Source organism: Xenopus laevis, chromosome 6S (assembly GCF_017654675.1).
Source record: "Xenopus laevis strain J_2021 chromosome 6S, Xenopus_laevis_v10.1, whole genome shotgun sequence".
NCBI lineage: Eukaryota > Metazoa > Chordata > Amphibia > Anura > Pipidae > Xenopus > Xenopus laevis.
Window position 1 is genome coordinate 36,173,282 of NC_054382.1, and position 138,448 is coordinate 36,311,729.

General features: G+C 39.8%; 2 long non-coding RNA genes across 4 annotated transcripts in view; both read right to left on the bottom strand.

The window, feature by feature from the left end:
- LOC108719941 overlaps positions 1-5,220 on the bottom strand; it is a 133,559-nt gene extending 128,339 nt beyond the window's left edge. For both annotated transcript variants that reach the window (XR_005962187.1, XR_005962186.1), the window contains exon 1: positions 5,133-5,220. This is a non-coding gene — a long non-coding RNA (uncharacterized LOC108719941). The remainder of the gene's footprint in view (positions 1-5,132) is intronic.
- A 47,790-nt stretch (positions 5,221-53,010) lies between these two features.
- LOC121395028 lies at positions 53,011-119,063 on the bottom strand. 2 transcript variants are annotated; one of them, XR_005962189.1, is made up of 4 exons: positions 118,585-119,063; positions 71,981-72,063; positions 66,964-67,100; positions 53,011-53,091 (listed from the first exon to the last, which is right to left on the bottom strand). It is a non-coding gene; the product is annotated as an uncharacterized LOC121395028 (long non-coding RNA). The 2 variants fall into 2 exon arrangements; XR_005962188.1 differs by lacking the exon at positions 53,011-53,091 and adding an exon at positions 63,639-63,960.
- Between the last annotated feature and the right edge of the window lie 19,385 nt (positions 119,064-138,448).

Consider the following 138,448-nt stretch of genomic DNA (forward strand, 5'->3'; position numbering starts at 1 on the left):
TGCACGCTCGACTGTAATGTGGGAAAGAAGGCTAACCACTTTATGGAGGACAGACAGTAGTGCCTTTTAAGCTTACGGCATGAAGGTGAGGCTAGCGACTGTATTGGAGGTATAAGCGAAGCTTAACCAATCAGGGAGCCAAGCCAAAATGCCACAGGGGAAAGACCTTAGCATTATGTGCTTGATTCCACTTCATTACTTCTAACCCTGTGATAGGATCCTTAGATTGTAAGCATCCGTTTGACAGGGACAGATGTGAATGACTTATCTGTGTAATGCACTGTGTAAAATGTGACAGCGCTAAAAAGATAAGAAGAGGAATTAGACATGTATCCAAATATCTAGTTCTAACGCTGAATAAACACTTACAACAGAACTGACCTGATAAATGTGTATTATTATTATTATATCTGGCGTAAAGGAAAATAAAAACCGACCTTAAAAAAAAGAAAGAAAAAAAGAAAAGGACTCCAGGATACATGGAAAAAAATCAGGATGGGACGTCTGAAGACCGGAATTAAGGATTTTTTTTTAATGATTATCTACCGTTTAACGTAAAAATACTTTCACACTGATAAGCCAGATGCTAAGATCTTCGCTACTGTCCCGTCTGATAGTGCACGCTCGACTGTAATGTGGGAAAGAAGGCTAACCACTTTATGGAGGACAGACAGTAGTGCCTTTTAAGCTTAAGGCATGAAGGTGAGGCTAGCGACTGTATTGGATGTATAAGCGAAGCTTAACCAATCAGGGAGCCAAGCCAAAATGCCACAGGGGAAAGACCTTAGCATTATGTGCTTGATTCCACTTCATTACTTCTAACCCTGTGATAGGATCCTTAGATTGTAAGCATCCGTTTGACAGGGACAGATGTGAATGACTTATCTGTGTAATGCACTGTGTAAAATGTGACAGCGCTAAAAAGATAAGAAGAGGAATTAGACATGTATCCAAATATCTAGTTCTAACGCTGAATAAACACTTACAACAGAACTGACCTGATAAATGTGTATTATTATTATTATATCTGGCGTAAAGGAAAATAAAAACCGACCTTAAAAAAAGAAAGAGAAAAAGAAAAGGACTCCAGGATACATGGAAAAAAATCAGGATGGGACGTCTGAAGACCGGAATTAAGGATTTTTTTTTAATGATTATCTACCGTTTAACGTAAAAATACTTTCACACTGATAAGCCAGATGCTAAGATCTTCGCTACTGTCCCGTCTGATAGTGCACGCTCGACTGTAATGTGGGAAAGAAGGCTAACCACTTTATGGAGGACAGACAGTAGTGCCTTTTAAGCTTACGGCATGAAGGTGAGGCTAGCGACTGTATTGGATGTATAAGCGAAGCTTAACCAATCAGGGAGCCAAACCAAAATGCCACAGGGGAAAGAACTTAGCATTATGTGCTTGATTCCACTTCATTACTTCTAACCCTGTGATAGGATCCTTAGATTGTAAGCATCCGTTTGACAGGGACAGATGTGAATGACTTATCTGTGTAATGCACTGTGTAAAATGTGACAGCGCTAAAAAGATAAGAAGAGGAATTAGACATGTATCCAAATATCTAGTTCTAACGCTGAATAAACACTTACAACAGAACTGACCTGATAAATGTGTATTATTATTATTATTATGTCTGGCGTTAAGGAAAATAAAAACCGACCTTAAAAAAAAAGAAGAAGAAAAGGACTCCAGAATACATGGAAAAAAATCAGGATGGGACGTCTGAAGACCGGAATTAAGGATTTTTTTTTAATGATTATCTACCGTTTAACGTAAAAATACATTCACACTGATAAGCCAGATGCTAAGATCTTCGCTACTGTCCTGTCTGATAGTGCACGCTCGACTGTAATGTGGGAAAGAAGGCTAACCACTTTATGGAGGACAGACAGTAGTGCCTTTTAAGCTTAAGGCATGAAGGTGAGGCTAGCGACTGTATTGGATGTATAAGCGAAGCTTAACCAATCAGGGAGCCAAGCCAAAATGCCACAGGGGAAAGACCTTAGCATTATGTGCTTGATTCCACTTCATTACTTCTAACCCTGTGATAGGATCCTTAGATTGTAAGCATCCGTTTGACAGGGACAGATGTGAATGACTTATCTGTGTAATGCACTGTGTAAAATGTGACAGCGCTAAAAAGATAAGAAGAGGAATTAGACATGTATCCAAATATCTAGTTCTAACGCTGAATAAACACTTACAACAGAACTGACCTGATAAATGTGTATTATTATTATTATATCTGGCGTAAAGGAAAATAAAAACCGACCTTAAAAAAAAGAAAGAAAAAAAGAAAAGGACTCCAGGATACATGGAAAAAAATCAGGATAGGACGTCTGAAGACCGGAATTAAGGATTTTTTTTAATGATTATCTACCGTTTAACGTAAAAATACTTTCACACTGATAAGCCAGATGCTAAGATCTTCGCTACTGTCCCGTCTGATAGTGCACGCTCGACTGTAATGTGGGAAAGAAGGCTAACCACTTTATGGAGGACAGACAGTAGTGCCTTTTAAGCTTACGGCATGAAGGTGAGGCTAGCGACTGTATTGGATGTATAAGCGAAGCTTAACCAATCAGGGAGCCAAGCCAAAATGCCACAGGGGAAAGAACTTAGCATTATGTGCTTGATTCCACTTCATTACTTCTAACCCTGTGATAGGATCCTTAGATTGTAAGCATCCGTTTGACAGGGACAGATGTGAATGACTTATCTGTGTAATGCACTGTGTAAAATGTGACAGCGCTAAAAAGATAAGAAGAGGAATTAGACATGTATCCAAATATCTAGTTCTAACGCTGAATAAACACTTACAACAGAACTGACCTGATAAATGTGTATTATTATTATTATTATGTCTGGCGTTAAGGAAAATAAAAACCGACCTTAAAAAATAAAGAAGAAGAAAAGGACTCCAGAATACATGGAAAAAAATCAGGATGGGACGTCTGAAGACCGGAATTAAGGATTTTTTTTTTAATGATTATCTACCGTTTAACGTAAAAATACTTTCACACTGATAAGCCAGATGCTAAGATCTTCGCTACTGTCCCGTCTGATAGTGCACGCTCGACTGTAATGTGGGAAAGAAGGCTAACCACTTTATGGAGGACAGACAGTAGTGCCTTTTAAGCTAACGGCATGAAGGTGAGGCTAGTGACTGTATTGGATGTATAAGCGAAGCTTAACCAATCAGGGAGCCAAGCCAAAATGCCACAGGGGAAAGACCTTAGCATTATGTGCTTGATTCCACTTCATTACTTCTAACCCTGTGATAGGATCCTTAGATTGTAAGCATCCGTTTGACAGGGACAGATGTGAATGACTTATCTGTGCAATGCACTGTGTAAAATGTGACAGCGCTAAAAAGATAAGAAGAGGAATTAGACATGTATCCAAATATCTAGTTCTAACGCTGAATAAACACTTACAACAGAACTGACCTGATAAATGTGTATTATTATTATTATATCTGGCGTAAAGGAAAATAAAAACCGACCTTAAAAAAAAGAAAGAAAAAAAGAAAAGGACTCCAGAATACATGGAAAAAAATCAGGATGGGACGTCTGAAGACCGGAATTAAGGATTTTTTTTTAATGATTATCTACCGTTTAACGTAAAAATACTTTCACACTGATAAGCCAGATGCTAAGATCTTCGCTACTGTCCCGTCTGATAGTGCACGCTCGACTGTAATGTGGGAAAGAAGGCTAACCACTTTATGGAGGACAGACAGTAGTGCCTTTTAAGCTTACGGCATGAAGGTGAGGCTAGCGACTGTATTGGAGGTATAAGCGAAGCTTAACCAATCAGGGAGCCAAACCAAAATGCCACAGGGGAAAGAACTTAGCATTATGTGCTTGATTCCACTTCATTACTTCTAACCCTGTGATAGGATCCTTAGATTGTAAGCATCCGTTTGACAGGGACAGATGTGAATGACTTATCTGTGTAATGCACTGTGTAAAATGTGACAGCGCTAAAAAGATAAGAAGAGGAATTAGACATGTATCCAAATTTCTACTTCTAACGCTGAATAAACACTTACAACAGAACTGACCTGTTAAATGCATAAATGTGTATTATTATTATTATGTCTGGCGTTAAGGAAAATAAAAACCTACCTTAAAAAAAAAAGAAGAAGAAAAGGACTCCAGAATACATGGAAAAAAATCAGGATGGGACGTCTGAAGACCGGAATTAAGGATTTTTTTTTAATTATTATCTACCGTTTAACGTAAAAATACTTTCACACTGATAAGCCAGATGCTAAGATCTTCGCTACTGTCCCGTCTGATAGTGCACGCTCGACTGTAATGTGGGAAAGAAGGCTAACCACTTTATGGAGGACAGACAGTAGTGCCTTTTAAGCTTACGGCATGAAGGTGAGGCTAGCGACTGTATTGGATGTATAAGCGAAGCTTAACCAATCAGGGAGCCAAACCAAAATGCCACAGGGGAAAGAACTTAGCATTATGTGCTTGATTCCACTTCATTACTTCTAACCCTGTGATAGGATCCTTAGATTGTAAGCATCCGTTTGACAGGGACAGATGTGAATGACTTATCTGTGTAATGCACTGTGTAAAATGTGACAGCGCTAAAAAGATAAGAAGAGGAATTAGACATGTATCTAACAATCTAGTTCTAATGCTGAAAAAACACTTTCTGACAACATAACTGACAAGACAAATGCATAAATGTGTATTATTATTATATCTGGGGTAAAGGAAAATAAAAACCGACCTTAAAAAAAAAAAAGAAAAGGAACCCAGAAGCCATGGAAAGAAATCAGGATGGCACGTCTGAAGTCCGGAATTAATCTTCTTTTTCTGCATACTACTTGTTATCATATTGATTTTTAGGGTGTATTATGAAAACCAAATAAAATATTTTAAACACACTGAAGACCGGAATTAAGGATTTTTTTAATGATTATATACCGTTTAAGGTAAAAACCCTTTCACACTGATAAGCAGATGCTAAGCTCTTCGCTAGTAATGATGATATACTCTGTAAGGTAAAAACCCTTTAACACTCACAAGCTAGAAGCTAAGCTGTATAGAAAGCAACAGATAGGTTACAGACTGAATAAGTTAACAGAACAACGTACCTCTCAAAATGACTGTATTTCAGAGACGGAAGACAGAATTTCTTTCATAGAAGATAACTCTTACTCCACAAAAAATAAATTGTTGTATCTGGAAAAAAAATAAAATAAAAGCTAAGTATTGGGAGAACAGGTCCAGAAGAGAAAATGTACGTTTCAAAGGCATTCTAATACTTTCTAAACAAGACTTGCTTGCTTTATTACTAACAGCCTCTCTCTCTGGTAACTCTGCTGACTGAAAGATGATTATTCCATATTCAGGCAGCAGACTTCTCATTTATCCAGAAAAACCAGCCCTTCCAAATAAAGGGACAATGAAAAAAATATCTATAGTCAATGATGCAGAGCCTTTCTAAGAGCATCTTCCCTTCACTTCAATTAGAGATGGACACTACAGCGATTGACTGACACTAAGGGGAATATTTACTACTAGACATTAAGCCCGTTAAATTAACGGGCGCTAGAACATATGTAGTCAAACATTCGCCAGAGACGGTCCGTGGGGCACATGCGCAGTAGCGCAATCCCACGGACACAGGGACTGGACGCAGAGACACTTCAACTTTATTATATAGGATTATATAGGATACTGTGTAAAACTGCAATAAATAAATGGCATTCAAATTCAGAACACACCAAAGGAAAAAAATGGTGCACTTATCAAGCATTCTACTTTTCTAATGCTGTCAAATGTTGCATTTGGAAGGCATAAAAACTGAAAGCTTCTGTTTATTTTACACAGCTTTTTATTACCTTTTTTGGCAAGACTCAATTTACACAGCATAATAGATAGGCCCCTTAATGGGACATTGGAGCATACCACAGGAAAACTTATCCACTTTCTAGTCATTCCTATGGGATTTTTAGAAGTGTATTTATCAAATGGTGAACTGTATCTTTCACACATTGATAAATATGCTTCTTAAAAATCACATAGCAATGAATAGAAAGTGAGTGAGTTTTTTGTGGTGAGCTCTGATCTCACATTTTGATAAATCTACCCCTAAATCCTCTGCCACACTGATTCATTAAGAGGATGCTGAAGATGTTTCTTAATGTTTATTTTTCCTTATTGCTATATATATATATATATATATATATATATATATATATATATATATATATATATATATATATATATATATATATATATATATATATATATATATATATATAGCAATCCTAGTCAGGTGCACTCTTTTCCAAAAAACATCCGCCTGGGTGCTGGTAAAATAATACTATCAAACCCTCTCACAAACCGCACTCCAAGGACTTGTAAGGTGTCAAAAATCAGAATGCCTTTATTTCAACGTTTCGGCTCTCACTCGTGAGCCGTCTCACTTTCCTGAAGACGGCTCACGAGTGAGAGCCGAAACGTTGAAATAAAGGCATTTTGATTTTTGACACCTTACAAGTCCTTGGAGTGCGGTTTGTGAGAGGGTTTTATATATATATATATATATATATATATATATATATATATATATATATATATATATATATATATATATTTTTTTTTTTTTTTTTTCCCCCCTATGGCTAGATTAACGGAATATGATCCCTTTCATGACATAGTACATTTCATATGTTTATACGGATAAAATTAAAGTCATAGATGTAAAATCTTGCCAGCCAGTTGGGTTGAAGACATGCAGGAGAGGAAAAGAATGTGCAGTAGCTCTTCAGTCCAGAACTTCTTCCTTGAACTTTCATCACGTAGGCAAAGGTGTCAGAGATCCAATCCCTAAATGGAGAACAGAAAAAAACTTAAGAGCTTCTGATGTGCAGCTTAAGTGGCATTTAATGTTTATTTTAAATAATAAAGATGATTTAGTAAAATGCTTTTAATGACTCAGACTGTTTATATTTGGACAGATGTTCAAAGGTGAACAACTCCTTTAACAAATATTTAATCCATTGAATTTCTCCTCTCTTGACCCATTTGCTTAATACCATTGTTTCTCAAAACAACCTTTGACATCAAGCCTAATTTCTCTTACTAAGGTGATAATGGTTCCCATAACGGTTTATCAAAAGAACTAGTATTAAGGTTATCTATATTGCAAAACAAGTTAAAAAAACTGCCTTGGTTCTAATTGCCATTGAAATAGCATTTCAAGATCGTAGGAAACATCTAAACGACTCTCTATCAACCTTTTGATTTATAGGCCCTTTCATAGATTTTATTCAGCTGCTGGATTTTTCTCCAAAGACACATATAATCACAGCTGGTGAAATATGAGCCTAAAAAGAGGGACTAGGCAGGGTTGGCCTCTCACTCCTACTGTTCAACATAACATTGGAACTCCTCATCAGATATCTCAAGATGTCCTCCAGAATACTTGGTATGGATATTCAGTGTGTTTACCAGCGTTTGACTTTACTGAATTGTGAAAAATCCTACTCATAATATGAAAAAAAACTTCTCAATACTACAAACTTTTGAGTCTATTTCTGGGTTTAAACCCAAAAGATTTTACTAATAAATATATATAAGGCCTTTCTTCTGCTAAAGCCCTATAGCAACTAGGTATTGAAAAGAAACAACCCTACATGGAAAAATCTAGGTATATAACTTCCGCCAGGTCTTTATTGGCTCTATTTGATGACCTCCAATGATAAATAAAGATTACACATTTCTATAATAAATTAAAAAATGCACCATTAAATTTAAAGGGAGGATCGCCTTCTAAAAAATGTTGATTTTTCCTAAATGCATCTATCTTATGGTGAATTTGCTCAATACAGTCATTTATTTGTAAAGGAAAAATCCAAAAAATGTTCTTCAGAAAATAAAAATGTGTTTAAAATTAATTAAAATGTAACACAATGCCCTGCACTGGTAAAACTGGTGTGTTTGCTTCAGAAAGGCTACTATAGTTTATACAGATAAACTGCTGTGTAGCCATGGGGACAGCCCTTCAGTCTGAAAAAGGAGAAGAGGTACAGGTGACATAGTAGATAACAGAAAAGTTCTGTAGAATCCCATTTTATTCTACAGAGTTTATCAGTTATCTGCTATGTAAACTCGTGCCTTTTCTCCTTTTTCAGCTTTTTCAAGCTAACCAGCAGCTTGATTATATAAACTATAGTAGTGTTTCTAAAACAAGCACATCATTGTTATCAGTGTAGGGCCACAGTATTTTATTTACTTTGACACATTTTCATTTTTTTTATACTACTGTTCCTTTAAACGTGCAAAAATAAATGATGGTCTTGGTGTACCAGGTTACAGAAATTTAACTAATCAGGAATAACAAGGTAGATTTCAGAGTGGATCGCTGAAGAAGAGATTTTGTGTACTAACCGTAAAATCTCTTTCTCTCTGGTCACTTGGGGGACACATGGAACCATGGGGTATAGCTGTTACCACTAGGAGGCAGGACACAACAAGAAGGAAAACGAGCTTCTCCTCCGCTGGCTATACCCCCTAGCAGGCACAACGTACGTTAGTTTGTCCCAAAGAAGGAACAAATAAGATTTTAATTGAACAAAATACTTAACTTGTAAACAAACTAGTAGTTACTTCCTGAATCATATCACACATGTAACTCAAACCAGAAAGAGATTTTACTATGAGTACACAATCTCATTTTCTCTAACGTTTGGTTGGGGGACATAGGGAACCATGGGGACGTACCACAGCTGTTCCCCAATTATAAGGTGGGAAGAGGCCCTAAGTGGAAGATACCACTGCGGTTTGAAGTACCTTTCTGCCGAAACAGGTGTCATGTGCCGCAAAAGTGTCAAAATGGTAAAATTTGGCGAAACAGTGGATCAAAGTCAACGTGGCTGCCTTGCACAGCTGTTCTGCTGATGCCCGATTTCTGAAGGCCCAGGTCATGCACATACCTCTGGTGGAATAGGCCTTAACTTTGTCTGGTGTTGTCTGGCCTTGCGCTATGTAAGCCCGCTCAATTGTCTGTTTAATCCATCTGGAGACAGAGGTCTTTGTGGCTGGCAATCCCTGTTGTGGGGCCAAGCTGATCACAAAGTGAGTGAGTCTGACTTTCGAATGTCACAGACCCTATGCAGGTAGAACTTGAGGTAGGGTTGCCATCTGGGCCCTATTTTACCAGCCTGGGCAGTACAAATTATGCTTGATTGCAATGTTATTAATAGGAAGGGCAGTATTTTTTTTACAGAAAAGGTGGTGACCCTAACAGGAGGGTGCTTACTTGATCTAAGGAATGTAGCACTACCTCCTTGGGGTTCGCTGGTGAGGGACAGAATGACGGGGCGGTTATCTCCTGATTGATATTAAAAGCAGAAACCACTTTTGGTAGAAAAGATGGCACCGTGCGAAGGACTGCTATGTTGGGATGGAAGGTGAGGAAAGGTGGTCTGCAGGACAGGGCAGTGATCTCTGAGACTTGCCCATTGCTTTGAGGTGCTTGATCTTTTCTTGTGTCAGGGACACTCTCTGGGATCGTGTTTTGAATATCAGACCTAGGAATACCATGGACTGACTGGGTGTGATGGATGACTTTTACAAAAAAATAGGTCTGCACACTCAAACAGGAATCGTTAGACTCAGGTGGTAAGATTGAAATATGTTTTACTAGTTAAAAAGAACAGCCAAACAGAAACATAATGTTTACAAGAACAAAGAACATTTCACATGATAATGATATACATACCACCCTTAGGTACAGAAAAGGCAAACAAGAAACTACAAGTAGCGGATACACCTGCAAAAATGAGAATAGCCCCAACGTTTCGGCAAATAGCCTTTGTCAAGGGGATTCTCTTGACAAAGGCTATTTGCCGAAACGTTGGGGCTATTCTCATTTTTTTCTCATTGCACCTCTCACTGCATGTTTGCTCCTTTATTGTTTGAATTAGGTGTGCCCTCCATTTACTTGTATTTTCATGTGATGGATGACTTTGCCAGGTTGATGGCCCAACCTAGCTCCTGCAATCTGTCCATGGTGAAGTGGAGTGCTCTGTATGCCTCCACAAGTGATGGTGCTTTGATCAATAGGTCATCAAGATACGGGGGTATTGAGATTCCCTCGTGTCTGATCTCTGCGGTGGCGACTGCCATGATCTTGGTAAAGACCATTGGGGCTGACGTCAGTCCGGAAGGGAGTGGTCTGAATTGGTAATGCTGGTTTTTCACTATGAAGAATAGATACTTCCAATGTCGTGGGAAGATTGGTACATGCGTTCTGTTTGAGGTCTTATGGCCCTGCCTGGATGATCTAGCTTTCCCCCCAACATTAAACATCTGTTTGAGAATGTTTGACGTGGCGAGTGCCTCGTTTTTTTGCTTTATGAGGGATGGAAAAACTTCCCTCTGCGTAAGCAAGGGCGTGCTTTTGGTTGGGGGAGCAGTATGCTTTTAATCCTACCGGCTTGACTGATTACTGATGATCTTGTTGAGGTCTGGCCCAAAAAGCAACTTGACTCTGAAAAGTAGCGCAGTTAGCAACTTCTTGGAAGTGAGGTCAGCGGACCACAGTTTCATGGCAACTCCTCCCCTTCAGGTGGTGTAGATGACGGTCCCTGAGTTACCTGCACTTTCATCCTCTCATAGGGAGGGTGCCCTGCACTTGGCCCCCCCAGGCGGGACAGGAACTTATCAAGTGAAGAAGCTAGTTTGGGTAGGCCTGTGGCAAACTGGGCTGCCCAGTCTGGAATGGCCCTTTTGTGGCCCCCGATTGTCCCTGGATGGCCTGGTTGTGGGGGAGCGGGACCTGGGATTCCAGTATCTGGCTCAGATGGTTTATATCTGATGCATAAAGGATCTTTATGCCATAAGGGCAGCCTTTTGTGGCACTTTGCACAGGCCAAATATTTAACAGAGATGGCTGGTGTCCCTCTGGTAAAAAGACTTTCGCTGTTCCCCTCAGACATAGTGTAGCATGGAGCAGGAAATTTAAGAAAAATGTGCTCCTTATGCCTTGCAGGCATAGGGCAGCAGTATTGGGTGGCTAGTTCACCTTTGTGCTCCACTATAGCGGTTCCCCAAGACTGTTGGTCCTGTAGGATTTGGCGCTAGTATTTGTGTCAGCCGTGTGATAGCGTGCAGGATCAGTGCCTGTGTGTCCGGAGTAACTCACAGCACTTCCGGCAACACAGTTCCAGTTGCGGATGTTTGCGCCAATGACGTGAGAGGAGTGCGAGAATAGTCCACAAGGAAGATGGCACAAATCCGGGCATGGCAGACTCCGGAGGGCTTCCCCTGCTTCCCTGTCAAGCGCAGGGAGTCCCCAGGCACAAACACTCAGGGCAGACGAGGGCACTGGCAGACTCATCCCCACTCACCTTGGGGACTGAGTACCGTGACAGTTGTCTCCCTCCTTTGCTTAATCCTCGCAAGTTGGGAGGAAGAAAGGTTGGTCAACAAGGGAGGGGATCTCTTCTGCTCAGAGAAAGTAGAAGGGGCCACCGGTGGATAGTTTAAAATACTTACCCTCCCGGGTGAGGACACAACAAAAAACTAACCTAGGCTCTGCCTGCTGGGAGGTATAGCCAGCGAAGGAGGAGCTAGTTTTCCTTCTTGTTGTGTCCTGCCTCCTAGTGGTTACAGCTATACCCCATGGTTCCATGTGTCTCCCAAGCAGACGTTAAGAGAAAACGGCCAATATACTAATATACATCTAAAAATAACTACAGAATCTAAGGAAAACATATTAGAAATCACAAACCATTCAAAACAACCCTCTGAAATTAAAGATAACCCAGTTCATAGAAACACTTTTATAGTAGGCAAATACTACACTATATAAATATGATTATCAGGCTACCCCTCACTTACCTTTAAAGGAAAAAGCAAGTCTTTTTTTTCTTGAGGGTGCCAAAAGTTAGGCAGCTCTAAGTGATTTATATACTTACCCATCAGCAGAAAACTGCACCAGCCCAGAGTTCCAGTGAGCACAACAAAGGGATCCTCTTCATGCGTATTCTTCATTCATGTAGCTGTGCATACACAGTAGAGTAAAACGCCATACTTTAACAACAAAAAAGAACAGCTATTTCACACCACTGTGCATGTAGATGTCTGCCCCAGGAAATTTGAAGAAGCGGAAAAAGAGAATCACTCTGTGGTGATCTCTGGAAGAACCCTGGGCCGGTGCAGTTTTCTGTTGACAGGAGCAGAGGTGTTGGGTAAGTAAATAAAATCACTTGGGGATACCTAACTTTTGGCACCCCCAAGTTAAAAAGACTTTCCTTCTCCTTTAACAAGGAACACGAGTCTTCTCTGCTCGGCTTAGCCTCCAGTCTCCTACCAGGAAAATAAAAAATATTCATTGGTTACAACATCTCATTTCCCCTACAAATAGGAATATTCTTTGTTGTGATTTTAAATGGTTCTCTCATTTACACCTTCCTCATTTAATTATTGAACAAATACATCTCCAAATTAGGCCTTATGCACAAACAATGCCTACTTTCATCGGTCACAATACAACCTTTCATTTCCCTTAATCCAAGTCATTTTCATGTTACATATCCGAATATATTGCACATTTTTGTCCCAAGTTACGGAAACAAGTGGAATGATCTGAAACTGATGCCTGCCCAAAGTGCCAGGCTGTCTATGGTCCTATCCATTGATCAAACAACTCTGGGAGACTGTCACCTCCTATTGTAAATTCATCCTACATTTTCATATAAATCTCACATTTTTGTGGGCAATCTTGGGAAACACAGTATTGCTGATATCAACCCTGCCCCATCACTTGAAAGGATGATTACTAAGCTTTGTTTTGACTAGCACATGTATTGACTTGAAGCCACCTTGAACATAGTGCACTAAGTAACTACCTTCTTTGCTACCTGGACAAAATATGTACAGACATTACCCCTCACTCAACAACAGGAAATTTCCTATGTATTTTGGTTTACTACTTGGTGTATGTCCCTTACCAATAACAACTCAAACACAAGAATACTTATAAATGCCATGATAGCATTTTATTTGATACAATGGAGAGTGGAGATAGGTATAACCCCTAAGGTTGCCATCCGGCCAATATTTGACTGGCCTAGTCAGAAAAACACTAGCTAGAACTAGGGCAAGTATTACTAATTTATCAGCAATGAAGCTGCCGTTAAATTTGTAGATGCCAATTGTCTCCTCCCCTCCCTAAAGCGGTTCACTAAGAAAAAAAAATTTTTTTTAAACCCTTCCTTATCTGCCACAGCTTACATTTCCCCAATACGCCTATTTCTTCACCCTGATGTCACATACCTGCCCGTTCCCAGCCCAATGACATCACCAGTCCACCCATTTCTCATCCTGTGATGTCACCAAACAGGGACTCCTCCTTCAGGCTGGAAAAATCTATACGAAAGGTGGCAAACCTAACAGCCCCAGGTTTAGAAACTGTAACTATTTTACTGTTTAGGGAAATCTGATGAGTAGCTTACATAATTTGGCCAATGTTATAAAGAAAAAACTTTAAGAATATAGGAAGGCTGATATTTTTTTCCAGAAAAGGTGGCAACCCTATCCACAGGCCCTAGGAACGATGCTGGAAAGGCAGCCATTGAATCAGTTGCATTTGCTGCATCCCAGATACTTGTGTGTCAGTTGTTGTGTGTACAATTTTCCTGTCACAAGTTCCTCTCTTACCCACCGACCCTTGGCATTGGCTTTCCGCGTCAGCCCATAAGTGTTGGCAAGGGCGAGGTAGCACAGGTGTCTCACCTGTATGGCTGTGGGATGGGCGAGGGATGCTTTGCCCTATAGCTGGCATAGCTGTGCCACATGATAGCAAGAAAACACACACAGTGTTTAGCAGTGCATCAATTGTACCATATATGTGTTATTGCCACTGCATTGGGCCGCTTCTTGGGCCCTTCAGGGGTTTAGCCCTTTAACATGGTGGGTGATATGCCATGAAATATAAAGGAAAGGAGTCACAGGAACACAGGGGTGGCAGCTGGGACTTACTATTAAACGTGATAGCACCATCTCTAGCCTGTAACTTTTATTTTAACCTGTTTTAATATGCTATATGCAATCAAAGCAAAAATGTCCATGTTGCGGCCCTACAGATGGGTTTTAGCTGCAGTTCTCTGCACCTTTGCACAGCAAGCAGAGGTATTCAGAGGTTCACAGAGTGGACATCCCTGGGCTAAACTCCGATATGCCATATGAAAAACTGCCATTTTGGAAACATTGGGATGAAGGACTCCATGTAGAGTGCATGTACTGCCCTGAGCCAGCCCATGTTAGGATATGACAGGTGTAACCCAAGTCTTCTGTTCAATAGTCAACAGTTTTTCTCTATAGCTGGGAGGGTATTTTAAGTGACTCAGCTACACACATCCTTTTCCTTTAACATACCAAAAATACCAATGTGCAGGTGGGAGTGCACATTTATAAATAAAATCTATTGGTTGAGAATACAGTGGAACCTAAATTTTACATTCCCTGATTTTAAGTTTCCCCTCATTTTACATTGTTGCTGTGTGGTCCCACCTATACATTATGCATGATACATTTCCCTGATTTTACACCATTTTTTTCTAGCCCCCTGAAAAATGGGTTCTACTGTATTAATACACCTTCTAGGCTTCCCCGTTTAAAGGAGAAGGAAAGGGTTAACCATTGGGGGGGGTCACAATTTATTAAACACCTCCTATTAAAAGACCCCAGTGTGGTACTTTCCTGTGCTGAAAAACACACTGGCCTGGGGTACTACTGTATTTGAGTGAGCGCGACACCTCCATCTTGTTGCCTGTCCCACGTAGCCTTTGCAGCTGGTCTGGGCTATGCACATGCTCAATAAAGTAAAATCACAACTTGGAGTAAAAAAGCCAAACAATCAACGGTGTATGCGCACAGCAATGATTGCAGAAAGGCTGCTAGCTGGGGTCTGAGTTAAGCAATTATAATCAGTAGGGGGTGCCACCACCTCCCAGTTAAAGTTTTTACGTGTCCTTTTTTGTTCTCCTTTCTGAACACGAGAGTACAACATAAGCTGTTTTTTTAGTACTAAAGGGGGCCAGATGTTGTGCAATTTGGCTGTTTGTGGAACTGCCAATTTGAAATGCGTGTCACTCTACAGCTAAAGATGTCCCATAAACATGTTAATGGAAGATATCAGCAGACCAGAATTTTTGTCTGTAGTTCAACAAGCATACATTAAATTTACATCAAATAAATCACTCATCTCTCCCATAATACCCCTGGGCTGGCATGGGGCTGCTTGCTCTTATACACCCTGACCTGTGGATATTCTATCAAACTGACTCCAGATCTGACCATATTTGAAGCAAAAGTCTCCTCTGCCACACCATCAGTATTTGTGTGGGAGCCCCAAATTGTCATTGTGCTACTGGATTTTGTCTTAGGCGTAGGGCAAATGAATATTAAAAAGTTCCCTTTTACCTTGTGTTGAAGTTAAGTCTCACAATAAGCTCAGGGTAGTGAGCAGGGGGCAACACTGCATAGTGATTAACTCTAATGTGCCATTTTTCTTACCCATAATGCAGCATGTCTGCATTCAATTGCAGCTTAATTGCAAGTAGGGTTTTTACAGGCCTAGCCGGTAAAACACCTGTCAAGGCCGGGGCCGGTATTACAAATTTACTGGCAATGTAGCTGCCGGTAAATTTGTAATACCCTTACCCCCTTGGCCAGCCCCCAATCCCCTTTAAACTTACCTTGTCCTTCGGTTCTTCTCCTGCTCGCGCCGTGGCCCCCCCTTTATGCCATAACCCCGCCCCCTTTGACATCACGCCTCGCCCCCTTTTGTACCCGCCCCCACCAGCCGGAATTTTTTTGGGGAAAAGGTGGCAACCCTAATTGCAAGTGTGTGAAGAGTTGCATCTGACACAATTGCACCCAATACATGTATGGGACCTGTTATGCAAAAGAGAGCTGGGACTTTCCAGAAACTGATCTTTTCCTAATTTAGAACTTCATACCTTACCCCCAGTCACTACTCCAATTTCTCTCAAGGAAAAAAACAGCAGCACACCGGATCCAATTGAAGTAATGTGCAAAATTCAAACTTTTATTAAGCCCATATGCAATGCCTTTGCATATGGGCTTAATAAAAGTTTGAATTTTGCACATTACTTCAATTGGATCCGGTGTGCTGCTGTTTTTTTCCTTGAATGATATTTTGGCCCAAGGACAGGAGTGGGTCTCACAGTTCAGCACCTGGCACTGCGAAAGCGGACACTGGAGGGGTGAGCACTCTAATTTCGTGATTGATTGTGAGTGTACTCCAATTTCTCTGTCACTGTCTATTTGCTCTCCTTGATACTACTGTATGCCCAAATTCATGGTAATTCAAAGTGAGATTTAACATGAATACCTAAGCCTGCTCCCCTAGATATTTTTTAAAAAAAATTCATGAGGGTAACGGAGCACTGGGCAATCTTTATCCCAGCAACTGGGGGAAGTTGACACGCAGTTGTATGACACAGTGAAATTATAGTCAACAGAACTAAACCAATTAAAGTAGAACTAAGTGCAACAACAGAAGGAAGCAAAAAGGTACATTTTGAGCAGAGTGGGGCCGGCCAAGGGCTTTTGTTAGGGGTATTACATTGTCGGTAAATTTGTAAATACCAGCCCTGGCTTTGGGAGGTGTTTTACCGGCAAGGCCAGTAAAATACCGGCTGGGTGACAACCCTAGCCCCAAACATATTCCATTGTGTCAATATTTATATCAGTACCTGTCCCACAGCAGCCTACACGCTATCACAAAAAAAGTCTCTATCACATTTACACACCTTGTTCAACTTTATCAGAAACCAGCCTGTATATTTTTAGAATGTGGGGGAAACCAAGACTGGCATGGAGGAGAACATACAAGCTTCATCAGCACCCTGGCTGGATGGAACCTAGGACCCCAACACTGAAAGGAAGCAATGCTAATCGGTGCATCACCAGGAGATGCTGTTGGTCCATGACCAGTGCACCTCTTCTATAGTTTCCATTACTTAGATATATTTTGTAACAGAGCTGGCTTTAACTGATATGTTCATGTTATAAAAAAACAATTCCAAGCACATCTTTCTTAAAAATAAAAAAAGTGCAAGCTCGGTATCCATAAATGACAAACACTCTCCCAATAGGCCTTAGGGAGGGCCAGAAAACACCCCCTGAATAATGAGGCTGATTTTAAAACAAAGGTACTAAAACACACACAAATGCATCAAGCCAATTGCAGCTAATCAACAGTTGGTTTTAAACAGTCTACAAGTTAGAAAATGAAAATAAAAGCTGTTTGCTATCGGCAACTGCACTTGTGAAATGTATTCCTTATGTTCATAAATAAGCCCTACTCCCCAAACGGGAGGGGGGGTGGGGGGTTTGCACCAACTAGGTTTCCTTCCCCTTTAACACTACATTACACCTCAGCAAGCTATGCTTATACATAGTCCTGCCTCCCCTATTCAGTTTTAGCTTGCCAACAACATTGGTGAACTTGGGGGCCCAGGGTTTTTTTCCGGTTTCCCACCGGCCCAGTCCGACCCTGGCCAACACTATTGCCCTTGCAAAACCTGCTGTTATCCTGCTACACTTCCAAGTGATTTCTTCAATGTTCATGGACATATTGACAAGGGGGTGTTATATATATCGTTTAATTACTTGCCTTTTTCATCATTAAAAACAAATGCTCTGTAAGCCTATAAAAGTAATGTTAGTGCTACTTTTTATTACTCGTCTTTCCAGTCAGACCCTGATCCTCGTCATTTTCCAGTCTCTTATTCAAATCAGTTGCTAGGGTTATTTGGAGCCTAGCAACCAGATTGCAGATACCGCAAACTGGAAAGCTGCTGAATAAAAAAGGCAAATAAGGCAAAACCCACAAATAATTTTAAAAAATCAAAACCAATTGCAAATTGTCTCAGAATATCACTCTCTACATCATACTAATATTTAGCTCAAAGGTGATTATGGATGGCTATTTAAAGGAATAAAAGGTGCAAAGTTTGCACAGGTCCAGATAGTAGATACCCACAGAAACCAAATGTTTATTTTTAAACATCTGACTAGTATATGCTACCTGCTGATTGGTTGGGTAAAACTATGCAAACTGTACATCTTTGGTTACATCACTCCCATAGATGCTAAATTGCAGTTTCTTGCCTTCAGTTTTTCTACCTTGTAGTACAGGTAGGGAGTCCGTTATCCAGAAAACAGTTTTGCAGAAAGCTCTCAATTATGGAAAGGCCCTCTCCCATTTTATCACAATAATAAAAATGTTTTTACAATTATTCCTTTTTCTCTGTACCAATAAAAAAGTACCTTGTACTTGAGCCAAACTAAGATATTACTAATCCTTATTGGAAGAAGAACCAGCCTAATGGGTTTATTTAATGTTTACATTATATTCTAGTAGACATGAGGTATGAAGATCCAAATATACCTTATTCACAAAGCCAGAGCATTCGGGATAACAGGTTCCATACCTGTACACTGTTCAAAATAAATTGGCAATTGGTTGCTATAGGTACGCACACTTGACAACAGATATTTACAAAGCTGCCAATAGCCCTGCTTGATAAAAAGGACAACACAACAGCAAAATAAAGTAAGGAAGTAGTTGATGGCAACAGTAAGAGCTGCTTGTACAGTGTATATCCCAGGTGACTGCTGTAGAGAGAAATGACACCAGGTATAGCGGCCATATTACTCTTCATTTTCTGGATATGAAAGGGGCCATCACTACCAGGTTATATGTATAAATGCAGTGCTGAAGTGATGCTGTTCTGAGAGCTACAGCGCTGCCCAGTGACCTTTCATTCTGTGCTAACAATTTTACTACATCTCAGTGAGGTCAATGACTTCACTTAATCTTTGTGTATCATTTGCTGATAACCCCCACTTTTTTTCATCTGTACCCCCTCCTCATGATTTATATTCGAATAAAGATTATACAAAAAAAAGTGGTTTACTCCATCTTAGCTCACAAAATGGTTCTAAATGTCTCTCCTAAAACACGCTCACTTAAAAAAAATGCAAATATAAATACTGTACATCTAGGTAAGGGCAGTGCAACTGGTGGCCTTCCAGCTTTAAGTACTGGCACCTCTGTATAGCTGCTAGACCTCAGGGTGCACTTACCTGCTCCATGGAGCCCTGTTAATAAAGGTAAGGGCAGAGGCATCCCTCAAGCCAAAAGTTGTTATAGCAATGAAGAGAAGTATAACTGCTCCTAGACCACCTATGGCCCTATGTAGCTACACTCTATAGTCCAGCTCTCTTTAGGCTCATAAAGCCTAAAGAGGAACAAATATAACGTGTAAATGATACCTCATATGAAATTTGATATAAAAAGGGACATGGCATGTCAAATAGCAAGCAGCACCCCCCCCCAAATAAAATAACAACAAGCGGCAAGAAGGAACAAAGAGTCCCAAATGTGTCTGGGAATTCGCTGACAGGTGTTTGTATGTAAGCTATAGGTGTAATATATATATATATATATATATATATATATATATATATATTCCAAGAGAATACCGGCACTCTTGAAAATATCCAATAAATTGCCTGGGTGCAGATTCAGTAAAAAAAAATTATATATATATATATATATCGGGGGGGGTGTGTGTATGTGCACATGAAATACTGAGGTGACCCACCCACAGCCCCATGTGAGCTCTGTGTTTACGTTGCTGCTAGAACACTTGCCCTTTGTTACTGGTCACATTACTCAGTCCCTTGTTATTATGCCCCTCACATTGGCCAGAGAGCACCATTGAGTTGCTATACACTGTGGGCAGCCGCCGTCCTTATATAAAAACATCCTCCGAGTCTCCTCACTCCTCCCAACGTACTCTTAACTAGCCCCAAGTGTTTAACCTGACTGTGCGAGTGTAACCAGCTTGTGCACATGGGGCACTTGTTGCACTTACCCAGTGTGTTTGGCAGCATTTCTGCACTCTCTTGAAGACCCCGGGCTTCCCCTACTGCTCTTCTGTATTGTAGCTCAAGCCTGTCCTGGGGCGGTTGAGGGAAAGAGCAACAAGACAGGGGAGGAGACAGCACCAAAGGTGGAGTTTCATTACAGGGGTGGGGGCTGGCCTATAACACCTGCTGTATGGCACTGTCTGGCTGGGATCATAGAGAAGCTGGAACAACTGTCCTGGCCACACCAGCCTATCCACTGGGGGGCTGATTTTGAAGAAATCAGTGTTATGAGCTAAGCTGCCACAGCTATGTTATCATACGAACAATGTGCACATGAGATAAATAGATTTAGAATGATAACGGATAGTGTAGGATTCACGTACAATGAGGGGCCTTGACATGGCACGTGAGCTTACATATTTTGGCCAAGTGTGGTACGAACACCTTTTTTTGTAATAATTATTTTTAATGGAAAACCGTGCACTGGCAGAGAATGAGAAAGATAGGAGAAATTGCATCTTTTACTGTTCCATGGATATTTAATCTTAGAATCTAGCCAGTTAATATTTAATCTATCATACACGAGAAACTTTTATTTGAATGTTTAAATTCTGTCGTATTTCAGTAATATTATTCTATACAATGGCACATATACTGTCTATTGAAGTGCCAGTTCTAGATACTGTATAAATAGTCGACACTTTATATTCTGGAATTTATATTTTTTCACTTCTTGATCATTGCACAGTTAAACATTTGTTCACATCTATGTATGTATTAGTGTATAGGCTGATATAGGGTTCTTCTTGTCCAACATGGCTACTAAAACTCTTTTGGCATTTGGAGCACATCATGCCTGAAGCCCAATGTCCGCCACAAATCAGGCTAATGTAATTGTCCAGGTGAGCGAGTGGCGTCTGCTTATTCTGGGACCCTCCGAGTTACTTCACAACAGCATTACGTGTAAGTGTGTGAGGAAAAGAAGTGAAATGATATGTCACACTAGGAATGCCTGTTTGTGCCCCATCCACAACAGGCCCATTGTTATTGAAGCAATGTCGTCCGTGTCTGTCAGAAGACGGTGGGAGTTTTGGGACAAAAACAACTGGGCTGATGCAGGTGGGACACCAAACTCATGGGACAGCCATTGCTCCCCCTGTAGAACTGGAGCTGAATATACAAAGCAATTGATGGTGGCAGCCTCACTTACAGCTATTAGTGTGCAGAGGTAGAAGTGTACACCGTGCTATGTGTCTCTTCGCATTCCTCATCATTCTGTTCCCTGAACACACACACAGTATTTAGGGCCGACATGCTGTGCAAAAATGTCCATGTTGCGGCCCTACAGTTGGGGTTTAGCTGCAGTTCTCTGCTCCAGTGCACAGCAAACAGGTGGCAGAGGTATTCAGAGGTTCACAGAGTGGATATCCCTGGGCTAAACCCTGATATGTCATATGAAAAACTGCCTATCATTTTGGAAACATTGGGATGAAGGACTCCATGTAGAGTGCCTGTACTTCCCTGAGCCAGCCCACGTTAGGCTAAGACAGGTGTAGCCCACAGTTTGTTTTTCTCTACAGCTGGCAGGGTAGTTTAAGTGACTCGGCTACACACGTCCTTTCCCTTTAACATACCATAAGTAGATGTGGCAAAAATACCAATGTGCAGGTGGGGGTACAAATTTATAAATTGAGTCCACTGGTTTGGAATACAGTGGAACCTCAATTTTACATTTCCTGATTTTAAGTTTTACAGTTGTTTTGTGGTCCCACTTATACATTATGCATGATACATTTCCCTGATTTGACACCATTTTTTTCTAGCTCCCTGAAAAATGGGTTCTACTGTATTAATAAACCTTCTAGGCTTCCCCATTTAAAGGAGAAGGAAAGGGTTAACCATGGGGGGGTCACAATTTATTAAACACCTCCTATTAAAAGACCCCAGTGTGGTACTTTCCTGTGTTGAAAAACACACTGGCCTGGGGTACTACTGCGCAGCACCTCTATCTTGTTGCCTGTCCCACGTAGCCTTTGCAGCTGGTCTGGGCTAGGCACATGCTCAATAAAGTAAAATCACAACTTGGAGTAAAAAAGCCAAACAATCAACTGTGTATGCGCACAGTAATGATTGCAGAAAGGCTGCTAGCTGGGGTCTGAGTAAAGGTGGCCAGATCTCGATCGGATAGGACTAAAAATCCCGTCGTTGTTGCGGTCCCGCGATCTGACCGCCCATAAAGCCGCCGTTAGTATCCGATTGTTGGGCCATAGGGCCCACGATCGGATCAGCCCGATATTGCCCACCTACCTCAAGGTGGGCATATCGGGGAGAGATCCACTCGTTTGGCGATGTCTCTCCGTGTATGGCCACCTTTAAGCAATTATAATCAGTAGGGGGTGCCACCACCTCCCAGTAATTAAAGTTTTTTACGTGTCTTTTTTTGTACACCTTTCTGAACACAAGAGTACAACATAAGCTGTTTTTTTAGTAGTAAAGTGGGCCAGATGTTTTGCAATTTGGCTGTTTGTGGGGGTGGATAAACATAACTGAACTGCCAATTTGGTTGATGGCTTAAACCAGGCATGTCCAAAGTCTGGCCCGGGGGCCAGTTGCGGCCCGTTTTCAAATTTACAACAGCCCTCAGCCTCCATCATAAAATTAATAATATTGTGGCCCGCCAGCACAGTGCGATCAGGAATTGCGTACGTGTCCCCTTCAGCACACAGGCAGCAGTATAGACAAAGTAGCAGATCATTTCACTAATCATGTGCCCAAAATTAAGGCTACGCGATTTCTTGTTTAAATAAGGCACAGAGAATAAGTCCAAATTTCACTTCTCCACTCCCTAAATGCTGTATACGCGTCCATCTCCAGGAGTGAATGATCAAACTGACTCCAGATCTGACCATATATGAAGCAATAGTCTCCTCTGCCACACCATCAGTATTTGTGTGGGAGCCCCAAATTGTCATTGTGCTACTGGATTTTGTCTTGGTGTAGGGCAAAAGAATATTAAAAAGTTCCCTTTTACCTTGTGTTGAAGTTAAGCCTCACAATCATGGCGGGATTTAAATAGTAGGCGCCCCTAGGCCCACTGCCGTTCGTCGCCGATGTCCCCTCACCTTTATTCGCGCAAATTATACCCCATCTGGACCAGACCAATGGGGATTGGCGCATGGGGAATTTAAAAAGTGATTGTACCTCCAGTGCATCCCCAGTGTTTTTGCACCAATGTGAGTGTGGTTGGGCAGCATGCCGCCCCCCCTAAAATCCTGAGACCCGAGGCCCGGGCCTAGGCAGCCTTTCCACAAATCCGGGCCTGCTCACAATAGCTCAGGGTAGTGAGCAGAGGGCAACACTGCATGGTAATTGACTCGGTTAATTAACTAGGTTGCTGGGCCTGCAGAGTGATACTGATTTAATACAGGAGTTGTCACAGTGCAAAGTGCCTTTTTTCTTACCCATAATGCAGCATCTCTGCATTCAATTCCAGCCTAATTGCAAGTCTGTGAAGAGTTGCATCTGACACAATTGCACCCAATACATGTGTGGGACCGGATTTGCAAAATGCTCGGGACCCGAGACTTTCCGGAAAACAGATCTTTTAGTAATTTAGAACTTCATACCTTAAGACTGAGCTTCCCCAGTCACTACTCCTATTTCTATGTTACTGTCTATTTGCTCTCATTGATACTACTGTATGCCCAAATTCATGGTAATTCAAAGTGAGATTTAACATGAATGCCTAAGCCTGCTCCCCTAGATATTCTTGAAAAAAAGCAATGAAGGTAATGGAGCACTGGGCAATCTTTATCCCAGCAACTGGGGGAAGTGAAATGTGACTGAAATGATAGAAGAAGTCAACAGAACTTAACCAGCTAATGTAGTACTAAGTGCAACATTTTTAAAAAGTCCCATGAGCATTCCACTAGCATTACAATATTACATAGACAGCTGAAACAAAGGGAATCAGAGTGGCTCATTTACTTTAACAATGTTTGATTCAGTAACTGCATTTTCCCAGAGTTCTGGAACTATAATTCAAAGTTCCATTGAAAAGGATACTGGGAGCTGAAGTACTGAGTGTTGCATTTCCATGGTTTTTCAATAGCACCCCATACCCACCCCTTAAAACTAATGGTGGTCCTACGCTTTTAAATGTGGGTGTTGGTTTGGGCAATCCCTCTCTCTCTTAAAAGCCTTTACTGGGGGGGGGAGGATTCAGCCTTCAAATTGAAACCAATGCTCAACATACACTGAACACAGGTAATGCTATTATGCAGAGAAACATTTCTTTTTAATAAGTAAGTTAGGGACCGCCATATGGGGTTTACCTTAACGTGGTATGGTGGCTTTTCAATTTTATGATCATAACTTTGGTAACTAAAAACCCCTGTTTTGTAAACATGCACTTGCATTTATACTGAATTATTTATGAGACAGGGGCCCAGGGAAGTGCATTGTAAGTAGCACTTCCATTATATTTTTTTTTTTTTGAATTCAGGTGTGGTTTATTGAACTCAATTTACAAGACATGCAATGCAATACATCACATCATCACATTTGGTTATACATAAAAATAAAAGTCGTTGCCAAAGGCACAATCTGTAGCATAAGCAATTCTTCACTGAAAACATAGCACAACAGTGACCACAGGAATTGCATAACAGTATACCACATTCTACAGAATAACAGAGATCCACTAGTCTTGTACCCAATCCAGCCATTTATACCAAATTTTGTTAAACTTCTTAGTGCTACCTCTCTTTTTATAAATCAAGGCCTCCAGGTTACATAGAGATTTAACCTCCTGCCTCCAATGTGCTGAGGAAGGAGGTAGGGCATCCTTCCACTTCCTTGTGATGAGCTTCCTTGCTAAAAATAAACCTTCCTTTACAAAGAGAGCTTGTAAGAACGTAAAGACATCATTGAGGCCTATGCCAAAGAAGCAGGTTTTCACTGTTCTTGGGAGTGTAGTTTCCATAATCGCATCAAGCGTGTCAAGGATCTCAGACCAGTATAAAGCAAGGACCGGACAGTCCCATATCATATGGGTGAGGGAGGCATCAGGAGCATGGCACCTGGGGCATTCTGAGGAGGATTCAGGAAAGATACGGTGCAACTTAGCCGGATAGTAGTATGCCCTGTGAATTAGGTACAACTGTATCATTCTATCTCTATAGTTGACAGAGACTATGGTAGGAGAGGCCACCAGCTCCTCCCACTCCTCATCCTCAAGCACCCCAACTTCACTCTCCCACTTAACTTTCAGGGACAATAGAGGTTTATTGAAATGTGCAGTGTGCAATCCCGCATATAGCTTTGATATAATACCCTTCGTGGAGCCCTGCGAAAGGCAGTCAACCAAGCTATAATGAGCTAACTGAATTGGTTGCTGTCTGTGCTGATAGGACAGGCTCTGCTGTATTTGAGTGTATCGTAACCACTGGTGCGGAGGTAGGTGAAAATCTTCCTGTAGCTTATCAAACGGGACCAATTTCCCTTCATGCCAAACATCCCCTATGGACTTCCATTATATTTAAATATATTTTGATTTAGCCTTGAGTGCTTCCACAATTTCCCTCTAATATTGCATTTCCATGACCTATATTCTCTGTAATGAGGAATGGATGCAATTACAGAAGTATGCAACCTCAAAGAACAGAAATAAAAGCAATAGCCAATATAGATGATAACAAAGAAGAAATCAGAGATAATTATTTACATAGCCCCAACTAGGGTTGCCACCTTTTAATAACATTTCCACAGGCCGGTGGTGGGGGTGGGAACAAAAGGGTGGGCTGTGATGTAAAAGAGGGCAGGTCATGATGTAAAAAGGGGCGGGACATGACATAAAAGGGACGGAGCATAAGCATGAGATGACCAGCAGGAGGCAAAAAGGTATGTTTCTGAGCGGAGTTGGGCCGGCCAAGGGCTTTTGTTAGGGGTATTACAAATTTACTGGCAGCTACATTGCTGGTAAATTTGTAATACGAGCCCTGGCTTTGGCAGGTGTTTACCGGCTAGGCCGGTAAAACAACGGCTGGGTGGCAACCCTAGCCCCAACATATTGCACTGTGTCAACATTTATATCAGTACCTCTCCCACAGCAGCCTACACTCTATCACAAAAAAGTCTCTTTCACATTTACACACCTTGTTCAACTTTATCAGAAACCAGCCTGTATATTTTAAGAATGTGGGGGAAACCAAGACTGGCATGGAGGAGAAAATACAAGCTTCATCAGCACCCTGGCTGGATGGAACCTAGGACCCCAACACTGCAAGGAAGCAATGCTAATCGGTGCATCACCAGGAGATGCTGTTGGTCAATGACAAGTTCATCTCTTCTAAAACTTCCATTACTTTTATATATTTTGGAACAGAGATGGCTTTAACTGATATGGCCATGTTATAAAAAAAAAATTCCAGGCACATCTTTTCGTAAAAATAGAAAAAGTGCAAACTTGGTATCCATAAATGACAAACACTCTCCCAATAGATCTAAGGGAGGGCCAGAAAACACCCCCTGAATAATGAGGCTGATTTTAAAACAAAGGTACTAAACCACACAAATGCATCAAGCCAATTGCAGCTAATCAAACAGTTGGTTTCAAACAGTCTACAACAAGTTAGAAAATGAAAATAAAAGCGGTTTGCTATCAGCAACTGCACTTGTGAAATGTATTCCTTATGTTCATAAATAAGCCCTACTGGATGTCCACTTAACACTACATTACATCTCAGCAAGCTATGCTTATACATAGTCCTGCCTCCCCTATTCAGTTTTAGCTTGCCAACACTACTGCCCTTGCAGGAAATCTGCTGTTATCCGGCTACACTTCCAGTGTTTCCTCAATGTTCATGGACATTTGGACAAGGGGGTGTGTTATATATATTGTTTTTTTAAATATTTGCCTTTTTAATTATTAAAAAACAAATGCTCTTTAAGTCTATAAAAGTATTGTTAGTGCTAATTTTTTATTACTCGTCTTTCCATTCAGGCCCTCTCCTAGTCATATTCCAGTCTCTTAATCGAATCAGTGCATGGTTGCTAGGTTCTTTTGGAGCCTAGCAACCTGATTGCTGAAACCGCAAACTGGAAAGCTACTGAATAAAAAAAGGCAAAACCCAGAAATAATAAAAAAAAGAATTCAAAACCAATTGCAAATTGTCTCAGAATATCACTCTCTACATCATACTAATATTTAGCTCAAAGGTGATTATGGATGGTTATTTTAAAAGTTTGAAAAGTTTGCACAGGTCCAGATAGTAGATACCCACAGAAACCAATCGAATGTTTATTTTTAAACAGCTGACTAGTATATGCTACCTGCTGATTGGTTGGGTAAAACTATGCAAACTGTACATCTTTGGTTACATCACTCCCATAGATGCTAAATTGCAGGTGCTTGCCTTCAGTTTTTCTACCTTGTAGTACAGGTATGGAGTCCGTTATCCAGAAAACAGTTTTGCAGAAAGCTCTCAATTATGGAAAGGCCCTCTCCCATTTTATCCAAATAATACATTTTTTTTTTACAATTATTCCTTTTTCTCTGTAACAATAAAACAGTACCTTGTACTTGAGCCAAACTAAGATATTACTAGTCCTTATTGAAAGCAGAGCCAACCTATTGGGTTTATTTAATGTTTACATGATATTCTAGCAGACATGAAGTATGAAGATCCAAATTATGAAAATATACCTTATTCGGAAAGCCAGAGCATTCGGGATAACAGGTCCCATACAGATGAAGCCACTTGGATTTGTGAGTTAAATGCGTCATGACTCAGGGTTAATTGAAGAAACTGGGTTATCTAAAGTCATCTTAACTCATTTAATGCATTTAACCTTTTCATTAGCATACCAAAGCACCATTGTTCACAATGGTGAATGCTTTAATTAGATGGGATGTTGTGACACAGTTTTCTGTGTTAAATGAGATAAATGGGATATCTGTGTTTAGTTATTCTGTGTCAAACAGACAAACCAAAGTGGCTGCATCTGTACCTGTACACTGTTCAAAATAAATTGCTGATCAGTTGCTATAGGTACGCACAATTGACGGATATTTACAAAGCTGCCAATAGCCCTGCTTGATAAAAACAGCAAAATAAGTAAAGGAAGTAGTTGATGGCAACAGTAAGAGCTGCTTGTACAGTGTATATCCCAAGTGACTGCTGTAGAGAGAAATGACACCGGGTATAGCTGCCATATTGCGCTTCATTTTCTGGATGTGAAAGAGGCCATCACTACCAGGTTATATGTATAAATGCAGTGCTGAAGTGATGCTGTTCTGAGAGCTACAGCGGTGCCCAGTGACCTTTGGTTCTGTGCTAAGAATTTTACTACATCTCAGTGATGTCTGATTTATTTTGATGAAGACTAAATGCATAAATATCTATGGAAGGTCAATGACTTCACTTAATCTTTGTCTATCATTTGCTGATAACCCCCCTTTTTTTCTTCTGTACCCCCCTCCCCGTGATTTATATTCGAATAAAGATCATATACAAAAAAAGTGGTTTACTCCATCCTAGCACACAAAATTGTGTACACATGGGCTTCTGTATCAGACTTCCTGCCTTCAGCTTAAACCTCATTGCCCTGGGCAAGAGCATGCTCAGTTTGCTCCTCTTCCCCACCCGCTCCCTTCTCTACAGTAATCTGAGCTCAGAGCAGGGAGAGACTCAGGCAGGAAGTGATGTCATACCATGTTAATACTGCAGCTCCTATCCTAAAAAAACAGAGTTTCTAGAGCTTTTTACTCAGGTATGGTAAAACATTCTACAGAATAAATATAGCATTCTAGCTTGCACTTTTGCAGCTAATCTATTGGCAATTAAATGCCTCCGTAGCTCCGTAGCTTTCTGAAAGCACATGATGAGGAAAAATGACCAGAGATGGCTGCCTACACTCCAATATAACAACTAAAAAAATTCACCTTCTGGTTCAGGAATGAAATTTTATATGGCGAATATTTGCAGTATAAACAGTGTAATTTAGAGATAAAAACTACATCATAAAAATCATGACTGAATCCCTTTAAGCTAGGCTCAGGAGAGGTGGTTAGGAGAAAAAATAGGATCAGACAGTTAGAGAAGAGTTTAAATGGGATCTATTAATGTTATCTCTTTATCGGCTGTTAGACTGGAGGGTGTATTTAGTAATCTGAGCTGAGAAGAATGGAGCACGCTCATATGTCAACATCCAAAGCAAATTCCCGTGGGAGGGGGCACAGTGGGTTAGAGAAGGATTTCTAGGTGAGCCTTACTGTTAACCTTATAACAACCAGAGTGGCAACCAGAGGTTGTTCATTGATTAAATATTTATGGAGTGGGTTTACATGTCCTTTCCGTGGAAATGTGTCTCTTTTAGTGCAACATACTCTATTGTGCTACAGCCCCATAAATACCACTGGAATGATATTTATTTTAAACACCTGTTAATAGTAAAATGTGTATGAAAGGTTTTGTATTGTATGATGTGGGCCTAAACAAAAGCAGCCCTGCTCAGACAACAGCTTAGACGCCAACCATATACTGTAACAGTAAACTAGTTGCTTTCTTATTAAAACCAGCTGAAACCCAATCCTTAAAAACTCTTGGGGGGATATTTTATCCAGAAACCCAATATCCAGAAGGCTCTCATTTATAATAAAGCATTCTCCCATAGAACCCATTTTAATTATGTAACAATAACACATTGCCTTGTTCTTCATGATTACTAAACATAAAAAATCCATATCATGCCTAAAAATAATATTGCATTTATTTCATGTTTAAATGTTTCATTAAGATATAGAATACGGGATATAAACCAACAATCCTAAGACATTTACAATCTACCAGTCTCTACAATGAAGTTACATACCAGCCCCATACCTGGCAAAAGTAAAAAAAAAAAAACGCATTCTCTGAGCCCATATAAACTTAAGCTGGACATAAGCATACAGGTTTTCCCTGTGAATATGATTGCCCAGTGATAACGACTAATATCGGTGTACTATAGACAACAGTCTGTGCATTTATGGGCGAGGTTTGAAATGGATTCTGGATTCTGCACTATAACATCCAGTTTTTCTTCAATTGTTGAACCTAAAAAGTAGCACAATTTTGTGTTGGCCCATATACAGTATGGCCACCTTTAGTTCACACTTCCAGTAAAAAGAAAAAAAGAAGCTGAAAAATCAGAAACCTAGAAAGAACACGTTTTGCCAACCCAGTCTCATTTCTGAGTGAATACAAAGCAATCACTATGTATTGTAGACAAAATAAAAATCTCCATATTTATTTTAAATTCTTGGGACCCAGGGTTATTAAAATGGGTTCTATGGGAGAATTCCTTATTGTAAATCAGAGCCTTCTGGATATTGGGTTTCAGGATAAAATATCCCCCCCCCTTTTTTCACGGTGTTATACTTGTACAGGTATGGGATCCGATATCCAGAAAGCCCGTCTCCCATAGACTCCATTTTATCCAAATAATCAAAATGTAAAAAAATTATTTTCTTTTTCTCTGTACTAATAAAACAGTACCTTGTACTTGATATAAACTAAGATATAATTAATCCCTATTGGACACATAACCATCCTATTGTGTTTATTTAATGTTTAAATGGTTTTCCAGTAGAATTAAGGTATGAAGATCCAAATTAACGTTATCCGGAAAACCCCAGGTTCCAAGCATTCTGGATAACAGGTCCCATACCTGACAGACTGATACAGAGTTGAAATGTAATTAGGCCAAAATAGATATGGTAGTGATATCAAGTGAACAAAAATGATTAATGCAAAGAAGGTAAAAGTCGGTACATGTAAATGCTTGGCAAATATAAAAAAAGACAGCACAGGAATCTTAAAACCCAAAAGTAACCATGCTATACGAGTGCTGTCCACTTACTGCTTAATCTCAAATGCGCTCCATGCGTTTCCCTGCACCAGGGACCAAGCTGAAAAACCAAAACACACCCAGACTAAAGGAACAAACACACACACACATACACTTCAAATAATAGAATCATCTAACAACAAATCTAATAAACGGGTCTTGTGTTTTCATGCATAAGGCCCGGAAGGGAATTCAAAATAGGTCCTGGCATTTCCAGTGCACAAAGCGCCAAACAGAAAGTTAAAAACGCATGCACTACCTTTAAAAACCACACCAGATCTTTCCGATTTTCTCCTATCCCCCACCAGATTAAAGTCTCTTTAAATACTTTGGGGCAAATTCACTAAGCGCCGAACGCTAGCGTTACTTCGCTAGCGTTTGGCATTTTCGTTACTGCGCAAATTCACTAACGAACGCTGGCGTAGATTCGCTAGTATTACTTCGCACCCTTACGCCTGGTGAATTTTCGCTAGGGACGTAACTAAGCAAATTCACTAACGCGCGCAGTGTACTGAACGCTACCTTTTACGCTAGACTTCCTTCGCCACCTCAGACCAGGCGAAGCGCAATAGAGTAGATAGGGATTGCTTCAAAAAAAGTCAAAAATTTTTCTGGCGTGTTTTCTACATTATGGGTGATAGGCTGAAAAAGATCGAAAATTTTTTTGGGGCTCCCCTCCTTCCCCCCTACATTTCCTGACTAATGGCAACTTACCTATACAGTGGGCACATGTGTAGGGCAAAATAAAATTTTTATTTGATGTTTTGAAGGTTTCCCAGGCATTTGTAGTGATTCTACGTATTCCTCCATTGAAATTTGAATTTGAGCCGTATGCAAATTAACTATCGCCTGGCGAAGTGTGGCGAAGTTACACCTGGCGCAACTACGAATCTTAGTGAATTTGCTCCTTTGTATCTCTGGAAAGCAGTCTCCTCTCAACCTTCAACACTCCTCTGCGATCCTCAGAAAGTTACAGAGAGAGATGATTTGTGCAATATTGCAATGTATGCGGTCAGAACTCTGCTAACATCTATACTCACAGGATTCTCCGGTTAAACATTCGAATATGCTCATAACCGCTAGGCACTCACGCTAGTCGTCCAGTTACACGAGACAACCAGGAAGTGAAGCGGAGCTTTGGGGACGAGTGGAACAGGAGGAAGCAAACCGGACCACGTGAGTGCCTGACGGTTATGAACATATTCATACGTTTAATCGGAGGATCCTGTGAGTATAGATGTTAGCAGGATTCTGACCGCTTACATCGCCGTATTACACAAATCCTCTCTCTCTAGGGGCAAATTCACTATGCGCCGAAGCGCCTAACGCTAGTGTCAATTCGCAAATTCACTAACGGAGGCTGGCGTAACTTCGCTAGTGTAACTTCAAACCCTTACGCCTGGCGAATTTGCGCAACGGACGTAACTACGCAAATTCACTAACGCACACATTGTTCTGAACGCTACCTTTTACGCTAGAATTCCTTCGCCACCTCAGACCAGGTGAAGCGCAATAGAGTAGATAGGGATTTCTTCAAAAAAAAGTTACAATTTTTAAAAGTGTTTTTTCTATAATATGGGTGATAGGCTGAAAAAGATCGAAAAAATTTTTGGGCCTCCCCTCCTTCCCCCCCAAACATTTCCTAACTCATGGCACCTTAACTATACAGTGGGCACATGTGTAGGGCAAAATAAAAATTTTATTTGATGTTTTGAAGGTTTCCCAGGCATTTGTAGTGCTGCTACATATTCCTCCATTGAAATTTGAATTTGGCGCCGTATGCAAATTAACCATTGCTAACGTAACTTCGCGAATCAACAATAGCGCAACTACGTAACCTTACGCTACCCCTGAGCGCAACTTTGGATTTTAGTGAATTTGCGGAGCGCTGGCGAAACTACACCTGGCGAAGTGCGGCGAAGTTACGCCTGTCGCAACTACGAATCTTAGTGAATGTCCCACTTTGTATCCTGCTGAGGGGAGACAGCTTTCCAGAGATACAAAGAGTTTAAAGAGACTTTAATCTGGTGGCGGATAGGAGAAAATCGGAGAGATCTGGTGTGACTGCTAACGGAAGCACACACGTATTTAACTTTCTATTTGACTTTGGGATTTGGAGCCCATTCTATGTTGTGCATCCAGTTATAATTGCCATTCCATTCTAAAAGCCCCAAACAGCCCAATACACAGTGACTGTCTATGGCATCTTAAGCTGGCCATACACTGAAAGATCTGTGAGGTGGGCAATATCAGGCTCATCAAATCATTTGACCCTAGGGAGACTATTGTACCGGGCCTGGTCAAATCCGGATCCGGAGGGGGGGTTGAGTACCACAAAGTATGTAAATTGCACTACAAATGTAAAATATACATTTAAAACTTATGCAACAGCCTCAGAGCCGCATTAAGACTAAACAGGGCCCGCCGCCCTAGGCAAGGTAGTGCTGCTGGGGGGCCCCCTACACACCTCAAACCACCTAAAGTTACGGTTGTAAAAGAAACACTGTTATGCTAGCGCAAACCTCCCAACATTTTGGAAATAGAAAGAGGGATAAAAAAGTTGTTGCGCTTAGCCCGCCAAAATTTTTTGGACCATGCCCATTTTTAAACCCCCTAATTACCATGTTCATTTTACAAAATCTGGCAGGTTATGAAAATTTGAACATATTTCTTTCTGTTTTTCCCAGTTATTCCAGTTTTGCACAGTCCCACTCCCAGAGATGTTTAACAAATTACTTTGCCCCCAAATAATGTTTTTTTTGTAGTTTTTTTGTAGTTTTTTTTGTAGTTTGTTTTCTCAGTTCTGTCTGCCCCCCTCCCTGCAACAGTTCAACAGGCCGACTCCCACACACTGCCCCAGCAGCTCCACAGACCTTTTTCAATTTTACCCCCAGATCACTTTCAAATGGCTACCGAACAGCCTGCCCCCCCTCCCCCTCCCTCACAAGCCAGTCAGACAGTCCCACTTATCAAAAACATACTAAAACAATTTTTAAAAAATCAGCCTGCAGCAGGCACTGCCACAGTTGCTGCACAGACCAACTAGAAAAATAAATATGCCGCAAGACACACAGATTTAGAAACAGAGAGGAGCTCCCAACACGATGTAGTTTAGGCTAACTGTAGCTCTCCCTGCGCACACCCAGCCTTTTATTACCTATGGAGATCCTCCCCCAGTGGTAAAATGGTGTTGGGAGCGCTGTAACATCAGCGTGCACGTCACCTCGCCACCGAAAATACCATGTGCTGTCTCCCCTATTACACACTAGGGAACAGGAACTAAAAACACTAAGTCTATGGGAATCGGCCCCCACCAGTGCTAGGACTCTCTTAGGGAGCTCCTAGTTTGGGCAGCCATGTTGGAGCACACACATGCCGCAACCTGCTCATTATGCTAATGTGCGTGATGTTACCCCCAACAGTGAGTGAGGTCTCAATTAGCTCGCACCTTTGGTGAGGGAAAATATTTTTTTAAACCTGGTGTCATACTTCCCAACTGTCCCTTTTTCGGAGGGACAGTCCCTCTTTTGACAGCTCAACCCGCAGTCCCTCATTTGTACTGGAAAGTTCCTATTTTCTCTGCACTGAACAGCCAGAAAAAGAAACAAAGTTTCTAACTTAATTGGCTTTTAGCAGAGAGCACAGAACAGCTAAAAAGTGCAAATAAGATACTTTGTAACAATTTTGAGACCCAAAAAAACAGTTTAGATGAGGAGAAATATTTTCAAACTTTCATAACCTGGCAAATTATGTAAAATGAACATGGTAATTAGGGGGTGTGGCCACAGAAAGGGGCGTGGTCCTCAGCGCTACGTGCGAAAAAAAAATGTTGTCCCTCTTTTTACTTCCAAAATGTTGGGAGGTATGTGGTGTATATAAATACATACAATACATTACAGCCATGAATCACACATATAATATATTCTCATATATTCATTTATGACTGGTTTAAAAAGCACTTGATCTATACCCCCTGTGCTTTTATATACAGTAGTCATGGAACTCTTTGGTAACTTGTATTATCATTGCAGTTTGTGCAGGAGTCATAACAGGAAATAGGCAGAGATGGGACATATGTATTAATGGATGAAGTATAAATTAACCACAACACTGGCCTCAATCAAATGTGAGGGGTGTTGCAAGCGATGTGACGTCACCGCGCTGTGACGTCACTGCGTCATTAGGGGGGCCTGGAACATAGATTAGGTGATTTTTTTTTCTGTTATTCAGGCCCGGGCCCCTAGAGCTAGGCAGGCCGTAGGCAGGTGCCTATGGCGCCTAGCGGGTAATCCGGCCCTGCACAGCCTAGCGCCTTATGTAACGTACACAAAAGCTTACCCAAATTACATATCAAGCAATGACAAGGAAGAGCAGTGTAACAAGGGCAGCAGGATGTGTAGTGTTTAAAGCAGACATTTTTATGTAACCTTCATATTCACATATATTACTCCTCCTTCCTCAAAACATGTAATGATGCAGAAAGAAACACTTTGGAAAGCAATTTACCTCCTAAAACTGTATCAGAGCTGCAGAGAGATCCTTTCTGCTCTGTGTCTGGATGAAACGAAAGAGAAGAGTGGGAGTGTCTGTTCATTCTCTCACAGGAAGTGGTCGTACCCCTGACTGACCGGCTGTAACTTGTGCAAGTTTTTCCCAAAAAACAGTACCTGTCTATTTCTAATTGGTACAGAGAGGATTGTCCCAGTTATTAACATTAAAACATTGTTTATTTTTGTCATATTTTTTTTAAAGATATTTGTTTACTTATAAAAGTGGCCAGTGATGAAAGCATTTAAAAAATATCGAGAAGGGAGACTAGCAATTGACACAGAGGCAATGTAAGGAATCAGCAGAATGAACACCGACAGAGGAACTGCGCCCAGCTCAAGTCAGACCTTAGCAGCAGGGCCGGAACTAGGGGTAGGCAGAGTAGGCACGTGCCTAGGGCGCAAAGGTGGAGGGGCGCCAGGCACGTACTTACTCCTACCCCTAGTCCGGTCCCTTCTCTGCCGACCGCCCACTGTCCCATGCATGCGTCAATTTGCGCATGCGCAGAAGCGGTCTTCGCGCTTGCAAAGAAGCGTATTTTCGCGCATGCGCAGAAGCGCTCATCCAGCCGGCGCAGCAGCCGGGCAGGCTGCCTAGGGCGCCTGCCCGGCTTGGCCCGGCTCTGCTTAGCAGTGAACCAGAAGTCCTTTAAGAGGGAGGGACAAGAGCAGTTATGGCAGATTGCACAGTATTTTGACCCTAAAGATATAAAATAAACCACATTTTTTACAATGCCAGCAATGGTCCCCTTTAAACTTAGGCTAGATTCCATTGACCCCCAATGAACTGACTGACATTAATGGAACTTTTTATATGAACTTATTATACGGTTACATTAACTGTTTACATTGGGATCTATTCACTGAATGTTTCTCCTTTACAGACTTTTCAACAGTGGAATGCAGGGCCGGAACTAGGGGTAGGCAGAAGAGGCAGTTGCCTAGGGCACAAAGATTGAGGGGCGCTGTGCAGCTGCCTCTTCTGCCTACCACTAGACTGGCCGCACCTTACACCCATGTGACGTCACCGCGCATGCATGATAGCAATGTCACCGCGCATATGTGTGCAGTGACATTGCGCATGTGTGCGAGCCACAGGAGAAGGAGGGGGCGAGCTGGCCGCCTCTGGTGGAATGGTTAGTTGCTGGGCCCCACAGCAAGATCACTGGACTTCTAAACTTTGGGAACAAGACATTTTCCATATTCCTTTGCAGCTGCTTCTCAGTCAAGATCCCATAGACCCTTTATAATTGCAGGGTCTTCTATAGTCACCCCTCTGCTTTTGTAAAATGACTGGCCTGTTTGTGTCATAGTAGCTGGTCAAATGTTTTGTCCTAGAAAAATCTACCTACCTGATCTTTTTTTAAGGCTGGGATGTTTTCTCTAAAAAAAAAAAGGTGCTTGTGAGCGTACATTAAGGGGGGGATCTTTTTCCCATAAAAATTATCAACACACCAGCAGACAACTTTAGTCTAGAGAAGGGCTGTCCAACTGGCAGCCCGCGGGCCGGATGCCCCATTGTGTGCCCCCCCCCATGAAAGTCTGCCTGCTGTGATTCCTTACCTTGTGTACACTTTATAATGTATAAATACTGAGATTATCTGGCCCATGCATAATTTACATTTCAAATTTAGACAGTAAAATCCTGCATTGTTCACACCTGTAATCCCCCCCTGCATTTTCCACACCTGTAATACCTTTATTGTTCACACCCTCAGATCCAGACTGAAAGTGCCCACATTGTTCACACTTCAGACTAATTACTTGAGGGGCACCAGCATTGTGTTACTGTATGGAGCACAGTATGAACTGTCCATTTTAGAGTCCTGATAGGTTTCCATGTCTGGCTTCCTTCTCTGGCTGCCCTATGCTCCCTGTGTGTGTCATCTTCTGCCTGCCCTATGCTCCCTGTATGTGCCATACTTTTCCTTCCCTATGCTCCGTGTGTGTGCCATACACTGCCTGCCCTATGCTCCCTGTATGTGCCATACTCTGCCTTCTCTAAGCTCCCTGTGTGTGTCATCTTCTGCCTGCCCTATGCTCCCTGTGTGTGACACACTCTGCCCTCCCTATGTACCCTGTGTGTGCCATACTCTGCCTTCCCTGTGTGTGCCATACTCTGCTTGCCCTATGCTCCCTGTGTGTGTCATACTCTGCCTGTCCTATGCTCCCTGTGTGTGTCATACTCTGCCTGCCCTATGCTCCCTGTGTGCGCCATTCTCTGCCTTCCCTATGCTCCCTGTGTGTGCCATACTCTGCCTTCCCTATGCTCCGTGTGTGTGATCTTCTGCCTGCCCTATGCTACCTGTGTGCCATACTCTGCTTTCCCTACACTCTGTGTGTTTCATCTTCAGCCTGCCCTATGCTCCATGTGTGTGACATACTCTGCCTTCCCTATGCTCCCTGTGTGTGCCATACTCTGCCTGCCCTATGCTCCCTGGGTCTGCCATACCCTGCCTATCCTACTCTGTACCCTGTGGGATGGAAGCCTGGTAGGGATTGTTCTGTGGGTTTGTTAGCATTTGGAAATTGTTGTTAGGGGCTCTTTAAGGTGTTTAATCATGTGATGTGTTATCGACAGGGGAGGAGGCGCCATATGGATTTAAGGGTATGCACTGAGCACCAACCATTTGTTATTTTGGGGTGTTACCACTATTAATGTGGACATGGTCTTTAAAGTTCTTGAGATACCATAGGTGTGGTTTAAAAGGGACATGGCCAACACTGGCTTCCATTATCAACTCTCCACCGAGTAGTCTGGAAACAATTCAGGCCCTCAGTACCACAGAAGTTGGACAGCACTGGCCTGTATGATAGAAAAAAACCTCAACTAGCCTTCAGTATTGCTAACCTCTGTCTTGTTTCCTGCTTCCTTTCATCTATAGTGTATAACTGATCATCCTGCTTTTTCTCTGATCATGACCTGCTTAACCACTACAATCTGGATTCTGTCCACAAAATTCCACCACAATGACATGAGTCACCAATGACTTGCTTACTGCTAGAGCTAAATATCAATTCTTCTTACTAGCATTTCTTGTTTGCTCAGTGAATTTTGACACTGTCACCATTGTTCATTTGCAAATTCCACCCTGTCCTGGTTTCCCTATCTTTCAAATCGTTATATTAGTGTCTCCTTAATGGTAGTATAATCTTCTCCCTCACTATATTTTTGCTGTAGATATCTCAGGCTCTGTCTTGCTCCCTTATAATTTTCTTTCTATATTCCCTCATTTGGCCAGTGAAATTGCTCCTTCCTACAATACTTATGGTAGGAACATACTGTACAATGCAGTGTGCAATCCTGGTTGCATATAACATACTGCAGCCTACAGATATGCCAGTTAAACCTGCATGTTGGGAAATGTACCCAAGCAAAAATAGGAAACAAAAGACACTGTGGATTTGTTATCCACAATCCTTGTTACTGTATTGCACAGAATACCAACTGCCAGTTTTACGACTTAAAAGGTGGGAATTACAATATTACAACCTATGGCCAGAAATCAGTAGAGAGCAGCAAATGTTAATACAGAATCCTGTATTTGTATCAGTTTATCATGCTGTGCATTTACTCTACCAACCCTAAACAGAAATATTGGGGCTGTACAAAGGAAACCCGTTACAGAGACAGAACATGTATTGCGCTCAATTTACAAATTTACTGTAAATATCTTGAAATAAAAGCTAAAGTGTATGCAAATCCTGCAATCCCTGAACATGGTGGTAATTCCAAATATGCTTAGCCCACCTACTACACCTCCAGTGGGCAGTAAACCCCAGATGCTGTTGGCATAAAATTATCAGGCCTTGAAAAGGAGAATATAAAAATCCTTCTCCTTTGCCACTTTTTTTTTAGCCAAGGCAACAAATCTCCAGGTTCATTTGCGAGTTTTTGAGAGTTTTCCACCACCTCCACTACCAATATTGCATCCTCCTCCTGCACCACCTTTTGGATATACTGGAAAAACAACAGCTCTTACCCACCACCTCCACCTACAGCGGATGAGAACCCTAAAACTCACCCTGCCCTTCCTGAAAGAGATTATCCATTGTTTCCACCACCTCCCTCTCCACCACCTCCTCTTCATATGTCACTTGCTTCTAAACATAGATTACCTGACCCTTTGCCATCCCCTCAAGCCACTACATTAGATCAAAGCAATGCACCATCTCGTCCCATGAAGATCCCTCCTCCACTGTCTCCACCCCTACATGGAAGAAATGTCCCAGGTTCCAAGTTTATTGGGGTCTGTTTACATTTCCAATTAGATGTACTGATAAGTTTAGTAGGAACTAGTCCATCTTAACATTAGTTAATTTTGTAATCTTACAGGAAAATAATTCTATATTGCCGTTATAAAATAAGTTATATTACATGTACTAAAAATGTTTAACTTCTGTTTAAACTCTTAGCCTTAAAATAAACTATTTTTTTTATTGTATTTGCCTAAATACACAGATGCATACGCCTTTGAACTAAGAGCTAACTGAATCAAACATAGACACATCCAAGCAACCAGGTCATGTAGATAAATTCCATTTGACACCTTAGCACCGTCCCATATTGGGGGGGTCGGAACTTTATTGGGTGCCAAAATAGAGCATGATAGGACCCAGCCTGAACTAGGACACTTGTTGTGATGGAAGTGTAAGCAGTTCAGCTAAATGTTGTTCCTCAGAGGGTATTGAACCCTGGTTTTAAACATGTCTGACACTGATTTTGCCTCTCTGCTGACTTGCTTTTTTGTTCCACATCTACAGCTTTGAGTTGAAACACACAATTCTGTAATGTCATTCATACAATACCTTCTTATCTATCATGCTAACTGTTCAACAGTAATATTGAAGGATATAGATGCAAGCTTGGCAAGGTCAATTTACTCATTTTCAAATTTGAGTTTTTTCTGAATCTCATTTTCAAATTTGAGTTTTTTCTGAATCTCAACTAACCTAAGGTTTTTTGCAGTCACAGTATTATATTTTTTTCTTAAGTGCTTTATAAAAAAGCTTGCATATAAAAACTCTCTTTTCCAAGATAATTATAAACATTATGATCAGTTTTCTCTTTTCTATTATAATCAGCATTTGAGTTTATTTTGACAGGGTTTTCACCAATAAGTGCCTGAAAATGGTTTCTTTGCTATATATGAAGGAAAATATTTAATTTCTGCCTTTATTAAAGGATCTAATGCTGCAAGGTTAGTTCATCCACCCCAATAAGATCCCCTTCAACAGAATTAACTAGCAGACAACAGACAAATCAAAATGTGTCGCACACAAGAATCCCGCTTATCAAGCATATCCTCTTTCTAAACCCAGAAACATAAATCATCTAGGCAATGTTCTGCCGTATGTCTTTTCCCATGGGATGGCTTAGCAGTATGTGCAGTAGTTTGTGATGGAAAAAAATACGTTTATATTGAATGTGTTATCCTTTTTTGGGTGTTTTTTTCCATTTATCTGGAAAAAAACACCCCATCTACTTTCTTTCTCTAGAGCTAACATTGCACCATTAATGTGTTTGTGTGTATATACTGAAGTACAATAAAAAAGGCAAATACAGGCAACATTAATTTGTATGTTAATTGATACACATCAAGTTAGTCGAATAAACTGTGAAATATAAGTATGAAATTAAAATGGGTATAGGTATAACAGGTATTCCAAATAACAGATCTTCGCTTAATTTGGATCTTCATACCTTAACTCGAAAATCATGTAAACATTAAATAAACCCAATAGGCTGGTTTTGCTTCCAATATGGATTAGTTATATCTTAGCTTGGATCAATTTTACTGTACTGTTTTCTTACTACAGAGAAAAAGGAGATACCGGTAATTTTTAAAACATTTGGATTATTTTATTGTAAAGGAGTCTATGGAAGCCTTTCCATAATTCGTAGCATTCTGGATAATGGGTTTCCGGATAATGGATCCCATACCTGTAGTCCATTAACTAATTAATGTCATCCCCGACTTCCCCTGCAGATGACTTTGAGTCTATTTTCACCTTTCGTTCAGTGGATGCCTTTCCACCTCCGGAATATTATGAGCCTTTAAAGCGGTTATATCCCAGCAAGTCTGTTAGAGGTATGTGTTACATTCAAAGTAATATAATTATTTAGGTTAAAAAAGGCCACTTCTATCAGACAAGATTAACCTTTTTGCCTAACTAATAACTGTCTTGAGCACTTCTTTAAAAATCACACCCGATCTCTCAGATTTTTTCCTATCCCCCACCAGCTTAAAGTCTCTTTAAACACGTATCTCTGGAAAGCTGCCTCTTCTGCCTACCCCTAGTTCCAACTCTGCATTCTGCCACTGTTGAAAAGTCTGTGAAGGAGAAACATTCAGTAGATCCCAATGTAAACAGTTAATGTTACCGTATAATAAGTTCATCTAAAAAGTTCCATTAATAAATGTGCTAATAATTTAGTCAGTTCATTGGGGCTCAATAGAATTTAGCCTAAGTTTAAAGGGGACATACACCTTAGATTTTAATTTTCTACCAAACCATTGCTGGCATTGTAAAAAAAAAAGAAAGAATTAGATGTGGTTTATTTTATACATTTTGGTTCAAAATACTGTGCAATCTGCCAATAACTGCTCTTGCCCCTCACTTTTGCAGGACTTCCAGTTCAGTGCTAAGGTCTGACTTGAGCTGGGGCCGCAGTTCCTCTGTCAGTGTTCATTCTGCTGATTCCTTACATTGCCTCTGTGCCAATTGCTAGTCTCCCTGCTTGATTCTTTTCAATCCAATGCTTTTATCACTGGCCACTTTCAGGCCCAGATTTGCAGCGAGGCCGCATAGGCCCGGGCCTAGGTCGGCATCAATTAAGGGGCGGAATGATTTTCTTGCCGAAGCAATATCGCAGAACGGCTAGTGCTCCGGAATCAAGGTGACAGGAGCCACATGCGCAATCTTCAAGCTGCCAGGATGCGCATGTGCGTGTGCCATCTTCAAGCTTGACATGATGCGCATGCTCGCAATCTTCTGAGAGGGAGGGGGTGACAGAGGACGCCGACTCTGTGCGGCCCTGGCCACCTTTATAAGCAAGCAAATATCTTTTGAAAAATATCACAAAAATAAACAATTTTTTAATGTCAATAACTGGGACAATCCTCTCTGTACCAATTAGAAATAGGCAGGTACTGTTTTTTGGTAAAAAACTTGCACAAGTTACAGCCTGTCAGCAGTGCCGGAACTAGGGGTAGGCAGAGTAGGCACGTGCCTAGGGCGCAAAGCTGGGGGGGGCGCCAGGCACGTACCTGCTCTGTCGCCTACCCCGTGTCCAGTCCCGTCTCTCTCAGACTCCCGAGTGTCTTTCATGAAAATGCGCATGCACGCTATATCGAAGCTTTGCGCATGCGCGCTGGAGCGTAGTTTCATGCATGCGCAGTTTCGCGCACACTGAGCCAGCGCCGTGCCCGCCAGGTTGCCTAGGGCGCCTGGCCAGGTAGGCCCGGCTCTGCCTGTCAGTCAGGGCTACGACCACTTCCTGTGAGAGAATGAACAGACACTCCCTCTTCATTTCAGCCCAGACTCAGAGTAGAAAGGATCTCTCTGAAGCTCTGATATAATAACAGTTTTAGGAGGTAAATTGCTTTCAAAAGTGTTTCTTTCTGCATCATTACATTTTTTATGCAATTTACATACTTTGTGGTACTCAGAAATATACAAAGAGAGAGAGACGATTTGTGCCATACCATGATGTAAGCGGTCAAAAACATCTATACTCACAGGATCCTCCGATTAAACGTGCGAATATGCTCATAAGCACCAGGCACTCACACTCGTGGTCCGGTTTGCTTCCTCCTGTTCCACTCGTCCCCCAAGCTCCGCTTCATTTCCTGGTTGTCTCGTGTAACCGGACGACGAGCGTGAGTGCCTAGTGGTTATGAGCATATTTGCATGTTTAACCGGAGGATCCTAATTGTCCTCCATTTTCTTTTTATTCTCTTTACTGACATTTGCATTTAGAGAATCTGTGTATCTTTATGTTTGACTTTTGAAAAGCTCAGCTACGCATACAGAAAGGGTTAGGTCTATGAACTTGGTACCAAATTAACAAAAGTCAAGCTCAATGTGCAGAGCACAGAGTTGGAGGCTGAATGTTATGCTTCCTTAGGGAAGAACAGGTCCCTGTTGCAGCCAGCGTTCTCCTCCACTCCCTAATGCCTATGTGCCTCCATTGCACTTATGAATACAGCACTGCCAAATGCAGGCAGCTGCATTCATTGGGCTAACAATTCAGACAGCGAGGAAGGCAAAATGCAAAAAAAATTGCCCTTTGCGAAAAAAATAAAGAGTTTCTTTTTATTTAGATTTTTTGTGTATTACAAGTTCAATGATATACAACTGGATAGACAAGGGATACCAACTGAGAGTTTTCTGGACTCATGTTATGCTATTGTTCCTGTTCTTGGTAAATCTCATCCTTTTGCTATCTTAATGCTTATTTACAAAAGCGTTTCTATTAGTCCACTGTGTGCCACTGATGTGTCTGAATTTCTAGTCATTGCACTAGATCAGAAATATGTTGCTCAACTACAGCTTACTTCTGAACTTGGAGTAAGAATTATAAACAGATTATTTTTCTATTTCTTTCTGCACTGGACTTTTTGGTCTAACAAATTATACACAAATATTCAAGATGGTGGAGCTGGGTCAGATTACTCTAGTAGACGTTTAGCCTCATTGCTAGTTGCACTTGCTGGTACTGCAGATTTCAGGACAGTGTACTCTCTTTAATTGCATGCTAAATTAAAGGGATAACAATACTTTTTGCAAAACATATGTACACAATGATGCCCAAGACTTTCCTGGAGTCAACCTTTTTTTTTTTTTTTTTTTTTTAACCTGAGGATTTTTGGTGTTACATCCACCAGAACTCTCATGTATTAATATTTTTGGCTTAGGAAATTAGTTTGCTGCACACATCCCAAAGCACGTGTTAGTATGCTTTCAGATTACATTTTTAATGACCAGTTAGCGACAGCCTTACCAAATCCTCAAACTTGGATAAACAATTAGTCTGACAGAATATTACATGTGTATCGCTGCATCTCTAATAAAGCAGTTAAAGGGATTCTGTCATGATATTTATGGTGTAGTTTCAATTTCTAAATTACACTGTACTTTCACTCTACCATTTAAAATTTGATTCCTAACCCAACAAGTGTAATTTTTTAGTTATAATATTGTATGTAGGCAGCCATCTCAGGACATTTTGCTTGGTCATGTGCTTTCAAAAAGAGCCAGTGCTGCACTATGGAACTGCTTTCTGACAGACTATTCTTTCTACTACTCTATGTAACTGAAGCAGATGCAGTGGGACATGGATTTTTGCTATTAAGTGCTGTTCTTATATCTACCAGGGAGCTGTTATCTTGTTATATTCCCATTGTTCTGCTGATGGGTTGATGGAGGGGACACTCCAACTTGCAGTAAAGAATGATTGAAGTTTATCAGAGCACATGACTGGGGGCCCCTGGGAAACTGACAATATGTCTAGCCCCATGTTAGATTTCAAAATGAAATATAAAAAATCTGTTTGCTCTTTTGAATAACACATTTCAGTGCAGAATTCTGCTAGAGCATCACTATTAACTGATGCATTTTGGAAAAAAACATGTTTTCCCATGACAGTATCCCTTTAAGTACTTGAATTCTATTTTTCAGCCTGGTGATTTATTATTCAGTATGTGCTACGCACCAGGTTGTGCTGAGTTGCAGTTTTTTTGTGAGACAAATTAATATTTATTTTTATAATAGCAAAAGTGGACACATCATGAGCACAGTGCCTGCATCAGATGCAGAGAAATAATTCCCCTGCCTTATTAAGACATGTCTTAATGCATAGAGGGCTCAGGGAAAGGTGTTCATATGTGCAATGCCTTATTTGGAAAATACAAATAAAAATATTGTTCAAATGCATTGTTTTCTAGGATTGTGTAAGTGAACTAGAAAATCATGCTAGGAATGAATTATTTGTTTATCCTGGTGCCTATATAAAGGTTTCCTAATGGCTGACTGGTTTGTTCCTTTGCAGACAAGCTGGGATCTACTGTGTTTGCACCTGTGAAAATGGACTTTGTGGGGACTATTAAGGTGAGCTGGGATTTAAAGTATAACTTATTTGTAAAAATCATCATCTTTAGTTCATCAGTCTTAATTATTATCCATTCAATAGACTGTGTGGACATTTAGCAATGGGAAGACTGTATGAACGTTATCAATTTGTTTATCTCCACAATTGAGGCCCTCTTGTGGTTAAAACGGTAAGCTACTGATATTCTGGTTTTGTAAACCAATAATAATAACAATTGATAGAATGTAATACATGGCTAGTGTAATGCAAAAAATGAAATAACCAATACCTTGTTCAGATGCGGGGTGATCCCAAATTTATTGTAGTGCTCTTGACATGTGAGTCATGTTCAAACGTTTCGGGACAAACAAATGCCCTTCCTCAAGGCTACTGTGACTGACCTCATACTATGTCAGTTTAATGGATATCTTAAAGGGTCTGTTAAGTTTTTAAAAAATCATTCTACCATTATGTAGACAGGTATTGCCATACAATGTGTATATATTACATTTTATTTTATTGTATATCATTTTTGGTTTATCACGTTTTTTGTCCTTCAGTGGGGAATTATAAGTGATATCTGGGTGGTAGCACCCACTGACCATAGTAATCAGGTGTTGTTTGAATAATAGACAAAGATAAATAGGACAGTATTTGGACAGAAAAATAACTGATATAAATACCACTAACAATAAATATCTATTTGGACTCATGACCAAACTACCTTCTGGTGCCCAGGGTCAGTTACCTGTGACTATTTATGGTGCTATATCATTAAATAACACCCTCCCCCCATAGTCTTTAAATATGCCCAAATGCAGTAACCAATTAAAACCAAGCAGAATTGATTGAAATTAGCTTTTAATGAAAGGAAATGATTAGAGCATATTTGCACCTTCCTAGTTGCATTTAGTCCAGCAGTGATTTCAATAGCAGAATTTAAAGAACTCAAACGGGGAAATTGAATGGGTGGGGCAGCCCAATATATAGATAAAGCCTCAATTCAGTTGTCCTTCATGCTGGGCCCCCATTTACTGCTTATCTCAATGGTTTGTGTCAAAGGAACCAACATATAACAATTTCTTGGCATATACATAGTTTTCTTTTCTTTCCAGATGTTTAAAGTTTCTCTATGAATAGAATAAGTATTGAACACATGAAGAAAAGGAGGTGCAAAAGGCCATGGAAAAGCCCAGAAACTTGCTGAAATCTGTCAGTATTTAGAAAGCAATCTGCTCCCTATCAGTGCAAATTAATGTATCACACAAGAAGCATCTCCTGATGGGTGAAAGCAAAGAGTTTAAAGACCTTCACAACATTTTTGTTGCACAACACACTGATGGCATTGGTTACAGACATATTTATAAGCTTCTGGATGTTCCAGTGAGCACTGTTGGGGGCATAATCCGGAAGTGGAAAGAACATCATTTCACCCTAAACTGGCCATGACCAGGTTCTTCTTGCAAGATTTCTCAGAAGAGTCAAAATAATAATCAGAAGAGTTGTCCAAGAAACAGGGATCACTCTCAGAGAGCTTCAAAATGGCCTTGAATAAGCAAGTACAGTTGTTTAGAAGAAAACAATAAGTAATGCTTGTTCACCATGTAAGACTCCACTGCCGAAGAAAAAACATGTTGAAACTCATTTAATGGTTTCTGCACAACACTTGGACAAGCCAACAAAATTCTGAGAATCAGATGAGACCAAAATTGAACTCTTTGGATGTCATTGCACACACCATGTTTGGAGGAGAAATGGCACTGCACATCACCCAAAAACACCATACCAACAGTGAAGTTTGAAGGTGGGAACATCATAGTGTGTGGCTGTTTATCAGCATATGTACTGGCAGACTTCAAATAATTGAAGGAAGGATGAATGAAGAAATGTCCCGGGACATTCTTGATAAGAATCTGTTGCCATCTACCAGGATACTTATGATGAAACAAGGGTGGACTTTTCAGCAAGACAATGACCCCAAACACACAGCCAAAGAAACTTTCATTTGGTTTCAGAAAAATAAAGCTGCTAGAATGGCCCAGTCAATTACCTAACTTGAATCCAATTGAAAATCTATGGAAAGAACCAGAACCTTCAAGAAAATTTTACATTATTCTTAGCACTACTTTGTGACTAGTGATGGGAATCTGACCAGTTTCACTTTCTGATCTGAAATGCATTGAAGTCTATGAGCTGCGAAACAGGTAGAAAAATCACTACTTGTGATTGTTTCAGTATAGCACACAAAGTTCAAGCATAAATGCTGTTGCATATATTCCCACATCTTGTATTTGATCCCAGCTAAGCTATAATTTATCCTTACTGGGTTAAATGAATGTTTACATTATTCTTTAGTAGACGTAAGCTATGGAGATCTACATTACAGAAAGACCCTTTATCCATAAAACCCCAGATCCTGTGCATTCTGGATAATAGGTCTCATACCTGTACTGACAAAGGCAAAACTAGGATACAAGTGTATCGTGATATAAATCCTATGTCCATTCATATCATACATTCCCAAAAGTGAACCATCGTCCCCAGGCATAGTGATTAAGCAGGACCCTGTGGTACAGCTACTTATGCACCACTATGAGAGTGACCAGCATGACTGCTATAACCTTTCACAAATCAATCCCAGAGATGTGCAAGCTGCTTAGTTACTACACTTATGCAGTTTGAGGGACATACCTTAGCTACACTTAAAGGGAACCTATCACCCAAACATAAAAACCTGTATAATAAAAAAACTTTTCAAATGAAAGACCAACTGCAACTCCTGTGGGTGCAAGATATGTAAAAAGAGCCAAATTTACACAGAGGGCGCCCCTTAGCCACTCTTATCTTTTTTTTTCCGGAGACCAGGGGGAGATTTAAAGAGCTAATAAATCTCCTACATGTCTCTAGTGATTCCAAATCCATTAGGAAGCGGCTGGGCAGGATGCAGCCCCAAAAATTCTGCAACCATAGGTCCGGGCCTTTGTGGCCTTTCCACAAATCCAGGCCTATATCTAAAATAACCAGAGAGGTATTAACTTGTTTCAATGTATATTTATAAAAAAAGATCGTATTTGCAAGTCTATGCAGGCCCTTTAATGATGTGGCTCCCATTCAGCGCCGGATTCGCTGGGCGGGCGCCCCTAGGCCGGGCGGTCCGCGTGTACCTAGCGCCCGCCCGCACTACCACACGGTGGCGCAAAAGCGCCAGCGTGCGAGCACCGAAGCACTGGGGAGCACAGGCGGCTGGGCAGCATGCCGCCCCCAAAAATATGCCGCCCTAGGCCCGGACCTATGTGGCCTCGCCACAAATCCGGGCCTGCTCCCATTACCTCTATGGCGTAGATCTCTATTATAGTTAGCTGTTCTCTTTGGTAAGTGTTGTGGCCCTATTGCAGCAATGTTCGACCATAATTAGGCAGAATTCCTTTAGGATTCCTCTAAGACTAAAATCAATCAAATTAAATGTCTAACATCTTTAAAGGAGAAGGAAACAAAAAAAACGACACTACCTTGAAAGTGTTTTCCATCAGGCCCCCTCCTGAAACGCCATACCAAAAAATCTGAAATCATTCCTGCTTCTGTGCACCATGCTTCGGAAGTTTCGCCCCTTTCCACAGTTTGGCGCCGCCATTTTCAAATAGGCGCATCACTTCTGCCCTGTGCTCTCTCTGTAATGCGCATGCGCCTCCTTCATGACCACCCCCCCTGACATAACCATACTTGCATTCACATTCCGGCATTCAGAGGCAATGTGTCTTTTTTCCTTTTAAGTTAATACAGACCTGATCGCTGCCTGCCTTTTTCTAATCTCCCCCCTCCTCAGCTCCTGCGCTCGGCTCCTTGACAGACTGTAAATTAAATCCTGAGTGAGCGCAGGAGCTTCAAAGTTTACCCTAATCTCTTAGCAGTGGGGAAGTACGCGACTGGTGAATGAAGAGATGCGGCAGTGGCAGAGAGGTCAGCGATGACTAACAGAGGTGTCACGTGACCCATTCGTCATCACTGCACAAGGGAAAAAACTATTCTTGTGCGCATGCGCAGGGCACTGATTGAAACGATTGCACATGCGTGTGCCCTATTCAGAAGGATTTATGGACAGCAGCAAAGGTATGCTATATCATCATGGTTACACTTTTTAAAAAATCGATTGCAGTTAAAAGATTGATGGAAAAACGAATGGGAGATTGCTTGCTGGTAATTATATATACTATTCCTTGGCAACACTTAGAGCTTAAGTAGTTTTTTGGCTTTCCTTCTCCTTTAAGGAATGGACTTGTATATATTCCTTCAACATGACTAAAATATTGCATTGTATATTGTACGCTGCTGAAATCTGCTATTCAGGTTGCACCTTTTCAGAAAAAGTCATTAAAAAAATTAAGAATTAAAAATCTTTGAGACAAGATGAAACGTTCATGTTCATGCACAATAAGGAAATAAATTCATAAAAACACAATCACACAATCAAAAGCAATTGATATGTGAGGTGTACTTCATCAGTGAATTTGGGAAACCTTATCAGCCTGTGGCCCTGTACCAATCACTGCATCGCCTCATAGTCCTTGGGTGCTGCTGGGTACTGAGTCAATTTTATCCACAGTTAAAGGATTCCAGGTGGGTAATACATAGTACTGCTCTGCCCCAGGCCAGTAACCCATATTTGCACCCCCTATATTCACAAACACCAAGGAATACGTTTAGTATCAATTTAGGAAACCAAAAAAAAGATTTTTTAATGACATTTTGAATATGGCCAGCATAAGTCCATAGCCCATCAATTTCAAGTTAAATGAGAGTTGGTAAGTGAGAAAAGCTTTTGTCAGCATTGATATTTACGCCTGAACTTCCCATAGACAGTTTCCTCTTCAAGAAAGGAATCATATATGTCAGTAAAAAATAAATTTTACTGACTCGAAAACTCAAATCAAATTCAACTAAACTAGATTTGAGTTTTTTCTACAAAAAAAACATGAAATGTCAGCAAGGCTAGTAATATGTCCAAATTGGTCCCTGGACCTCTCCCATTGACTTATACATGAACTCGGCAGATTTTATGTGGCGAATAGTCGAGCTAGAGTTTGATAAATCTCTAAAATCAAATTTGAATTAAAATTCCAAACGAGTTTGGATAATTCACAATTCCAATTTGACTGTTTTGACCATAAAAAAAATTAAAATTCTAATTTTTAATTTGACCATTAATAAATCTGCCCCATAGTGTATATAATAATTTGCCCACTACATGAGAAGAACCTATTCATCATCATCATCATCGATTTATTCTCAGGCTCTCCAATCTCATTCTGTTACATTTGATGGCACATGGGACATTTGTCACCTGTGCTAAATCTCTTTCAGCAAAACTTTCAAAAATACTATTTCATTGACGTTAGTGTGAATTGCCAGTGGCAAAACATTTGTATTGTGTAAGTCAGGGGTCCCCAACCTCCGGGCCGCGGACACTCCTGCATTGGGCCGCCAAACCCAGCCCACAAAAATGCATCCAAACTTGCTGCCAACCCCCACGACCCCTCCCCTGACCCCTACATCAGTAGTAGGAAATAAATAAATTGCCCTAAGGGCATTGGTTGCCTTGGGCTGGTACAGAACCACAAACCATAGTGTGCAGCATTTCTACCCTACTTCTTTGTTAAGCTTTAGGTCTCCTATAAAAGGAATTCTATATTTCTGTTGGTCTGTCTGTCTTGGCAGGTTATGAAAGTTTCAAATGAATTTCTGCAGCTTTTGCTAATGAAGGGCAAGTTAAAGTTTCCCCAAGAGACCTGCTTATCTTAAATTGTTACAATAGTGTTTTTGGTTATCTTAAATTGTTACAAAGGTATCTAAGTGTGCCTGTCACGTTTTTTGAGCTCTCTGCCAAAAGCCAATTAAGTTAAAAACGGTGTAACTTTTTCTGGCTGTTCAGTGCAGGAGAACAAGCAGGAAGTCAGGACATTTCAGTAACAATCTGGGGATTGAGCTGTCAAAATCGGGACTGTCCCAAGAAACACAGGACAGTTGGAAGGTATGAACAAATCAACAAATGTATATATATTTTGTATTAACTGTAGAAGGTTTGCATGTATAAAGGCAAATTATATTATGTTTTCATGTGAAAAGATTATTGGGAATGGCGCTATACTCCTATTAAAGGGGTAGTTTACTTTTAAATTAACTTTTAGTATGTTATAGAATGCCCTATTCCTAGCAACTTTGCAATTAGTTGGGATGTAGCGAATCCCGGATTCGGTTTGGGATTCGGCTGAATCCTTGTGCCTGGCTGAACCAAATCCAAATCCTAATTTTCATATGTAAATTAAGGGGCACGAAGGGAAATCACGTGACTGTCACAAAACAAGGATGTAAAAGTTTTTCCCTTACTTTTTCCTTTCCCCCATATGCAAATTAGGATTTGGTTCGGTATTGGGCGGAATCTTTCGCTCGAATCCTAAATAGCGGATTCGGTGCATCCATAGCAATTAGTCTTAATATCCTATGGTTTTTCAGTTGTTTAGCTTTTTATTCAGCAGCTCTCTAGCACGGTATTCCAGCAGTTGTCTAGTTGCTAGGGTCTTATTTACTCTAGCAACCAGACTGGTTTGAATGAGAGTCAGAAGGACTGACACTAAAAAGCAAGAGAAGGACTATTTACTGAATGTATATGTTTTTTGTGGAAAATTAATAAATTATAAATAAAAAAACTAACTAACAAATTGTATTGAAGAGGAGGAAGGCAAATAATTCAAAAACTATAAAAAAAACGAATGAAAATCAATTGCAAAGTTGCTATGAATGGGAAATTGTATAACATACTAAACGTTAACTTAAAGGTGTATCACCCCTTTAATCTTGTCAAGGATTGCTGCCATTAGTGCATGGCCAGTATTATTTCAGCACTATTATAAAGAACTGCCATTGGCATACAAGTAGATAACCTATCAGGTTATATGATGCACATGACATAGTTAAGTCTGGTGGGTGTGGTGTGTGTGGGAGTTTAAGAAAAAAGTCTTATGACTCAAATAGAAACAAAAAACACAGACTGTTACTATCCTCAGATAAAGAAATGGGAAAAAATGATTAATACTTAAACCAATAAATAACAGGTTATTTCTGTTTATAGGGAAAGTGAATGAAATCAGAAATATAAAACTTAAAGGGAATGTCAAATCAAAAAATATTATTTTGCCTAATAAAAGAAGACATAATTCTAAGCAACTTTGCAATCTACATTCATTACAAATTACATATGGTTTTTAAGTTATTTGTAAATGTATTGCTATTAAAAGCAGTGTTTGTCCCTTTGTGTTTTCTGCCCTGATGGCTCAGACTGAGGAAACAATATCAGACAAGGCAGCTGACTAACAGACATGTCTTTGCTGCTGGGGAACCAAGACTTTTGCAACATTGTTTAAAGGGGAACTCGAAAATGAAAATTCTGCATTGTTTCTGAAATAATAAAGTTTATCTTCACTATTCCTCTCTCAGCATCTGTTTCTCTTCATTCAGCAGTTGGATGTCAGATGAATGATCCAATATATCTTTTTGGGGGGCTCCTTTTGCCCAGAAGATGTATTAGAGAGAGGATGCTAGCAGTTGCTAAGAGAGGAACAGAGAAGATAAACTTGATTATTTCAGAAACGATGCATAATTTTTAATTGATTGTATTTAGTTTCTTATTTCAGTATGATGGAGCTTATATCAAATTTTCATTATCGCGATAGTTCCCCTTTAAAAAGAAACAACCAGGAGTTCAGCAAATGCTGCTTTCAATAGCCATTATTTGTACAAATAACTATAAAAGCACTGAAGTTGCTTAGAATTATGTTTTCTTTTATTAGGCACATTTTTATTTTGGGGTTGAATTGTCCTTTAATTTATATACAAACACAAATAAGGACACTTGGGATGAGACCCCCATATGCTCCAGAAAGTCAGCTAGAAAAAGCACCAAGTTGCTTATTTGCCAATTATTAATTTGCTAATTTGACACAGATTTTCAATTAATAAATGAATACAGGTAAAAAAAGAACAGGCAGCAACAGGTCAGTTTGTTCACGATAAACGATAAGCCAACTGAAATTCCACATTGTTGAGACAATTCAACCAAAGTGATGAGAAGGGAACAGATTTAAAGAATTATTCTTCTGGATTAGGAATCTAGAACCACTAAATCCATCAGGACTTCTACAACTAATGTATTTTAAAGGGCATATTTACCAAGGGTCGAATTTTGAATTGAAAAAACTTCGTAATTCGAATACAAAAAGACCAACCGAAATCAAGTCCAATTTTTTATTTTTTTTTGGTCGAATAGGTCCATTTTCAATCGAATGGGTCCGTATGAATAGCGAATTCGAACAAATTCGATTTGAAGTTTTTCCCCAAAAAAACTTTGATTTTTCAAAGTCCACCAAGTGACTCCGAATAGGTTCTAGGAGGTCCCCCATAGGCTAAAACAGCAATTCATCAGGTTTTAGATGGCGAATGGTCGAAGTCATATTTTTAAAGAGACAGTACATGATAAATGTCGATATTCAATTTTTTTTAAAATTCGAATCGAATTTGGACTATTCCCTAGTCGAAGTACACAAAAAAATAGCTCAAATTTTTTCCATTTGAAAATTCACCTCGATCTTTGATAAATCTCCCCCTAAGTGATCCATCCTATGAAGCTTTTACATATTATTTATGTTTATCTTTTACAGATACAGCATAATACTGTGATTCCTGATTTCACCATTTTGAGCAACATATCTGGATATGACTCAAGAACTTTTTCAATATTTATTACCAAAGTATTATTTTAAATTGACGTGTTCACTCAATAATATCTACAAGGCGGTGTGTTATGATATAAATTGGATGCTGATTGATAAGGGCCAAGTGGGGCCTGGACTTTGCTGCAATGCCATAAAGTATGCAATAAAGGCATTTAAAAAATATAAGTGGTGCTGTTGAGTCTCATCCAAGCACTGGCACTTGAAAGCAGTGGGACCCACTTACTACAATACAAATGTAATGTCAAACCATATTTTACTCGTTTTCAAATGAGATTAAAACACAGTACTTTATGAATGTTCTCAGTACAGGTATAGGACCGGTTATACAGAATGCCTGGTGTTTTACAGATAACGAATCTTTCTGTAATTTGGATCTTCATACCTTAAGTCTACTAGAAAAATCATGTAAACATTAAATAAACCCAATAGGCTTGTTTTGCTTCCAATAAGGATTAATTATATCTTAGTTGGGATCAAGTACAAGCTACTGTTTTATTATTACTGAGAAAAAGAAAATAATTTTTTAAAATTTGGATTATTTGGATAAAATGTAGACTATGGGAGACGGCCTTTCCATAAATCTGAGCTTTCTGGATAATGGATTTCCGGATAACAGATCCCATACCTACTAGCAGTTCTGTTTTCTCTCTCGTTTCAATAACTTAACTCAAAGTGTTTGTTTCATGTTAATATGTAAGGGGAGAGATAATATAATATGCTGTATTATTTCTTTATAAGAGTAAAACAGGGATCTTTAACCTATTGGTCAGGTTTAAAAATAGGTTCCCATACTGTTGAGTGTGGTGCCCCATAGTTCTATTTATTGATGTGTTGTTTCTTACTATAATAGTAATTAGAATGAGCTGTATAACTGTTTGTAAGCTGATTTTTCATCTTAATGTGGGTCCCCTAATTAAAAATGGGCTTGGGTCCCCTAATTATGGATGCTGCTTTTGCAAACTGAAATGATTGATAACTATTGTAATGAAATCATCATTACAGTGAACATGTATGTACTGTATATAGCACAAGCACCATACAGACACCAAGGGGGTTATTTATCAAGTTTGCAAATATCCGAACTACAATTCGTAGTTTTCGGAGCAAAACAAAAAAAACAAGTCTAAAAACTCAGAATCCGAAACTCCGGCATCTAAAAGCTCTCAAGGTCCTGTATAAGTCAACGGGGAAGGTCCAGGTCTACGCTGATGTCCGTACCGATTTCCAGTAATTTCGGCGTTTCCTCGAAAAAAAAACATCGTTTTTGCTGAAAACTCCGAACAATTACGAGTTTTTAGGGAAAGCTCAGAAGTTTCGGTGTTTTGCCCGACCCTATTTTTTCAGTCTTTTTTCTTAAAAAATAAGGTCCATTCGGGAATTCGGAGTTGTTTGGAGTTGGATATTAGAAATACTAAGATAAATTCGGACCTTGATAAATAACCCACCAAAAGTGAGGGACAATATAATGAGTATTCGTGTTTATTATTTTCAGTATTATAACATATTAATAAAGAGCCAAAATATTCTGCAGCACTGTACATTAAGGGGATTATTTATCAAAGGTCAAATTTTAGAGTACCGTAATGTAATTTTTTTTTTAAAACAATTCGAATGGTATGTTATTTATGAAAAAATGTGAATGTCTAAAATTCAATCAAACAGTCCTGTACCGAAAACTGGAATCAAATTCAAATATACTTTTCCTCAGAAAAAAACCTACTTTTTTTCTGAAACAATGTGACGCGCTTTTTTTTTGACGCGCAACATATTTTTCTCCTATTGGAGTCTATGAGGCGTCATTTTTTACGCAAAACTTGGCAAAAATTTGGCTCACCAGTACTAACATCTTTAAATAGTTCAAGGGACCTCTGCCATTGACTTCTACATGAATTCGGCAAGTTTTAGGTGGAGAATAGTCAAATTAGAACTGTTTCCAGGGTGGAGGTTTGATAAATCTAATATTCAAATTCAAGTTGGTGGTTTTAAATTTCGAGTTTGTGAGTTTTGAAAATTCTAATTTACCATTCAAACCTTAGTAAATCTACCCCTAAATGTGTGTATACATTAAACATACAGATTTAAACTCAAATCAGCCAATAACTGATACAAGGGGTAAAGGGGGCCCTGCCCAAATGAGCTCACAAGCTTAAAGGTTGTGTTTGGGTGTGTAAGTACAATATTATCTTTTATATAGTAACCTTATCATTCTATACATACCTAGCAATCTATAGACCAGTTGTTGTTACAGCAGATGTGCCATTTATTCATAGCAACTAGATTCCAGCAAGATATATGTTGACGACATGGCCATTAATATGAGAAAGTACACTACATGTGAACCTGTACCAATATCGCCAAGATTTTAGGCATCCCTGAAGATAAATTACAGTCGAATTATAAGGAATAGAACTGGCTGTGCAAAAAGAAAGCAGACAGTTTGAAAGCACAGGTATAGTGCCAACCTTTGCTCTTGTTTGATAATCCAGCTGCCAAGACTTGCATTCAGCAGATTAATTTAACAACAGCAGCTTGTTTGTTAATGGGCCATGGAAGCAATACACTATCAAACTGCAAGAGCACAACTGTTTAAATAAGAAATCTTAAGTATCTGTTTATTAGAAATTGCTACACTTTTCTTATTGTTTCTCCAGAATAATTATGCCAGATACTATATTCCTCTTGTAGTCTTCATGGCTGAACCATTCTTATCACAATTTTTATAAACTAAAATGAAATTATTATGGTGTTTACTTTATCTGTCATATTTTATACATGTCGATCATTTATTGATAAGGTTGGTTCCACAATGTGAAGCTACAGAAGTCAACATAATGAATACATTAGAGATAAGCTTAGTTGCGTTACAAAGTTAAAGGGATTCTGTTATGATTTTTATGATGTAGTTTATTTCTAAATTACACTGCAAATAATTCCCTCCACCGTGTAAAATATCATGCCTAACCCAACAAGTGCATTTTCTTTTTATTCGTAATATTAGTGTGTAGCCATCTCCGGTAATGTTGCCTTGTCATGTGCTTTCAGAAGAGCCAGCACTTCAGGATGGAACTGCTTTCAGTCAGACTATTTTTTATCCTACTCAATGTAACTGAAGGTGTCTCACTGGGACATGGATTTCTACTATTGAGCGCTGTTCTTATTTCTACCGGGAGCTTTTATCTGGCTACCTTTCACCATTGTTCTGCTGATGGGCTGCTGGGGGAGATGGGAGGAGGGTGATAACACTTCAACTTGCAGTAGTAAAGAGTGACTGATTTTTATCAGAGCACAAGTTAGACTAGTGGCACATGAGAAACCGACAATATGTCTAGCCCCATGTCAGATTTCAAAATTAAATATAAAAAAAATCAGTTTGCTCTTTTGAGAAACTGATTTCAGTGCAGAAGTCTGCTGCAGCAGCACTATTAACTGGTACATTCTGGAAAAACATTATCCCTTTAAGGGACACTGTATTCAGATTAAAAATTCCTGAACCACTTATCACTCTACAACGTTTGTTAAGGCTGTAGTGTTGAAAAACATGTTTGTTACTTTTTCTGCTTTCAACAAAAAGGCACACATTTATTTATTTATATATCTATGGAAAGAAAATTAATTTGGTCTTGCTTTAAGACTGAGGCTAACAGAGATTTAAAGGGTCATGAGAATGTCATTGATACTGTCAATCATTGAGACAAAATAGCCCCGGAGGTTCAGAGCCATATTAAGGCTTTATTGCCCTCAAGCTGAATATTATTGTAAACGTATCCCTAAACATAGTTGCTCAGCTGTTTTTAGGATGAAATTCAAGATTCAAGACCACAAATTAGATCATCTTCTAAAGGATTTCTCTTTATTTATGCACACCAACTAAATGTCTCATGTAACTCAGATAATCATGTGCAGCAATATAATGTATAAAATGTTAATTTCATTTGTAGACCACTTATGTTGATTCCCAATAATTCTGTTCTACCTCTTGAGAAAGCCACTTTCGTGACAAAACTGCTGGAGGGGGGTCCGGCACAGGCAGGACTACTTTAAGGCCTTGGTGGGCCCTGGGCAAAGACCAATATAGCGGGCCCCCATTATCCTGCAAAAATAATTTTCAACTATGCCCATTTTTTTGGCCACACTCCTAAATACCTAACCATTTTACCAAAAAATAACCCAGACATGCCAATATAATTACTACAGAAAATTGACAATGAGAATATTAACCCCAGATGTGCCAATATAATCCATAAATACAATGGACAACAGGCATGTTATCCAGTTCCCACAATGCCTTTCACACTTCCAGTGTTGTTCTTTTCATGACCACAGGAAATAAAAATGGAGGCAAATACTTTTTTCAATAGCAATTACCTTTACAAATAAAGTAAAATAATTTATAATGTTCAATCAAAGTAAACTGGAAAGCTGCTTGGAACTGAATTTTATTTTATGATGCAAAATATGGGTTTACAATCACTTTATCAAACTGGCAATTATGGAACCTGCCCCCACCTTGCCTTATTTGTTTTAGTCCAAATAGATTGGAATTTATTGAGTATGTTAGAATGAGCATTTTTTGAATTTGGTAAAGAAACCAGATCTACAGCATTACACACAACCCAGGTATAATTACTGGTTTCCCAGGGACATTAACCCTACAACAGGAGTCATGGTCAGTAAGAGAAGGAAAGGTCATGAATTCACTTATAATAGAAAGGAATTGGATTTTATAGTAAAAAAACACTAATTATTGGGGTTTTGGCATTTGGACTTTAAAAGAGAACTAAACCTTAAAAATGTATGTGTCTAAAAATGCCATATTTTATATACTAAACTTATCAGCTTGTCAATAGCAGCAATGATCCAGGACTTCAAACTTGTCACAGGGGGTCACCAACTTGGAAAGTGTCTGTGACACTCACATGCTCAGTGGGCTCTGAGCAGCTGTTGAGAAGCTAAGCTTAGGGGTCATCACAAATTATCTAGCAAAAAATTAGGTTTGTCTGTAATATAAGTTGATGCTACAGGGCTGATTATTAAATTCTAATGCTAATTGCACTGGTTTCTGTACTGCCATGTGTACTGTATATTGTGAGTGGGTCTCTGAACTCAGTAAGTGACAGCAGCACAGAGCATGTGCAGTCAATCAGAAAAAAAGAAGATGGGGAGCTACTGGGGCATCTTTGGAGACACAGATCTTTACTGCTAAAGGGTTGTGGTTGCCTTGGGCTGGTACAGAAGCCCAAAACATAATGTATAACATTTCTAGTTACTTCTCTAGTTAAGCTTTAGTTTACCTTTAATAAATAATCCCCTTAATGAGTTTAGCAGAGGCAATTCTCATTGTTGTCTATGGCAGGATATTTGGCATTTTGTAGCCACAACAAGCAGCTGCTTGTTGCTGCCACCTAAGGGTGTTTTCACTCTTAGGTGGCAGAAGCCTCTAAAACTCAGGGATAACTGGAGTCAGTTTGGTCCTCCATTATCTGAGTTTCTGTATATACATACAAATAATGCAACAGTTAATTCATTGTCACTCCATTGCTGTTTACTGAGCAGGAAGGTTTATTTTTTTATCACAATGCAACAATACCAAACTCACCAAGTCTGTGGTCAGTGCTGTGTATGAAAAGGCAAGTGATTTGAGAAAACAAAAGATCATGGGAAATTTTTCAGGAGGAACTTTTATACAGTATAAATCCAATTAAGATTTAACTTCTTTTTGGCTACTCAAACAAAGCCAGCATTAATATTCACCCCATTAGCACTATTACAAAAAAGAGGAGGGTAAATTAAGGCAGTTTTTAAATTATAGTACATATAGTCAGGGTCGGACTGGGAGGCGTGGGGCCCACCGGGGCTACTGCCCCAGGGCCCCCCTCCGGCCGCCACTGCGGAGATATGCAGGGGGCTAGTGCGCATGCGTGCGGTGCTGCGTTTATGCGCGCGGCGCTACCTTTGTGCGCATGCGCAGATATTCTATTCTACCGCAACCCCGAACAAAGTGGGGTCGCCCCGCCCCACTAAGTAGCGGATCTGGGCATGCAGGGCCCACAAGAGCCCGGGGCCCACCGGTGTTTTTCCCGGTGCCCCCCGGCCCAGTCCGACACTGCATAAAGTACAGTTCTTGCCTCTCCCCAACTACAGAGAAGGACCATGGGTCAATGTGCATTCTCCTGCTTATATAAAACTGCCATGCAACCTGGGAATCTGCTGCATTGATCTGAAACAAAAAGGCTTGTGTGTGCATCAAAAAAGTTAAAAGAGGGACAAGTTACCAGTCTCCTTTGTATTTGTAGTGGCTTGTTAGAACATTTACCTACAATGATGCAATGAAGCTCCCATGCTATGTTACAGATGAGTTAAGTGGAAAGTTAGAAATGCCTAATCAGTGCTCAGTGAACAGATTGAGTCCCTCCTTGAACAGTTGGATATCACAGGGTATCTAGCTGTCACACACATACACATATGCAGGGAGTATATTGGGAATCAAGAGATTAGGAGGCACCAGAATATGGATTGTTACTGCCTGATTGCTTTGCCTATGGACTTACTTCTTCTACTCCATTTCTAATTTACCTTTTTCTTGCTCAAACCCATACATCTATCTATCTATGTGTGCACTGAGAAGCCCTCTGTATAAACAACCCCATCCATTTCCCTAGCTGCAACCCGTTAGGCTATCAGACAAAAGAACAGCTCATTATAAAGAGGGACACTTTAATATGTAGTAAGCTCTTCTGATCCCATATTTTCTATGTAACCCTTGAGTGTTAAATTATTGTAAGACCCTTGTTTGTTATAAATTAATGTAAAGCACAGAGTAACTTGCTGCTGCTATATAAATAAATTCCACCCTAATCCACTATTGGTAGATATTTTTAATTTCTACATATAGGATTGGCAGAAATGTGCATCTCACTGTGGCATTAATTCACATTTAATCACTGGGCAACTCTTGTAAACACTGTTAATATCAAATTACAATCATCTTGAGCTGCTTCGGTTGAATGAGCACAAACTAAGTGATAAATGTTTAAGCAGCCAGAGTAAGAAGGTTCTATTGTAATTGTCTAACTGAGCAAAGCTAAAGACACAAAGAAAAACAATCAGTTATTGATACTGACAAGAACAAATTAGGATTCACTATAAAAAGAAGTATTCAAAAGACGCAATTTCGTTTCAGACCTGAACATACCATATAGTTTATTGTATAGGTATAAAGGCTTCCATGGTGTATAAATAGAAGTGCAGTCAGCATCATCTTATATTACACCAAGAAAATCCCTCTCTACATTATTTAAAATGTAACTGTGATCATATTCAAATACATTCAATAAGAGTTTCTCTATCTCTCTCTTTCTTGGGGTCTATGAATGAAGTGTAAAGGTCTTTGTAACCATTTGAACATAACATTAATTAAAGGAGAAAGAAAGCTATGGAGGCATTTTATTGCCAATAGATTAGCCACAATAGTGCAAGCTAGAATGCTATATTTATTCTGTAGAATGTTTTACCACACCTGAGTAAAAAACTGTAGAAGCTCTCTGTTTGTTTAGGATAGTGGCTGCCATATTAGCTTGGTGTGACATCACTTCCTGCTCACTTATAGCTCTGGGCTCAGATTACAGCACAAAAGGGGGGGGGAAGAGGCGCAAACTGAGCATGCTCAAGCACTAGCCCTGGAGGTTTAAGCTGAAGGCAGGAAGTCTGATACAGAAGCCCATGTGTACACAATAGAAGGAAAGAAATGATGTGTTTCTTTTGATAGAGGATTCAGAGCAGTATTACTTTGAGGGTTTACTAGTATATTTAGGTGAACCTTTCTGCTAAGGCTTACTTAGTTTTAACCTTTCCTTCTCCTTAAATCCTTTTTGCCCTGTTTTAGGAACTAAGCCATATGAAATATCTCTGAACCAAAACAGCATTATATTATGATATTTGGATGCCAAGGGTTGTTAATTATATAACAAAATTAAGTGGGAGACCACTAAGTACAGTATATGATTATGCAGATGCCTTACTAATATTAACATTGGTGGTCTATGGGACCACACAGCCATTGGTTATTAACAAGGTCCTTACATGATGACTTTATCTGTGTCTGGTTACAAGTATATAGGTACAGAAAGTAGCTTAAAGAACTTGGAGGACCTGATCAGCTAGTAGTGTAGAACACAGCTGCTTATGTTAATAGCTGATTAGAAACAGAAAGCTGCAAATATATAATATAGCATAGTATAAACAATCCAATTTGCATTGCGGATTGTTGGTTCATGCTGGAATCAGCCAATTAGAGCTGGAGGAAATACATTGGAACTTATGCTTCTCCAGTGGTGATTTTTATGTTAACTGGTGGAGAGGCAACAAGAACATCACCCCCTGTAGCCGAGACTAATCACTGGTGACAAAGTTCTGTGTCTTTGCCCACTGTGAAACTCAAGGATTGTGCTCAGTAGGGTTAAAGATAAGTAATGTATCAATTAAATATTTCAATTTAGAACAGTTTATATAATTGGTGACTCCCCTCTGAGAGCTGTTTCAGAAAGGCATAATTGAACAATGACATTTTAAACTTCAATATTAGAGGAATGGTCACAAATAGAAAATAATTGAAAAGAAGTCTTTATTTCTGGGGAACTATCTTGAACCAACTTAACTGAAGGTACAAAATGGGTTGAATTGCCATAGCCTCCATTCCCCCTGCAAGATGTGGGGCAGTCCCAACATCATCTTGAAATGCAGTGTGGCCATGTCATCTTATCTATGCAACAGGTTCAAAGTAAAGACAAGTACATAGGATAATGTGGATTCTGTCCAGCAGAGTTCAAGGCAGCCATCTTCTTCTCTTCCGAATGAGACCAGCGAAGCGGCGCATGTGCAGTTGGAGCAATTTTCTGTCTCGCGACAACTGCGCATGTGCTGAAACTCACGAAAATTGCTGAAGCGTCGTTCTCATTCCGAAGATTACCTAAGCAGCTGAAGATGGCATCCGTGAACTCCACTGGACAGAATCTGCAGAGGGGTAAGTAAAGTTTGGGGCATTTGCCCGAGGGGGGGGGAGGGTCTATGTAGGGTAGGGTTTTTTTTTTTATTTATTAAGGGTTTGTTTCTCCTTTGAGCACCAAGTGTTTATTGCAGATTTGCACATTTGAAGGAATGCTAACAGAATCCAAAAACTTACTAGAAACCTTTACTTCCACTTTCACCTTTACTTCCACTTTAAATGTTTTTTTTTTATTAGGCCCAGTTTTTGAATCTTTTACACTATCCCTCAAATGTAATAAAAGGCACTAAATTTGCCCAGGAGCAGTAACCCATAGCAGCCAATCAGCAGGTAGCATTTACTGCTCACCTGTTTAAAAGCAAACAACTTACTGGTTGCTATGCGCTACTGCCCCTGGGCAAACTTAGTGCCTTTTATTACATTTGGGGAAAAGATACATAAGCTATTGTTATTCTTTAAAATGTCAGTGGGGGGGTGCAAAATAAATACATTTTTAATACAAAACATTTTAGAAAAACAGAAATAAGAAATAAAAAGACTACAGTTATTAGTGGATTACTATTTGACAACAATGTGTTTCATGAAGGTTAATTACCTCGTTAACTGATGAACTCGAGGACTGGTGAAATGCTTATGTTATTCTAGCGAAGACATTCTGCATCAAAAACAACACTCACCAATCACCTGCATTTAAAATTCACAGAAATGAATGTGGTATGAATATTCTGATATTCACAATGTAAGTCTGAATAATAAATAACAATCATAGAAGCTGGTTAACAAACAAGTAGATACAACAAGAAGAACAAATTGGTGTCCCAGTAAGGGTAGGACTCCACGGGCGATTTCGGCACTATCCGACGCACTGCGCAAAAACGTAGGCGTCACGTTGGATGCTACGGAAATAAGATAAGCAGTAGCATTGTCGAATGGCGTTGCAGCGTTGATCCGACACGACTGTTGGGTGCAGACGCTGCATCTGCATCCGACAGTCATGTCGCGTCGGATCAACGCTGCAACTTCATCCGACATTTCCATATCTTACCTTATTTCCGTTGCATCCAACGTGATATGCCTGGGTTTTTGTGTATTTCTCCCACCTGTAGTATTACTGCTAGTATGGTAAGATGACTGTATCTTGTGCTTCAGCATTGCAAGCAGCAAGTGAATCATAGCTATGTTAGCACAAATACAGAGCCATAATACCATTTTGCAGACAGTGTCTCAGTGATATTATATTATACTTACAAAGGTTACAACTTTATAGCGCTTATCAGCCTGACATTTAGTTTTGACATTAGCAAAGCTTGTCAGGTTACAGTGAATACAGGTAAATCCTTATAAAATGTATGGTGATATTAACATAGTACAAGGTACAGCTCTCCCTAAAGTGTTACTGTAATTTAGGGGATTAACTATATGCACCATATCCGGTTAATCTGTCTGCTTTATGCTCCAATCCATTGAATTAAGCAGTTCCATCAGATAACCTTGGCCTGATGGTGGGGGAAAGTCAGAAATAGAAACCAGTTATTATGGCTGCAGGATATGAGCAGGGGAGACACATCTAATCTTGCAGACAGAAATATGTGCATATTGATCCATGGTGATTGTAGAGTACACTCAGGATCATATTAACAATGAGGTGGGTGGAGTTGCATCTCCAGACCACTTCCAAAAAATGAGATCAGATGAAATCTGAGGTTGTGTGCTGCTGCCAGTAAATATCGAAATCTACATTTCAGCTATGATGCTCTGGTCACCAGAAGTCCCTGTAATCAAATATGAAATTGAATTGTTTTGTTTCTCTGCATCCTATTACCCTGCTCTCATTGATTTTCTGTTTCTAGAGTTGGGGCCAGGACTTTATAAATGCTTTGGTGCCCCCCACCCATCCCTGACAACTTATCCCTCAGCACCATCTCCTACATTGCAAGGTGCCAATGTTTTAGGCCCTTTGCCACTCACATTGGCTATAATTACACAGACATGCCACTAAAATCACTGCAGAAAATGTGTAATGAACCTTTAACCCAAGAAATTTTAACCCAAATAAGAATATGGGTAACGTGAACACATAAACCGAAGACATTCCAGAAATATTACTGCGCAAAATGGATAGATTGAAAGAATTACCTCACCAATAGTGATTGACAAATAAATTTGCCAGACAAAAATTTGCAGCGAATTTCCTCGTTTTACCGCAAGCAAATATTCGCGTAACTGCGGCGACAATTCACCGTCAAAAAATCCTCCTTCAAAATTATTTGGACACTCATTGACTTTAATTCATTTGGACCAAATAGTCGCACGTATAAAAATTGTCGCTTGCCTAAAAATAATTTTGATGCCCATTGACTTCAAATGCAAATTTTTCGCCATTTTGCCAATTTCCTGGTAAATTGATGATTTTTTTGGAACAGATTCGCCCATCACTACTGACCAACAATTTGCACAACATTTCTTCTCTCTGACTGCGCCTGTTCTGCTTTTTGTGCTCTGCCTCCCTCTATTGTGCTGAAACTGGCAAACAAATTCAAGATTTAAGGGCTAGGCCTCAGTGACATTGACAGTCCAAGTAGAAGTCAGGTTCAAGCTTGTGGTTGTTGAAAGGAAATGAAATGAGAGCAAGTACAGACCAAGAACGATAGTGCAACAACATCTAGAAAGGTCTAGAGATAGTCTTCTGAGTCAAAAGACATGGTAACCAACTATAAAAAGAGAACATTTCTTCATAAGGAATAGTATATCTAGGAAACAAAGATTTGCTGGTTTGCAGGCCAAGAGTTGACAAAATGGTCCACAAAAATCCAAGTGGTCCCCAGACCGAAGTACGAGCTATAACACTATATATATTCTGCAGAATGCTTTACCATATCTGTCTAAACAGCTCTAGAAGCTCTCTCTGTTTAGGATAGCAGCTGCCATATTAGTTTGGTGTGACATCACTTCCTGCCTGAGTCACTCCCTGCTGAAAAAAGGAAGTCTGATACAGAAGCCCGTGTGTACACAATAGAAGGAAAGAAATGTTGTGTTTCTTTTAACAGAGGACTCTCTGTTTGGGGGTTTACTGGTGTATTTCTATAGACCTTTCTGATAAAGCTTACTTAGTTTTAGCCTTTCCTTCTCCTTCAAGGCATAGGTCCACCAATTTAAAAAAATCCAGGGCAAATCTCAGGCTTAAAGGTGAACAAAAAACTCTTTGCTTCTGCAGGGAACAAAGGTTGTGCAACCACCTGCCTAAAACGAACCTTAGGATAACAGGCAGAGTTAGTATCCAAAGGGTGGTTGCCAGTTTCCGTATCTAATGAATGACTTCCTCTCCTGGGCCCTATGGTGGTCACTGCCAACCAGAAGCATTTGCAGTTAAAGTCAGGACTAAATTGGCATCAGCTCTGCATGTTCATGGTAGTGATAGTAACCAGAGACCCTCGGAATGTCAGTAACATGACCCTCGTGTACTTGATGCTAAGAGCAGATATTGAATATGCTACATACCACAGTTTGTATATAGACCTGGCAAGGGTGCAAGTACCTTGTGGTGCAATTTGTGACTTTTGTGGAAAAGTAGTGAAAAAAAATACCCGGTGTCAGTGTTATATTGCCACACTAAATTAACATGAATTAGGTTTAGGGATCCCTTTAAAATGTGTTTTAATGACAATGAAAAAAAGCAGCAGAAATCACCTGTTGCACACTGGTGTCAGACTGTATGTCCTGTAGATGCAACTGGAACCAGAAAAAGGAAGATACCATTGCATGCCAGCAACATTCCCAGGGCACAATGACTTCTTCTTTGTGTTCCTTATGTACTGTATCTTGTCCTGTAAAATGAAAAGTAACAGTCAAATGATATACAGTACAAATCTTATTAGCGTTACCACAAAATTGTGAAAATAATCTACAGAGGTGCACCAATATTGAGCTGGAGAGAGTGCAGAGACGTGCAACTACATTGGTTAGAGGGATGGAAGACTTAAATTATGATGGTAGGCTGTCAAGGTTGGGGTTGTTTTCTCTGGAAAAAAGGCGCTTGCGAGGGGACATGATTACACTTTACAAGTACATTAGAGGACATTATAGACAAATGGCAGGGGACCTTTTTACCCATAAAGTGGATCACCGTACCAGAGGCCACCCCTTTAGACTAGAAGAAAAGAACTTTCATTTGAAGCAACGTAGGGGGTTCTTCACAGTCAGGACAGTGAGGTTGTGGAATGCACTGCCGGGTGATGTTGTGATGGCTGATTCAGTTAATGCCTTTAAGAATGGCTTGGATGATTTTTTGGACAGACATAATATCAAAGGCTATTGTGATACTAAACTCTATAGTTAGTATAGGTATGGGTATATAGAATTTAATTAAAAGTAGGGAGGGGTGTGTGTGTGGATGCTGGGTTTTCATTTGGAGGGGACTTTGTCTTTTTTCAACCTAATTTAACTATGTAACATTAATCAAGGGAACTTTTTCAAACTGCTGATAACTACAGTGGACTTTTGTGAATTTGTGTCTTTTACAGAGGGGCAGGGATTCCACCCACAGAATTCCTCCTACAATGCAAAATGCATGGCCTTGCACCCCACACCCATGATGCACCCAGTCCATGACAGTAGCTAGCAGACCCAGGCATGTGGGGGTTTTAAAGGGGTAGTAAACCCTGCTGCACTTTACTTCTCAGCCAAACGTTACTCGGTTCTTGTTGGACTACAAATCTCATAATAATGTAACATATAATGAAGGTTGAAGTACGCTGAGAGCTGTAGTCCGGCAACACCAGGGTTGTATTCTTAAAGCAACATATATAAAACTTTTCCAAAACGTTTCCCCAAATCTCCTCCAAAATGCAAAAAAAAAAAAATCTTCCAATGAGAATCCCAGATGACCTGTTTCAACTCCAGTTGCAGGAACAAAGAACATGGAGCCAGATTGAAAGTTTCCCAGCACTGAATAAGTCTGTCCTTTATCCCCATGTTTGATTCCAGTGTAATATAATGAAGACAAAAATTACCTCTACGTAAGAGATAATGTAAGATAAGAGCAAGATGCCTGACATGGTACTGGGATTCAGCATTTTTATTTGTCAGTTCATTTGCATGAAGTTTTCTGATCAGTAGAATTCTTATAGGTGATTTTTTTGCATCTAGAATTATGCTTTTCGGCAACAACTATGTATAGAAAACTAGGGGGAGCTGTGGGACACCAATACAGCTGAGTTTACAAGGCCTTTAAGTTTTTCAGCAATGTGGACACAATGAGTCTGTCTTACGTGTGGGTTTAAAATCACTTTAACGAACATCAGTAATAAAAAGCTTTTTGTATTTTTCTTTTGTTTTTTTTCTCTCTACAAAATACAGTTTTACTTTTATGTTTCAGCTCAAAAAAATGTCAAAGCAAAACAAAAATAGTAGGAGAGTGATTTATACAGTTTGAACAGAGCAGCACAGACAGGGCACCTGCGGGGTAATGAAATAAAAGATGTTATGGTTTTTTTTTCAGTTGTAGGAAACCACAGAAACCAATCAGCAGGAGGCAATTACTCTTTAAAGGCAAACACTGAATTGATTGATCTGGGTTACTAGACCTCAAGCAATTGTTGCATATGTTATTACCCTCAACTACAATGAACAGTGATATCTGATACATCATAAAGGATCTGCACATCTGTACAGCCATGAAGTTGAAATGGGTCATTATTAACCCTTTAGATCCATCAAATATCTATCAACTTATAAAAAAAGATCCTGGTGCCAGTCAGTAATTAATGCTGACCACAGGACTAAAAGGGTCAAAGCAATTAGCTAATAATTCATTAAGTTTCAATTTGAAGTGCAGTTTGGCCAATCATGAACTGTAAAGGGGTTGTTCACCTTTGAGTTAACTTTTAGTAACACAGTAGTAACATAGTAAGTAAGGTTGAAAAAAGACACACGTCCATCAAGTTCAACCTTTTAGTTTTTTTTTAATCTGCCTAACTGCTAGTTGATCCAGAGGAAGGCCTCTCCAATTTGCATGATAGAGAGCGATATTCTGAGACAATTTGCAATTGGTTTTCAGTTTTTTAATTATTTTATTATTATTATTATTGTTTATTTTAGTTATTTAGCTTTTTATTCAGCAGCTCTCCAGATAAAAAAAAACTATTAAAAAAAATAATGAAGACCAATTGAAAAGTTATTGAGAATTAGCCATCCTATGACATACTAAAAGTTAAAGGTGCAGTGTTGGATTGGAGCACTGCGGGCCCACTGGGGCTGCGACACGAAGGGCCCTCCTGGAAGCCAACGGTGGCCCCCTTCTGACTTCCAAACCAACCCCCCCGAGTGAATGCGCATACGAAGCATCACGTCACCTCATGTGCCTCCTTTACTTCAGGGGATTATGTTTTGGGCTTCTGTACCAGCCCAAGGCAACAATAGCACTTTAGCAGTAAAGATCTGTGTCTCCAAAGATGCCCCAGTAGCTCCCCATCTTCTTTTCTGCTGATTCACTGCACATGCTCTATGCTGCTGTCACTTACTGAGCTTAGGGACTGACTCACAATATACAGTCCACATAAAATATAAATGTCACAATATAAGGCGGATTAGTAATTAATACAGATAATTACAACATGGCAGCACAGAAACCAGTGCAATTAGCATCAGAATTTAATAATCAGCCCTGTAGCATCAGCTTATATTACAGACAAACCTCATTTTCTGCTTGATAATTTGCAACGACCCCTAAGCTTAGCTTCTCAACAGCTGCTCAGAGCCCACTGAGCATGTGAGTGTCACAGACACTTTCCAAGGTGGTGTCAAAAACTGCACCAGTATTAGGGCATCACTTGCACAAAACAGTAGGCACTATATTTTGCAGTATATGCAATGATTATGAAAATTTTAGGGGCAAAAACTATGAACAGTGTGGGAAAATGAAATAAAATGACAAGTGTTCACGTTAAATCTTGTTTTAAAACAGATCATTGATTAAAGACCCAGTTATGAAAGTAAAGAGGATTCATAGGTCCTTGTCTGAGTGACACCCCCCAAATTTGAAACTTCAACCTGCACAATATGGAGTATAATCACATGATAATGTGAAACATTTGTTTCTGTTAATGACATGGAGGGCAATAGTTGAGGGACAGTGGCAGACCCCTGAAAATATATTTAGAAAGTGATTTGTTTGGCCAAGGAGTTCTTTATAAAAACTTTTAAATATCTTTATTGCACATGGTTAGGCTGGAAACTCTCTATTCAATCTATATCCAATATTATATATAGAAACATATAGCCTAATTTTATTGAAGTGAATCCCTAAGCAATCTGGTGATTTCGCGTTTAATCAAGTATATCCTTGTACTTGGAAATTATTTATCAAGAAGAACAAATCACAGCACCCACACAATGGACTGAGCCCAAAGGCATACACAGCTCTCCATGGTTTGGACTCATTCTTAGCATTCCTAAGGAGGTCAGCAGTTAATAGCTTTTGAGTGTGAGGTTCTTACCAGCACCCCTGGTCTTCTATCCCTCAGCTCTATTGTAGTTTTCTGAGGATCTCTGACCCTCACCACTGGCTGCCGATTTCTGTCCCCTCCATTGGCCTCTTATCCATAGCCCTCAACACTGGTCCGTCATTTCTAGCCATCTCCATCTGCTCCTATCTTTGGCCCTCACCTTTGGCCCCCTATCTCTGGGCCTAAATGCTGGTCTCTTCATCAGTCTATGGCCCTCACCACTAACCCCTATATTAAGGGTTTTTTTGCCCCCAACTTTTGCCATCACCCAGGCCTACCAATTCCATTAGCCCCTACCTTTGGACCGAACCATTGTTCCATTTCTGATGAGCTACATCTGACCCTTTCTTTTGGGCCTTTCTTTGGTCCTCACCACCACCCCCCATTTCTGTCCTTCTCCATCAGCCCCTTACTTTGACACTCACCATTACTGGCCCTCACCACCAGCCCCCTACTTTTATCTCTTTACATTAGCCCTTTGCCACCAGTACTCAATTTCTGTCTCTCTCCATTGGATAATACTTCTGGTATTTTCCATCAACCCCTATCTTTGGCAATCATCGCTGACACCCCATATGCTGCCCTTTCCATGCACCTATCTTTATTAATTGCCCTGGCCCTTTCCACAAGCCCCTGTCTCTGGTGTTTAACTCACTAGATCTCCATGAAAACCATGAAAAACAATATAATTGGCCCATCCCTTCTATTTGTTCACAGCAGGATCTAACTTTGTACCTGGAAGAAGGTCCTAATTTCTCTCCTGTCCTAGTGTATAGTGCTTTTCCTTATGTTATATATGATCTGTTTGGATACAGATATAACTAAAGGATTAACACTTAATAACACAACAGACCAGAATTAGATGATAATAACTGTATGGTGTAAGATGTCACTGGTATTAATACATACCAAACATCATTGATCCAGGAAGTATGCTCATTGCCATATGGAGTCAGGAAGGCAGAATATAATTATTATATGTGCTTACTTTCTGGAGCCAATTTAAGGTGTAGGTGGGCCCCTACAGCCATCCCAATAAAGTTTTAATAGTACTACACCTGTACTAGACAGGTGAACTAGAATATACTATGTAGCAGAGTTTTGTACAGTGTTAGCCACAGATTAAAGACAGAGAATACAAAGCAAGTCATACCTTTTATTGCTAATTAAATAGATTTAAAAACACAAGCTTTCAGGAATACCTAGGTCTCTGCTTCAGGCAAGGCAGGCAAAAAGTTGATGGACTGTCTTTTCCAAAGTAGAATTGGGGTCCAGTTGCACCGCCCTATACGAACAGTCATGGGAACAAATACAACAATTACAAGAGACATAAAATAAAACACATAAAATTTATAGCGAATGGATTGAAATGAGGGTTTAGCCATTTTGTAGGTATGCAGTCAATAGTTACAGTAAATGAAAGGTCTGATAGCGGGCCAAGTGATGTAACTACTAAACAGCAGACCCTGAGGCTGCATAGGGGAGTGGGCCTGATGGCATGTTCTGCTATATTGTACTCCTTTCACCATTGAGGCTGGGTTGGCATGGGAGCGGTGTGATTGTGGCTAAAGGTGAGCGTGGGGGAAATCATTTTATGACGCATCAGTACTGTCTTTTCTATAAATGCAATTTTTCTTTAAGTCTAAAAACCATAAATACTTACAACCACAAGGTGTCACTACTACCCTAAGTAATGCCTTAGTAACGCACATTCAGTAAGATTGATTCTTACCGTATACAGAACTTTAGATATATTGATCAAAAATGTGATAAGTTAAAATCAAGTACATTTGTAGGCACAACATTCAGGCAAGTGTTAATTCCGTGGAGTCTTTGCATCCCTGTACTTTGCACCTGGCAAAACAAGCCTCAAATGTAAACCTGCTAAAGTATAAAGGAGCTTGCAGACACATGTACAATTTTAGATATAGTCTTGATAGGTGCAATTACAAATGCAAATTTGCATTCAACAGGGTTAGATTATCCATTAGGCAGATTAGGCCTAGGGCCCGGCAGGTACTAGAGTCCTAGAAACTGGCCCTATATTATCTGGTGCGGAACAAGTGTGGAATCTGCTCACATCACATCTGCTCATGTCCCTTTATCGTTTACATGACAATCAATATTAAATAATTGCCAGAGAGATAGGGTGAGAGCAGAGGCAAAGTCCAGCAGATGTTATTTATGGGCTGTGCTCTATCTAAAGGGTTGATCAGGTAAATTCTTCAACCGATCAGAGCACAACTATTCAAGTCTGCTGCTGAATCCACAGAAGTTGTGAGTCTGGCACCATCAATAGCATTCACAAAAATGTTTCTGTAGTATTGTGATTCATTCAATACCGATAGCAAGTCCTTGGGAACTCATCTGATTTCCCTGTACTTATGGCACCAGTGCTTAGAATGTCAGTGTAATGGGTGTAGGGAATAGAATTCCTGCCGCACTACATACACATAGTCGTTCACAAGACAGAAAATTCACAGAACTTGCCACTTGTTTCATTAGTTGCAAGTAAAGAAATTCTACAGATTTTAATTAATTTAGGTGTAAGAAATCACACCATGGTTCCTTGTACAGTGGAAAAAAGTGGATATGGGAGTCTTAAAAGCATGTATGCCCCCCCCACCAGCTATCTAAATACACAAATATATCTCAATAAGTTTCTGCTAGAACAGCACGTCACATAAATGAATTATCCAACACGGTACCAGTACACACACTGTAACTCTGTAAGACTAAACAGTACCTTGTACTTGATCCAAACTAAGATGTGATTCATCCTTATAGGAAGCAAAACTAGGCTATTGGGATTATTTAATGTTTACATTATTTTTTAGTAATTTAGGGTACAAAGATCCAAATTAAGGAATTGTCTGGAAAGCCCCAGGTCCCAAGCATTCTGGATAACAGGTCCCATACCTGTACAGGCAAGCAATGACAACAACATGAATGATGTTTGTAATGATTATGCCACTTCTGCACTCACAGCTTAACTGCCACCCATCTCATTTCAGATAGTGGTTTAGCCCAACTTCCTTACTGGTGCAGCTCTCTTTCCTAGTGTCCTGGTATTGACTGTGAAGCTCCATCCGCCATATGTCTAATGACACCTTACTGATTGGCTAATCACTTTCCCATCATGCCCTGGAACTGACTCTGGAAGAAACTGACTGTTAGCAAGAGTAAGCAGTGCAGCAAATAGGATTTCCCATCAGCTACAGCCAATCAGTCTGCCAGCTCAACATAATGAAGTTTTCCCAGGTAAGGACACCACCAAATTCCTTTACCTCAAGTGGGTGGGTCTTACCATAAAGTTAATAGATTAGGGGTGTGCCCTTTGGTGTTAGGTTTGTGCCAGAATCATCTTTACTGTAATCCCCAATTTGCTGATTTGGACACTGGGATCACATTGTGTTGCAACAACAGCTAAAGGCTTTCAGTTGGGCAGCCATGCTAGAGACACACCTACCCCAGACATCCATGTGCAAAATTGATCACACCTACTATGCCCCCTTACATTGTATTTGTACTAAATCATGTTAATTGTGTTATTAAATTGTGTATGGTAGCTTCTCCGGTAAGGCAAGCTGGAATCAGTAAGACTTTAGAGCAGGGCTTTCAAACCTGCAGATTGTAGCTATATTTGAACTGCAAAGTGACCGTTGGAAAGTGACAGTTAAATGATTGTCCACTGCAGCTTTAGATGAGAGGTAGGTGCAGGACAGATTTACTAGGGGTAAATAAGAGAGGAAATGATATCGCATTTGTACTAAATCATATTTTAATCCCATTTTAAGTATATATAGCAACTTTTTCAGTAAGGCAAGCTGGAATCAGTAAGACTTTAGAGCAGGACTTTCAAACCTGCAGATTGTAGCTATATTTGAACTGCAAAGTGACCGTTGGAAAGTGACAGTTAAATGATTGTCCACTGCAGCTTTAGATGAGAGGTAGGCGCAGGACAGATTTACTAAGGGTAAATAAGAGAGGAAATGATATTGCATTTGTACTAAATCATATTTTAATTGCATTTAAAGCAAGTATAGTAACTTTTTCAGTAAGACAAACTGGAATGAGTAACACTTTAGAGCAGGGCTTTCAAACTTGCGGATTGTAGCTGTATTTGAACTACAAAGTGACCGTTGGAAAGTGACAGTTAAATGATTGTCCACTGCAGCTTTAGATGAGAGGTAGGTGCAAGACAGATTTACTAGGGGTAAATAAGAGAGGAAATTACATTGCATTTGTACTAAATCATATTTTAATCCCATTTTAAGTGTATATAGTAACTTTTTCAGTAAGGCAAGCTGGAATCAGTAAGACTTTAGAGCAGGGCTTTCAAACTTGCGGCTATAGTTAGCTTCAGAGAGTTGATAGATTAGTTAACGGAGTCAAATCGTAACAAACAAAAAAAACATAGCTTCCCGTATATGAACAGATAGGTTGCCCGTGAAAGTTGAGTTGGTACAACATGGCAATTGGGATTCTAGCATACCTGTATTCGGTTTCAGTTTTCTGTTTGCCCTATGCATGTTAGAGAAGATCAGGTATTATCACAATGACAAAGTGGTTTGATTAAAGCCATAAGGGAAAGTGTATTTAATCCAGGGGTCCCATACTACATGAAATCGTTTTTGTTTATTGTGTAGTATTAGTTAGTTTCTCCATTATAAAGGTTGCGTTTATTTTTGCTTTCAATTCTCCCAAAATGTAAGGTAGTGGATAGCCGTGATTTTGCTATAATTTGCTTTGCTGCTGTAAAGATGTGTTATCAGCATATGTGCGGGTACTGGTATATCTTTTATTTTACAGTTGAGTAACAACCTTCAATACCTTTTAGCTGCCAAAGGCTGAGAAGTTGTTCTTCAACAAGTGCATTGTGTACTAATTAAATACCAAATGGAACAATCCTTCCGTTTTTGTAATATTAACTATTTGAATTTCGAATGGAGGAGACCTCAGACTTTCAACTAATTCTTAGCAGCAAAAGTATGGCAAAAATTTTAAATTTCCAGTTAGAACTTGCACACTAAAAGAATCAAAGAGGGTGGTACTAAAATAAATATTTTTATATAACAAAAAATCACATATATATTAGGCAAAATAATGTATCTTAGACATAGCACCAGACAGTTTTTAGTTGCATACTCCCTCAACTACTACAAAAATAGCACACGGAAGCAAATATATTGGCCAAAAAATGACAATTACCCAACAAGTGTCCAAGCTGGGGAGAGAGGAGAATAACTTACCAAATGCCAGACTGCATAGTTCCTTATCTGAAGAAGTACATGGCATGTAGAGACCCAAAATAAACCTCCAATATACTAATTTCACGGCTTACGTTTAAAAAAAAAAGCACAGGGACCCTTGAAAACCAAATACTGATTTTTGAAACTACACATTCTGCTGAAACTTAGGGTGAATATTTCTTTCTACTCCAAACTATGAAGCATTGCTTTTCTAAAGAAAATTACCAGTTAAAATTGCTGCAAGTCACTAAACTGCACTAAATATGAACAGAGGTCTACTAAAAAGTTTAATACCCAATATTCATAGATATATCAAAGTAGGTGGTATGTGTAGGACATATTCTGCTGTATCCAACATGGCTAAGTACTAGTGATGGGTGAATTTATTCTGCAGGCGAAAATTTGGGTGTTTCGCCGCCAGCGAATAAATTTGCAAAATTGCAGTGAAAATTCGCCAGACACAGCCGTCAATTTGGACGCTGGCGACAAACGAAAAAATCCCAAGGCACACAGGGTCAATGCAAGCAAGCTGCCTTGCGTGTTTATTGCGAAGTACAAAGTTTCGGGGTCACGCCCCTTTCTCACTTTTTTGCCTTTCATTCTTTCTGAATAATGTCAATTGAGGTTTCCCATGTTTCAAAAAACTTGCAAACTGTTTTGTTCTTATTTAGGGAGGCCCATTTATCAAAGTCCAAATTTATCTCAATATTTTCTGAAAACTACTCTGGCCAAATCCGCACAGGTTTTTTTCTCCTTATATATCAATATACTTTCCCGAAAATTTTCTTTGCGGGATAAAACCTGAAAAAACCTTTTAAAAAAATCCGATTTTTACCCGAAAACAACAAAATCTTTGGATTATTGCACAAAACCCAGCACAGATCAAGATACAGAGGGGGTTATTTATCAACACTGGTCAAATTTGAAAAAAATGCTGCTTTCATTGTTCTACTTGCAGCTGGCTTTAAAAAGCTATTCGCTGATTGGTTGCTAACGGTCACTGCCCATGGGCAAATTTGCCCAGTGTTGATAAATGAGCCTCAGTATCTTTGGGACTTCTCCCATTGACTTATATGCAACCTCGGCAGATCTGAGATACCAGGATTTTCAGACTTTTTTCCATTCTCGGGGTATAATGTATATTTTTTGTATATTTTTATTTAATATACAAAATACAATAAATACCTAAAATTTTGTGGGCTTTTTTTCCCCACTTAAAATTCAGGAGTTTAATAAATAACCCCCTAAATGATTGGTGGGGTATCCCGGACCCATACCTGGAATATGGATTTTTTTTTACTACAGTGAGTATTAATAACAGCATTTGGTCCCCTTGGTCAGTCTGACATGGGCACAATTGATCAAGTGCTGGACCACATAGTCCTATGCATTAAATTAGTCCTCATCTTTCCACATTTTGGTCAATGGTCATGTGAAATCTGGGTTATTTAGCAAGTGTAGATAGTGTTGCAGCTATTCAGGTTATTTAGTTTTCTCAATAGCGTCTATGTTTGCCACATTGTGTACAGTAGTGGATTATATATTATCTCACTGGAAGTTGCTGTCTGTGCAAACGTAGTGAATAACAAAGGCCTAAGTGTGGGTTGAATTTTTTTCTTTTAGGTGTCTCAGTCCAGCTGCTATATTATATTGTTTAATGTTGGGGAAATGAACCTCCCTCTTTTAAGGTTCCACTGTTGCATTTTTATAGGCTAATTCTTGGTTTCATCTTGTTCCAGATGAACTCACTAAAAATTTGATTTAGTTTTCCAATGTCAATTCAGGCAGGTTTTGTATTTTGCATAATATTTTGGGGAAATTCACCATTATTAATTGATTGGCTCTGCCCATACAAGAAAGGTGATGTACTTGTCATTGTTTGGTTTCCTGTAGAATTTCCTGTATGCAATGTGTCATGTTGTATGCATATATATTTATGTGGAGTCTTCTGTTTTTGTATTTGTTTACTCACCCCCACCCCTTCCATATGTTCCACTTATGCCCCTGATGAAGCCGTGATAATGGAGAAACATGTAGGGAGTCATAGGTGGATGGTGTTGTGCCTAACTCCCACTTGTTCATTATGTGGATAGGCAGGTATTGTTCAGGGAAAAAAACGGAAATAGGACTTCTATGTAGCTATTGTTAGCATGCATATATGTAGTTACTGATGTGAGTAAAAAAGAAACACAAAAACCATCCACGTTATGCGGTTTTTAAATATATGTATTTTAAAACAATGTCCGGCAGTGACAAGTCAGTGAGTATGTCTAAGGGTAAAGCATATGGATCATTTTTTTATTAGCATAATTGATAATAAAGATTACGTTTTAAACTGTTAGAGCATTATGGCGCAATATATCCAACATCTATGGCTGAGCACATCCCAGGGGTTTGAAAGGTTCTGCTTTTGCTTCATTTGACGTATAATTATATTTATATTGTAATTACAAACCTGTGGATGAGCAGGGGGTGTTGTGATTTTCAGCTCACCTTCTTAGTGAAGGTGCCACATTGTCTGAATTGTGAGAGTCTGGTGGGAACAGTCTATGTGTATTGGTGCATGATCTGAAATTAGTATTTCCTCAATTTTAGCCTCATGTGTATGAAGGAAGAGATCTTTCTGTGTCAGTATGTGTATTGCCTTTCCCTCTCAAGGCATCCAGTAGACTTATATCATTGTTGAGTTATATGTTTCCTGTAATCTGTCCATTGAGATTTGTATGGGGTCTTGTCCTTTAAATGTCTGGGTAGTGGAGTGAGTTGAACTCTTCTCCCAAAATCAGTTTTAAGGGATGGGGTTTCCACAAGTTTCTGCGTGGGGTGAGTAAAAAAGTCCTGATTTGGGCTGTTGGCTGCATATATGTTGGCTAACGTGTATTTTTGTCTGATATTTCTATACACAGTATTAAATAGTGACCATTTTGGTCTTTGGCCTTTGTTTTTCATAAACAAGAAAATAAAACAAATTGAGCACATGCAATGACTGAGATTATTGGTAATGGGTTAATTACATGTTTAAATGATTCTTAGCAGGCTTAAGATATGGTCAGTCAAATAACAGAAAGTTCCCATCAGTGGAAAACTCAAGGTCCCGAGCATTTCCATTAATAGATCCTTTACTTGTACTACTCAAAGTACCATGGGGTTTTCAAAGGTGCTGAGCTTAAATTTACTATTGATCGATCTAAATAAACAGGTACCTGATTTCCCAATTCCCATAATCAGATCAAAATGGGCGTCATTTTGAATCTGTGCCACTTGACAGAACTGCCTATGACATGTAACTACACTGTAAATCTCTCAACATTTTTACCAGCAGTTCATATATGGGCTCTCCACAGAGTTGGATTAGCTATCAGCATGTAATAACAACTACCTATCAGGCGAGCAATGACATCAACAACATGAATGATGTTTGCAATGATTCTGACACTGCTGCACTCACAGCTTAACTGCCCCCCCCTTCTTATTTCAGATAGTGGTTTAGCCCAACTTCCTTACTGGTGAAGCTCTCTTTCCTAGAGTCCTGGTATTGACTGTGAAGCTTCATCCACCATATGTCTAAGGACACCTTACTGATTGGCTAATCACTTTCCCATCATGCCCTGGAACCAGCTGTGGGAGAAACAGACTAATAGCAAGAGAAGGCAGTAATGGAATAGGATTTTATCTCCCATCAGTCAGCCAGCTCAACATAATGACATTTTCCCAGGTAAGGACACCACCAAATTCCCTTACCTCAGCGGGGTGCATCTTACCATAACGTTAATGGATTAGGGGTGTGCCCTTTGGTTTTAGGTTTGTGCTAGAATCATCTTTAATGTAATCCCCAATTAACTGATTTGGACACTGGGGTCACATTGTGTTGCAACAACAGCTAAAGGCTTTCAGTTGGGCAGCCATGCTAGAGACACACCTACCCCAGACATCCATGTGCAAAATTGATCACACCTACTATGCCCCCTTACATTGTATTTGTACTAAATCATGTTAATTGTGTTATTAAATTGTGTATGGTAGCTTCTCCGGTAAGACAAGCTGGAATCAGTAAGACTTTAGAGCAGGGCTTTCAAACCTGCAGATTGTAGCTATATTTGAACTAAAAAGTGACCGTTGGAAAGTGGCAGTTAAATAATTGTCCACTGCAGCTTTAGATGAGAGGCAGGTGCAGGACAGACTTACTAGGGGTAAATAAGAGGAAATTACATTGCATTTGTACTAAATCATATTTTAATCCCATTTTAAGTGTATATAGTAACTTTTTCAGTAAGACAAGCTGGAATCAGTAACACTTTAGAGCAGGGCTTTCAAACCTGCAGATTGTAGCTATATTTGAACTAAAAAGTGACAGTTGGAAAGTGGCAGTTAAATAATTGTCCACTGCAGCTTTAGATGAGAGGCAGGTGCAGGACAGATTTAATAGGGGTACATATGAGAGGAAATGACATTGCATTTGTACTAAATCATATTTTAATCCCATTTTAAGTGTATATAGTAACTTTTTCAGTAAGGCAAGCTGGAATCAGTAAGACTTTAGAGCAGGGCTTTCAAACTTGCAGATTGTAGCTATAGTTGAACTAAAAAGTGACCGTTGGAAAGTGACAGTTAAATGATTGTCCACTGCAGATTGTAGCTATATTTGAACTATAAAAGTGACCGTTGGAAAGTGACAGTTAAATAATTGTCCACTGCAGCTTTAGATGAGAGGCAGGTGCAGGACAGATTTACTAGGGGTACATATGAGAGGATATGACATTGCATTTGTACTAAATCATATTTTAATCCCATTTTAAGTGTATATAGTAACTTTTTCAGTAAGGCAAGCTGGAATCAGTAAGACTTTAGAGCAGGGCTTTCAAACTTGCAGATTGTAGCTATAGTTGAGTTAAAAAGCGACCGTTGGAAAGTGACAGTTAAATGATTGTCCACTGCAGATTGTAGCTATATTTGAACTACAAAGTGAACGTTGGAAAGTGACAGTTAAATGATTGTCCACTGCAGCTTTAGATGAGAGGTAGGTGCAGGACAGATTAACTAGGGGTACATATGAGAGGAAATGACATTGCATTTGTACTAAATCATATTTTAATTGCATTTAAAGTAAGTATAGTAACTTTTTCAGTAAGACAAGCTGGAATCAGTAAGACTTTAGAGCAGGGCTTTCCAACCTGCAGATTGTAGCTGTAGTTGAACTAAAAAGTGACAGAAACACAAGGGGCAGATTATCAGATGCAGCTTTAGATCAGAGGCAAGTGTAGCACAGATGCACTAGGGACACATATGAGGGGAAATTACATTGCATTTGTACTAAACCAGCTTTTAATCATGTGTAAAGTGTGTATAGTAACTTCTTCATTAAAGGTAGGACTGCACAAACACAGTCGTGTCGCGTCGGATCAAAACTGCAACACCATATGACAATTCTATTATCTCTTACCTTATGTTTGTCATATGCGACAAGTCGCATGCGTTTTGTCGCAGTGTGTTGGATCGCGCCAGAATCGTTTGTGTAGTCCTAACCTTAGGCAACAGGAATCAGTAAGTGCATCGTGCTAGAGACACATTTCGGGAAAAATTACATTGCCATTGTACTAAATCAGGTTTAAATCATGTTGACTGGAATAGTCTATACCAATAGTTAATTTAAGGAGGTAGTAGCTGCTTCTTTAAAATAAATAAAAGGATAGGGCTGCTTTTAGTGATGACAGGTCAGAAGAAAATTCACTGGCACACAGGTATTGCTAGCAGGGTAAACCCTTGCTATTTTATTAAATGGTTTGCAGCATGCAACGTTTCAGGGTAACCCCCTTTATCAAGCGTGTTTCGTCGCAGGCAAATAAATTAGCTAAATTGCAGCGAAAAATACACCAGTATCTAAGGTTTTTTTGACTCCGGCAAAAATTCCAACGCCAGCATCAATTTCAGAATTGTCACCAGCGTAAATTTTGCCTCCCACAAATTGTCGCCGGCGTCAAACTTCGTGTTTCATGAATTTTGCTGGAAATTTCATGGCGAAGCTAAATGGGACAGATTCGCCGATCACTACTAAATACACGTTTCTACGCCAAATTACACAACTGCAAAGCTATGGTGTTTTTCATTTGAGCAAAAGCATTACAAATGTTGTTTATCTCCATGTACAAAAGCAGTGCAAATATTCGTGACACTGTCGTAATATGGTAGACACAGTTCAATAGTATAAGGCGAGTTGTAAAACAGTCTCAAGTTATGTTTTTGCACAGGAGAGAAATAGTACAGGAATAGGATCCCTTATCCGGAAACCCGATATCCAGAAAGTTCCGAATTACGGAATGGCTGTCCAAATAATCCAAATTTTTAAAAATGATTTCCTTTTTCTCTGTAATAATAAAACAGTACTGTGTACTTTATCCCAACTAACATATTATTAATCCTTATTGGAAGCAAAACCAGCCTATTGGGTTTATTTAGTGTTTAAAGGAATTTCTAGTAGACTTAAGGCATGAAGACCCCAATTACGGAAAGATCCGTTATCTGGAAAACCCCAGGTCCCGAGCATTCTGGATAACAGGTCCCATACCTGTACAATTTAAATAGTCACAGTCTTGCTATTTAGATAGCATTGCATTTGGCTGACATTATCAACACATAAGAAAAGTAGACTGAAACCTAAACTCGTCTCTAGTATTCTGAGGTCTCTAATAATATTCTAAAAATGACAATATGGAAGGATTTCTGGGTTGGAGTATGCATTACAGTCACACTACATGCAGGGACATGGGTGGGTTTCCACTTACTATCCTGTCTGTTGTTTGAAAAAATGAATGAATTTTGCCTTGATTGTTTGCAGAATAATGTCAAATGAGGTTTCCCATGTTTCAAAAAACTTGCAAACCGTTTTGTCCTTATTTAGGAATGCTTCTATCCAGTGCATATTTAACCCTCTTCGGGGCCCATTTATCAAATCCGAATTTCTCTCAATATTTTCTGAAAACAAATCTGACCAAATCCGCACAGGTTTTTTCTCCTTATTTATCAATACACTTTCCCGAAATTTTCTTCTGCGGGATAAAACCTCAAAAAATCTTGAAAAAACATCTGGGTTTTTTTCAGATTTTTGCCTGGAACCCACAAAGTCTTTAGATTATTGCACAAAACCCAGCACAGATCAAGACACTGGGGGTCATTTATAAAGTTTGTGCAGCGCATATTTTTTCGCAAATAGTTGTATTGCACATGTCCACATTTTGGTCAATGGTCATGTGAAATCTGGGTTATTTAGCAAGTGTACATAGTTACATAGTTAGACTGGGATGAAAAAGACAAAGTCCATCAGGTTCAACCCCTCTAAATGAAAACCCAGCATCCATACACACACCCCTATCTATTTTTAATTAAATTCTATATACCCATACCTATACTAACTATAGAGCTTAGTATCAGCCTTTGATATTATGTCTGTCCAAAAAAGTGTAGATAGTGTTGCAGCTATTCAGGTTGTCTAGTTTTCTCGAAAGCTTCTATGTTTGCCACATTGTGTATAGTAGTGGATTATATATTATCTCACTGAGAAGTTGCTGTCTGTGCATATGTAGTGTATAAAGAAGGCCTAAGTGTGGGATGAATTTTTTGTCTCAGTGCAGCTGCTATATTATACTGTTTAATGTTGGGGAAATGAACCTCCCTCTTTTAAGGTTCCACTGTTGCATTTTTATAGGCTAATTCTTGGTTTTGTCTTGTTCCAGATGAATTCACTAAAAATTTGATTTCGTTTTCCAATGTCAATTCAGGGGGGTTTTGTATTTTGTATAACATTTTGGGGAAATTCATCATTATTAATTGATTGGCTCTGCCCATACAAGAAAGGTGATGTACTTGTCATTGTTTGGTTTCCTGTAGAATTTCCTGTATGCAATGTGTCATGTTGTATGCATATATATTTATGTGGATTCTTCTGTATTTGTATTAGTTTACTCACCCCCACTCCTTCCGTATGTTCCACTTATGCCCCTGATGAAGCCGTGATAATGGAGAAACGTGTAGGGAGTCATAGGTGGATGGTGTTGTGACTAACTCCCACTTGTTCATTATGTGGATAGGCAGGTATTGCTCGGGGGAACAAACGGAAGCGTGAGTGAACTAATAGGACTTATATGAAGCTACTGTTAGCATGCATATATGTAGTTACTGATGTGAGTAAAAAAGATACACAAAAATCATCCATGTTATGCGGTTTTTAAATATATGTATTTTAAAACAATGTCCGGCAGTGACAAGTCAGTGAGTACATCTAAGGGTAAAGCATATGGATCATTTTTTTATTAGCATAATTGATAATATAGGTAAAGTTTTAAACTGTTAGAGCATTATGGTGCAATATATCCAACATCTGAAAGCTGGAGGCTATGGCTGAGCATGTCCCAGGAGTTTGTTAGGTTCCACTTTTGCTTCATTTGATGTATAATTATATTTATATTGTAATTACAAACCTGCGGATGAGCAGGGGGTGTCGTGATTTTCAGCTCACCTTCTTAGTGAAGGTGCAACATTGTCTGAATTGTGAGAGTCTGGTAGGAACAGTCTATGTGTATTGGTGCATGATCTGAAATTAGTATTTCCTCAATTTTAGCCTCATGTGTATGAAGGAAGAGATCTTTCTGTGTCAGTATGTGTATTGCCTTTCCCTATGACATGTAACTACACTGTAAATCTCTCAATATTTTTACCAGCAGTTCATATATGGGCTCTCCACAGAGTGGGATTAGCTATCACAACGCAATAACAACTACATATCAGGCTAGCAATGACATCAACAACATGAATGATCCTTGCAATGATTCTGACACTGCTGCACTCACAGCTTAACTGCCCCCCCCTTCTTATTTCAGATAGTGGTTTAGCCCAACTTCCTTACTGGTGAAGCTCTCTTTCCTAGTGTCCAGGTATTGACTGTGAAGCTTCATCCACCATATGTCTAAGGACACCTTACTGATTGGCTAATCACTTTCCCATCATGCCCTGGTACCAGCTGTGGGAGAAACAGACTAATAGCAAGAGAAGGCAGTGATGGAATAGGATTTTATCTCCTATCAGCTATCAGTCTGCCAGCTCAACATAATGACGTTTTCCCAGGTAAGGACACCACCAAATTCCCTTACCTTAACAGGGTGGATCTTACCATAGCGTTAATGGATTAGGGATGTGCCCTTTGGTCTTAGGTTTGTGCTGCAGCAAGAATCATCTTTAGTGTAATCCCCAATTTGGTAATTTGGACACTGGGATCAAATTGTGTTGCAACAACAGCTAAAGGCTTTCAGTTGGGCAGCCATGCTAGAGACACACCTACCCCAGACATCCATGTGCAAAATTGATCACACCTACTATGCCCCCTTACATTGTATTTGTACTAAATCATGTTAATTGTGTTATTAAATTGTGTATGGTAGCTTCTCCGGTAAGACAAGCTGGAATCAGTAAGACTTTAGAGCAGGGCTTTCAAACCTACAGATTGTAGCTATATTTGAACTAAAAAGTGACCGTTGGAAAGTGACAGTTAAATGATTGTCCACTGCAGCTTTAGATGAGAGGTAGGTGCAGGACAGATTTACTAGGGGTACATATGAGAGGAAATGATATTGCATTTGTACTAAATCATATTTTAATCCCATTTTAAGTGTGTATAGTAACTTTTTCAGTAAAATAAGCTGGAATCAGTAAGACTTTAGAGCAGGGCTTTCAAACCTGCAGATTGTAGCTATAGTTGAACTACAAATTGACCGTTGGAAAGTGACAGTTAAATGATAGTCCACTTCAGCTTTAGATAAGAGGTAGGTGCAGGACAGATTTACTAGGGGTACATATGAGAGGAAATGATATTGCATTTGCACAAAAGCATATTTATTTGCATTTAAAGTAAGGATAGTAACTTTTTCAGTAAGACAAGCTGGAATCAATAACACTTTAGAGCAGGGCTTTCCAACCTGCAGATTGTAGCTGTAGTTGAACTACAAAGTGACAGTTTGAAAGTGGCAGTTAAAAGATTGTCAGCTACAGCTTTAGATGAGTGGTAGGTGCAGGACAGATTTACTAGGGGTACATATGAGAGGAAATGATATTGCATTCGTATTAAATCATATTTTAATTGAAGTATGGATAGTAATTTTTCAGTAAGACAAGCTGGAGTCAGTAACACTTTAGAGCAGGGCTTTCCAACCTGCAGATTGTAGCTGTAGTTGAACTAAAAAGTGACAAACACAAGGGGCAGATTATCAGATGCAGCTTTAGATCAGAGGCAAGTGTAGCACAGATGCACTCGGGACACATATGAGGGGAAATTACATTGCATTTGTACTAAACCAGCTTTTAATCATGTGTAAAGTGTGTATAGTAACTTCTCCAGTAAGGGTAGGACAGCACGAACAATTCTGGCGCAGCGTCTGCATCCCACAGTCGTGTCGTGTCGGATCAATGCCATGCAACAATTCTATCTATTACCTTATGTTTGTCATATGCGACAAGTCGCATGCGTTTTGTCGCAGCGTGTTGGATCGCGCCAGAATCACCCGTGTAGTGCTAACCTTAGGCAACAGGAATCAGTAAGTGCAGCACAGTCGTGCTAGAGAAACATTTTGGGAAAAATTACATTGCCTTTGTACTAAATCAGGTTTAAATCATGTTGACTGGAATGGTCTACACCAATAGTTAAAGGAAAACTATACCCCCAAAATGAATACTTAAGCAACGGATAGTTTATATCAAATTGAATGACATATTAAAGAATCTTACCAAACTGGAATATATATTTACATAAATATTGCCCTTTTACATCTGTTGCCTTGAACCACCATTTCGTGACTCTATCTGTGCTGCCTCAGAGATCACCTGACCAGAAATACTACAACATTAACTGTAACAGGAAGAAGTGAGGAAGCAAAAGGCAGAACTCTGTCTGTTAATTGGCTCATGTGACCTTACATGTGGTTTGTATGTGTGCACAGTGAATCTTACGATCTCAGGGGGCGGCCCTTATTTTTAAAATGGCAATTTTCTATTTATGATTACCCAATGGCGCATACTACTAAAAAAGTATTTTATTATGATAATGGTTCATTTACAAGAAGCAGGGTTTTACACATGAGCTGTTTTACTCAGTATCTTTTAATAGAGACCTACATTGTTTGGGGGGTATAGTTTTCCTTTAATTTAAGGAGGTAGTAGGTGCTTCTTTAAAATATATAAAAGGATAGGGCTGCTTTTAATGATGACAGGCGCCTAAGCAAAATCACATTGGGCCCTTGTTCCTAGATTTATATTTGAGGAAGAAGTTGCTACAGGTAGAATAGAACAGGCACAGTATGGCAAAACAGGCAGATCAGTGCAGGCAGAGCATTGCACATACAGGCAGAATACAGTATAGCAAACACAAGCAGAATAGGGAAGGCAGGGTATGGCATACACAGGCAGTGTGGGGCAGGCTGATTAGGGCACATACAGATAGAGTAGGGCAGTAAGAATATGCAACACACACAGGCAGCATAGGGCAGGCAGAGTATTACACATACAGACATAATACGGCAGAGCAAAAAGATTAATGTACTACAGGCAGAATAGGGCAGGTAGAAAATATCACATACAGACAGAATAGGGCAGACAAAGTATAGCACACACTGACTGAGTACGACACACACTGGCAGAGTACAGCACACACTGAAAGAGTATGGCACACACTGACAGAATACGGCACACACTGACAGAGTATGGCACACAGGCATAGAAGGGCAAGTAGAGTATTGCACATACAGACAGAATGGGACAGGCAAAGTATGGTACACATAGGCAGAGTAGGGCATACAGAATGTTGCACATACAGGAAGAGTATTGCAAAAACAGGCAGAATAGGACAGGTAGAGTATGGCAGAATAGGGCAGGCAGATTAGGGCACACACACATATAGAGTAGGCAGAGTATAGCAAACACAGGCACCATAGGGCAGGCCGAATAGGGCACACACATATAGAGAAGAGCAGGCAGAAAATGCAACACAAATGCAGCGTAGACGCATATGTGGAACACATATGTAACATAGGACAAGCAGTGTATGACACACAGACAGAATAGAAAAGTTCATTATGGAAAAGTTCAATACAGACGCACACCCTGGTCCTCCAAATGCGAAGCCCCGGTGCGATAGGTATCGGCCACCTATACAATGTATATGGCAAAGGATTCACTGGCACACGGGTAATGCTGGCAGGGTGATACCCTTGCTTTAAATTTATTTAATGCAGCGTGCAACGTTTCGGGGTGTCACCCTTTATCAAGCATTATTATTATCATGCTTGATAAAGGGGGACACCCCGAAACGTTGCATGCTGCATTAAATAAATTTAAAGCAAGGGTATCACCCTGCCAGCATTATCCGTGTGCCAGTGAATCCTTTGCCGTATACACAGACAGAATAGAACACACAGACTATGGCAAAGACATACAGATTAGTGCAGAGTATTGCACATACAGGCAGAATATGGCAAGCGGAATATGGCACACACAGGCAGAGTATAGCACACACACACAAGCAGAGAAGGTCAAGCAGAGTATTGCACAAACTGGCAGCATAGGGCAGACAGAGTATGGCACACATTGACAGAGTATGGCACACATTGACAGAGTAGGGCACACATAGAAGCATAGTAGGGCAAGCAGTGTATTCCACATATAGGCAGAATAGGGCAGGTAGATTATAGCAAACACAGGCAGAATAGGACAGGCAGGGTATGGAACACAAAGGCAGCATAGGACAGGCAGATTAGGTCACACACAGAGAAGAGTAGGGCATGCAGAATATGCAACACACAGGCAGCGTAGGGCAGGCACAATATGTAATACACAGGCAACATAGGGCAAGCAGAGTATGGCACACAGGCAGAGTATGAAACACACAGGCAGCATGGGTCAGGCAGAGTAAGGCACACACAGACAGATTAGCACAGCAAAATATTGCACATAAAGGCAGAATACGGCAGGCAGAGTATGGCACACAAAGGCAAAGTATAGCACATAAAGGGAGAATAAGGCAGGCAGAGTATGACACATATGTGATGTACTTGCCATTGTTTCCTATAGAATTTCCTGTATGCAGTATGTGATGTTATATGCATATATATTATGTGAATTCTTCTGTATTTGTCTGTTAAAGTAAGTGATTGTGCTGTTGGTCCATTTAAAGCTGTATTTTCATCTGGGGTTACTTTATTATTCAATAGTCATATTTTCTATGCATCAATGTTAATGCAATACCCAGACACATGGCCATATTGTTGGAGGGAGGATAGGATGTGTGGAAGGCACTGTTTGGCTTTGTTATATATAACAAAATACTATAAGCTTTGTTTCATGTGATCCAATGTTGATGCCTTGGAATGCTATCATATCTCAAAGAAGCCGAAGGAGAGGGCTTAATGTTAGGCTAAACAAAAGCAGGGAGAGGAGGCATACCTGCATTTATGTCTTATTGGATTTGTTATGGTGCCATTGATGAGTAGCTTAGTTTGAACATGAGTGTATATTTTCCTGATGCAATATGTAAAGTTGTGACCAGCATTCTCATATGGAGTACACTGAAGTAAACGAGCCATACAATTTTATCAAATGCCTTCTCTGTGTCATGGCTCAAAGGGAAGTCTCTACTTTCCTTGTCAAAAATGATTGTAGCTGTTATTGCCATCCTAATTTTCTGTGTTGACCTAGCCTAGCTCGTGCTTTGTTAAAGGGGTGTTCCACTTTTCTGTTAACTTTTAACTTGTTATAGAATGGATAATGCTAAGAATATTTTGCTTTGGCCTTTATTTTTATTTTTTTATAGTTTCTTTCCTGTTTTTTAATTATTTGCCTTATTCTAACTTCCAGCTATCAAATCGGTGTCACTGACCCCATAAAAAAAACAAATTTTCTGTAAGGCAACACATTTATAGTTAACACTACTTTTTATTACTTATTTTCTGTTCAGGCTCTATCATATTCACATTCCAGTCTCTTATTCAAATCAGTGCAAGGCTGCTAGGTTAATTTGCATCCTAGCAACCAGATTGCTGAAATTTCAAACTGGAGAGCTGGTGAATAAAAAGCTAAATAAGTCAAAAATAAATAGTACAAAATGAAAGCCAACTGCAAATTGTTTTAGAATGTAGCGCTCTACATCATAGGTAAAAGACCTTTAACAAAAGTTGAAGTTTCTTGGCCAGTATGTTAGAAATAATTTTAGGGTTGACATGATATAATGGGGTTTTTATTAAGTTTGAGGATTAGTGTAGTGTATAATTCTGCAGAGGTCATTATTTATTTCACCTCTGGAACATTGCATTATATATATGCGTTAATAGTTGTATCTTATGTGGGTTCAGTATTTTATAATATTCTGCTGTGTAACAATCCAGGTGATTTATGCATGGCCAGTTATTTTATTATGCCTGATATCCCTGCTGCTGTTATTGGTGTTTGTCTGGTCTATTTCTATTTGCAACATAGATTGATAAAGGTCTTCAAGTGGTTTCTCAATGGAGTATATTTTCCTAAAGTACTGTTGTGTTAATCAATTTGGGGTTGTTACATGGTGTGATGATACCTGGTTGGCATTGGGCAGTGAGGGGTTTTCACTCTGAAATTAAGTACAGTAGGAACCCCATTTTACATCTTCAAGGGGCCAGGAAAAATTATGTAAAATCCAGGAAAATGTAAAATTGGGGAAATGTAGCAAATAAACGTTTCTTAAGTATACAAAGGATATAAGCACAGAGGACTCTTTTACTCTGAAATACAATATTTACTTTGTTAATGAGTATGGTGAAGCATTGCCGCATTAATGCTTATTTAAAGATATGGAAACCATGGGTGCAATTATATAAAAATCAGTAGTAATAAGATATTAACATTAACAAAATGCTTAAAGGTGAAGTAATGGTAAAGAAATTATATTAGAGAGTAGGAGAGAATCTGAAAGGATAATTAATCAAAACTACTAATGCAATATACCATATGACAGTACACATACTAAAATATTTTTAGGATTTTGGATTGCTTTTTCTCTTTCTGCTTGTAAATGAATGCAAGGACTGTTTTTGATTTATTGATCCCTAGTCCCTTTTCTGTACCCTAAAATCTTACAGTATGTAAAAAAATTAAAAAAAAGTAATAAAAAACCCCAAAAAACCTAATTCACAAGCCTCCCATTGGACCAATCAAATGATACAATTTCATAGTTCATGTGAGATTCCTTATCTGGCAACCAGTTTATCCAGAGATGATAAATGGGAAGGACATCTAGGATATAGACTCCATTCTTAAGCCATTTGAATTTTTAAAAATGATTTTAATTTTCTCTTAAATATGAATCCACATTGGTGGCAGTTTTGTTGGGTTTATTTAATTTCTTAAGGAAAACCTTTATTTTTTCTAAGCAACAAATAAAACAAACTGAGCAAATAAAATTAGTTAAAAAATTAAATTTTCCAGGTTGGGTATTATCATGTTTCAATCATTTTTAGCAAGCTTGAGGTATGATGATCCAAATTACAGAAAACTCTCTTAAGTGGAAAACCCTAGGTCCAAAGAATTTTGATTAATAGATTCTATATTTGTATTACTCAGCAGCATTTTGCAGAAAAGATAGAAAACATACCATGGGGTTCTAAAAGGTACTGAGATTCATAATCACACTTCTTCAATCTGACCAAAAGGAGAGCACTAGTGATGAGTGATTCTGACCCGTGAAGCATAACCGAAAATTCAACAAAATGCGTTGAGGCCTATGCGCGTCAAATTAAAGGGTGAACTGGCTAAAGCAGGAGTTATTTTGCTAGAGAAGGAGATAGACTGTGGCGCAACTTCGCACTCTAACACCAGGCGTATAGTCGCTCTGGCGAAAGAGCAATACTACGCAAATTCACTTCACATCACATCAAGTTTTTGATTTTACTGATCGTTACCTCTAATCACCAGACTTGCCTTCGCCACCTCAGACCAGGCGGAGTGCAATGGAGTAGATAGGACTTACAAGAAATTTTGATGAAAATTTTTATGCTGTCGTCTTTTCCTTTTTTCAGGGTGATAGCCTGCTTCCCCCTCACATATGGCACATAAACTATACAGTGGGCACATGTGTAGGGCAATATAACAACTCTATATAATTAAGGTTCCTTGGCCTTGTGTAGTGTAATGTATGTACTGCAACATATATGTCCATTGTACTTTAACTGCATGCCATATGCAAATTAGCAAACGCTGCGTAACTTCGAACTGCTGATCGTATTATGGCTAGCGCATCATCGGAAGCGGTGTCCAGGACTTTACGCCTGGCGAAGTGTTGAGAATTTTCGGAAGTAAGTAAATTTACCGCTATGGGTGTTATTTTTGCGGCAATAGGTGATGAAAGGCTAGTGATTATATTGGAGGTATAAGTGAAGCTTAACCAATCAGGGAGCCAAACCAAAATGCCACAGGGGAAAGACCTTAGCATTATGTGCTTGATTCCACTTCATTACTTCTAACCCTGTGATAGGATCCTTAGATTGTAAGCATCCGTTTGACAGGGACAGATGTGAATGACTTATCTGTGTAATGCACTGTGTAAAATGTGACAGCGCTAAAAAGATAAGAAGAGGAATTAGACATGTATCCAAATATCTAGTTCTAACGCTGAATAAACACTTACAACAGAACTGACCTGATAAATGTGTATTATTATTATTATTATGTCTGGCGTTAAGGAAAATAAAAACCGACCTTAAAAAAAGAAGAAGAAAAGGACTCCAGAATACATGGAAAAAATCAGGATGGGACGTCTGAAGACCGGAATTAAGGATTTTTTTTAATGATTATCTACCGTTTAACGTAAAAATACTTTCACACTGATAAGCCAGATGCTAAGATCTTCGCTACTGTCCCGTCTGATAGTGCACGCTCGACTGTAATGTGGGAAAGAAGGCTAACCACTTTATGGAGGACAGACAGTAGTGCCTTTTAAGCTTATGGCATGAAGGTGAGGCTAGCGACTGTATTGGATGTATAAGCGAAGCTTAACCAATCAGGGAGCCAAGCCAAAATGCCACAGGGGAAAGAACTTAGCATTATGTGCTTGATTCCACTTCATTACTTCTAACCCTGTGATAGGATCCTTAGATTGTAAGCATCCGTTTGACAGGGACAGATGTGAATGACTTATCTGTGTAATGCACTGTGTAAAATGTGACAGCGCTAAAAAGATAAGAAGAGGAATTAGACATGTATCCAAATATCTAGTTCTAACGCTGAATAAACACTTACAACAGAACTGACCTGATAAATGTGTATTATTATTATTATATCTGGCATAAAGGAAAATAAAAACCGACCTTAAAAAAAAGAAAGAAAAAAAGAAAAGGACTCCAGGATACATGGAAAAAAATCAGGATAGGACGTCTGAAGACCGGAATTAAGGATTTTTTTTTAATGATTATCTACCGTTTAACGTAAAAATACTTTCACACTGATAAGCCAGATGCTAAGATCTTCGCTACTGTCCCGTCTGATAGTGCACGCTCGACTGTAATGTGGGAAAGAAGGCTAACCACTTTATGGAGGACAGACAGTAGTGCCTTTTAAGCTTATGGCATGAAGGTGAGGCTAGCGACTGTATTGGATGTATAAGCGAAGCTTAACCAATCAGGGAGCCAAGCCAAAATGCCACAGGGGAAAGAACTTAGCATTATGTGCTTGATTCCACTTCATTACTTCTAACCCTGTGATAGGATCCTTAGATTGTAAGCATCCGTTTGACAGGGACAGATGTGAATGACTTATCTGTGTAATGCACTGTGTAAAATGTGACAGCGCTAAAAAGATAAGAAGAAGAATTAGACATGTATCCAAATATCTAGTTCTAACGCTGAATAAACACTTACAACAGAACTGACCTGATAAATGTGTATTATTATTATTATATCTGGCGTAAAGGAAAATAAAAACCGACCTTAAAAAAAAAGAAAGAAAAAAAGAAAAGGACTCCAGGATACATGGAAAAAAATCAGGATGGGACGTCTGAAGACCGGAATTAAGGAATTTTTTTAATGATTATCTACCGTTTAACGTAAAAATACTTTCACACTGATAAGCCAGATGCTAAGATCTTCGCTACTGTCCCGTCTGATAGTGCACGCTCGACTGTAATGTGGGAAAGAAGGCTAACCACTTTATGGAGGACAGACAGTAGTGCCTTTTAAGCTTAAGGCATGAAGGTGAGGCTAGCGACTGTATTGGATGTATAAGCGAAGCTTAACCAATCAGGGAGCCAAGCCAAAATGCCACAGGGGAAAGACCTTAGCATTATGTGCTTGATTCCACTTCATTACTTCTAACCCTGTGATAGGATCCTTAGATTGTAAGCATCCGTTTGACAGGGACAGATGTGAATGACTTATCTGTGTAATGCACTGTGTAAAATGTGACAGCGCTAAAAAGATAAGAAGAGGAATTAGACATGTATCCAAATATCTAGTTCTAACGCTGAATAAACACTTACAACAGAACTGACCTGATAAATGTGTATTATTATTATTATATCTGGCGTAAAGGAAAATAAAAACCGACCTTAAAAAAAGAAAGAGAAAAAGAAAAGGACTCCAGGATACATGGAAAAAAATTAGGATGGGACGTCTGAAGACCGGAATTAAGGATTTTTTTTTAATGATTATCTACCGTTTAACGTAAAAATACTTTCACACTGATAAGCCAGATGCTAAGATCTTCGCTACTGTCCCGTCTGATAGTGCACGCTCGACTGTAATGTGGGAAAGAAGGCTAACCACTTTATGGAGGACAGACAGTAGTGCCTTTTAAGCTTACGGCATGAAGGTGAGGCTAGCGACTGTATTGGATGTATAAGCGAAGCTTAACCAATCAGGGAGCCAAACCAAAATGCCACAGGGGAAAGAACTTAGCATTATGTGCTTGATTCCACTTCATTACTTCTAACCCTGTGATAGGATCCTTAGATTGTAAGCATCCGTTTGACAGGGACAGATGTGAATGACTTATCTGTGTAATGCACTGTGTAAAATGTGACAGCGCTAAAAAGATAAGAAGAGGAATTAGACATGTATCCAAATTTCTAGTTCTAACGCTGAATAAACACTTACAACAGAACTGACCTGATAATGCATAAATGTGTATTATTATTATTATGTCTGGCGTTAAGGAAAATAAAAACCGACCTTAAAAAAAAAGAAGAAAAGGACTCCAGAATACATGGAAAAAAATCAGGATGGGTCGTCTGAAGACCGGAATTAAGGATTTTTTTTTAATGATTATCTACCGTTTAACGTAAAAATACTTTCACACTGATAAGCCAGATGCTAAGATCTTCGCTACTGTCCCGTCTGATAGTGCACGCTCGACTGTAATGTGGGAAAGAAGGCTAACCACTTTATGGAGGACAGACAGTAGTGCCTTTTAAGCTTACGGCATGAAGGTGAGGCTAGCGACTGTATTGGATGTATAAGCGAAGCTTAACCAATCAGGGAGCCAAGCCAAAATGCCACAGGGGAAAGAACTTAGCATTATGTGCTTGATTCCACTTCATTACTTCTAACCCTGTGATAGGATCCTTAGATTGTAAGCATCCGTTTGACAGGGACAGATGTGAATGACTTATCTGTGTAATGCACTGTGTAAAATGTGACAGCGCTAAAAAGATAAGAAGAGGAATTAGACATGTATCCAAATATCTAGTTCTAACGCTGAATAAACACTTACAACAGAACTGACCTGATAAATGTGTATTATTATTATTATATGTCTGGCGTTAAGGAAAATAAAAACCGACCTTAAAAAAAAAAAAAAAAAAAGAAGAAAAGGACTCCAGAATACATGGAAAAAAATCAGGATGGGACGTCTGAAGACCGGAATTAAGGATTTTTTTTTAATGATTATCTACCGTTTAACGTAAAAATACTTTCACACTGATAAGCCAGATGCTAAGATCTTCGCTACTGTCCCGTCTGATAGTGCACGCTCGACTGTAATGTGGGAAAGAAGGCTAACCACTTTATGGAGGACAGACAGTAGTGCCTTTTAAGCTTACGGCATGAAGGTGAGGCTAGCGACTGTATTGGATGTATAAGCGAAGCTTAACCAATCAGGGAGCCAAACCAAAATGCCACAGGGGAAAGAACTTAGCATTATGTGCTTGATTCCACTTCATTACTTCTAACCCTGTGATAGGATCCTTAGATTGTAAGCATCCGTTTGACAGGGACAGATGTGAATGACTTATCTGTGTAATGCACTGTGTAAAATGTGACAGCGCTAAAAAGATAAGAAGAGGAATTAGACATGTATCCAAATATCTAGTTCTAACGCTGAATAAACACTTACAACAGAACTGACCTGATAAATGTGTATTATTATTATTATATCTGGCGTAAAGGAAAATAAAAACCGACCTTAAAAAAAAAAGAAAAAAAGAAAAGGACTCCAGAATACATGGAAAAAAATCAGGATGGGACGTCTGAAGACCGGAATTAAGGATTTCTTTTTAATGATTATCTACCGTTTAACGTAAAAATACTTTCACACTGATAAGCCAGATGCTAAGATCTTCGCTACTGTCCCGTCTGATAGTGCACGCTCGACTGTAATGTGGGAAAGAAGGCTAACCACTTTATGGAGGACAGACAGTAGTGCCTTTTAAGCTTACGGCATGAAGGTGAGGCTAGCGACTGTATTGGATGTATAAGCGAAGCTTAACCAATCAGGGAGCCAAGCCAAAATGCCACAGGGGAAAGACCTTAGCATTATGTGCTTGATTCCACTTCATTACTTCTAACCCTGTGATAGGATCCTTAGATTGTAAGCATCCGTTTGACAGGGACAGATGTGAATGACTTATCTGTGTAATGCACTGTGTAAAATGTGACAGCGCTAAAAAGATAAGAAGAGGAATTAGACATGTATCCAAATATCTAGTTCTAACGCTGAATAAACACTTACAACAGAACTGACCTGATAAATGTGTATTATTTATTTATATCTGGCGTAAAGGAAAATAAAAACCGACCTTAAAAAAAGAAAGAAAAAAGAAAAGGACTCCAGAATACATGGAAAAAAATCAGGATGGGACGTCTGAAGACCGGAATTAAGGATTTTTTTTTAATGATTATCTACCGTTTAACGTAAAAATACTTTCACACTGATAAGCCAGATGCTAAGATCTTCGCTACTGTCCCGTCTGATAGTGCACGCTCGACTGTAATGTGGGAAAGAAGGCTAACCACTTTATGGAGGACAGACAGTAGTGCCTTTTAAGCTTACGGCATGAAGGTGAGGCTAGCGACTGTATTGGATGTCTAAGCGAAGCTTAACCAATCAGGGAGCCAAGCCAAAATGCCACAGGGGAAAGACCTTAGCATTATGTGCTTGATTCCACTTCATTACTTCTAACCCTGTGATAGGATCCTTAGATTGTAAGCATCCGTTTGACAGGGACAGATGTGAATGACTTATCTGTGTAATGCACTGTGTAAAATGTGACAGCGCTAAAAAGATAAGAAGAGGAATTAGACATGTATCCAAATATCTAGTTCTAACGCTGAATAAACACTTACAACAGAACTGACCTGATAAATGTGTATTATTATTATTATGTCTGGCGTTAAGGAAAATAAAAACCGACCTTAAAAAAAAAAAAAAAGAAGAAAAGGACTCCAGAATACATGGAAAAAAATCAGGATGGGACGTCTGAAGACCGGAATTAAGGATTTTTTTTAATGATTATCTACCGTTTAACGTAAAAATACTTTCACACTGATAAGCCAGATGCTAAGATCTTCGCTACTGTCCCGTCTGATAGTGCACGCTCGACTGTAATGTGGGAAAGAAGGCTAACCACTTTATGGAGGACAGACAGTAGTGCCTTTTAAGCTTAAGGCATGAAGGTGAGGCTAGCGACTGTATTGGATGTATAAGCGAAGCTTAACCAATCAGGGAGCCAAGCCAAAATGCCACAGGGGAAAGACCTTAGCATTATGTGCTTGATTCCACTTCATTACTTCTAACCCTGTGATAGGATCCTTAGATTGTAAGCATCCGTTTGACAGGGACAGATGTGAATGACTTATCTGTGTAATGCACTGTGTAAAATGTGACAGCGCTAAAAAGATAAGAAGAGGAATTAGACATGTATCCAAATATCTAGTTCTAACGCTGAATAAACACTTACAACAGAACTGACCTGATAAATGTTGTATTATTATTATTATATCTGGCGTAAAGGAAAATAAAAACCGACCTTAAAAAAAAGAAAGAAAAAAAGAAAAGGACTCCAGGATACATGGAAAAAAATCAGGATGGGACGTCTGAAGACCGGAATTAAGGATTTTTTTTTAATGATTATCTACCGTTTAACGTAAAAATACTTTCACACTGATAAGCCAGATGCTAAGATCTTCGCTACTGTCCCGTCTGATAGTGCACGCTCGACTGTAATGTGGGAAAGAAGGCTAACCACTTTATGGAGGACAGACAGTAGTGCCTTTTAAGCTTACGGCATGAAGGTGAGGCTAGCGACTGTATTGGATGTATAAGCGAAGCTTAACCAATCAGGGAGCCAAACCCAAAATGCCACAGGGGAAAGAACCTTAGCATTATGTGCTTGATTCCACTTCATTACTTCTAACCCTGTGATAGGATCCTTAGATTGTAAGCATCCGTTTGACAGGGACAGATGTGAATGACTTATCTGTGTAATGCACTGTGTAAAATGTGACAGCGCTAAAAAGATAAGAAGAGGAATTAGACATGTATCCAAATATCTAGTTCTAACGCTGAATAAACACTTACAACAGAACTGACCTGATAAATGTGTATTATTATTATTATGTCTGGCGTTAAGGAAAATAAAAACCGACCTTAAAAAAAAAAAAAAGAAGAAAAGAAAAAGGACTCCAGAATACATGGAAAAAATCAGGATGGGACGTCTGAAGACCGGAATTAAGGATTTTTTTTAATGATTATCTACCGTTTAACGTAAAAATACTTTCACACTGATAAGCCAGATGCTAAGATCTTCGCTACTGTCCCGTCTGATAGTGCACGCTCGACTGTAATGTGGGAAAGAAGGCTAACCACTTTATGGAGGACAGACAGTAGTGCCTTTTAAGCTTACGGCATGAAGGTGAGGCTAGCGACTGTATTGGATGTATAAGCGAAGCTTAACCAATCAGGGAGCCAAGCCAAAATGCCACAGGGGAAAGAACTTAGCATTATGTGCTTGATTCCACTTCATTACTTCTAACCCTGTGATAGGATCCTTAGATTGTAAGCATCCGTTTGACAGGGACAGATGTGAATGACTTATCTGTGTAATGCACTGTGTAAAATGTGACAGCGCTAAAAAGATAAGAAGAGGAATTAGACATGTATCCAAATATCTAGTTCTAACGCTGAATAAACACTTACAACAGAACTGACCTGATAAATGTGTATTATTATTATTATGTCTGGCGTTAAGGAAAATAAAAACCGACCTTAAAAAAAAAAAAGAAAAGAAGAAAAGGACTCCAGAATACATGGAAAAAAATCAGGATGGGACGTCTGAAGACCGGAATTAAGGATTTTTTTTTTAATGATTATCTACCGTTTAACGTAAAAATACTTTCACACTGATAAGCCAGATGCTAAGATCTTCGCTACTGTCCCGTCTGATAGTGCACGCTCGACTGTAATGTGGGAAAGAAGGCTAACCACTTTATGGAGGACAGACAGTAGTGCCTTTTAAGCTTATGGCATGAAGGTGAGGCTAGCGACTGTATTGGATGTATAAGCGAAGCTTAACCAATCAGGGAGCCAAGCCAAAATGCCACAGGGGAAAGAACTTAGCATTATGTGCTTGATTCCACTTCATTACTTCTAACCCTGTGATAGGATCCTTAGATTGTAAGCATCCGTTTGACAGGGACAGATGTGAATGACTTATCTGTGTAATGCACTGTGTAAAATGTGACAGCGCTAAAAAGATAAGAAGAGGAATTAGACATGTATCCAAATATCTAGTTCTAACGCTGAATAAACACTTACAACAGAACTGACCTGATAAATGTGTATTATTATATTATTATTATGTCTGGCGTTAAGGAAAATAAAAACCGACCTTAAAAAAAAAAAAAAAAGAAGAAGAAAGAAAAGGACTCCAGAATACATGGAAAAAAATCAGGATGGGACGTCTGAAGACCGGAATTAAGGATTTTTTTTTAATGATTATCTACCTTTAACGTAAAAATACTTTCACACTGATAAGCCAGATGCTAAGATCTTCGCTACTGTCCCGTCTGATAGTGCACGCTCGACTGTAATGTGGGAAAGAAGGCTAACCACTTTATGGAGGACAGACAGTAGTGCCTTTTAAGCTTATGGCATGAAGGTGAGGCTAGCGACTGTATTGGATGTATAAGCGAAGCTTAACCAATCAGGGAGCCAAGCCAAAATGCCACAGGGGAAAGACCTTAGCATTATGTGCTTGATTCCACTTCATTACTTCTAACCCTGTGATAGGATCCTTAGATTGTAAGCATCCATTTGACAGGGACAGATGTGAATGACTTATCTGTGTAATGCACTGTGTAAAATGTGACAGCGCTAAAAAGATAAGAAGAGGAATTAGACATGTATCCAAATATCTAGTTCTAACGCTGAATAAACACTTACAACAGAACTGACCTGATAAATGTGTATTATTATTATTATTATGTCTGGCGTTAAGGAAAATAAAAACCGACCTTAAAAAAAAAAAAAAAAAAAAGAAGAAAAGGACTCCAGAATACATGGAAAAAAATCAGGACGGGACGTCTGAAGACCGGAATTAAGGATTTTTTTTAATGATTATCTACCGTTTAACATAAAAATACTTTCACACTGATAAGCCAGATGCTAAGATCTTCGCTACTGTCCCGTCTGATAGTGCACGCTCGACTGTAATGTGGGAAAGAAGGCTAACCACTTTATGGAGGACAGACAGTAGTGCCTTTTAAGCTTATGGCATGAAGGTGAGGCTAGCGACTGTATTGGATGTCTAAGCGAAGCTTAACCAATCAGGGAGCCAAGCCAAAATGCCACAGGGGAAAGAACTTAGCATTATGTGCTTGATTCCACTTCATTACTTCTAACCCTGTGATAGGATCCTTAGATTGTAAGCATCCGTTTGACAGGGACAGATGTGAATGACTTATCTGTGTAATGCACTGTGTAAAATGTGACAGCGCTAAAAGATAAGAAGAGGAATTAGACATGTATCCAAATATCTAGTTCTAACGCTGAATAAACACTTACAACAGAACTGACCTGATAAATGTGTATTATTATTATTATGTCTGGCGTTAAGGAAAATAAAAACCGACCTTAAAAAAAAAAAAAAAAAAAGAAGAAAAGGACTCCAGAATACATGGAAAAAAATCAGGACGGGACGTCTGAAGACCGGAATTAAGGATTTTTTTTTAATGATTATCTACCGTTTAACGTAAAAATACTTTCACACTGATAAGCCAGATGCTAAGATCTTCGCTACTGTCCCGTCTGATAGTGCACGCTCGACTGTAATGTGGGAAAGAAGGCTAACCACTTTATGGAGGACAGACAGTAGTGCCTTTTAAGCTTACGGCATGAAGGTGAGGCTAGCGACTGTATTGGAGGTATAAGCGAAGCTTAACCAATCAGGGAGCCAAGCCAAAATGCCACAGGGGAAAGACCTTAGCATTATGTGCTTGATTCCACTTCATTACTTCTAACCCTGTGATAGGATCCTTAGATTGTAAGCATCCATTTGACAGGGACAGATGTGAATGACTTATCTGTGTAATGCACTGTGTAAAATGTGACAGCGCTAAAAAGATAAGAAGAGGAATTAGACATGTATCCAAATATCTAGTTCTAACGCTGAATAAACACTTACAACAGAAACTGACCTGATAAATGCATAATGTGTATTATTATTATATCTGGCGTAAAGGAAAATAAAAACCGACCCTTAAAAAAAAGAAAAAAAAAGAAAAGGACTCCAGAATACATGGAAAAAAATCAGGACGGGACCTCTGAAGACCGGAATTAAGGATTTTTTTAATGATTATCTACCGTTTAACGTAAAAATACTTTCACACTGATAAGCCAGATGCTAAGATCTTCGCTACTGTCCCGTCTGATAGTGCACGCTCGACTGTAATGTGGGAAAGAAGGCTAACCACTTTATGGAGGACAGACAGTAGTGCCTTTTAAGCTTACGGCATGAAGGTGAGGCTAGCGACTGTATTGGATGTCTAAGCGAAGCTTAACCAATCAGGGAGCCAAGCCAAAATGCCACAGGGGAAAGACCTTAGCATTATGTGCTTGATTCCACTTCATTACTTCTAACCCTGTGATAGGATCCTTAGATTGTAAGCATCCGTTTGACAGGGACAGATGTGAATGACTTATCTGTGTAATGCACTGTGTAAAATGTGACAGCGCTAAAAAGATAAGAAGAGGAATTAGACATGTATCCAAATATCTAGTTCTAACGCTGAATAAACACTTACAACAGAACTGACCTGATAAATGTGTATTATTATTATTATGTCTGGCGTTAAGGAAAATAAAAACCGACCTTAAAAAAAAAAAAAGAAGAAGAAGAGAAAAGGACTCCAGAATACATGGAAAAAAATCAGGATGGGACGTCTGAAGACCGGAATTAAGGATTTTTTTTAATGATTATCTACCGTTTAACGTAAAAATACTTTCACACTGATAAGCCAGATGCTAAGATCTTCGCTACTGTCCCGTCTGATAGTGCACGCTCGACTGTAATGTGGGAAAGAAGGCTAACCACTTTATGGAGGACAGACAGTAGTGCCTTTTAAGCTTACGGCATGAAGGTGAGGCTAGCGACTGTATTGGATGTCTAAGCGAAGCTTAACCAATCAGGGAGCCAAGCCAAAATGCCACAGGGGAAAGAACTTAGCATTATGTGCTTGATTCCACTTCATTACTTCTAACCCTGTGATAGGATCCTTAGATTGTAAGCATCCGTTTGACAGGGACAGATGTGAATGACTTATCTGTGTAATGCACTGTGTAAAATGTGACAGCGCTAAAAAGATAAGAAGAGGAATTAGACATGTATCCAAATATCTAGTTCTAACGCTGAATAAACACTTACAACAGAACTGACCTGATAAATGTGTATTATTATTATTATGTCTGGCGTTAAGGAAAATAAAAACCGACCTTAAAAAAAAAAAAAAAGAAGAAGAAGGAGAAAAGGACTCCAGAATACATGGAAAAAAATCAGGATGGGACGTCTGAAGACCGGAATTAAGGATTTTTTTTTTAATGATTATCTACCGTTTAACGTAAAAATACTTTCACACTGATAAGCCAGATGCTAAGATCTTCGCTACTGTCCCGTCTGATAGTGCACGCTCGACTGTAATGTGGGAAAGAAGGCTAACCACTTTATGGAGGACAGACAGTAGTGCCTTTTAAGCTTATGGCATGAAGGTGAGGCTAGCGACTGTATTGGATGTCTAAGCGAAGCTTAACCAATCAGGGAGCCAAGCCAAAATGCCACAGGGGAAAGACTTAGCATTATGTGCTTGATTCCACTTCATTACTTCTAACCCTGTGATAGGATCCTTAGATTGTAAGCATCCGTTTGACAGGGACAGATGTGAATGACTTATCTGTGTAATGCACTGTGTAAAATGTGACAGCGCTAAAAAGATAAGAAGAGGAATTAGACATGTATCCAAATATCTAGTTCTAACGCTGAATAAACACTTACAACAGAACTGACCTGATAAATGTGTATTATTATTATTATTATGTCTGGCGTTAAGGAAAATAAAAACCGACCTTAAAAAAAAAAAAAAGAAGAAGAAGAAAAGGACTCCAGAATACATGGAAAAAAATCAGGATGGGACGTCTGAAGACCGGAATTAAGGATTTTTTTTTAATGATTATCTACCATTTAACGTAAAAATACTTTCACACTGATAAGCCAGATGCTAAGATCTTCGCTACTGTCCCGTCTGATAGTGCACGCTCGACTGTAATGTGGGAAAGAAGGCTAACCACTTTATGGAGGACAGACAGTAGTGCCTTTTAAGCTTATGGCATGAAGGTGAGGCTAGCGACTGTATTGGAGGTATAAGCGAAGCTTAACCAATCAGGGAGCCAAGCCAAAATGCCACAGGGGAAAGACCTTAGCATTATGTGCTTGATTCCACTTCATTACTTCTAACCCTGTGATAGGATCCTTAGATTGTAAGCATCCATTTGACAGGGACAGATGTGAATGACTTATCTGTGTAATGCACTGTGTAAAATGTGACAGCGCTAAAAAGATAAGAAGAGGAATTAGACATGTATCCAAATATCTAGTTCTAACGCTGAATAAACACTTACAACAGAACTGACCTGATAAATGTGTATTATTATTATTATTATGTCTGGCGTTAAGGAAAATAAAAACCGACCTTAAAAAAAAAAAAAAAAAAAAGAAGAAAGGACTCCAGAATACATGGAAAAAATCAGGACGGGACGTCTGAAGACCGGAATTAAGGATTTTTTTTTAATGATTATCTACCGTTTAACATAAAAATACTTTCACACTGATAAGCCAGATGCTAAGATCTTCGCTACTGTCCCGTCTGATAGTGCACGCTCGACTGTAATGTGGGAAAGAAGGCTAACCACTTTATGGAGGACAGACAGTAGTGCCTTTTAAGCTTACGGCATGAAGGTGAGGCTAGCGACTGTATTGGATGTCTAAGCGAAGCTTAACCAATCAGGGAGCCAAGCCAAAATGCCACAGGGGAAAGAACTTAGCATTATGTGCTTGATTCCACTTCATTACTTCTAACCCTGTGATAGGATCCTTAGATTGTAAGCATCCGTTTGACAGGGACAGATGTGAATGACTTATCTGTGTAATGCACTGTGTAAAATGTGACAGCGCTAAAAAGATAAGAAGAGGAATTAGACATGTATCCAAATATCTAGTTCTAACGCTGAATAAACACTTACAACAGAACTGACCTGATAAATGTGTATTATTATTATATCTGGCGTAAAGGAAAATAAAAACCGACCTTAAAAAAAAAAAAAAAAAAGAAAAGGACTCCAGAATACATGGAAAAAAATCAGGACGGGACGTCTGAAGACCGGAATTAAGGATTTTTTTTTAATGATTATCTACCGTTTAACGTAAAAATACTTTCACACTGATAAGCCAGATGCTAAGATCTTCGCTACTGTCCCGTCTGATAGTGCACGCTCGACTGTAATGTGGGAAAGAAGGCTAACCACTTTATGGAGGACAGACAGTAGTGCCTTTTAAGCTTACGGCATGAAGGTGAGGCTAGCGACTGTATTGGATGTCTAAGCGAAGCTTAACCAATCAGGGAGCCAAGCCAAAATGCCACAGGGGAAAGAACTTAGCATTATGTGCTTGATTCCACTTCATTACTTCTAACCCTGTGATAGGATCCTTAGATTGTAAGCATCCGTTTGACAGGGACAGATGTGAATGACTTATCTGTGTAATGCACTGTGTAAAATGTGACAGCGCTAAAAAGATAAGAAGAGGAATTAGACATGTATCCAAATATCTAGTTCTAACGCTGAATAAACACTTACAACAGAACTGACCTGATAAATGTGTATTATTATTATGTCTGGCGTTAAGGAAAATAAAAACCGACCTTAAAAAAAAAAAAAAAAGAAGAAGGAGAAAAGGACTCCAGAATACATGGAAAAAAATCAGGATGGGACGTCTGAAGACCGGAATTAAGGATTTTTTTTTAATGATTATCTACCGTTTAACGTAAAAATACTTTCACACTGATAAGCCAGATGCTAAGATCTTCGCTACTGTCCCGTCTGATAGTGCACGCTCGACTGTAATGTGGGAAAGAAGGCTAACCACTTTATGGAGGACAGACAGTAGTGCCTTTTAAGCTTACGGCATGAAGGTGAGGCTAGCGACTGTATTGGATGTCTAAGCGAAGCTTAACCAATCAGGGAGCCAAGCCAAAATGCCACAGGGGAAAGACCTTAGCATTATGTGCTTGATTCTACTTCATTACTTCTAACCCTGTGATAGGATCCTTAGATTGTAAGCATCCGTTTGACAGGGACAGATGTGAATGACTTATCTGTGTAATGCACTGTGTAAAATGTGACAGCGCTAAAAAGATAAGAAGAGGAATTAGACATGTATCCAAATATCTAGTTCTAACGCTGAATAAACACTTACAACAGAACTGACCTGATAAATGTGTATTATTATTATTATGTCTGGCGTTAAGGAAAATAAAAACCGACCTTAAAAAAAAAAAAAAAAAAGAAGAAGGAGAAAAGGACTCCAGAATACATGGAAAAAAATCAGGATGGGACGTCTGAAGACCGGAATTAAGGATTTTTTTTTTAATGATTATCTACCGTTTAACGTAAAAATACTTTCACACTGATAAGCCAGATGCTAAGATCTTCGCTACTGTCCCGTCTGATAGTGCACGCTCGACTGTAATGTGGGAAAGAAGGCTAACCACTTTATGGAGGACAGACAGTAGTGCCTTTTAAGCTTACGGCATGAAGGTGAGGCTAGCGACTGTATTGGATGTATAAGCGAAGCTTAACCAATCAGGGAGCCAAGCCAAAATGCCACAGGGGAAAGAACTTAGCATTATGTGCTTGATTCCACTTCATTACTTCTAACCCTGTGATAGGATCCTTAGATTGTAAGCATCCGTTTGACAGGGACAGATGTGAATGACTTATCTGTGTAATGCACTGTGTAAAATGTGACAGCGCTAAAAAGATAAGAAGAGGAATTAGACATGTATCCAAATATCTAGTTCTAACGCTGAATAAACACTTACAACAGAACTGACCTGATAAATGTGTATTATTATTATTATGTCTGGCGTTAAGGAAAATAAAAACCGACCTTAAAAAAAAAAAAAAAAAAAAGAAGAAGAAAAGGACTCCAGAATACATGGAAAAAAATCAGGACGGGACGTCTGAAGACCGGAATTAAGGATTTTTTTTTAATGATTATCTACCGTTTAACGTAAAAATACTTTCACACTGATAAGCCAGATGCTAAGATCTTCGCTACTGTCCCGTCTGATAGTGCACGCTCGACTGTAATGTGGGAAAGAAGGCTAACCACTTTATGGAGGACAGACAGTAGTGCCTTTTAAGCTTACGGCATGAAGGTGAGGCTAGCGACTGTATTGGATGTCTAAGCGAAGCTTAACCAATCAGGGAGCCAAGCCAAAATGCCACAGGGGAAAGAACTTAGCATTATGTGCTTGATTCCACTTCATTACTTCTAACCCTGTGATAGGATCCTTAGATTGTAAGCATCCGTTTGACAGGGACAGATGTGAATGACTTATCTGTGTAATGCACTGTGTAAAATGTGACAGCGCTAAAAAGATAAGAAGAGGAATTAGACATGTATCCAAATATCTAGTTCTAACGCTGAATAAACACTTACAACAGAACTGACCTGATAAATGTGTATTATTATTATTATGTCTGGCGTTAAGGAAAATAAAAACCGACCTTAAAAAAAAAAAAAAAAAGAAGAAGGAGAAAAGGACTCCAGAATACATGGAAAAAAATCAGGATGGGACGTCTGAAGACCGGAATTAAGGATTTTTTTTAATGATTATCTACCGTTTAACGTAAAAATACTTTCACACTGATAAGCCAGATGCTAAGATCTTCGCTACTGTCCCGTCTGATAGTGCACGCTCGACTGTAATGTGGGAAAGAAGGCTAACCACTTTATGGAGGACAGACAGTAGTGCCTTTTAAGCTTACGGCATGAAGGTGAGGCTAGCGACTGTATTGGATGTATAAGCGAAGCTTAACCAATCAGGGAGCCAAGCCAAAATGCCACAGGGGAAAGACCTTAGCATTATGTGCTTGATTCCACTTCATTACTTCTAACCCTGTGATAGGATCCTTAGATTGTAAGCATCCGTTTGACAGGGACAGATGTGAATGACTTATCTGTGTAATGCACTGTGTAAAATGTGACAGCGCTAAAAAGATAAGAAGAGGAATTAGACATGTATCCAAATATCTAGTTCTAACGCTGAATAAACACTTACAACAGAACTGACCTGATAAATGTGTATTATTATTATTATGTCTGGCGTTAAGGAAAATAAAAACCGACCTTAAAAAAAAAAAAAAAAAAAGAAGAAGGAAAAGGACTCCAGAATACATGGAAAAAATCAGGATGGGACGTCTGAAGACCGGAATTAAGGATTTTTTTTTAATGATTATCTACCGTTTAACGTAAAAATACTTTCACACTGATAAGCCAGATGCTAAGATCTTCGCTACTGTCCCGTCTGATAGTGCACGCTCGACTGTAATGTGGGAAAGAAGGCTAACCACTTTATGGAGGACAGACAGTAGTGCCTTTTAAGCTTACGGCATGAAGGTGAGGCTAGCGACTGTATTGGATGTCTAAGCGAAGCTTAACCAATCAGGGAGCCAAGCCAAAATGCCACAGGGGAAAGAACTTAGCATTATGTGCTTGATTCCACTTCATTACTTCTAACCCTGTGATAGGATCCTTAGATTGTAAGCATCCGTTTGACAGGGACAGATGTGAATGACTTATCTGTGTAATGCACTGTGTAAAATGTGACAGCGCTAAAAAGATAAGAAGAGGAATTAGACATGTATCCAAATATCTAGTTCTAACGCTGAATAAACACTTACAACAGAACTGACCTGATAAATGTGTATTATTATTATTATGTCTGGCGTTAAGGAAAATAAAAACCGACCTTAAAAAAAAAAAAAAAAAAAAGAAGAAGAAAAGGACTCCAGAATACATGGAAAAAAATCAGGACGGGACGTCTGAAGACCGGAATTAAGGATTTTTTTTAATGATTATCTACCGTTTAACGTAAAAATACTTTCACACTGATAAGCCAGATGCTAAGATCTTCGCTACTGTCCCGTCTGATAGTGCACGCTCGACTGTAATGTGGGAAAGAAGGCTAACCACTTTATGGAGGACAGACAGTAGTGCCTTTTAAGCTTACGGCATGAAGGTGAGGCTAGCGACTGTATTGGATGTCTAAGCGAAGCTTAACCAATCAGGGAGCCAAGCCAAAATGCCACAGGGGAAAGAACTTAGCATTATGTGCTTGATTCCACTTCATTACTTCTAACCCTGTGATAGGATCCTTAGATTGTAAGCATCCGTTTGACAGGGACAGATGTGAATGACTTATCTGTGTAATGCACTGTGTAAAATGTGACAGCGCTAAAAAGATAAGAAGAGGAATTAGACATGTATCCAAATATCTAGTTCTAACGCTGAATAAACACTTACAACAGAACTGACCTGATAAATGTGTATTATTATTATTATATCTGGCGTAAAGGAAAATAAAAACCGACCTTAAAAAAAAAGAAAAAAAAAAGAAAAGGACTCCAGAATACATGGAAAAAAATCAGGACGGGACGTCTGAAGACCGGAATTAAGGATTTTTTTTAATGATTATCTACCGTTTAACGTAAAAATACTTTCACACTGATAAGCCAGATGCTAAGATCTTCGCTACTGTCCCGTCTGATAGTGCACGCTCGACTGTAATGTGGGAAAGAAGGCTAACCACTTTATGGAGGACAGACAGTAGTGCCTTTTAAGCTTACGGCATGAAGGTGAGGCTAGCGACTGTATTGGATGTCTAAGCGAAGCTTAACCAATCAGGGAGCCAAGCCAAAATGCCACAGGGGAAAGAACTTAGCATTATGTGCTTGATTCCACTTCATTACTTCTAACCCTGTGATAGGATCCTTAGATTGTAAGCATCCGTTTGACAGGGACAGATGTGAATGACTTATCTGTGTAATGCACTGTGTAAAATGTGACAGCGCTAAAAAGATAAGAAGAGGAATTAGACATGTATCCAAATATCTAGTTCTAACGCTGAATAAACACTTACAACAGAACTGACCTGATAAATGTGTATTATTATGTCTGGCGTTAAGGAAAATAAAAACCGACCTTAAAAAAAAAAAAAAAAAAGAAGGAGAAAAGGACTCCAGAATACATGGAAAAAAATCAGGATGGGACGTCTGAAGACCGGAATTAAGGATTTTTTTTTTAATGATTATCTACCGTTTAACGTAAAAATACTTTCACACTGATAAGCCAGATGCTAAGATCTTCGCTACTGTCCCGTCTGATAGTGCACGCTCGACTGTAATGTGGGAAAGAAGGCTAACCACTTTATGGAGGACAGACAGTAGTGCCTTTTAAGCTTATGGCATGAAGGTGAGGCTAGCGACTGTATTGGATGTCTAAGCGAAGCTTAACCAATCAGGGAGCCAAGCCAAAATGCCACAGGGGAAAGAACTTAGCATTATGTGCTTGATTCCACTTCATTACTTCTAACCCTGTGATAGGATCCTTAGATTGTAAGCATCCGTTTGACAGGGACAGATGTGAATGACTTATCTGTGTAATGCACTGTGTAAAATGTGACAGCGCTAAAAAGATAAGAAGAGGAATTAGACATGTATCCAAATATCTACTTCTAACGCTGAATAAACACTTACAACAGAACAGAACTGACCTGATAAATGCATAAATGTGTATTATTATTATATCTGGCGTAAAGGAAAATAAAAACCGACCTTAAAAAAAAAGAAAAAAAAAGAAAAGGACTCCAGAATACATGGAAAAAAATCAGGACGGGACGTCTGAAGACCGGAATTAAGGATTTTTTTTTAATGATTATCTACCGTTTAACGTAAAAATACTTTCACACTGATAAGCCAGATGCTAAGATCTTCGCTACTGTCCCGTCTGATAGTGCACGCTCGACTGTAATGTGGGAAAGAAGGCTAACCACTTTATGGAGGACAGACAGTAGTGCCTTTTAAGCTTACGGCATGAAGGTGAGGCTAGCGACTGTATTGGATGTCTAAGCGAAGCTTAACCAATCAGGGAGCCAAGCCAAAATGCCACAGGGGAAAGAACTTAGCATTATGTGCTTGATTCCACTTCATTACTTCTAACCCTGTGATAGGATCCTTAGATTGTAAGCATCCGTTTGACAGGGACAGATGTGAATGACTTATCTGTGTAATGCACTGTGTAAAATGTGACAGCGCTAAAAAGATAAGAAGAGGAATTAGACATGTATCCAAATATCTAGTTCTAACGCTGAATAAACACTTACAACAGAACTGACCTGATAAATGTGTATTATTATGTCTGGCGTTAAGGAAAATAAAAACCGACCTTAAAAAAAAAAAAAAAAAGAAGAAGGAGAAAAGGACTCCAGAATACATGGAAAAAAATCAGGATGGGACGTCTGAAGACCGGAATTAAGGATTTTTTTTAATGATTATCTACCGTTTAACATAAAAATACTTTCACACTGATAAGCCAGATGCTAAGATCTTCGCTACTGTCCCGTCTGATAGTGCACGCTCGACTGTAATGTGGGAAAGAAGGCTAACCACTTTATGGAGGACAGACAGTAGTGCCTTTTAAGCTTACGGCATGAAGGTGAGGCTAGCGACTGTATTGGATGTCTAAGCGAAGCTTAACCAATCAGGGAGCCAAGCCAAAATGCCACAGGGGAAAGACCTTAGCATTATGTGCTTGATTCTACTTCATTACTTCTAACCCTGTGATAGGATCCTTAGATTGTAAGCATCCGTTTGACAGGGACAGATGTGAATGACTTATCTGTGTAATGCACTGTGTAAAATGTGACAGCGCTAAAAAGATAAGAAGAGGAATTAGACATGTATCCAAATATCTAGTTCTAACGCTGAATAAACACTTACAACAGAACTGACCTGATAAATGTGTATTATTATTATTATGTCTGGCGTTAAGGAAAATAAAAACCGACCTTAAAAAAAAAAAAAAAAAGAAGAAGGAGAAAAGGACTCCAGAATACATGGAAAAAAATCAGGATGGGACGTCTGAAGAACGGAATTAAGGATTTTTTTTTTAATGATTATCTACCGTTTAACGTAAAAATACTTTCACACTGATAAGCCAGATGCTAAGATCTTCGCTACTGTCCCGTCTGATAGTGCACGCTCGACTGTAATGTGGGAAAGAAGGCTAACCACTTTATGGAGGACAGACAGTAGTGCCTTTTAAGCTTACGGCATGAAGGTGAGGCTAGCGACTGTATTGGAGGTATAAGCGAAGCTTAACCAATCAGGGAGCCAAGCCAAAATGCCACAGGGGAAAGAACTTAGCATTATGTGCTTGATTCCACTTCATTACTTCTAGCCCTGTGATAGGATCCTTAGATTGTAAGCATCCGTTTGACAGGGACAGATGTGAATGACTTATCTGTGTAATGCACTGTGTAAAATGTGACAGCGCTAAAAAGATAAGAAGAGGAATTAGACATGTATCCAAATATCTAGTTCTAACGCTGAATAAACACTTACAACAGAACTGACCTGATAAATGTGTATTATTATTATTATGTCTGGCATTAAGGAAAATAAAAACCGACCTTAAAAAAAAAAAAAAAAAAAAGAAAGAAGAAAAGGACTCCAGAATACATGGAAAAAAATCAGGACGGGACGTCTGAAGACCGGAATTAAGGATTTTTTTTTAATGATTATCTACCGTTTAACGTAAAAATACTTTCACACTGATAAGCCAGATGCTAAGATCTTCGCTACTGTCCCGTCTGATAGTGCACGCTCGACTGTAATGTGGGAAAGAAGGCTAACCACTTTATGGAGGACAGACAGTAGTGCCTTTTAAGCTTACGGCATGAAGGTGAGGCTAGCGACTGTATTGGATGTCTAAGCGAAGCTTAACCAATCAGGGAGCCAAGCCAAAATGCCACAGGGGAAAGAACTTAGCATTATGTGCTTGATTCCACTTCATTACTTCTAACCCTGTGATAGGATCCTTAGATTGTAAGCATCCGTTTGACAGGGACAGATGTGAATGACTTATCTGTGTAATGCACTGTGTAAAATGTGACAGCGCTAAAAAGATAAGAAGAGGAATTAGACATGTATCCAAATATCTAGTTCTAACGCTGAATAAACACTTACAACAGAACTGACCTGATAAATGTGTATTATTATGTCTGGCGTTAAGGAAAATAAAAACCGACCTTAAAAAAAAAAAAAAAAAGAAGAAGGAGAAAAGGACTCCAGAATACATGGAAAAAAATCAGGATGGGACGTCTGAAGACCGGAATTAAGGATTTTTTTTAATGATTATCTACCGTTTAACATAAAAATACTTTCACACTGATAAGCCAGATGCTAAGATCTTCGCTACTGTCCCGTCTGATAGTGCACGCTCGACTGTAATGTGGGAAAGAAGGCTAACCACTTTATGGAGGACAGACAGTAGTGCCTTTTAAGCTTACGGCATGAAGGTGAGGCTAGCGACTGTATTGGATGTCTAAGCGAAGCTTAACCAATCAGGGAGCCAAGCCAAAATGCCACAGGGGAAAGACCTTAGCATTATGTGCTTGATTCTACTTCATTACTTCTAACCCTGTGATAGGATCCTTAGATTGTAAGCATCCGTTTGACAGGGACAGATGTGAATGACTTATCTGTGTAATGCACTGTGTAAAATGTGACAGCGCTAAAAAGATAAGAAGAGGAATTAGACATGTATCCAAATATCTAGTTCTAACGCTGAATAAACACTTACAACAGAACTGACCTGATAAATGTGTATTATTATTATTATGTCTGGCGTTAAGGAAAATAAAAACCGACCTTAAAAAAAAAAAAAAAAAAAGAAGAAGGAGAAAAGGACTCCAGAATACATGGAAAAAAATCAGGATGGGACGTCTGAAGAACGGAATTAAGGATTTTTTTTTTAATGATTATCTACCGTTTAACGTAAAAATACTTTCACACTGATAAGCCAGATGCTAAGATCTTCGCTACTGTCCCGTCTGATAGTGCACGCTCGACTGTAATGTGGGAAAGAAGGCTAACCACTTTATGGAGGACAGACAGTAGTGCCTTTTAAGCTTACGGCATGAAGGTGAGGCTAGCGACTGTATTGGAGGTATAAGCGAAGCTTAACCAATCAGGGAGCCAAGCCAAAATGCCACAGGGGAAAGAACTTAGCATTATGTGCTTGATTCCACTTCATTACTTCTAGCCCTGTGATAGGATCCTTAGATTGTAAGCATCCGTTTGACAGGGACAGATGTGAATGACTTATCTGTGTAATGCACTGTGTAAAATGTGACAGCGCTAAAAAGATAAGAAGAGGAATTAGACATGTATCCAAATATCTAGTTCTAACGCTGAATAAACACTTACAACAGAACTGACCTGATAAATGTGTATTATTATTATTATGTCTGGCATTAAGGAAAATAAAAACCGACCTTAAAAAAAAAAAAAAAAAAGAAAGAAGAAAAGGACTCCAGAATACATGGAAAAAAATCAGGACGGGACGTCTGAAGACCGGAATTAAGGATTTTTTTTAATGATTATTTACCGTTTACCGTAAAAATACTTTCACACTGATAAGCCAGATGCTAAGATCTTCGCTACTGTCCCGTCTGATAGTGCACGCTCGACTGTAATGTGGGAAAGAAGGCTAACCACTTTATGGAGGACAGACAGTAGTGCCTTTTAAGCTTACGGCATGAAGGTGAGGCTAGCGACTGTATTGGATGTCTAAGCGAAGCTTAACCAATCAGGGAGCCAAGCCAAAATGCCACAGGGGAAAGAACTTAGCATTATGTGCTTGATTCCACTTCATTACTTCTAACCCTGTGATAGGATCCTTAGATTGTAAGCATCCGTTTGACAGGGACAGATGTGAATGACTTATCTGTGTAATGCACTGTGTAAAATGTGACAGCGCTAAAAAGATAAGAAGAGGAATTAGACATGTATCCAAATATCTAGTTCTAACGCTGAATAAACACTTACAACAGAACTGACCTGATAAATGTGTATTATTATTATTATTATGTCTGGCGTTAAGGAAAATAAAAACCGACCTTAAAAAAAAAAAAAAAAAAAAAGAAGAAGAAAAGGACTCCAGAATACATGGAAAAAAATCAGGACGGGACGTCTGAAGACCGGAATTAAGGATTTTTTTTAATGATTATCTACCGTTTAACATAAAAATACTTTCACACTGATAAGCCAGATGCTAAGATCTTCGCTACTGTCCCGTCTGATAGTGCACGCTCGACTGTAATGTGGGAAAGAAGGCTAACCACTTTATGGAGGACAGACAGTAGTGCCTTTTAAGCTTACGGCATGAAGGTGAGGCTAGCGACTGTATTGGATGTCTAAGCGAAGCTTAACCAATCAGGGAGCCAAGCCAAAATGCCACAGGGGAAAGAACTTAGCATTATGTGCTTGATTCCACTTCATTACTTCTAACCCTGTGATAGGATCCTTAGATTGTAAGCATCCGTTTGACAGGGACAGATGTGAATGACTTATCTGTGTAATGCACTGTGTAAAATGTGACAGCGCTAAAAAGATAAGAAGAGGAATTAGACATGTATCCAAATATCTACTTCTAACGCTGAATAAACACTTACAACAGAACAGAACTGACCTGATAAATGCATAAATGTGTATTATTATTATATCTGGCGTAAAGGAAAATAAAAACCGACCTTAAAAAAAAAGAAAAAAAAAGAAAAGGACTCCAGAATACATGGAAAAAAATCAGGACGGGACGTCTGAAGACCGGAATTAAGGATTTTTTTTTAATGATTATCTACCGTTTAACGTAAAAATACTTTCACACTGATAAGCCAGATGCTAAGATCTTCGCTACTGTCCCGTCTGAAAGTGCACGCTCGACTGTAATGTGGGAAAGAAGGCTAACCACTTTATGGAGGACAGACAGTAGTGCCTTTTAAGCTTACGGCATGAAGGTGAGGCTAGCGACTGTATTGGATGTCTAAGCGAAGCTTAACCAATCAGGGAGCCAAGCCAAAATGCCACAGGGGAAAGAACTTAGCATTATGTGCTTGATTCCACTTCATTACTTCTAACCCTGTGATAGGATCCTTAGATTGTAAGCATCCGTTTGACAGGGACAGATGTGAATGACTTATCTGTGTAATGCACTGTGTAAAATGTGACAGCGCTAAAAAGATAAGAAGAGGAATTAGACATGTATCCAAATATCTAGTTCTAACGCTGAATAAACACTTACAACAGAACTGACCTGATAAATGTGTATTATTATGTCTGGCGTTAAGGAAAATAAAAACCGACCTTAAAAAAAAAAAAAAAAAGAAGAAGGAGAAAAGGACTCCAGAATACATGGAAAAAAATCAGGATGGGACGTCTGAAGACCGGAATTAAGGATTTTTTTTTTTAATGATTATCTACCGTTTAACGTAAAAATACTTTCACACTGATAAGCCAGATGCTAAGATCTTCGCTACTGTCCCGTCTGATAGTGCACGCTCGACTGTAATGTGGGAAAGAAGGCTAACCACTTTATGGAGGACAGACAGTAGTGCCTTTTAAGCTTACGGCATGAAGGTGAGGCTAGCGACTGTATTGGAGGTATAAGCGAAGCTTAACCAATCAGGGAGCCAAGCCAAAATGCCACAGGGGAAAGAACTTAGCATTATGTGCTTGATTCCACTTCATTACTTCTAACCCTGTGATAGGATCCTTAGATTGTAAGCATCCGTTTGACAGGGACAGATGTGAATGACTTATCTGTGTAATGCACTGTGTAAAATGTGACAGCGCTAAAAAGATAAGAAGAGGAATTAGACATGTATCCAAATATCTAGTTCTAACGCTGAATAAACACTTACAACAGAACTGACCTGATAAATACATAAATGTGTATTATTATTATTATGTCTGGCGTTAAGGAAAATAAAAACCAACCTTAAAAAAAAAAAAAGAAGAAGAAGAAAAGGACTCCAGAATACATGGAAAAAAATCAGGATGGGACGTCTGAAGACCGGAATTAAGGATTTTTTTTTTAATGATTATCTACCATTTAACGTAAAAATACTTTCACACTGATAAGCCAGATGCTAAGATCTTCGCTACTGTCCCGTCTGATAGTGCACGCTCGACTGTAATGTGGGAAAGAAGGCTAACCACTTTATGGAGGACAGACAGTAGTGCCTTTTAAGCTTACGGCATGAAGGTGAGGCTAGCGACTGTATTGGAGGTATAAGCGAAGCTTAACCAATCAGGGAGCCAAGCCAAAATGCCACAGGGGAAAGACCTTAGCATTATGTGCTTGATTCCACTTCATTACTTCTAACCCTGTGATAGGATCCTTAGATTGTAAGCATCCGTTTGACAGGGACAGATGTGAATGACTTATCTGTGTAATGCACTGTGTAAAATGTGACAGCGCTAAAAAGATAAGAAGACGAATTAGACGTATCCAAATATCTAGTTCTAACGCTGAATAAACACTTACAACAGAACAGAACTGACCTGATAAATGCATAAATGTGTATTATTATTATATCTGGCGTAAAGGAAAATAAAAACCGACCTTAAAAAAAAAGAAAAAAAAAGAAAAGGACTCCAGAATACATGGAAAAAAATCAGGACGGGACGTCTGAAGACCGGAATTAAGGATTTTTTTTTAATGATTATCTACCGTTTAACGTAAAAATACTTTCACACTGATAAGCCAGATGCTAAGATCTTCGCTACTGTCCCGTCTGATAGTGCACGCTCGACTGTAATGTGGGAAAGAAGGCTAACCACTTTATGGAGGACAGACAGTAGTGCCTTTTAAGCTTACGGCATGAAGGTGAGGCTAGCGACTGTATTGGAGGTATAAGCGAAGCTTAACCAATCAGGGAGCCAAGCCAAAATGCCACAGGGGAAAGACCTTAGCATTATGTGCTTGATTCCACTTCATTACTTCTAACCCTGTGATAGGATCCTTAGATTGTAAGCATCCGTTTGACAGGGACAGATGTGAATGACTTATCTGTGTAATGCACTGTGTAAAATGTGACAGCGCTAAAAAGATAAGAAGAGGAATTAGACATGTATCTAACAATCTAGTTCTAATGCTGAAAAAACACTTTCTGACAACATAACTGACAAGACAAATGCATAAATGTGTATTATTATTATATCTGGGGTAAAGGAAAATAAAAACCGACCTTAAAAAAAAAAAGAAAAGGAACCCAGAAGCCATGGAAAGAAATCAGGATGGCACGTCTGAAGTCCGGCATTAATCTTCTTTTTCTGCATACTACTTGTTATCATATTGATTTTTAGGGTGTATTATGAAAACCAAATAAAATATTTTAAACACACTGAAGACCGGAATTAAGGATTTTTTTAATGATTATATACCGTTTAAGGTAAAAACCCTTTCACACTGATAAGCAGATGCTAAGCTCTTCGCTAGTAATCATGATATACTCTGTAAGGTAAAAACCCTTTAACACTCACAAGCTAGAAGCTAAGCTGTATAGAAAGCAACAGATAGGTTACAGACTGAATAAGTCAACAGAACAACGTACCTCTCAAAATGACTGTATTTCAGAGACGGAAGACAGAATTTCTTTCATAGAAGATAACTCTTACTCCACAAAAAATAAATTGTTGTATCTGGAAAAAAAATAAAATAAAAGCTAAGTATTGGGAGAACAGGTCCAGAAGAGAAAATGTACGTTTCAAAGGCATTCTAAAACTTTCTAAACAAGACTTGCTTGCTTTATTACTAACAGCCTCTCTCTCTGGTAACTCTGCTGACTGAAAGATGATTATTCCATATTCAGGCAGCAGACTTCTCATTTATCCAGAAAAAACAGCCCTTCCAAATAAAGGGACAATGAAAAAAATATCTATAGTCAATGATGCAGAGCCTTTCTAAGAGCATCTTCCCTTCACTTCAATTAGAGATGGACACTACAGCGATTGACTGACACTAAGGGGAATATTTACTACTAGACATTAAGCCCGTTAAATTAACGGGCGCTAGAACATATGTAGTCAAACATTCGCCAGAGACGGTCCGTGGGGCACATGCGCAGTAGCGCAATCCCACGGACACAGGGACTGGACGCAGAGACACTTCAACTTTATTATATAGGATTATATAGGATACTGTGTAAAACTGCAATAAATAAATGGCATTCAAATTCACCACACACCAAAGGGAAAAAATGGTGCACTTATCAAGCATTCTACTTTTCTAATGCTGTCAAATGTGGCATTTGGAAGGCATAAAAACTTTGAGAAAGCTTCTGTTTATTTTACACATCTTTTTATTACCTTTTTTGGCAAGACTCAATTTACACAGCATAATAGATAGGCCCCTTAATGGGACATCGGAGCATACCACAGGAAAATGTATCCACTTTCCAGTCATTCCTATGGGATTTTTAGAAGTGTATTTATCTTTCACACATTGATAATATATTATTTTTCTTTTGTGCTGACATTTATATCTATATATATATACCAAACACTTGCACAAAATCCTTGATAAAGGTCCAAACGTGGACCGAAACGTTGATATGCACAGTGGAATAAATGATTATTGACCAGTAATATTGGAGTGCTTATCTTCCTTATTGCTATATATATATATATATATATATATATTTTTTTTTTTTTTTTTTTTTCCCCTATGGCTAGATTAACGGAATATGATCCCTTTCATGACATAGTACATTTCATATGTTTATACGGATAAAATTAAAGTCATAGATGTAAAATCTTGCCAGCCAGTTGGGTTGAAGACATGCAGGAGAGGAAAGAATGTGCAGTAGCTCTTCAGTCCAGAACTTCTTCCTTGAACTTTCATCACGTAGGCAAAGGTGTCAGAGATCCAATCCCTAAATGGAGAACAGAAAAAAACTTAAGAGCTTCTGATGTGCAGCTTAAGTGGCCTTTAAAGTTTATTTTAAATAATAAAGATGATTTAGTAAAATGCTTTTAATGACTCAGACTGTTTATATTTGGACAGATGTTCAAAGGTGAACAACTCCTTTAACAAATATTTAATCCATTGAATTTCTCCTCTCTTGACCCATTTGTTTAATACCATTGTTTCTCAAAGCAACCTTTGACATCAAGCCTAATTTCTCTTACTAAGGTGATAATGGTTCCCACAAAAGAACTAGTATTAAGGTTATCTATATTGCAAAACAAGTTAAAAAAACTGCCTTGGTTCTAATTGCCATTGAAATAGCGTTTCAAGATCGTAGGAAACATCTAAACGACTCTCTATCAACCTTTTGATTTATAGGCCCTTTCATAGATTTTATTCAGCTGCTGGATTTTTCTCCGAAGACACATATAATCACAGCTGGTGAAATATGAGCCTAAAAAGAGGGACTAGGCAGGGTTGGCCTCTCACTCCTACTGTTCAACATAACATTGGAACTCCTCATCAGATATCTCAAGATGTCCTCCAGAATACTTGGTATGGATATTCAGTGTGTTTACCAGCGTTTGACTTTACTGAATTGTGAAAAATCCTACTCATAATATGAAAAAAAACTTCTCAATATTACAAACTTTTGAGTCTATTTCTGGGTTTAAACCCAAAAGATTTTACTAATAAATATATATAAGGCCTTTCTTCTGCTAAAGCCCTATAGCAACTAGGTATTGAAAAGAAACAATCCTACATGGAAAAATCTAGGTATATAACTTCCGCCAGGTCTTTATTGGCTCTATTTGATGACCTCCAATGATAAATAAAGATTACACATTTCTATAATAAATTAAAAAATGTACCATTAAATTTAAAGGGAGGATTGCCTTCTAAAAAATTTAGATTTTTCCTAAATGCATCTATCTTATGGTGAATTTGCTCAATACAGTCATTTATTTGTAAAGGAAAAAATCCAAAAAATGTTCTTCAGAAAATAAAAAAGTGTTTAAAATTAATTAAAATGTAAGGCAATGCCCTGCACTGGTAAAACTGGTGTGTTTGCTTCAGAAAGGCTACTATAGTTTATACAGATAAGCTGCTGTGTAGCCATGGGGACAGCCCTTCAGTCTGAAAAAGGAGAAGAGGTACAGGTGACATAGTAGATAACAGAAAAGTTCTGTAGAATCCCATTTTATTCTACAGAGTTTATCAGTTATCTGCTATGTAAACTCGTGCCTTTTCTCCTTTTTCAGCTTTGAATGGCTGCCCCCAAGGCTAACCAGCAGCTTGATTATATAAACTATAGTAGTGTTTCTAAAACAAGCACATCATTGTTATCAGTGTAGGGCCACAGTATTTTATTTACGTTGACACATTTTCATTTTTTTTTATACTACTGTTCCTTTAAACGTCCAAAAATAAATGATGGTCTTAGTGTACCAGGTTACAGAAATTTAACTAATCAGCAATAACAAGGTATATTGCAGAGTGGATCGCTGAAGAAGAGATTTTGTGTACTAACCGTAAAATCTCTTTCTCTCTGGTCACTTGGGGGACACATGGAACCATGGGGTATAGCTGTTACCACTAGGAGGCAGGACACAAGAAGGAAAACGAGCTTCTCCTCCGCTGGCTATACCCCCTAGCAGGCACAACGTACATTAGTTTGTCCCAAAGAAGGAACAAATAAGATTTTAATTGAACAAAATACTTAACTTGTAAACAAACTAGTAGTTACTTACTGAATCATATCACACATGTAACTCAAACCAGAAAGAGATTTTACTATGAGTACACAATCTCATTTTCTCTAACGTTTGGTTGGGGGACATAGGGAACCATGGGGACGTACCACAGCTGTTCCCCAATTATAAGGTGGGAAGAGGCCCTAAGTGGAAGATACCACTGCGGCTTGAAGTACCTTTCTGCCGAAACAGGTGTCATGTGCCGCAAAAGTGTCAAAATGGTAAAATTTGGCGACACAGTGGATCAAAGTCAACGTGGCTGCCTTGCACAGCTGTTCTGCTGATGCCCGATTTCTGAAGGCCCAGGTCATGCACATACCTCTGGTGGAATAGGCCTTAACTTTGTCTGGTGTTGTCTGGCCTTGCGCTATGTAAGCCCGCTCAATTGTCTGTTTAATCCATCTGGAGACAGAGGTCTTTGTGGCTGGCAATCCCTGTTGTGGGGCTCAAGCTGATCACAAAGTGAGTGAGTCTGACTTCGAATGTCACAGACCCTGTGCAGGTAGAACTTGAGGTAGGGTTGCCATCTGGGCCCTATTTTACCAGCCTGGGCAGTACAAATTATGCTTGATTGCAATGTTATTAATAGGAAAAAATGGCAAGAATATAGGAAGGGCAGTATTTTTTTTTTACAGAAAAGGTGGTGACCCTAACAGGAGGGTGCTTACTTGATCTAAGGAATGTAGCACTAACTCCTTGGGGTTCGCTGGTGAGGGACAGAATGACGGGGCGGTTATCTCCTGATTGATATTAAAAGCCGAAACCACTTTTGGTAGAAAAGATGGCACCGTGCGAAGGACTGCTATGTCGGGATGGAAGGTGAGGAAAGGTGGTCTGCAAGACAGGGCAGTGATCTCTGAGACTTGCCCATTGCTTTGAGGTGCTTGATCTTTTCTTGTGTCAGGGACACTCTCTGGGATCGTGTTTTGAATATCAGACCTAGGAATACCATGGACTGACTGGGTGTGATGGATGACTTTGCCAGGTTGATGGCCCAACCTAGCTCCTGCAATCTGTCCATGGTGAAGTGGAGTGCTCTGTATGCCTCCACAAGTGATGGTGCTTTGATCAATAGGTCATCAAGATACGGGGTTATTGAGATTCCCTCATGTCTGATCTCTGCGGTGGCGACTGCCATGATCTTGGTAAAGACCATTGGGCCTGACGTCAGGCCGAAAGGGAGTGCTCTGAATTGGTAATGCTGGTTTTGCACTGTGAAGAGTAGATACTTCCGATGTCGTGGGAAGATTGGTACATGCAAGTACGCGTCCTTTATGTCAAGGGAGGCTAGGAATTGGCCCAAACTCATTGCTGCTATGATGGAGCGTAGGGATTCCATTTTGAATTTCTTCGTCTGATAAACTTGTTGAGACCCTTTAGGTCCAGAACTGGACGGACCGATCTGTCTTTTTTGGGGGTCCAGGGACAGGTTTGAGTAATAGCCTTTGAACTGATCTCTTGGGGGCACCGTGGCAAATGACTTCCGCTTGCAGGAGGGCAGACTTTACCTCCTGAAAGGCTCTGTATCTTGTTGGTTCTTGCGGCAGCCTGGACATAAAGAAACGGTGCGGGGAAGGGAGACAAACTCCAAGTGATAGCCCTGTGATATATCTTTGCGCACCCAGACGTCTGTTGTGATCTTGCGCCAGGTTTCTATGAAGTGGAGCAACCTTCCTCCAAGCAGAACCCCCATCATGCAGAGGTGGACTTGTCCGTTGTTCTGTTTGAGGTCTTATGGCCCTGCCAGGATGATCTAGCTTTTCCCCCAACATTAAACATCTGTTTGAGAATGTTTGACGTGGCGAGTGCCTCGTGTTTTTGCTTTATGAGGGCCGGAAAAACTTCCCTCTGCGTAAGCAAGGGCGTGCTTTTGGTTGGGGGAGCAGTATGCTTTTAACCCCCCCGGCTTGACTGATTACTAATGATCTTGTTGAGGTCTGGCCCAAAAAGCAACTTGACTTTGAACAGTAGCGCAGTTAGCAAATTCTTGGAAGTGAGGTCTGCGGACCAGTTTCATGGCAACTCCTCCCCTTCAGGTGGTGTAGATAACGGATCCCTGGAGTTACCTGCACTTTCATCCTCTCATGGGGAGGGTGCCCTGCACTTGGCCCCCCCAGGCCCTAGGGTTGTCTAGGAGGGACAGGAATTTATCAAGTGAAGAAGCTAGTTTGGGTAGGCCTGTGCAAACTGGGCTGCCCAGTCTGGAATGGCTGGCCCTGTTTCCACTGGTCGGTCCCTGGAGGGCATGGTCTGGTTGTGGGGGAGCGGGACCTGGGATTCCAGTATCTGCCTCAGATGGTTTATATCTGACGCATAAAGGATCTTTATGCCCTAAGGGCAGCCTTTTGTGGCACTTGGCACAGGCCAAATATTTAACAGAGATGGCTGGTGTCCCTCTGGTAAAAAGACTTTCGCTGTTCCCCTCAGACATAGTGTAGCATGGAGCAGGGAATTAAAGAAAAATGTGCTCCTTATGCCTTGCAGGCATAGGGCGGCAGTATTGGGTGGCTAGTTCACCTTTGTGCTCCGCTAGAGTGGTTCCCCAAGACTGTTGGTCCTGTAGGATTTGGCGCTAGTATTTGTGTCAGCCGTGTGATAGTGTGCAGGAACAGTGCCTGTGTGTCCGGAGTAACTCACAGCACTTCTGGCTGTGTTGTCTGGCCTTGCGCTAGACTCCGGAGGGATTCCCCTGCTTCCCTGTCAAGCGCAGGGAGTCCCCTGGAACAAACACTCAGGGCAGACGAGCGCACTGGCAGACTCATCCACACTCACCTTGGGGACTGAGTACCGTGAGTGACAGTTGTCTCCCTCCTTTGCTTAATCTTCGCAAGTTGGGAGGAAGAAAGGTTGGTCAACAGGGGATGGGTTTTCTTCTGCTCAGAGAAAGTAGAAGGGGCCACCGGAGGATAGTTTAAAATACTTACCCTCCCGGGGTAGTAAGCGGTCTGTGTCCTGGCCAGCCACACTCCTCCTACATGGGTATAAGAGGGGGTGATAAGGCTGGGTGGTCAAGCTGAATAGCAGGGTAGTCCCCAGTAACATTTCCCCCGTTGGGAGACTACACAGTGTAGTTGCCCTGACCTTTCCATGTGCCAGAAACCTGACAACCACTTGCACGATAAGATATCCTGACCTCCTGAGGACACAACAAAAAACTAACCTAGGCTCTGCCTGCTGGGGGGTATAGCCAGCAGAGGAGGAGCTAGTTTTCCTTCTTGTTGTGTCCTGACTCCTAGTGGTAACAGCTATACCCCATGGTTCCATGCGTCTCCCAAGCAGACGTTAAGAGAAAACGGCAAATATACATCTAAAAATAACTACAGAATCTAAGGAAAACATAATAGAAATGCTTCACAAACCATTCAAAACAACCCTCTGAAATTAAAGATAACCCAGTTCATAGAAACACTTTTATAGTAGGCAAATACTACACTATATAAATATGATTATCAGGCTACCCCTCACTTACCTTTAAAGGAAAAAGCAAGTCTTTTTTTTCTTGAGGGTGCCAAAGGTTAGGCAGCTCTAAGTGATTTATATACTTACCCATCAGCAGAAAACTCCACCAGCCCAGAGTTCCAGTGAGCACCACAAAGGGATCCTCTTCATGCGTATTCTTTATTCATGTAGCTGTGCATACACAGTAGAGTAAAACGCCATACTTTAACAACAAAAAAGAACAGCTATTTCACACCACTGTGCATGTAGATGTCTGCCCCAGGAAATTTGAAGAAGAAGCGGAAAAAGAGAATCACTCTGTGGTGATCTCTGGAAGAACCCTGGGCCGGTGCAGTTTTCTGTTGACAGGAGCAGAGGTGTTGGGTAAGTAAATAAAATCACTTGGGGATACCTAACTTTTGGCACCCCCAAGTTAAAAAGACTTTCCTTCTCCTTTAACAAGGAACACGAGTCTTCTCTGCTCTGCTTAGCCTCCAGTCTCCTACCTGGAAAATAAAAAATATTCATTGGTTACAACATCTCATTTCCCCTACAAATAGGAATATTCTTTGTTGTGATTTTAAATGGTTCTCTCATTTACACCTTCCTCATTTAATTATTTAACAAATACATCTCCAAATTAGGCCTTATGCACAAACAATGCCTACTTTGATCGGTCACAATACAACCTTTCATTTCCCTTAAGTCCAACATGTTCAAACCTTCACTATTGGATAAGGATTTTGAGAGAGAGGCATAGGGAAATCCCATACCTTACACAAGAAGAAAAAGATTTACCTCATAATTTAAATCAGTTCTTAATCCAAGTCATTTTCATGTTACATATCCGAATATATTGCACATTTTTGTCCCAAGTTACGGAAACAAGTGGAATGATCTGAAACTGATGCCTGCCCAAAGTGCCAGGCTGTCTATGGTCCTATCCATTGATCAAACAACTCTGGGAGACTGTCACCTCCTATTGTAAATTCATCCTACATTTTCATATAAATCTCACATTTTTGTGGGCAATCTTGGGAAACACAGTATTGCTGATATCAACCCTGCCCCATCACTTGAAATGATGATTACTAAGCTTTATTTTGACTAGCACATGAATTGACTTGAAGCCACCTTGAACATAGTGCCTTCTTTGCTACCTGGACAAAATATGTACAGACATTACCCCCCACTGAACAACAGGAAATTTCCTATGTATTTTGGTTTACTACTTGGTATATGTCCCTTACCAATAACAACTCAAACACAAGAATACTTATAAATTCCCTGATAGCATTTTATTTGATGCAATGGAGAATGGAGATAGGTATAACCCCTAAGGTTGCCATCCAGCCAAAATTTGACTGGCCTAGTCAGAAAAACACTAGCTAGAACCAGGGCTAGTATTACTAATTTATCAGCAATGAAGCTGCCGGTAAATTTGTAGACGCCAATTGTCTCCTCCCCTCCCTAAAGCGGTTCACTAAGAAAAAAAAAATATTTTTTTAAACCCTTCCTTATCTGCCACAGCTTACATTTCCCCAATACACCTATTTCTTCACCCTGATGTCACATACCTGCCCGTTCCCAGCCCAATGACATCACCAGTCCACCCATTTCTCATCCTGTGATGTCACCAAACAGGGACTCCTCCTTCAGGCCGGAAAAATCTATACGAAAGGTGGCAAACCTAACAGCCCCAGGATTAGAAACTGTAACTATTTTACTGTTTAGGGAAATCTGATGAGTAGTTTACATAATTTGGCCAATGTTATTAAGAAAAAACTTTAAGAATATAGGAAGGCTGATATTTTTTCCAGAAAAGGTGGCAACCCTATCCACAGGCCCTAGGAACGATGCTGGAAAGGCAGCCATTGAATCAGTTGCATTTGCTGCATCCCAGATACTTGTGTGTCAGTTGTTGTGTGTACAATTTTCCTGTCACAAGTTCCTCTCTTACCCACCGACCCTTGGCATTGGCTTTCCGCGTCAGCCCATAAGTGTTGGCAAGGGCGAGGTAGCACAGGTGTCTCACCTGTATGGCTGTGGGATGGGCGAGGGATGCTTTGCCCTATAGCTGGCATAGCTGTGCCACATGATAGCAAGAAAACACACACAGTGTTTAGCTGTGCATCAATTGTACCATATATGGGTTTTTGCCACTGCATTGGGCCACTTCTTGGGCCCTTCAGGGGTTTAGCCCTTTAACATGGTGGGTGATATGCCATGAAATATAAAGGAAAGGGGTCACAGGAACACAGGGGTGGCAGCTGGGACTTACTATTAATCGTGATAGCACCATCTCTGGCCTGTAACTTTTATTTTAACCTGTTTTAATATGCTATTTGCAATCAAAGCAAAAATGTCCATGTTGCGGCCCTACAGATGGGTTTTAGCTGCAGTTCTCTGCACCTTTGCACAGCAAGCAGAGGTATTCAGAGGTTCACAGAGTGGATATCCCTGGGCTAAACTCCGATATGCCATATGAAAAACTGCCATTTTGGAAACATTGGGATGAAGGACTCCATGTAGAGTGCATGTACTGCCCTGAGCCAGCCCATGTTAGGATATGACAGGTGTAACCCAAGTCTTCAATAGTCAACAGTTTGTTTTTCTCTATAGATGGGAGGGTAGTTTAAGTGACTCAGCTACACACGTCCTTTCCCTTTAACATACCAAAAATACCAATGTGCAGGTGGGAGTGCACATTTATAAATAAAGTCTATTGGTTGAGAATACAGTGGAACCTAAATTTTACATTCCCTGATTTTAAGTTTTCGCTCATTTTACATTGTTGTTTTGTGGTCCCACCTATACATTATGCATGATACATTTCCCTGATTTTACACCATTTTTTTCTAGCCCCCTGAAAAATGGGTTCTACTGTATTAATAAACCTTCTAGGCTTCCCCGTTTAAAGGAGAAGGAAAGGGTTAACCATTGGGGGGTCACAATTTATTAAACACCTCCTATTAAAAGACCCCAGTGTGGTACTTTCCTGTGCTGAAAAACACACTGGCCTGGGGTACTACTGTATTTGAGTGAGCGCGACACCTCCATCTTGTTGCCTGTCCCACGTAGCCTTTACATATGGTCTGGGCTATGCACATGCTCAATAAAGTAAATTCACAAGTTGGAGTAAAAAAGCCAAACAATGAACGGTGTATGCGCACAGTAATGATTGCAGAAAGGCTGCTAGCTGGGGTCTGAGTTAAGCAATTATAATCAGTAGGGGGTGCCACCACCTCCCAGTAATTAAAGTTTTTACGTGTCCTTTTTTGTACTCCTTTCTGAACACGAGAGTACAACAAAAGCTGTTTTTTTAGTAGTAAAGGGGGCCAGATGTTGTGCAATTTGGCTGCTTGTGGAACTGCCAATTTGGATGATGGCCTAAACCAATTTGAAATGCGTGTCACTCTACAGCTAAAGATGTCCCATAAACATGTTAGTGGAAGATATCAGCAGACCAGAATTTTTGTCTGTAGTTCAACAAGTATACATTATTTGCATCAAATAAATTACTCATCTCTCCCCCAAATTGTCATTGTGCTACTGTATATTGTCTTAGGCGTAGGGCAAATGAATTTTCAAAAAGTTCCCTTTTACCTTGTGTTGAAGTTAAGTCTCACAATAAGCTCAGGGTAGTGAGCAGGGGGCAACACTGCGTAGTGATTAACTCCAAAGTGCCATTTTTCTTACCCATAATGCAGCATGTCTGCATTCAATTGCAGCTTAATTGCAAGTGTGTGAAGAGTTGCCTCTGACACAATTGCACCCAATACATGTATGGGACCTGTTATGCAAAAGAGAGCTGGGAGTTTCCGGAAACGGATCTTTTCCTAATTTAGAACTTCATACCTTACCCCCAGTCACTACTCCAATTTCTCTGTCACTGTCTATTTGCTCTCCTTGATACTACTGTATGCCCAAATTCATGGTAATTCAAAGTGAGATTTAACATGAATGCCTAAGCCTGCTCCCCTAGATATTTTTGAAAAAAAGTCATGAGGGTAACGGAGAACTGGGCAATCTTTATCCCAGCAACTGGGGGAAGTTGACATGCAGTTGTATGACACAGTGAAATGATAGAAGAAGTCAACAGAACTAAACCAATTAAAGTAGTGCAACATTGAGATCACCATAGACTAAAAAGTCCCATGAGCATTCCACTAGCATTACAATATTACATAGACAGCTGAAACAAAGTGAATCAGAGGGGCTCATTTACTTTAACAGTGTTTGATTCAGTAACTGCATTTTCCCAGAGTTCTGGAACTATAATTTAAAGTTCCATTGAAAAGGATACTGGGAGCTGAAGTACTGAGTGTTGCATATTCATGACCTATATTCTCTGTAATGAGGAATGGATTATACCTGCAATTAAAGAAGTATGCAACCTCAAAGAACAGAAGATAAAAAAGCAATAGCCAATACAGATTATAACAAGGAGGAGATCAGAGATAATTATTTAAATAGCCCCCAAATAGGGTTGCCACCTTTTAATAAAATTTCCACCGGCCGGTGGTGGAGGCGGAACAAAAGGGTGGGCAGTGACGTAAAATGGGGCAGGTCATGATGTAAAAAGGGGCGGGACATGACATGAAAAGGGGTGGAGCACGAGATGAAAAGAAGGAAGCAAAAAGTTACATTTTGAGCAGAGTGGGGCCGACAACCCTAGCCCCAAACATATTCCATTGTGTCAATATTTATATCAGTACCTGTCCCACAGCAGCCTACACTCTATCACAAAAAAGCCTATCACATTTACACACCTTGTTCAACTTTATCAGAAACCAGCCTGTATATTTTTAGAATGTGGGGGAAACCAAGACTGGCATGGAGGAGAACATACAAGCTTCATCAGCACCCTGGCTGGATGGAACCTAGGACCCCAACACTGAAAGGAAGCAATGCTAATCGGTGCATCACCAGGAGATGCTGTTGGTCCATAACCAGTGCACCTCTTCTATAGCTTCCATTACTTAGATATATTTTGGAACAGAGCTGGCTTTAACTGATATGTTCATGTTATAAAAAAAACAATTCCAAGCACATCTTTCTTAAAAATAAAAAAAAGTGCAAGCTAGGTATCCATAAATGACAAACACTCTCCGAATAGGCCTCAGGGAGGGCCAGAAAACACCCCCTGAATAATGAGGCTGATTTTAAAACATAGGTACTAAACCACACAAATGCATCAAGCCAATTGCAACTAATCAACAGTTGGTTTGAAACAGTCTACAAGTTAGAAAATGAAAATAAAAGCTGTTTGCTATCGGCAACTGCACTTGTGAAATGTATTCCTTATGTTCATAAATAAGCCCTACTGGATGTCCACGCCGGCGCGAAAAACAGGCGCCGGCGTCAAAAACGGGCGCCGGCGTCAAAAACGAGACGCCGGCGCCGTTTCGCGAATTTTTCGCCGTTTCGCGGCAAAGCGAAGCGGGGCAAATTCGCCCATCACTATGCATTACATCTCAGCAAGCTATGCTTATACATAGTCCTGCCTGCCCTATTCAGTTTTAGGTTGCCAACAACATTGGCGAACTGGGGGGCCCAGGGTTTTTTTTTCCGGTTTCCCACCAGCCCAGTCCGACCCTGGCCAACACTATTGCCCTTGCAAAACCTGCTGTTATCCTGCTACACTTCCAGTGATTTCCTAAATGTTCATGGACATATGGACAAGGGGGTGTTATATATATCGTTTAATTACTTGCCGTGATTATGGATGGTTATTTTAAGGAATAAAAGGTGCAAAGTTTGCACAGGTCCAAATAGTAGATACCCACAGAAACCAAATGTTTATTTTTAAACAGCTGACTAGTATATGCTACCTGCTGATTGGTTGGGTAAAACTATGCAAACTGTACATCTTTGGTTACATCACTCCCATAGATGCTAAATTGCAGGTGCTTGCCTTCAGTTTTTCTACCTTGTAGTACAGGTAGGGAGTCCGTTATCCAGAAAACAGTTTTGCATAAAGCTCTCAATTATGGAAAGGCCCTCTCCCATTTTATCGAAAAAATAAAAATGTTTTTACAATTATTCCTTTTTCTCTGTACCAATAAAAAAGTACCTTGTACTTGAGCCAAACTAAGATATTACTAATCCTTATTGGAAGAAGAACCAGCCTAATGGGTTTATTTAATGTTTACATTATATTCTAGTAGACATGAGGTATGAAGATCCAAATATACCTTATTCACAAAGCCAGAGCATTCGGGATAACAGGTCCCATTCCTGTACACTGTTAAAAATAAATTGCCGACTGGTTGCTATAGGTACGCACACTTGACCACAGATATTTACAAAGCTGCCAATAGCCCTGCTTGATAAAAAGGACAACACAACAGCAAAATAAAGTAAAGGAAGTAGTTGATGGCAACAGTAAGAGCTGCTTGTACAGTGTATATCCCAGGTGACTGCTGTAAAGAGAAATGACACCAGGTATAGCGGCCATATTGCGCTTCATTTTCTGTATATGAAAGGGGCCATCACTACCAGGTTATATGTATAAATGCAGTGCTGAAGTGATGCTGTTCTGAGAGCTACAGCGCTGCCCAGTGACCTTTGGTTCTGTGCTAACAAGTTTACTACATCTCAGTGAGGTCAATGACTTCACTTAATCTTTGTGTATCATTTGCTGATAACCCCCACTTTTTTTCATCTGTACCCTCCTCCCCATGATTTATATTCGAAGAAAGATTATACAAAAAAAAGTGGTTTACTCCATCTTAGCTCACAAAATGGTTCTAAATGTCTCTCCTAAAACACGCTCACTAAAAAAAAATGCAAATATAAATACTGTACATCTAGGTAAGGGCAGTGCAACTGGTGGCCTTCCAGCTTTAAGTACTGGCACCTCTGTATAGCTGCTACACCTCAGGGTGCACTTACCTGCTCCATGGAGCCCTGTTAATAAAGGTAAGGGCAGAGGCATCCCTCAAGCCAAAAGTTATTATAGCAATGAAGAGAAGTATAACTGCTCCTAGACCACCTATGGCCCTATGTAGCTACACTCTATAGTCCAGCTCTCTTTAGGCTCATAAAGCCTAAAGAGGAACAAATATAACATGTGTAAATGATACCTCATATGAAATTTGATATAAAAAGGGACATGGCATGTCAAATAGCAAGCAGCACCCCCCCCCCCCAAATAAAATAACAACAAGCGGCAAGAAGGAACAAAGAGTCCCAAATGTGTGTGTGTGTATGTGCACATGAAATACTGAGGTGGCTGTGGAAGCAGCACCCACAGCCCCATGTGAGCTCTGTGTTTACATTGCTGCTAGAACACTTGCCGCCGTCCTTACATAAAAACATCCTCCGAGTCTCCTCACTCCTCCCAACGTACTCTTAACTAGCCCCAAGCTGTTTAACCTGACTGTGCGAGTGTAACCAGCTTGTGCACATGGGGCACTTGTTGCACTTACCCAGTGTGTTTGGCAGCATTTCTGCACTCTGTTGAAGACCCCGGGCTTCCCCTACTGCTCTTCTGTATTGTGGCTCAAGCCTGTCCTGGGGCGGTTGAGGGAAAGAGCAACAAGACTGGGGAGGAGGCAGCACCAAAGGCGGAGTTTCATTACATGGGCGGGGGCTGGCCTATAACACCTGCTGTATGGCACTGTCCGGCTGGGATCATAGAGAAGCTGGAACAACTATCCTGGCCACACCAGCCTATCCATGAGGGGCTGATTTTGAAGAAATGTTATGAGCTAAGCTATGTTATCATACGAACAATGTGCACATGAGATAAATAGATTTAGAATGATAATGGATATTGTAGGATTCATGTACAAAGAGGGGCCTTGACATGGCACGTGAGCTTACATATTTTGGCCACGTGTGGTACGAACACCTTTTTTTGTAATAATTATTTTTACATACCTCCCAACTGTCCCTTTTTCGGAGGGACAGTCCCTCTTTTGACAGCTCAACCCGCAGTTTCTCACTTAATTGGTTTTTAGCAGAGAGCCCAGAACAGCTAACAGGTGCAAATAAGATACTTTGTAACAATTTTGAGACACAAAAACACAGTTTAGAAAAGGAGAAATATTTTCAAACTTTCATAACCTGCCAAATTTTGTAAAACAAACATGGTAATTAGGGGGTGTGTCCACAGAAAGCGGTGTGGTCAAAAAATTGCTGCGCTACGTGCGGAAAATTTTTTTTGTCCCTCTTTTTACTTCCAAAATGTTGGGAGGTATGTTTTTAATGGCAAACCATGCACTGGCAGAGAATGAGAAAGATAGGATAAATTGCATCTTTTACTGTTCTATGGATATTTAATCTTAGAATCTAGCCAGTTAATATTTAAATTCTGTCGTATTTCAGTTATATCATTCTATACAATGGCACATATACTGTCTATTGAAGTGCCAGTTCTAGATATAAATAGTCTACACTTTATATTCCGGAATTTATATTTTTTTCACTTCTTGATCATTGCACAGTTCAATAGTTTTTCACATGTATTTATGTATTAGTGTATAGGCTGATATAGGGTTATTCTTGTCCAACATGGCTACTAAAACTCTTTTGGCATTTGGAGCACATCATGCCTGAAGCCCAATGTCCGCTACACATCAGGCTAATGTAATTGTCCAGGTGAGCGAGTGGCGTCTGCTTATTCCGGGGCCCTTCGAGTTACTTCACAACAGCATTACGTGTAAGTGTGTGAGGAAAAGAAGTGAAATGATATGTCACACTAGGAATGCCTGCTTGTGCCCCATCCACAACAGGCCCGTTGTTATTGAAGCAATGTCGTCCGTGTCTGTCAGAAGACGGTGAGAGTTTTGGGACAAGAACAACTGGGCTGATGCAGGTGGGACACCAAACTCATGGGACAGCCATCGCTCCCCCTGTAGAACTGGAGCTGAATATACAAAGCAATTGATGGTGGCAGCCTCACTTACAGCTATTAGTGTGCAGAGGTAGAAGTGTACACCGTGCTATGTGTCTCTTCGCATTCCTCATCATTCTGTTCCCTGAACACACACACAGTATTTAGGGCCGACATGCTGAGCAAAAACATCCATGTTGCGGCCCTACAGTTGGGGTTTAGCTGCAGTTCTCTGCTCCAGTGCACAGCAAACAGGTGGCAGAGGTATTCAGAGGTTCACAGAGTGGATATCCCTGGGCTAAACCCTGATATGTCATATGAAAAATTGCCTATCATTTTGGAAACATTGGGATGAAGGACTCCATGTAGAGTGCCTGTACTTCCCTGAGCCAGCCCATGTTAGGATATGACAGGTGTAGTCCACAGTTTGTTTTTCTCTACAGCTGGGAGGGTAGTTTAAGTGACTCGGCTACACACGTCCTTTCCCTTTAACATACCATAAGTAGATGTGGCAAAAATACCAATGTGCAGGTGGGGGTACAAATTTATAAATGGAGTCCACTGGTATGGAATACAGTGGAACCTCAATTTTACATTCCCTGATTTTAAGTTTTCCCTCATTTTACAGTTGTTTTGTGGTCCCACTTATATATTATGCATGATACATTTCCCTGATTTGACACCATTTTTTTCTAGCTCCCGGAAAAATGGGTTCTACTGTATTAATACACCTTCTAGGCTTCCCCGTTTAAAGGAGAAGGAAAGGGTTAACCATGGGGGGGCCACAATTTATTAAACACCTTCTATTAAAAGACCCCAGTGTGGTACTTTCCTGTGTTGAAAAACACACTGGCCTGGGGTACTACTGTATTTGAGTGAGCGCGACACCTCCATCTTGTTGCCTGTCCCATGTAGCCTTTGCAGCTGGTCTGGGCTATGCACATGCTCAATAAAGTAAAATCACAACTTGGAGTAAAAAAGCCAAACAATCAACTGTGTATGCGCACAGTAATGATTGCAGAAAGGCTGCTAGCTGGGGTCTGAGTAAAGGTGGCCATAAATGGGCCGATAAAAGCTAATGACAGACCGAGTCTGCAGCTTATTGGGCAGTGTATGGAGCCCCCCGACGGGCTTCCCCGATCGAGATCTGGCAGAAAGTCGGCCAGATCTCGATCGGATAGGACTAAAAATCCCGTCGGATTGCAGCCGCATCTGTTCGTTGTTGCGGTCCCGCGATCTGACCGCCCATAAAGCCGCCGTTAGTATCCAATTGTTGGGCCATAGGGCCCACGATCGGATCAGCCCGATATTGCCCACCTACCTCAAGGTGGGCATATCAGGGAGAGATCCACTCGTTTGGCGATGTCTCTCCGTGTATGGCCACCTTTAAGCAATTATAATCAGTAGGGGGTGCCACCACCTCCCAGTAATTAAAGTTTTTGACGTGTCCTTTTTTGTACACCTTTCTGAACACAAGAGTACAACATAATCTGTTTTTTTAGTAGTAAAGTGGGCCAGATGTTTTGCAATTTGGCTGCTTGTGGGGGTGGATAAATATAACTGAACTGCCAATTTGGTTGATGGCTTAAACCAGGCATGTCCAAAGTCTGGCCCGGGGGCCAGTTGCGGCCCGTTTTCAAATTTACAACAGCCCTCAGCCTCCATCATAAAATTAATAATATTGTGGCCCGCCATGCACATTGCGATCAGGAATTGCGTACGTATCTATTGCTAACCCCTTCAGCACACAGGCAGCAGTATAGACAAAGTGGCAAATCATCTCACTAATCATGTGCCCAAAAATTAATGCTACGCGATTTCTTGTTTAAATAAGGCACAGAGAATAAGTCCAAATTTCACTTCTCCACTCCCTAAATGCCGTATACGCGTCCATCTCCAGGAGTGAATGATCAAACTGACTCCAGATCTGACCATATATGAAGCAATATTCTCCTCTGCCACACCATCAGTATTTGTGTGGGAGCCCCAAATTGTCATTGTGCTACTGGATTTTGTCTTGGTGTAGGGCAAAAGAATATTAAAAAGTTCCCTTTTACCTTGTGTTGAAGTTAAGCCTCACAATCATGGCGGGATTTAAATAGTAGGCGCCCCTAGGCCCACTGCCGTTCGTCGCCGATGTCCCCTCACCTTTATTCGCGCAAATTATACCCCATCTGGACCAGAGCAATGGGGATTGGCGCATAGGGAATTTAAAAAGTGATTGTACCTCCAGTGCATCCCCAGTGTTTTTGAACCAATGTGAGTGTGGTTGGGCAGCATGCCGCCCCCCCTAAAATCCTGAGACCCGAGGCCCGGGCCTAGGCAGCCTTTCCACAAATCCGGGCCTGCTCACAATAAGATCAGGTAGTGAGCAGAGGGCAACACTGCATGGTAATTGACTCGGTAACTAGGTTGCTGGGCCTGCAGAGTGATACTGATTTAATACAGGAGTTGTCACAGTGCAAAGTGCCTTTTTTCTTACCCATAATGCAGCATCTCTGCATTCAATTCCAGCCTAATTGCAAGTCTGTGAAGAGTTGCATCTGACACAATTGCACCCAATACATGTGTGGGACCGGATTTGCAAAATGCTCGGGACCCGAGACTTTCCGGAAAACAGATCTTTTAGTAATTTAGAACTTCATACCTTAAGACTGAGCTTCCCCAGTCACTACTCCTATTTCTATGTTACTGTCTATTTGCTCTCATTGATACTACTGTATGCCCAAATTCATGGTAATTCAAAGTGCGATTTAACATGAATGCCTAAGCCTGCTCCCCTAGATATTCTTGAAAAAAAGCAATGAAGGTAATGGAGCACTGGGCAATCTTTATCCCAGCAACTGGGGGAAGTGTAATGTGACTGAAATGATAGAAGAAGTCAACAGAACTTAACCAGCTAATGTAGTACTAAGTGCAACATTTTTAAAAAGTCCCATGAGCATTCTACTAGCATTACAATATTACATAGACAGCTGAAACAAAGGGAATCAGAGGGGCTCATTTACTTTAACAATGTTTGATTCAGTAACTGCATAATTATTTACATAGCCCCAACTAGGGTTGCCACCTTTCAATAACATTTCCACAGGCCGGTGGTGGGGGTGGGAACAAAAGGGTGGGCTGTGATGTAAAAGAGGGCAGGTCATGATGTAAAAAGGGGCGGGACATGACATAAAAGCGACGGAGCATAAGCATGAGATGACCAGCAGGAGGCAAAAAGGTATGTTTCTGAGCGGAGTTGGGCCGGCCAAGGGCTTTTGTTAGGGGTATTACAAATTTACTGGCAGCTACATTGCTGGTAAATTTGTAATACCAGCCCTGGCTTTGGCAGGTGTTTACCGGCTAGGCCAGTAAAACAACGGCTGGGTGGCAACCCTAGCCCCAACATATTGCACTGTGTCAACATTTATATCAGTACCTCTCCCACAGCAGCCTACACTCTATCACAAAAAAGTCTCTTTCACATTTACACACCTTGTTCAACTTTATCAGAAACCAGCCTGTATATTTTAAGAATGTGGGGGAAACCAAGACTGGCATGGAGGAGAACATACAAGCTTCATCAGCACCCTGGCTGGATGGAACCTAGGACCTCAACACTGCAAGGAAGCAATGCTAATCGGTGCATCACCAGGAGATGCTGTTGGTCAATGACAAGTTCATCTCTTCTATAACTTCCATTACTTTTATATATTTTGGAACAGAGATGGCTTTAACTGATATGGCCATGTTATAAAAAAAAATTCCAGGCACATCTTTTCGTAAAAATAGAAAAAGTGCAAACTTGGTATCCATAAATGACAAACACTCTCCCAATAGATCTAAGGGAGGGCCAGAAAACACCCCCTGAATAATGAGGCTGATTTTAAAACATAGGTACTAAACCACACAAATGCATCAAGCCAATTGCAGCTAATCAACAGTTGGTTTCAAACAGTCTACAACAAGTTAGAAAATGAAAATAAAAGCGGTTTGCTATCAGCAACTGCACTTGTGAAATGTATTCCTTATGTTCATAAATAAGCCCTACTGGATGTCCACTTAACACTACATTACATCTCAGCAAGCTATGCTTATACATAGTCCTGCCTGCCCTATTCAGTTTTAGCTTGCCAACACTACTGCCCTTGCAGGAAACCTGCTGTTATCCTGCTACACTTCCAGTGTTTCCTCAATGTTCACGGACATTTGGACAAGGGGGTGTGTTATATATATATTGTTTTTTTAAATATTTGCCTTTTTAATTATTAAAAAACAAATGCTCTTTAAGTCTATAAAAGTATTGTTAGTGCTAATTTTTTATTACTCGTCTTTCCATTCAGGCCCTTTCCTAGTCATATTCCAATCTCTTAATCGAATCAGTGCATGGTTGCTAGTTCTTTTGGAGCCTAGCAACCTGATTGCTGAAACCGCAAACTGGAAAGCTACTGAATAAAAAAAGGCAAAACCCAGAAATAATAAAAAAAAGAATT